Here is a 133,086-nt window from a genome sequence, read left to right as displayed (position 1 = left end):
ACACTAACAGTGGCCGGTGGCCCGTGGCCACCAAAAATGAAAGTCGGGCCTCCAAATTTCAAAAAAGGGCAAATTTGGTGGCCCGCCTCGGGCCACCAATTTTTTTTGAAAAGTATGTCAATAAATTTGTAACTTTTTACGCCGGAAATTAACAGTTAAATTTGTTTAAAGGATAGATGAAAAGGACTGAATGAGTGCCTGAGAGCGAGTGTTGCAAGTTTGTTGAAGTTTATTTATGAGTAGATATGTCCAACTTCTAATTCTTACTATCATAAAACTTAAATATTTGACTCATTAAAAAAAAAAGGACTTTTAATGTTTTTTAATTTTTTTTTCGGGACACCAAATCTTTCTCTTGGGCCACCAAAAATTTGAAATTTAGGATTTTGGTGGCCCCATCGCGCCACCAAACAAAAAAGTTAGTGTCGAGCCATGTATACAGTCTAAAGACCTTAGCCCCATTTTAAAGGTAGTGTTGGGGTTGAGAAGAGAAATAGGAAAATAGCAACTTATCTAGAGTCTGAAGTCACAATTTCTAATTCACACCCACAACAGAGTATTTACTGAAGAAATTTGGCCCTTCCATCCAAACAAAATTGTCATTAGCCCAATTCATGCAGGAAAAAAAACCCCAACAAACGTAGAGAATTCAAAGAAGGGGTATATTTCTCACTGCAAACATATCCATGGTTACACATGACATACTTCTAGCAATTGTAATTTTAGGTGAAACTGATGGAGAGTGAAAAAAAAAAGTTGCTAACAATGGCATCCTGTTGTGATCGTGTAATTCTGACCCATTTAGTTAACTTGTGGGACTCCCATACATTATACACATTTCAACAGCAGGCAGACTGAAGTGAACCAGGACCATAATTTACAAGTCACATGAACTTCACTTTGGGATCAGTAGATACAATCGTATTGTACTTTCCCTGTATGGGGGAAGTGAAATAGGGGGCAAGTGAAAAGCATTGTGAGGTTAGCTTATCTTCAAATGAGCTAATAGTTCTTTTAATTTTTTAAGATAGAACACTGTAAAAATTCTTGAAAATATGAGTGTCAGCCAGTGTGGATAGGTATATATGTGGTTAATTGAATTTTCCATCGCTTCTTTTTGTTTGTTAGTTTTGTTTTTTTGGTAGCACTTTTCATGAAGTGATAGTGCTGTGCATGATTTTAACAGAAGCGGGTCTTATTAATGTTTCCTGATTTATGACTTTGATCTCCAGTAAGAGATCTGAATATATGTGCTTCTGAGAGATGGGATATGGCACCAAGTGCAGTGTACTTAAAAAAAAACCCAACAACAACAACATGTTTTTTTTGTTTTTTTATTTGTATGCTGTTGTTTGTTTTTTTCCCACTTCTTGTGATTGTTCATGCAAGAAGTATATAGTGTATGCAGTGAGGTCTTCGACTAAGAATGTATTTTCGCTGTCTGATGAGAAATTTTTGACATCAGCATTTTCTGTTGATAGTGCTGTGTATATTATTTGTGATCATGCATCACAAAACCAACAGTCGCACATCCTGATTTTAAGTAAGGGCTCAAAAGAGGCGAAATTTGTCAACCTAGTCAATATTGTTTTTCATATTTTCCGAAAGAGCAATTCTTATACATTATTCCAAAGTTTGGGATCATTAAGCTAGGTGGAAATCGTGTTTTAGCAGTTTTCTAGAACACTTTCTGTGCAGAATAGTGTGATGAGGTGTGTCTTAGAGCCCCCCTATCTTATTTCTTAAAAAAATCTTTGCACACTTCACTTTCAACTCTAAGAACTTTTGAAAGGATGATGCTGCTGCTTTCAAAGTTGCTATTAGTCATGGATAAAATGTGTTAAAAGAGCATGCTAAATTGCAGCTTAATCTAAAATCCCTTTATTGTTGTTGCTGTTGAGTTTTTACATACTGCTTTTTTGTCCCATTCATTTCACAGAGCACGGCTTGGCAATAAAGTGCTTAATTGAATAGACCTAATACTTCACAGCCTCTTTTTTCAGTACACACTTTTCCAGAGTGTGTGCGTGTGTGGGTTTTTTTTCAATATTTAGATACATTTTTCAATAGGAGAGTTGATTTGAACTGAATCATACATCTGCCCTTTCAGAATCTGCCCTTAACTAAAAATTTGTGTCTGGAATCTCTGTTGGTTATGTGATTCAAGGTCACATACGAATTCAGTTTGTGATTCCTTGATTTTAGACAGAATATGTGCCATCATACTCTTATTTTGTATCATCAGATGCTCTGCAAGACCTATGTTGCTACCAATGAAATTCTAAGTGCTTTGCATAGGGATGAGAATGTTTATGTTGGTTGATCAGCATGTGTGTGCCTGTAAAATGGCGACTGGCTGGAATGCTCCCCAGGGAGCGGAGAGTGAGCACTGTCAGTGCTGAATGGAAATAATGTATCCAGTAACTGGGGTAATAATAGTACACATGTATGTGCTTTGAGCACTCTACAGAATGGATTTGGTGCAATGTTAAGTCATATTATAATCATTATAACAAGTGTATTACAGTATTATTATTATTATTATCATCATCATCATCATCATCATCATTGCATTACATTCCCCGAGAACCTTTGAGAGTGTATGGCAAGGTGTAAAATGATAGCCTTTATATTTTGTGCCATCTTTATGAATGAATCACTTTGTCACTGAAATTTTAGATAAAAGTAGAATGAGGATTTATCATAAGTCTCAATACTTCACCCTTAAAGGGATAGTATAGTTTTGATTGAGATGGGGATTCAGATTTTGATTTTTTTTTTTGTGAGGCAATTAGAAACCACTTATGACATGTGAAAGAGCGTACAATTCTAAGAGCAATTTGAAGTTCATTTGATGAAAGTTGGTTTTAAAATGGCTGTGATATCCAAAATAAAGTAAACCAATTTGCATCAAGTAAACTTTGAATTCCTCTTAGAATTGTAAGCTCTTTCGTATTTCATAAGAGCTTTCTCATTATCTCACAATAGAAAGTTTGAAACCTGAAGCTCCATCTCAACCATAACTATAATATCCCTTTAACATGAACTAATGAACTATACTGGAAAAAAAAAATGTACTTAATTGTTCAAGGCAATTTATCTGATTCTCTGAAATACATGCTTACTCAGAAGTACATGCTCTTGCCGATTTGAAATCCAGGAACTGTGGAGGAATTTTTTTCCATTAATATGATAAGGAGACACCATAATAATAATAATAATAATAAAGTACATTTATAATGCGCCGTATTACTCCAGGAAGTGATGTAGTTGTCAGTGATGCTTCCTTAGATGACTTGCCCAGTCAGACATCTATCAGAAGGTGAAATGTGAATTAGTATGAGAGAAATGATGTCAATGTAATCTCATTGTTTAAGTAAAGGGGAATCTCGTTATAATGAGATCGTCGGGTTCGACTAATAGTAACCTCGTTATATGCGGACCCTCGTATCCGTATACGTGGAGCACACCTGTAAATGTACACTTAATGAATCTGTTCTGTCATGATAGCGTTACATTATACACGCTATGCATGTTATTAAGCCGTGACGTTGTCTTCACATCGTCCTTATATCATATCAACCAGGATATAGAACATAAGTACTTTAGGCACATAGTAATGGTAAGTAAAGAAAAGGGAAGCAAATGAAACAGGTAGGGGAAAAAATGATGCACTGCCTTTTGAAGACAGGCGTGCGAATGAAATGATTTCTTGAAAGTGCACAGCAGTATTGGAGATTGCTGTGCCCACAGGCAACACCATCCTTTTTTTTTCTATGCCTCTGCCACAAAGTGTCACCGGAGACATGTTTTAGGGTTTTCCGTCCGTCCTTCCGTCCTTCCATCTGTTTTGGACCAGGGGGTTAAAGGTCAAAGGTCCTGAGAAATGCAAAACTTTCACTTTTTTTTCTCCATATCTCGGAAATGGTTCAAGGTATCTTCTTGGAACTGAGTACATATCTGCCTGTTAGTGATTCTTTCACAGTGCTTTAGGGGTCATAGGGCCAAAGGTTAAGGATCAAAGGTCAAGGTCAGATCCTCAGAATTTCACTTTTTCTCCCATAAATGCAATGCCTGATTGAATTTTCTTGAAACTTAGTGTATACATGAATTAATCAATTGAAATTCTCTTGGAAAGTTTTTTCGCTGGAGGGTTGAAGGTCAAAATGGCAAAGGTCAAGTGAAAATGCTAAATTTCACTTTTTCCTCCATATGTCAGAAGTTGCTCAAGGAAAACTTAGCACATATGCTTGTACTGCCTGACAGTGATTCTCTTTAGAATTTTAGGGTCATGGGGTCGAGTCAGGTTAAATAATGCTAAAATTCTAGTTAATGATGAAATTACACTTGTTTCTCCATACGTTGGATATTACTCAATGCATAAACTTAATAAAAGGGTCAAAGGTCAAGTGAAAATCCTCAAATCACAGAATAAATGCTCTCTTATAAGACAATGTAGCCATCCATCCAAATTAAACGTAGTTCAAGGAAAGTAAACACTTAATACGTTAGGGACAAACATGTCATTTTTTTTTTTTTTTTGTGCCAATTGAAGTGGAACTGTCGTCACACAGTCAAGACGTACTACATGTATAGACCTATCGTGAGAACCATCCTTATACCAGTCGCCAAAGCCACATTTTGGTGGTTTGTTTTTGTTTTTGTTATTGTTTTTTGCAAAGCGCTAGCGCTCTATTGTTTTACTTTCTGACGCTGTTAGATAGTGGATATAAAAGGACAGAACCAAACGTGAAGGGTATTACACAGACAACACGCTATCTAAAAAATATTCGGACTCGTGAATACGTGAAGAGAGGTTGAGAAGCTACATTTGGCCAGGGGATTAATGAGTTAGAGAACTCGCCAGCGCGATGAAAGAAATTGGATTGGGTTAAAGTTTAATGTGACTGGTTTCTGCCGTTGACGCGTGCCTGAGAAACAAAGCGTTAATTGAAAAAAAAAATAGTTACCGTGTTGCACTTTCTCAGGGGATCTTAAAAATACGTGCATAGCAACTTAAAGGACAAGTTCACCTTCATAAACATAAGGATTGAGAAAATGCAACAATATTAGTAGAACACATCAGTGAAAGTTTGAGGTAAATTGCACAATCGATGCAAAAGTTATGAATTTTTTAAATTTTTGTGTTGGAACCGCTGGATGAGGAGACTACTACAGCTTGTGAGTCATATGCGTACAACAGTACAAAGAAAATGTAAAAGAAAATTCAACATATTTTCACTTTTTTGGCATGATAAAAGTGCACTTGACTTGCCTCTTTCTAAAGGCAGGGGGAATAATATTACCCATAACATTTGTCGGTAACGAGTCAGGGGAATGTGTACTTTTTTCAAAAGATGGAATTTTGTGAAATTCTCCTTATATTTTCCTTATATTGTTGTACGCATGTGACATCTAAGTTATTCATACACTGCAGTAGTCTTCTCATCCAGCGGGTACTGCACAAAAACTTCAAAAATTCATAACTTTTGAACGGATTGTCTGATTTTCCTCAAACTTTCAATGATGTGTTCTACTAATATTGCTACATTCTCTCAATCCTTATGTTTATGAAGGTGAACTTGTCCTTTAAGAGATGGAAATCGCACTGTATTCTGTTGCGTTGATCATTCATATTTCGCTTATAATCTGTGAACAATATCAGCTCGTATAACCTTGTACATTATCGTTATTTGCATTAAGTTTGTCAGATAAAGTTTCCTGCCGCATGGAATGCTAAACAGCTGTATACAGTAATGAGAAATTACATACGCCAACTCACACGTGACATCGCCCGCTGTTTGGTCCGGGATCAACTATTATCCTCGTTAGATTCTTCTTTGTTTTTCTATATTTGTTTGTTGTTGTTTTTGTGGTTTTCCACCGAAATTTATCTCTCAATACCAGACGCTTCGAATGCTAATAGGTTGACACAGTCGGTTAGTTTGAAACCCAAAGATTTACCCCGTTAAAAGAGGGTTCGTCGCTGTATCCGACCTCGCTATAACGGGATTCCCCTGTACATAGTATTAAGGCATTGGAATAGACAGCAAGTAACTTAAGTCACTGCAAACAGTAAATATTATTGAACTTGTTTCAAAAGGGGCATTGTTCTCGCAATATCTTCACATGAGAAAGAATTAATGACAAAACGCTGATAATGTACTCTAATGTATGCGTTTCATAAAGATTCTTGGCATACACGCTGAAAGTCATTCAGTTGAGCAGGTGTTTCTTTTTTATTGCATTTTACCAGATTTTATAATACATGCACAGTATGTAGGTATGATTTCCAAGTGCACCAATGAGAAAGCAGATAAATGTTCCTCAATTTGCTGAAACAAATTGGTATATATTCTAGATAAAGTGTGCTTCTGATAGGATGTTGCGGTTTTAAAAAGGCAATTAAAGACTAAAGAAAAGAAATTGTGTGAAAGTTTTATGTGTTTATGTGCGTTTGTTTGTGTTTTGCATCACATAACATCGGCGATGTAATCTTTGACACAACGGATGAAAGTATCAAGAGGCATTCGGCAAACTGATTTTTGCTCCAAGAGCTGTAATTACCACACGCTCTGATGGAGATTCCGTAGTAACATGTTTGGATGGCTTATGAAGAATATTACATTTTATTTTAACCTTAACTAGGCGGAGGCTACCCGACATTCCGCGCGATATGTCGTCATCGCCAAAAGCTATCGCCGCGTTGTTGCACGATTTTTTATTTTTTATTTTCATTTTTCATTTTTTAATTCATTTATTTATTTATTGTTTTAGCTCACTTGAGCCAAAGGCTCAAGTGAGCTATTGCGATCGCTCTTCGTCCAGCACCCGGCGTCCGTCGTCCGTAAACTTTTTACATATTTTTCATCTTCTTCTTGAAAACCCCATGACCGTTTTTCGCCAAACTTGGCAGGTAGAACCTCAGGGGGATATAGGATCTCAATTTGTTCAAATGGACACCATGCCCCACCTGGGGGCCCCAGGGGGCCCACCCCCCCCCCCAAAAAAAAAAAAAAGAAAGAAAAAGAATTAAGGCATCTTAAAAAATCTTCTCTATAGAGCCAGAAGTGATAGACCTAAGTTAATACTATGATTTAGTACATTGATGACTGTAGTTTCAAGTTTGTTCATGGCGAAATCAGGGGTGCCCCCTTGGGACCCAGGGGAGGGAGATGGGAGGGGTCCTAATGGGGGCCTAAATTGTACATTTTTATCTTCTTCTTGCTTCTTCTTGAAGAACCCTTGACCGAATTTCACCAAACCTGGCAGGTAGCATCTCGAGGGGGATAGGATCTCAATTTCTTCAAATGGGCACCATGCTCCCCCTGGGAGCCCAATGGGGCCCAATCCCCCCCCCCCCCAAATGAAGGGATCTTTAAAGATATATTGCTCTAGACAAATCGGGGCCATAATTGTACATTTTCATCTTTTTCTTGAGAATGCGTGGTCAATTTTTCACCAAACTTGGCAGGTATTGGTGCCTGCGTGATAAAGTATATATGTGTATGAATGGGCATGATTTCCCACTTGAGAGGGGGGAAATCTCCTTTTCTCAAATTGTAGACAATAAGCTACAGTAATGCTGTGCTAATTAGATTAGTGACTGCCTTGAAGGTGAACTTGCGATACTCAGGTGAGCACGAGACCCGAGGGTCTCTTATTTCCGAGTCTCCTGCATCTTTTGACACCAAATTTGCGACACCCGGGTGCGCAGTTTAGAAGTTACGCATAAATATGTACATACACGTCGGATAAAAAATTGCTCAAATACGTGAATTCATGTGTAATTTCAATGTAAATCATGCTTTCAGTCAAATTTCATAAAGCATGATGATTTTTGTTTTTTATTGTCACTAACAATTTATAACATATTTTCATGCTCTGAAATTGTCTCCAACAAGTTTCATCGAAAAAAAAACAATCCAAAAGAAAAAGTAAAAAAAAGAAATACATGAGAAATTTAAAAAACAATGAAATACAAAGAAATTATTTATAATGCATTTTTCTCACTCACATTTGCTAAGAACTTAAGAAAGAATATGTACACCAAAAATATGCCTTTGTGGAACTTTGATTAGTGATTTTACCAAAAAGCATGATTTCAGGCATACATTGTTCCTAAATCAGCATAGATTACCATATATATAATATATATGTATATATATATTCATGTATATATATGTATATATATATATGTATATATATGTATATATATATATATATATATATATATACAGTTTTGTAAATTACGTCGCAGGCAATGTGTCTGCCGATTGTCGTTCGTTTCGTTGACGTGATCAACGGGCGAGACGGGATGGGGGGGGGGGGGGGAGGAGGGGGAGGCTGGGAGGCTCCCTCCTCCACCTCTATCATCTCCCTGAATAACCCGGCTCGGTAAGGGTTAAGATAGTCATCGTCAAACGTTGGAAAGTTTCCAACATAACTTTGATGTACTTAAAAAAAAATGTTTACATTTGAACACCAAAAAAAAAAAAAAAAAAAAAATGTCCCATTAATGAGTATTTTTCTTATAATAATATGGAAAAGGGCGGAGGAGTTTGCTTTTTTGGAACCATCTATTACATGGATCCATCAGAAGAAAGATTAATGAAGTCACGTAGTCTTGATTCAAGCCAGAGGCTGAGAAATGTAGTTCACTGAATGCTGAGATGATGTAGGGAAATAAGACTCGCGTGTATACATGGATATGTTTCCTCAGATGCTGGCAATGTCGTATTCAGGTACTAGTATTTTGCACTGCAACCACCCTCAAATTGCAAGTTGAAATGAATCGCAGCAAGTGAGGTCAGCTTTTTGGATTTGCATCCCGTACATTGCCGTTTGAACATCACATTTATACAGAGTTGATAGTTGGCATGCATGGTCATAGCTGTATTTCCGACAAATTTCCAATAAATGTTGCCTGTCAGTGGCAGATGCTGATGTGCTTGTGTTATAATTGTTTTATGTTTATGCATGTGTGTGTGTATATTTACGTGAAGTATTATTTCGGTACTTTTACATTCTTTCAACAATGTGATCCTCATTCTCCGATGTATCTCAAAGATAATGACATTTTCTGACACCTTTACAACATTTTCAGTCAAAGAAAGCGACATCTCAGTCATGTGACCACGGCGGCTGTGTGACATTTCCATTGGAGAGTAATTACACGTAATTGATGAAATGACTCAAATCGTTCTGTGTTTCTATTTTCCTAAGACCTTCTGCTAGTGTTTTTCTGATTTACTGATTTCATTCTTTCCAGCTTTCGTCTTTAGGGGAATTCCCGTTGGCATTTTTACTTCCCGATCCAAAGTTATAGGCTTTAACTGAAATTGTGCTCGTGCTGTGTTGATAACAACAGCTTCAGACAAATATGGCGGTAAACGAAAGAACGCACTGCAACAGCTCATGATAATAAATATAGTAGACAAAGTAGGCTTACACGTGCATTCTCATCAGACGGCAATGCATGAACAAAGGATGTTCAACGCAAATGGGTATTTCCTTCAAAAGATGTAGATGCCATGGTGTTTACCATTCATGTGTGATGACTTAATGTTTGATCAGGTTATCAAGTACATGAAGTATAGGGACCTAAGAGGAATACAAAAACCACAAAAAGTGAAGAAAGTGTTATTTTCTTCCCTGTCTGTCTGCTTTGAAGTACATGTAACTGCTGAAAGTGCTCCATGACATCTGAAGGTACTGATATTATTTACTCCAGTCAAATCAAAATATTAATGTGCAAGTCAATATACAGCGCAATAATGTAACCTTTGCGACCGCTAATATTCATCTGGATCTGTAGCATAAAGATGGTTTACGGCAGCCAGTCACAAGTCGCTGACTTGTGGTGTCGCCTCGTGTGTCACTGTCACACTGGCGTAGCCAGGGGGGGGGGGGGGGGGGCGATGGGGGCGGTCGCCCCCCCCCCCCCCCCCCCCCCTAAGATTTGGACCGGGGATTTGGGAGGCGGAAAAAAAAAATGCGTGTATACTGTATGCATGCACATGAAGCGGGTCTCCTTTGCAACCTTTCATCAAATAAGATATATTTTTTTTAATATTTCACTCAAAGTGTGCACCAGATCGTTGAATTTCAATTCAAAATATGCAAAATCTCTCGTGCTTGGGAGGGGTGTCCCCCTCCCAAACCCTCCCCCTCAGTGCCTCTTTCCCTAGCTAAGTACACTTTTTAGATTTACAAAATATTATGAATAATTCTGAGTGCACAAGACTTATCACTTATATTCCGAAAACTCAAGGTTCCCTCATGTTTCTCATCTTTCCTTCAACAACTGAAAGGTTCATTTTAATGTAGTGTATTGATAACCACAGGCATGATAAACATACAATGTACATGTGTATGAGAGTCTCTGTACTTTGACTTTGTTTGAAATACACAAATTTGTTAAGTTAAACTGTATGAGTGTGTTATCTCAGGTCGGGTGCCCTGGTGCCCTGATTTCTGCTCTCATTTGGAGAGGATTTTACCGACTTTTTTCAGGTTTCTGTGTCATCAGTATATTGTAACTCAGCTAATTTCAATCCCTGGAAGATGCAGGACATGTCTAAAGGAAGATTATGATTGATTTTACCTGATAATTGTGATTTTTTTTTTGCTGTTTTTCTTATCATGATTGCTCTTGGTTGCCATAAAACACAGAATATTGATTGATATTCAGTTTTGTTTGCGACCCAGTTATATCTTTGTATGTGGGTTTCAGATTTTTTGTGTAAGACATATATAACATGAACTGATTAGTAATTTTATCGTTTTTTTTTTTCTGGGGGGATGTTTATGCCTTAAATCATGCCTTGCATTATTTGATATTACTGTATTTATGACTTTTGGCGTCTGATATATAATGTATATTGCACAGTGGTGTATGTAATACCACACAAGGGAATTTTAAAGAAAGTGCTGGGTTATGTAGTCTCAGGGTAATGATGAAGTTAAAGTTTTGAAATTATTTTTATATTTACAGTGTATTGAAGATGGTTTGGGGGATGTTGATACTTGCTGGCTTCATACACTGCAGTGCAGTTAGAGGGGATATTTGTTGTTGAGATGTACTCTGATAACATTTTTTTTTTTGTATACTGGATTTTTTTTCTTTTCTTTTTACGGGGGGGGGGTGGAAGGAATACCCATTTGCCACAATTATATTATTTGCTTGTATGAAGAAAAAATCCCTTGGTGTACACGCTTAATTCAAAATTGTATTATTTCTTTTCTTTTATGTTCAACAGTTCCCTGATGTGCTTCCTTAAGTTGGTTGGAGAGGCCCAAGGGTCATAGTAATTTTGATTGCTTTTTTCCAACCCGGCTCCTTCGGGAAGCTCAACAGGGAAAGCCTGACACTTTGTTTTCTTGTGTTTTGTTTGTTTATTCTGTTTCTCTGTTATCACTTGTATTGTTTTGCAAATGCCGAATAAATAAATAATAATGTATAAGGGGAATTTCCCCTTTTAATCGACCCTTTCCTCCCTCAGCCCCCCCCCCATTTTTTTTTTTTTTTTTTTGGTGATTTCCGAAATGTTGATTCCATCAAATATGCGTATACGATAGATATCTCAATTTCAACCTTAAAAAGGCAAAAGCTCCATCGGAAGGGAAGGGTGGAGATAACACTCGCCAACGCCTTCTCCCTGCTCCCCCCCCCCCCCGCCATGCATAGAAGTAGACTGTGGCTATACCCAGATCGCTTTATTTCAATTCTAAAAACGCAAAAGCTCCGCGAGCGGGAGGGGGAATCCCCCTTCCCCCAAGCTCTACCTCACTAGATATTATACATACACACAGATGGTGCACATCGGAATAAGAGCTAAATTCCGCTTCGATGAAAAAGTATTGCACCAAAACTTTGCACCAGATAGCTGAATTTCAGGTCTGAAAACGCAAAATCACCTTCGTGTGGCAGGGGATATGCCCCTATCTACACCCTCGTGTGCATGCTTTTTCTGCTTGATTGCTGAACAGACAGCGTTCATGATATTCAGTGTAAGAATTAATACAAGAAGACTAGTGTATTTAAATTATACCATTTTATAGGCAAATTGTTCAATAATAATCTACACTAAAATATACTGCAACCTTAAACAAGTGGGACTGTTTCAACTCGTTAAAACACGCAAAAACATGCATCAAATTGCACCATTTGCAACGTCAAAATGCAAAAAGTTCTCACCGTGGGAGGGGGGACACCCCCCTCCCACACCCTCCCCTCCCCCCTCGCTCGCTCCACTCGCTCGGGTTCAGTCGCGTTCATGATATTCAGTGAAAAGAATTAATACAAGAAATGCATTTAGATTACACCATTTTAAAGGCAAGTTGTTCCATAATAATCTACACTAAAATATACTGCTATATACCTTAAACAAGTGGGACTGTTTCACGTCGATAAAACGCGCAAAAACATGCATCAAATTGCACCATTTGCAACATCAAAATGCAAAAAGTTCTTCTCCTCGCTCGCTCCGCTCGCTCGGGTTCAGTCGCGTTCATGATATTCAGTGAAAAGAATTAATACAAGAAGTGTACCTAATCATACCATTTTATAGGCAAATTGTTCAATAATAATCTACATCAAAATAAAACTGCTACCATAAACGAGTGGGACTGTTTCACGTCGATAAAACGCGCAAAAACATGCATCAAATTGCACCATTTACAACATCAAAATGCAAAAAGTTCTTACCGTGGGAGGGGGACACCCCCCTCCCACACTCTCCCCTTCCCCGTCGCTCGCTCCGCTCGCCCGGGTTCAGTTGCCTTCATGATATTCAATGAAAATAATTAATACAAGAAGTGTGTTTAAATTACACCATTATACAGGCAAATTGTTCAATAATAATCTACACTAAAATATACTGCTACCTTAAACAAGTGGGACTGTTTCACGTCGATAAAACGCGCAAAAACATGCATCAAATTGCACCATTGCAACATCAAAATGCAAAAAGTTCTTACCGTGGGAGGGGGGACACCCCCCTCCCACACCCTCCCCCCCCCCCCTCGCTCGCTCCGCTCGCTCGGGCTCGGTCGCTTCGCTCCTCGCAGACTAACCGCCCCCCCCCCCAAGATGAAATCCTGGCTACGCCGTTGCACTGTCACGCCCGATCCAATTTGTCTGAGTACACATGGTACGTTACAGCAAACTGCACCCCTTACCCACCGCGGAAGTTATACAAACGTAACAGGGCTAGTACTGTCACATGGCAGTCAAAACCTGGGTCCCGTTTGATAAACGTTGTTCTCAGTATAACAAGTTACGATAATATTATTAAGTTACTGAAATTCTCGCATCCGATTGGCCGAGAGCAAATTTGTCATAGAAATGTGATAGTTGCTACTGATAACAAGTTTTATGAAACGGGACCCTGACTGCAATAACCAGATAACGATTGAGACCACGGGATTAGAATAACGGACCTTCGTTGGCATGATTATCTAGAAATTTAATCGAATGACTGTTGCTATCTGAACGTCACATAAGCTTCAGTGGAATCGTCTTCTCCACGTTCCAAGACCATTACTCAAGAAGTCTAGCAGTTTGTGAGTCAAACCTGTCAAGTAATCTTTATTAAAGTATAACGAATCACACATGTTTGTAGATCAGGAATATCCAAGTTTCAGCATATTATTATGAAGTTGGACAGTTAATTTGTCCGTTCAAAAACAACCAATAGATTGACAATCCATACGCTCGTGCACACGCACACACACGCACACACACACACACACACACACACACACTCTTCCTCGCCTCAGCATTGTCAAAATGAATTGTGCATTTTGTGACAATCTTCAATTACAGGTGAACTGATGTGGATTTTTTCCCCTCTAAATTCTGCTTCGCACGTAACAATGGCTTTACTCCAACAAACCTGTCAGGGAGGTGGAAGCACAAAGATAGAGAGGCTCGAGCAAACGATCGGAAATTCAGGACCAGCGCAACGGAAACGAAACAACCGCAGAGGACACTGTGAACCTGCGACAGCCTCAGATTTTCATCAACAAATCATACAATAGGGCACTTTTCATGCTGGTGTGTGCGTGGCGGACACCCGACCAGACATGTACTTCATTTCAGCATATTTTACGCCAACCAGCTGGGCTTACCATACTGTTGCAGACGATTAAAAAACAAGTTCACTGCAGACGACATCATTCAGGCAAAGCATCAGGAACAGACTACCGTGCCTCCTTGATTTGAATTAATAAACAGAGACACAAATCGTTCGCAATCCTATGAAGAGGATATAAAAAGGCAGCATAGGCTCTAAAATAATTTGAATGTCGACTGTATATTGCACGTGAATGCGATTTCGCAACGTCGATGTCGTGTGCTACATACTTCTTTATTTTCTGTGGATCATACCTTTGTCACGACATCAGTCGCTGAATTGCACCCCGTCACGGATTGTGGATAATTCGGGATCTTCTATGTTTTGTTTGTATTCTGCTGGAAGTGTTGCATGCGAACCCTGCAAGATGAAATACATTTGGAAACATCTCTTCTTCTCATTATTTATGGCAAGCTGTCATTCAGCATTATCTCTGTACGACAGCTTGTATTGTTCGTCTTCTCCGGTTGGTGGCTCTTCACGGTTTGAAGTTGGACAATTCATTTTACTTAAATGCAAATGGTCGGCTATCTCTGCTCCCACCAATCTAAACAGCAATGGGACTATTACTGGCGATGAATCCGATAGAACAGAACCGACGAGAGCTCTTGATAGCGATAACCAACCACAGCTTGCCTGGTTTCGACGAGAGATTTCTGGCAACATAAGTGAGCTTTCAGCAAATCACGAGATGACCGTGAAGTGGCGGCTGGCGCCGGATGATAACGGCATCGAGTTTCTCTGTATGCCAATAAACGGCTCGAAGGTGTACCACAGTCCGTCGTGCTCTCAGCGGCCCCTAGTGATGCTGCCGGAAGTGACAATCACTAGTTCACCCGGAACACATTTTGTTGGTGACAGCAATACATTCACGTGTGACGGAACAGGTGACCCACAGATTGAGACCTACGACTGGTTCATCAACGGAGAGCAAGTATATCCCCAACACGATCGCCACTTCTTTGAAGGATCGCGCGTTTTTGTTGACGATGAATGGAATCACAGACATCGTCATCTTACGTATCGCTGGCTTAACTATACCGACAATGGCACGGAGATAACATGTACGGCATGGACAACCACTGGGATATCGAACAACCGCACATACCTGTTGATCATTAACGAGGACGGAGGTGACAAGCCTTCAAGTTTCACCGAGTCTGTTGTGCTGATTGCATGTCTTACTGCGGGAGGCACACCCGTTCTCTTTCTCATCTGTGTGTGTATGGTAATAGGGATAAGGCACGCACGTAAGAAGCGATCTGAAAGCTACGACATTGATTATAGTGGAAGTTTTAAGAGCGAGACAGATGCCGCACCTGAGAACGAGACGAACACTTCATTGCCACGGCGTTATCAAACCAGCCACGCCCCCTCCCCTAGCAACGCAAGCCGCAGTCATGGCACGACCGCTTCTGCTCTTCAACGACCCAATTTTTTCAGGCAAAAGTTGAACCGACTGAGTCAGATGATTTTCGCACCCGTGCGATACGTGGATGACGAATCCATCTACGAGAATACGACCCCGTCCCAGACTACGGCAATGAAGGATCTTGGTCCAGCTGACATTACTCGAGGTGGGTCCCTTCAACTACCAACTCGGCCGTCGGCCTCGAGTATGTCGCCTAGTGTCTCCACACCCATGTCAGCACCACTGATGGGAGTAGGAAGGAACGGCCCGGACCAGAACTACGAGAATTTCGTCATGCCGGTGAGAGACTATGAGAACACACCTTCTATCCTCGACAGCCCCACGTCGCCTGGTTGGTGATGATCTCGGGACAGTGTGACCGCTGTTTCATCGTATCTTAAGAAGCCATTGTCGCTATATTCCACTGATCGAGTCACTGCGTGTTACTGAACTCGTACTGTTGGAATTCTGTCCGTCTTGAATGACTCAAGTTTCTAAAGTAGTCAAAAAGCAGGTGCACAAAGGAAACTCCGGTGTGACTGGATTATCAATAATGTAAATATGCATTTCAATAAATGTTTCGCGTCTGGTCTAGACCAAAAAGGTTTCACATTACTAGTGTTATTGTAATCATAGTTCGAAGCAAAATTTGTTGAATCTCATATAGCAACTTAGAATGTTTAACGATTTCCGTAAAATTTTGTGTAATTTTCCCTTTTATTTCTCATCTGCACCAGAACTGTTACAAGGCAATGTTCGTGACAACAGTAACTTTTGTCAGGAAATGAGTCAGTTATGATTTGTGACAATCATCAACAAAAATTGCTAGTTAGTTAGTTAGTTAGTTTGTTTGTTTGTTATATGTTCTGGATTTTGCAATTATAATGTGACATACCAAGTCAAAATCACAGCCAGCATCTGTGTCTGTTCAAATTGACTGATACGATCCGAGTCAAAACATATTCCACGTTTTAAAGGCTTTGTATGATTGGATTTGTTTGAAATGGATCACAATAATTATTCAAATGAAACTTGAGCTGCATGCTAAATTCCATTGTTTAATGGAAGGAACTGGGAGAAAAGAGTCGAGTGGAAATGACGTTGAACTGAAATCCCCAATTCCCCATGGGTATTAAAGTTGGTATCTCATTGGCTTGGAGACTACATAGGTGGCGACCTCGTGGCGACTCAAGTCTCGCTGATTGCCATGTCCCCTCGACGTCTCGTTGAGACGAGCCTGGTCTCCGGGGAGTCGTGAGAGAATTGAACATGTTCGATTTTTTCGGAAACTTTTTCCAGTCTTCAGCTGGTCTCGGTGACCTATCGCCAAGGCGGGGAGGTCTGGGAGACATCCCCGCGACCTCGCGGAGACCCATTGACGACTCACCGGAGACGTCTCCGCAACTGAGACCGAGTCAGTCGCGGCGACGTCTCCTCCAGTTGTTAGGCCCGTCGAAGAAAAAAAAAACCATAATAACAACAACAATCTAAGTTAGCAGCCCCCTCCCCCTTGTCCCTATCTCCCATAATGCGAGGTGATCCGTCGACCACGTTTTTAGATGTTCGATGCGAGGGACGATTTTTAGCAGGAACAGAGTGGGTAAAGAGACTAGCGGTGTGCCGAAAATCGTGAAAAATTCTTACCAGGAGATCCCGCACGTCATTCAGAATTGATCATGACAGCGACCTGATCTGTGACCTTTTAGTACGCGACTTCCTGGTTCGCAGCATTTTGCAAGTTCCATTGCTTTACCCTGCATTACAACATACTTAATAGCTCAGTAGGAACGCTCAGTTCGCATAGTAGATAAAAAATTATTGAGTGATGCAGGTGACAAAACTCGCGGTTTTGCGAGGTGATACGAGGTGTCCGAAAGAAACACACTCACGACTCTGAGTTCACCTTCTTTCATGCTTCCACTACGCACTGCCAAGGGGAGGCATTATGTTTTCGGATTATCCGTCCGTCCGTCCTTCCGTCCCTAAAACAATTTTATGGACGTCATAACCGTTTGAGGTGTTCTAATACACCTTGGCATATGTATGTATGAGTGGAGGTAGCTGTGCCTATCAACGCGCTCACGGTCGAAGGTCAAAGTCAAATTCTTCAAAAATGTCACAATTTTCCCAGTACCTCTGTAATGCCTGGTGGTCTTTTCATGAAACTAAGTTCATTAATGTGTATTACCAGATAAAGACTCTGTAGGAATTAGTTTTGAGCCATAGGGGCGAAGGTCAAGTGAAAATGCTAAAATTACTGTGTCCCCCCTCCATATCTCAGAATTAACTCGACGTATTTTCATGAAACTTACTATATGTACATATATTGCCCGAAAATGATGCTCTTGGGAAGTTTTGGGTCATGGGGTCAAATGTCAAAGCTATAATGTCAGGTTAAAATGCTGAATTATACTACCGGTATTATGCTGAAATTGCAGTGTTTCCTCCATATCTTGGAAATGACTCAATGGATACATTTATGCAAACAGGGTATATACACAAAGCACGATGATTTTGTAGGAAAGATTTTGGCTATTGGGTCAAAGGTCAAGTGGAAATGCTAAAATTTCGCTGTTTTTTTTCCCCACATTTTGAAAATAGCTTAAAAGTATTGTGAAAATTTGTTTTTGGTATGTATATTATCAGTTAGTGATTATGTGAAGAAAGTTGTGGGCCATGGAGTCATTATGACAAGGGTCAAAGATCAAGTTAAATGCTAAAGTTCTGAATATTTGCTCTCTAAAACAATTCTACCATCCAAATGAAACATGGCACAAGGAGTGTATATCTAAATGCATATTGCGGTTGTGCCATTAGACGTTCAAACATGTCATTTCAATTTCTTGTCGTTCATGTGAAACTCGTCTCACATTTACAAGATGTACCTTAGCATAGATATAATAAGACAATAGAATGGCATGTAATGCGACATGATGGAGGCATACCAATCGCTATTGCCTCAATATATATATATATATATTTTTTTTTTTCACCCCACTACTTGTACATACTAGGATTCCGGTTTACTCGGGTAAACTGCTGCTATGGCGGACAAGCCTGCGGGCAAGCTGTAGCTGCTTTCAGGAGTAGCCTTTGTTGTAAAGTTAAGATGACTGCAAATTGAATGTTTTACTAAGCCAGCCTATTCTCTGAAGTTGTCAAGAGGGAATTTCTTTGGTTGTTTGCTTGCTTGCTCCTTGGCTCGTTTTGTGTATTTGTTTGTTTGTGTTTGTATGTTTGTTTGGTTTTTTTTTGCATATCAATAATGTTGTAAGTGTTGGCCTACTCGTTATAATGCCTCCTCTATTAAGTCACAGTTACAGGGCAGAAGGTATTAAATACCATTGTACATGAAAATTTTGTTTTTTAATGTTATGCATGATCTAACGCGGAACTGCGGGTGTGCTTAGATACATACGTCAAAACTTGCAGAGTTCAATTATTTAGTGTTTTGTAAGTCATAACGACAAGGTAAAAAAGCAACCAACCTCCCCCCCCCCCCCTCCAAAACCAACAACAAAGCTCTTACACCCTTTTGCAGAACAGAATTGAACTATCCCATTAAATTATGAATCATGTTATGGGTTAGATCATTATCTGATCGGGACAATGCAGCCCAGTTGGGTCAATACTCTAACGTAATCACTGCTTGCACCTCTTGTAATCTAGATAATTCATGTCCTGCTGAACAGTGATAAAAAGGATCTAAGATTTTAATGACGTCGTCATAATAATGTTAGTTTATGTGGGGATAGCTTTATAGAAATGAAATGATGGTTAGCAGTATCATCATCTATATCATTTTATCCCTTTGCACAAGCATATTTTTACTCAAATTAAGTTCTCTTTACCTGTGCTCTGTGTTCTAGTTGCTTCTTGAAACATTTTCTAATTTTAGAGTTGCTGTTTTTCATTAGCTGTTGTTGATTGTTCGGAAGTTTGTAACGTGTCTATTTTCATTCGTTTACAGGATATCATGGGAGACCAGTTCATCTGAATGGACAGTTCTGTTCAAATAAATGAAATGAATACGTGTGTAAACAAAATTAACAGATTGGGACATGTCTGATGTAAGCACCCATGCATACGCAACCCGCGAGACCTAGCCTTTAACCAAGAATAAAGACATTTATTGAGCAAGTATAATGAATTAGGATTGAAGGGATTCGAAGGTGGGCTGCAGTGTGATGCGTACAGAGTTAGCGTATTTCTGCATTGATGCTTTATACAGTATTAGAACACTTGCAATGAAGGTTTTGATAAAGTGGATCTCCAAGAGAAAAGTTATTGCTTTGACTTTTTGTTGTATATCTGGTATGCATCTGGCAATCTTTCTCCCAAATAATGTGCTATTGAAAAACACGGAATGAATAATCGGACAAACTCATTTTGTCCGACGAAAAAAATAAAGATGTAGATAACTCATTTTAGAGAAAAATACCTTACTCATTCACTGACGCTGCTCATTCCAAGAAGGAAGTTACACGGAAATAGACCCTCCATGTTTTTATAGGACGTTGTTCCCGTGCACTTTTAAGCTTTGAGATGAATATTTTTTGTAGCAATCATTCTATTGATTCCATTTTATGAAAATAGGAAAGTCAACAAATGAGAAGTAGCTACGAGAAAGACATGTCATATACATGTGTACTTTCAATGCTTGGCATTGAAATAAAGAAACTTTACACAGCAGTTACCTATAAACCGCAAGGCGTACAAAATGAAACAATACTGTGACTATCAAGTTGTGGAAACTGCGACCGACAGAGAAAGGACCACTGTGTATAAAGGGTCAAGAGGGCAGAAGCCACTTTCTCTCGTTGAAATTATATATACTCTTACAGTCCAAAAAGAGTTTTCTTTTTTTCAAAGCGGATTTTTTTTTTTGTGTGTGGCTTGTTTGACATTGCAATAGTCGAAAGAGAAATTTGATTATTGATTACCAGCACTGCTACAGCAACTACTGCTATCACTACTATTCCTACTACTACTACTACTACTACTACTACTACTACTACTACTACTACTACTTACTACAACTGCCACTACTTTCATCACCATTCCTACTACAACTGCTACTACTACTTACTACTACTACACACTTCTACTTCTACAACCACTGCCACTACTACCACCGATGCCATAACTATTCTGCTACTACCACCACTCACCACTACGACAGCTGCAACCATCACTACTACCACTTCGACTACTACTACTGCTAGCTACTACTACCACTGCCACTAACAGTGCCACTTCTATACTTCTGCCACAACTACAACAAAGTGTGCTACCACTACTATTACCACTACTACCAACAGTCACAACTATCACTGCTGCTCCTACTGCTACCACCACCACCACCACAACAACAACAACAACTACTACTACTACTGCTAGTACTTCTACTACTACCAGGGATGAGAATTATTATACCATAGTGCTATACAACTAACCATGCTAACCGTTATACACAATACCACTGCTGCTTCTACCTAATAGAGATACTACTGCTATATACCTTTACTTCGTCTATCACTACTTCTTTAATGTGAACTATTATTGCAACTACTAGTATACTACTAGTATTCCACTGCCACTCCTGCCACATCGGCCACCGTCAGTCATTTCTACTGATACTATTTTGCTTTACCATTGTGACTATTAACTTTACGTGAACAATTCAGCAGTGAGAAGTTTGTTATACATTTCTACAATTTATCCCGCCTTGCTCTGACGCATTCAAGGACAGTGAAGCTTAAGTCTACTTTGTAATTGATTTGTATAGTAAAGTACATATACATGTACATATCTATTTATTTATGCACATATGAACACATACGCGCACACACATGCACGCACAATTTCATTTTACACACGTTGGCGACAAGTTGGTCGTTCTTTGTAAATACATGGCTGGATTTGTAATCCGAGACAAGGAGGAAATGCGTGATTCGTAGATTCGAAAGTTTGTTATTCATTTCCTTCCCAGCTAGAATTCAGGATCGCTTTGTTGCAATATTCTGGTCTCCGAGTAAATCACTTTGTGCACACTATGTTGATTGCCTAGCAACGATGACCTTCTGTTATTGTGTGACTGCCATTACCACAGTGGTACGACTCATCAATCTAGGTGCTCCATGTCTGGATTGCTGTCAGCGGTAAAGGTGAAGGTTATATCCTGTGAAACTGGTTGAAATGCAAATATTTTGCACTGTTGTCCTGGCATGGCATGTTCTCAATAGTTGCGCGTTGTGCAATGTGTGTATCATAAACTTTTTTTTTTTTTTTTTTTTTTTTTTTTTTTTTTAGTATGCATTTGCTAACTGTTGCAATTTTTCCTCACATCACACTTCAATCTCTCAGCCTGCCTATCTACTTCTTTGTGTTACCTATCCTTTAAAGCTATCAGCTACTTATAGTTGTCTTCCGCTAACTGTGTCTTTTCCTGTTCAAAATTTATTTCACTTTTATCATCATTCTTATACGTTTTTCACAAAATGGGGAAATTTGTATCCCCAATGTTAACCTGGGACCACTAAATATTGATGCCGGGCCGCCAAATTTCAAAAACTGTTATCTTTTGATAGCCCGATCGGGCAACTACAATATTAAAAATGGATAGTTACGTTTGCTCATATTTTGGGCCACCAAAATTTCAGATTGAAAGATTCTAGTGACCCAAACGGGCCACCAGCGGGAAAAAAGTTAAGTGTCGAGTCCTGGTTTATACCATAAGCGGCATGAGGGCTCATTTAAATCTTCCCGTGCCTCGTTATGTAACTTCTCTGTGAAACAGAGCGTTCTCATGCAGGCGTATTTACAGTAAGTTCCTCGATTGACATTGTATGGTTTGGCTAGATTTTGAGCTGCTAACAAAAGTCTTGAAATAAAAGTCTTTTATCTTTCACATTGTCCACGGTCAGTGGTCTAGGCCTACCGTGGCCCACTATTCTGAAATTACAATGCACAAAGCATACTATAAGAACCGATTGATAGACGCAATATTATTCTGAGTCATGATGGGGTATTAATAATGTTGCATTTTGTTAACGTTACTTCCCCTTGATCAGTATGGATAATGACTATACACACACACACACACACATACACACACACACACACACACACACACACACACACACACATATATATATATATATATATGTACATATATAGACAGAAGTACTGGAGCAAGTTCACGCGGTTGACTGCAGGTTCATCCGTATTTATTGCAACTCTAAGTTTCATGCAACCTCCATGAGGTGCAATCATCAGGCAATTATTACTTCCCATAAATCTGGGAAGTCTTATAATTGCCTGATGATTGCACCTCATGGAGGTTGCATGAAACTCAGAGTTGCAATAAATACGGATGAACCTGCAGTCAACCGCGTGAACTTGTTCCAATACTTCTGTCTAAAGCTCTTCCTTTGAGGATATCGAGCACTTTTCATAGTAGGATAGAATCGTCAAGTATATATATATATATATATATATATATATATATATATATATATACATATATGTTGGGTCCGTCAGGAATATATAGTTTGTTGAGGATTGTTGAGAATATACATATAGGCATATATATGTATAACCATAATTATATGTCTTACATATTTATACGTATGTACCCGTGTATCTTAAAACAAGCAATCGATACTTTCGGTTTCATTTCCTCTTACTGTTTCTGCCTTTTCCAGAACGGAGTGACCTATACTCTTTATGATTAAACCAATAGTATACCTCGCACGGACTAACGCGTGAGAGTACCGTAAAGAATTTGGAAAGAGGAATTACTGCTTCCAGAAAGAGAAACACATGGTTAGACTGTCTGCACAGTTACGACCAGCAGCAGCAGAAAGGAACGGACATCCTTCCGAAAACCCGAGCCAAGACAAACAAGAATGTGGCAGAAAAATAGGACTTAGGAAAGAAATTGCAGAGGGCAAGGTGTCGGAGAATCTCGGAAGTATTTGTGTGTGTGTGTGTGTGTGTGTGTGTGTGTGTGTGTGTGGGTGTGTGCATTTGTGTGATGGTGTGTATTTATGAGTGTGATGTCATGTGCATGATGTGATGATGTGTATACTGCATGTGCTCTTTGAAGCTATTCTTGTCTCCTTGATTTCAGGGGATGCTCGCGTTACATATCCAGAGAGATTGTATTTAATTCTTATGGCTGTATATTTATATAAATAGGTTTGCACGACAATGCCAACATTTAAAAACAAAATCCTACTAGGTGTTATCAGTCTGTAGCAAGTGTTGAGACAGACAGCTTTTAAGATTCTTTTTATATACCTATATGTTATGACAATCAAGACATTGACAGCGCCACCATGATGAACAAGACAATCTTCACGTTACGGATATTAATACCTTGCTGGTAGAATTTACTACTTTTTTTCTTAGCTGTACTTCACTTTATATAATACTCAGAATTGTAAATCGCGTATCTAATGCTTTGTATGGAAATATATAATCACTCACTCACTCAATCAATCAACATATCTACAGACTTCTACGTATTGAATGTTCTCAGGACCCCAGGAGTATGATTTCCATGCAATCAGACATCACGTATACATGGACTCACTCAAGCATATTCATGCATTATGACACGACATAATACTCTTCAATAACCGTAAACACAAACAAGAGAAAATTTTACAATATTTCATTTTATTTCATTATATGAAACAATAAAGCTTCACTTTATACATTGCCCATTGATGAAACACCCCTCGCAAAATTGCTGCCAGAGGACACTCTAGAATTTGATTTGGTTTTTAACTTGATTTCATTAGATCACGGTACCTGTATTGATATATGTTTACTTGTTTCTGTGACCCTACACACATTCCACTGTCTTTTAGTTGTTGGACATGATACCGTTGATCCAGTTATTGTAGCGGGTAACCCTGGTGTAGACTCCTGGATTGAGGGCATCAGCGCAGCCGTATCCCCAGCTCACTACTCCAGTCAGTTCCCAAGCTCCTGCTTGGTTCCGGCACACAAAAGGTCCGCCACTGTCTCCCTGCACAGATTACGATAGCGACAAACTTTATTGTGTGCATCAACAATGCCAAAAGTGTCAAGAGGATTCAGTGGTATATCAAGACATACACATACCATACATACGTACATACATACATACATACATACATGCAGGACGGGCGATAGTGTCATTTTCTCTTGTTTTCTCCAACATGTCATTATGCACTGAGATTTACAGACTAGCGTTTATCCTTTTAAAAATAAATAGGCATTTCATGTAATCTCATCTTTACATACACGTTATTATTACTATAATGAAAGGGATTATTTCATCTATCTCGTCTTTCATCATATTCATTATATTCTTTCATTTTCCTGTACACCCTAAAACATTCCTATATAACAATAATTCTTCAAGAGAGTTATTCATGGTATAGTGTACGCACAACTCAGATATCATAACCTTGCCCTCAGAGTACCCAAAACGAACCAGTACTATTGTCTGGTATGATGTATGGGGACTGTGACGACCAACTTGCGAACAATGCTTACAAGTAGCTCATTCTTTTAATAGATATCAAAATAGCACTGCACGCATACACAATGTCAATCATTATTTGATCCTTTTCTTAGTTTCCCTCTCTTTCATCTCCCTCTTTCCTCTCCTTTTTTCCTCTATTATCTAAAACAAACTAACAATGTACCAACACTCCCGTGTTCCCTTATTTATTTCATGTAGCTTTCTATTTACTCCATCTACCTATTTTCTATCCATCTCTCCATTTATCTATCTATCGATTGTTCGAACGCTCGATCGATCTCTCTCTCCTATCTGTTTTTGTTTTTCCTTTCTATCTATACTCCTCTCTTATCATTCTATTCACCTATAGAGCTATTGCGTGTTCGGGATAAATGAAGGTTCATTCATATTTTGTGACGCACCTGACATGAGTCCTGGCCACCTTCGGGATATCCGGCACAGAACATGTTGTCGGTGATAGCGCCATTGTACCAATTCTGACGGTTGCACACCTCGGTGTCAATGATGGGCACATAGACCTCCTGGAGATCAGTGTCGTCAACGGCGGCTATAAAGACCACAGATCAAGCAAAACCTGTAAGAATGTACACTTATATGGCAGTTGAGGTTTTCCACCCTGCATGACTAATATATCATACGCATTTATTCGACATGCATTATACGTATATAAAATTGTATTTACTTTATAGTCTTAAATCTATATAATACAATATTCTTACACTTTCCTAACGTAGAGTTAGTCACAGCTGCCTCTGCGACAAAATGTCTCGCCCGGTCTTTGAATTGACTATTTTGTGTGCTATTTCCAGGCCAGGCTTGATGACATTTTTTACTTTTCTTTTGAGATGGAATGATTTAGCGCGGTGCGCTACCTACTATGCAGACTCCAGCATGGTCAGGCATCCCCACTGGCTATACTCACTCTCCTGGTCTCCCCAGCCTGTTACGACACATGTGGTGCCAGCCGGGTAGTCGTTGGTGGCCACGCAGGCGGGGCTAATGTAGTCAGTGAAAGTGATGGGCTGTTCAAGTTTCAACATAGCGATGTCGTTATCGAGGGTGCGGGAGTTGTAGTCCTCATGCACCCAGATACCACCAAGCTTCAGGTTTTGCTGGTTCTTGTCGACATCATCGCGGTCATGGGAACCAACGGTGATGGTGTAGTCTGAGAGACGCTTCCAACGACTACGGGGAATGGCGGGGAAAGAACATTGATATCACATTGAACACTCTTGTACCGATTGCTTAACGTCATATCGTTTGTTCACAAATTAAACTCCTCTGTGTAAGACGAAGGCCTTTTCTCTATTCCTATCTCAAAACCTCCCAATTGCTGTGGTGAAATATGCCCTATGTATGAGACTATCAATACGTAAGCGATAGCCCAGTGCAGATGTAAAATTCGAATGAAGTTACAGCTGCTGTGCCAATAAAAAAAAAAGACTCAATAGTTTTGCATGTCAGTTTTGCCGGTCTTCAGCGATTCCTTCTGAATACTGTTCCCTTTGTTGTACATGTATTTTGACATAGACGTTGAGGCCATGATACACTGCAAAAAGTCCGGTGTTAAATAGTGAACACCGAGCTGGTGATAAATTTTCGGTGCTCATTTATGGTGTTAAATTAACACCTCCGGGTGTCATTTCCAAATATAAAACTGTTTTTTTGAAGAGTTTCTTAGTAACTGCACTTCTTGTTGATTTTTAATTTAAACAAGACGATCAAGAATTTTACATTAAAATACTAGATTTTTGAAAAAATGTGAAAATAAATTTACACCACAGTAACACCAGCTGGTGTGGTCTCTTATTGAAGCCGGACAGGTGTTAAACCATATTAACACCAACAAATATCAAATCAACACCATGTGGTGTCATTTTTGAATTAACACCAGTACAGTGTCAAAATAACACCAGGTACAGTGTCAAATTAACACCACAAAGTGTCAGGTGAACACTTTTTAACACCATCACAGTGCATTTTCAACACCTGTGGGTGTGGTCCTTTATTGAAGTTTGATCGGTGTTAGATTTAACACCTGTGGTGTTAAATCTAAAGGGGGTTTCACACCGAGCTTTGCGTACAGTTGCGTAGAGTTGCGTAGCGTCTACGCCGAAATTGCCTGCGTACTCATGAAAAATAATCACGATGCTACGCGTAGGACTGGCGTAGTCCCGGCGTAGTCCAGGCGTAGAGTTACGTATGGTTGCGTAGGAAGCACGTATCCGCGTAGCGTATTTTGCGTATAACGGGCGTAGAGTTGCGTATATATACGTAGGCCGGGCGTACAGACCGCGTAGAGTTGCTTGCAGTTGCGTAGAGTTGCGTACCGCCGATTAATGTGTTTGATTTTGTTTGATAGATACTTTATTTTCTGCAAGTCAACATACATAAGTAAATTTAAAACACAGTCGTTTGACTTGCATTAACCACGATATGATAGGAAATTAATGATATAATATACAGTACGCATGTCTATGCTGCAGGGATTACAATAACAACTGTAATTAAGAAGCGATTTTTTAACAAATTAATGAAACTGCGGAGCTACTTCAGCACATTTAGCCTTCTGCTTTTTAGTTCACTCTTGCATGCTGTTCGAAAATATCATGGGGGGGGGGGGGGTTATATCCTTTGCTACTATCTTTAATTCCTCAGCATTTTGGACGCCCTACAGATTCGCATCGCAGAATGCGAACGTTTTCAAGAACGTAAAAAGAGAAGAAAACGAGCTGTTGCAACAATGAGAAGGAGAGTGTGGATCAAACCTTGGATCCGGCGTTGATCCATACATCGGCAATATGAACAACTGATGAAAGAACTGCATGCCGAAGATTTTTCTTCATTAAGATAATCAATTTTATGCGGATGGCGCCACAGGTATTCAATTAACTCCTGACACGAATACAAGATGCCAACTTCTGGAATCTTTGGAACCTGAAACCTGCCGTAACTTTAAGGTTTACAATACCTACAAGACCCTACAATATGGATTTCGATTTGCTTATAAACATGTTGTCATCAAGAAACCTGCAAAGACCTGAAATTTGTTTTATAACTTCAAAGGGTTCTTCTCGATTAAAAGGGATGGCTAGTAACTGATCAGTGGGAATCAGTGGAATGCTGGGGGGTGATTGTTCAAATCCTTGTGGGATTCATTTAAGAGAACATTATATCTGTTGTTGTGTGAAAATTATTTGCTTCGGAATGGTCTCATATTCAAGTAACGTGCACTTTGATATTTCCAGGTTAGCATGCCTGGACAGTAACGGGGCGATCGTTAACGGGCCGTTAACGATCGCCCCGTGTTCAACCAGAGCCCTTTCAAGACAGCCATTAAGCCATCAAGCTGAACCTCCCTTCAACAGACCCTCTGCCCCATGATGACCATGCAGCCATTTGACTACTTCCTTGTGGGAGATGATGCTCTTGCGCTGAGGACTTGGCTGATGAAGCCTCTGTCATTTTGTGGCATGACTCGCCAGCAGCGAGTCTACAAGTAAAGGCTTTCACGAACCAGACGGGTTGAAGAAAATGCGTTTGGGTCTACTAGTGCTGGCGAATTGTCTGCATTTTGATCACGAGAGGCATGTATAACGAGCAGGAGAATTCTTGTTCCTACCACACCTTTTGTTCTTCCTTTTCGGCATTTCACAATTATTACGCCTACAGAAGAAAAATATTTAAGTACAAGTCTCGAAGAGCACAGGTAAGTAGGCTATACAATCACCAGCAATTCAGAGTCCAATGGAATGAATGATATTAAGCAGTTTTCTAACATGGGTCAGGCATTTGAATGCCAAATCTGCACCTATGATAATAGGCTACGCAACTGTAAGCAACACTACGCAAATGTATGCCAGGCCTACGCAAGTCTACGAAAATGTACGCCAAGTCAACGCAAGTCTACGCAAATGTCTACGTAACAGTACGCAACACTACGCCATGTCATACGCGAGCACAAAAAGTGCTCTGGTGTGAAAGGGGTTCGGTGGCGTACTGTTGCGTATAGATGGCGCACAGTTGCGTAGTATTGCGTAGTGTTGCGTAGACTTGCGTAAAACCTGCGTATCAGAGCTCTACGCGGAGGGTACGCGAAAAAATTAAACATGTTTAATTTTTTGCGTACATCTTGCGTACCTATTTTGCGTCCCTCGGCGTCCTCTTACGTAGAGTTGCGTTCTAACTGCGTATAGTGGCGTAGTGTTGCGTAGTCACTACGCAACACTACGTAACACTACGTAACTCTACGTAAAGCTTGGTGTGAAACCCCCTTAACACCGCTGTTTTTACAGTGTACATGACAGTTTTTTATGCTTGCAGGGTCACTGTACGCTTTGATTCTTGGGGTGGACGTACCGTCGACTTACACGCTCCATGGTCTAATGAGGGAGGAAGTGGTTGCATGAGTTCATGTACGTACATATCGATGTAGTGAGTTAATTCATGTGTAAATAAAACCAAAACGACAAATTCAAAATAGAATTTGTGCCACAGCTGCGTGAACACTTCAGGAGTCAATTCACATGAACGCTCATTTTTCCCAGCCACTGAAACCCTCTTACAAGTAAGGCCCCAACGATCTCAAATGTTTCACAGCGTTCTCGCCGTGATTCTTTTTTCATCGCATTCTCTAGAGAAAATTAATTGAAATCATCCTTTAAAAGTCAGCCACGTTGAAGAGAAGACAGGGGCCACTTTGTGTGTGTGTGGGGGGGGGGGGGGGATGGGATCAACGGTTGATGGTACCTCTCTGCCCCCCCTTTCTTTTTGACGGGAAGATTCTCGGGCGGAAGTGATGATTTTGTTGTGGTTTCTTTTATGTATAGCCGTTTGTTTTTTGTTTGAGCTAAAAGTGGGTGGGGGAGGTTTCGCGGCCCCCTGCAAGAAACTTGCAGAGCATGTCATATATCTTTTAAAGACATTCGCATTTCAGCTGACATTATCTTTACAATGCTTGTTAACAGATCTCTGTCAACATCATAGGCCTGCCTTTAAGGGGGGGGGGGTGCATTTGAAAAAACAAACAAAAACAACCCGTGCATTTACTACATTGTTACATGTTCCTTAACATCTCTGTCAACATCACAGGCCTGCCTTTAAGGGGGGGGGGGGGGGGGGGTGAATTTGAAAAAAAAAAAACCCGTGCATTTAGTACATTGTTACATGTTCCTTAAAAAGTAGCAATCTATATCAACTCAGTTTTTATTTCCGTTTGTGTATTATCTACAACAAGGGGTGCATAAATCCCACCATGATACAATTATTACGGATATGTTTTTTTAAAAAAAAGGTGCTTTCATGCTCACTAGAAGCAGTGGGCGGCAGACACGATCCACTGGTCGTTGATGAGAGTGGCGCCGCACATGTGGTAACCACCGGATCCCACCAGGTAGTTCTTGATTATGCCAACTTGCCAGGGCCAACTGCCTTCGGTCGCATCGTTGCCGCCAACGATCATCGTATTTACAGGCTGGATCGCGGGGACGCCGCAATCTTTGGGAATGAAAAGAATCACACCATAATATATTCTAGACTGGGCTATTGATATATCTTCATGGTTTGTACCATGCATGGTTCCATGCATACCGTGACAACACCGGCATTTTGATACCATAATTTGTAGGGTAGGCACTGTGGAACGCTCTCTCTCTCTCCCCCCCCCCCCCTCTATTTCCTGGGGGGGGGGGGGGGGGAGGGGAGGATTCGGGAAGTGAACCCTAAGAATTTCTAAGTTTACATTCATTTTTCACGGGGGGGGGGGGGGGGGGGGCAGCCAGTGTGTTCGAATGATATGAAATACATGTATAGGCCAAATCTGTTGGTTTATACTGAGACTACCTGACTAGAAAGACAACGTAATAATATTATGTCGTTCATGAATGGTATTTTGAAACCGAAACCCTGCAAACGAAAAATTCAATTCTCCTGTTATGTCTGTGTTCATGATATCACTCATATACAAGATATGGCTTGATGGGACTTGTATATCAAAATGTGTCTGCCCATACAGTGCATCAATATTGCTCGCACACAATAAGAGGTACGATAATCATGATTGATCTTACTTTGTATCCCAGATCCATGGTTTGATTAAAATAATGATTGATGGGACAAATTGATCTCGTGGAGCAGTTTGCCTATAATGAAATGGAAAATCGATATTTAGGTGGAAGTCTGAATGACAACGTGAATTTTTTTTTTTTTCTGCGTTGGCCTCATGCGTCCTCTGTCAGTATATTTCCGGTACGCCTTGATGAAGCCATGGGCTCAAGTTTTTTTTAGGTCGGAGAATCCATTGTTCTTGGTGCATAATGATGGTATCATTTTCCGGATACGATTTCAATACCACTTTATATATGATACAAGGTGTGACCGTCGCGATTCCAGCACAGTTTTATTTCCAATGGCTTCTGGCGTCTGTTCAGTACGGAACAAGAATTTTAGACGGAACGAGGCTTGAAAAATGATCCTTAATTATTGTTTCTTGTTTCCGTACATTTTAGTTGTCAACCTGCATGCCGCCGTTGGACAGCAACGACAGCATAAATAATTATTTAATCATTACCATTCTGACTTCAGATAATCTTTTGAGCCAAGATATGTCAAGATATTATTTGATTGCAAACTTTTAGGTTTAGATTATACAGCCATGGATAAATCACATCCTTCCGAGCAGCTTACTAGCCTAAGAAGAAATACGTAAAACTTTTGTTCATGAGCATGTGTTTGATAGCAATAACCCAACGAAAAAAAAACAGAACAAAACAAAACAAAAAACTGATATTTTGCGATACTATGAATGTCTTGAATGGATGTTGGAAAATAAGAGTTAGATTGACAGAAGCAAACAAGAATGCTGACATATGAAAAATGTAAAGAAGCTCTTATAGAACATAAAGAAGGTCACGGTGAAAATGACGGTATCCAATGTGGAACAGGGCTACTGATATTCCGCTGAAATGTGTTTTCATGTCATGCTGCCATTATCTTTTTATCTATGAGTGCCCTTCTGAAAGCGGGTTATGATCCATCCATCCTTTGTAACACTTTCGGACAGGGTAAACAATCGAGTGTCCCTTGGATTTCGTATGTGTGAAATCTCTCGCACTTCAGCTTTATAGTTGAAACACTGATGAGATTAAAATATATTTGAGATAACACAATATATTTGAGAAAAATTGCCCTGCCAAATAAACCGCACCATACATGATAGTACATCCCAACTGCTCAACACTTATTCAATGGTTGGATTTGTTTGGCAAAACCCACTGGTTCTGGTGTGCCATTCATCAGCAAGTACAATCCCCTCCATAACCACCGCCCATATCAAAAACAAGAGTTTTCTTCCTTTCTTTCTTTCTTTCTAATTTTTTTTTTTTTTTTTTTTTTTTTTTTTTTTTTTTGGTAAAGCAGAATTATCGGTGCAATAAAATAAAGACAGGCAGTCTGGATTGTCCAACCACACCAAAGTATATAATTGTCTGTCTTACCCGCCGTGGCTGCTACGACGAAGGAGAGGAGAACAAGGGGTGCCAACATCTTGCAAAGTCGAGTCTTCTCGAAATTTAACAGCCTTGTTGAAAGGCAAGCCATTTATAAGGTCTGTCTTCATTCCATCAACCGGACTGTGGGAGCAAACTCCAGGCTAACATCTGTCTTTAAGAAGCAAGAGATAAATGTTACTTAATGATCATCCCATCGGTGTGGGAACAGTGTTGCAGTCAGCATCTGCATTGGAACAAGCTAGAGATAAAGATTTAATCTGCACGTCATCGCATCTGCTGGAATATAGGAGCAAAATCAGTATGATAGGGCCAGTCTTATTGATAACATCAACTCAAGTATCCAAAAGCAATTTCATGTTTTCACTTCCTGTAGAAAGAGCACATAATCCTCATGGAGTAATAAAATGAAAACTGATGAGATGAGAAACATGTATACTTTACGTGTTTCGAGAATTTTCATGCAGCATTGATAGAAACACAGCGTCATGACCGGACGCGTTTAATGAGTTCCTGACATCGTCAACTCACTACTTTGCATAATACTTTGCATGATAATTATTATAGCCTACCGTTACTGATCGATAACTTTTACATAAAATAACATGAAATTTTCACAACCTCCTTTTTGCATTTGATTTAAGTACAGTTTCCCTGGTTTTCATGTATAATTTCAATTTCAGTACGACCATCCTATACCAATGACATGCGACTTTTGCTCTTGCCACTAGACAAGGCTCGAATTTTCGCATTTTATAAAGACACAACTGGAAAACATAAACTGAGCTATTTGATCTTTGTTCCATGTAATCGTTAAGCTCAGTTCCGAAATATCGTCATAAAATATATGAGTCGAAAATTAATATTCAAGAAAGTGCTATCAACTTGCGCTATTTATGTGTGTAAATTTCATTTTATCATCGGACAACAGTCGGCAAAGACTCTGTAACATTGCTATATACATCAGATTCATCCCGGCCGGGTACTACGGCCTACGTACAGTGCCCTGCCGAGAAGCATGCTCAACGTATCCGGTTACTGGGGTAATAGGCCCTAATAGTTAATGTATGTGCTTGGAACACCGCCTGCAGAGTGGATATGGCGCAATATAAGTTGCACATTATTATTATTATTATTATTATTATTATTATTATTATTATTATTATTATTATTATTATTATCATTATTATTACATTTACTTTAAAAATCAAGAAAACAGCTGTAAAAGTTTCATCGTTCATATTCAGGCTAAATGAAAACGTTATGAACTTAAGAACAAGAGCAACAGTAACAGAGATTAACATCATCCATTTGGTCGCAGTACTAAAACCAAGATGGGAACAATATTCATGCATGGTAATAGCATCCTGGGACTCATCATTCCCGAAGCCAGAGCTGAAATGTATGTAAGAGATTATTGCAACAGCCGAAGCATCGAAAGCAACATTTACATAATGTTCTTACTTTCTTCTGTAAATTTATAGGGATGCTCATCAAAGTCGAGAAAATCGAGAAATTCTGCAAAGTTTCTGTCATTTTTTATGAAGTCTTCGTTCAAAATAAAAGGGGTTGCGAGGGAATCGACATTGCCCAACACGTGACTTTGCAACATGTACATTTCATTACCGCTGTAAACTGCCTCAAGTTCACTGTTCCAGCACCCAATTTTATCCTCTTTGACGGATCTTCAGCAGATTTACGCTTTTAGAGAGCATCAGACTGAGTGTGCGAGCAAACTTGAGAGCATCACCTGTGTGCAGGAATCTAGAGATTTAGATAAAAGATGTTAATGTATGTCTTCGATCAAGATTCTAGACATATATGCCGATGAGGACAATGAAAACACAAAATATCCATCTCACTGACCAAAGATATACGCCTAACCAACTGGGTACTTGAACACAGTGACTAAATTAGTACTATGCACAGCTCTATGATTTATTTTGCTTTAAAGGATGACTTAAGTCATCCTTTAAAGCAAATCTTAGAGCTGTGCAAAGTTTTCTCCCTTTTGGGGTCCTGTAATGTCCCATAGAATCAATGTAGAAAATTGACACCCCCCGGCCCCCCCCCCCCCCGGAAACTTATTACCCAGTATATACGCCCACGTACGCACTCATATAAAACCGTAAACCACATGAAGGGCGCCTATTTTCAGCCGCTACAATCAGTGAGATGGTGTCTGTCATGACGTTTGCAATGACGCAAGTACCATTTCCTAAGCGCCTTACAGTAATCTGTAAGACAAATGATACATATTACTGCTACGTCTGTCTAAAGGATTATACTGAGAGATGGCTGAAATACGTCCTCTCCAACATTAATTATCAGATTATCGAAACCAACTGCACTGTTAGAAAAGGCCCTCCGAAAACCATAGCTCCAGCGATGAACTATGATAGAGGAGTTAATTTCAAACACGTCGCAGTATTCATAGAACACGATCGCGTGCACGCACTCCTCATGCACTTCCTGAGAAGCATGCAGGCTATCCAGGCTGTGACCCAACGGCACACAACTGCTACATCTGAACGTTCAGTTTCTAATTCAGGCGCCACACTGTCCCGAAATTAAACAAAGATGGACATATACTATGATAAAGGAAATGTTCAAATTCGGCTCTGATCGTACTGTATTAACATCGGATTATTCGCGACGGCATCTCAAGCATCATAGTTGATGAGACCACTGCATGGTGGGGTTTCTCAAGCTCCAGCAGCAACTTTGCGAGGGGTATATAGGGAAATGTTCGTCGTGCATGTTCGTTTAGACATTGTGTTTCCTTCGTGTGTTCTTCAGCGGTAGACTTCTTAACAGATTCACATCTTCATGTGACCTGCTCCGGCTGTTGATCGGCTTTTGACCATGTCCGGGGCCAACTTCGCACCAATTTTCAGTTTTGCACGAATAAGTTGGCCCCGAGTTAAGCCAATCAACAGCCGAAGCAAATACGATGCCTACAAGGTCACATGATGACACTCGAAGGCACACGATGGCATATGAAGTACGTACAAGAAGATGTGAATTTTTATGGAGCAGTTTAACCGAAGGACGGAGGACACACAAAGCCCACAATATGGGTCAATCCCTTACGGAACAAACACAGGTTCACATAGTGTGGTTTATGTGAAAATGTCCGAATTTCTTATCATTTTGTGAAATTCGGTTATTTTCACACAAGCACTCTGTGAGAACCTCACCTCGTCGCAACGATGACCTATAACGAAGGGCAAAATGGATGTATGAATTCAGCACGAAAATTGATCTTCGCAAGGTTTCGAGCATTTTTTTTTTTTTTTTTTTTTGGGGGGGGGGGGGGGGGGGGGGGGGCACGTCAAAGATTTTGTCACCGCTCACGAAGATGCTGCCAGAGCCTGAGAAACTCCATTGCCGGGACAGGTCATACGATGGTTTAAGATGACGTCACGAACGGCCCGATTTCTATACGATGAGAGCCGAATCTAAACATATCTTTTATAGTGTGTCCATCTTTGCTAAAGTTCGGGAGAGTATGACGACTGCGTTATCATGGTTATTAGGTACCCATCTGGGGACCCATGCTGATATAGACAAGAATTTTCAGAATTGTAAACGAGTCTCGTACAAGCTAGTTCAAGGCTCATATGCCTGAATGTTACTTGTTGTGAGTAATCCATTTGGACCCCGATATGTCGCTTGCCAGTTGTTCTGTGGTTCGATCTAACCCTTCTTCTGTCCCCTAATCGCATGTAAATGTTCTCTGCCTTACTGCCTAATTACACCCTGTGTGGCTTATGTGTATACCTGCCCAGTCCCCAAACCTGTCGCCTATTCCAAAACTACCATGATCTTTACTCTATACTATAAGATATTCCTCAGTTATTTATTATAAGCCTACCATTGTTATACCCCAATCACCACGATGCATCATGTGATGTGCGATTTGCTTGGAAAAGGCTGTACCCCTACCCCTACCATCCCCCCTCACACACACACACACACACACTCACCCGATACACTCACATGCCTAGGGCAAATACACATCTGGATTTTTCATCGAAAAATGAGAAAAAAAAATCCTCACTAAAACCAGTGATATATTGCCTATAGAGATTTCCCATGGGCCGATCATAATGACGATGATGCAAAATGTATGTTCATTGGTACACTCTACACTTGAACCTTCGAATCTCCGAAATTTGGCCTTTATGCTGTTCTCTCTACCGATGATTTTTGAACAAGTAATCATTTTCATTTTTTTAACCTCGCAAATGGCTGACACTCGTCAAGCTCATAATAATAACACGCCCTATCTACTACTACTACTACATGTACTACTACTAATAATGATAATGATAATAATAACAATATAATGAAAATGATTAGAATTATCATTATTATATCAATAATAACGATAATAAAAACGGTATTGCACACACGAGTATACACTAAACGGCAAAAGGATAAAAACGATTCAATTCTGTGCATCACAATACGCATTCCGTTTAATTACAAATCAGGATCATGTACAATGCCAATGGTTTTGATCAACCACCTGATAGGACACGAGGACAGACATCATTTGGAATTCTTTCAAATACCAGTGGTGTGAGAAATGATCAACTTGGTTCAGGAACTACACGATTAGATGTTTTAAAAGTGAAAACAAAAAGACGTATACATGTAAAGTAAAGCAATGAAAGCAGGAAACACAAATAGGCCTATGTATTGTTGAGCCAGTGCCCTGTGTACATGTAGAATTCTCCCTGCGTCTACGTTGCTATTCCAGTGCACTCCCGTTACAACGAACGCGGTTACAACGAAGTAAAACTTCAGGTCACAAAGTTATCATTACAGTCCATGGTGCAAAATTCGGTTGCGACGGACACGGTTATAGCGTAATTTTCGTTAGAACTAAGTCGTTTCTTAGCACTGTTCACAAAGGGAAACAAAAGAAATGTGCTTCGTTATGACGAAATGCGGATCGCTTACGAAATTATACAGCAGAGCAAAAATTAACAGCGCGTCTCTGCATGCGCGAACGCTTCACAATTCAGTCTACATAAAAATCGCTCTGCATTCGCTCCCCGTGTCACACACTGTTTTCGAGGAGAACTTCCGTAATTATATCTTAATCCAAAATGAAATAAAGGTTCGTTATTCCGAAAGTTCGTTATTACGAAGTAAACAGATTCCGTAAGATCATACCTAATATTTGTTAGTTCTAAAATGAAATAGGGTATAATGTTATCACGAACATTTTCTCTCTTTTTTTTTTCGTGGCGTTATTCCGCAAGGTTCATTATTTCAAAGGTTCTGCAATCCCAAAATGAAATGAAATTTGTTATAACGAGCGTTCTTCATCCGAAAATGATATCGGAATCTTCAATATTCCGAATGTTCGCTAATCGGAAAGTGGAAAAAAAAGTGAGGAAACTAACAAACCTTCGCAATCACAAAACTGATATCGTTTTCGTATACCCGGTAAACGAACCCTGGAATTACTACCCTTTTTCATTTTCGGAATAACGAACCTTAATCCATTTTCGGATTAATGAACATTCGGATTAATGAACTTTATATCACTTTCGGAATTACGAACTTTCGGACTAATGAACTTTATATCACTTTCGGAATTACGAACTTTCGGAATGAAACACTTTCGGAAGAACAAACCTTAGGGATAACGAACCTTCGAAATAACGAACCTTTGAATGTAACTTTTTATACAATGTGTTTTCAAACTAAGCATGAAAGTAGGAACAACTTTATGCTGTCTCTTAAAGGGGATGGCTAGTAACCGATCAGTGGGAATCAGTGGGAATGCTGAGGAATGATTGTTCCAATCCTTGTGGGATTCATTTAGGAGTACATTATATATCTACTGTTGTGTGAAAATTATTTGCTTCAGAATGGTCTCATATTCAAGTAATGTGCAGATTAATGCCCCGTCACTGACCAAGGACGCTTACCTGGAAACATTAAACTGCACATTACTTGAATATGAGACCATTCTGAGGCAAATAATTTTCACACAGGAATTTATAATGTACTCTTAAATGAACCCCACAAGGATTGGAACAATCATCCTCCAGCATTCCCACTGATTCCCACTGATCAATTACTAGCCATCCCCTTTAAATGTAAAATTTGAACGAAATTAATGAGATAGCATAGCATTCAACATTGCTTTTCAGCGAATGATGAGTATCCAATAAACAACATACCATATACAAATTGCTTATGCATTCTGATAATATTGTACTGTATTTGTTCGGTTATAACGAAATCTCGATTCAACGAAAGAAACCTGGTGGTAACGAAGACTTCGTTATATCGAGAGTGCACTGTAACAGCATGCAATCCTGCACACAGCACTGACACATCCTTGTCTCGCAGTCCCGTAATTCACATAGGCTTCATGACAACGTGACGGCGGTTTCTTGAAAGCACACAGAACATCATAATTTATTTTTATTAGGTGATTTTTATGCCTCCGCCACGAAGTGGTGCCGGAGGCATTATGTTTTCGGGTTGTCCGTCCGTCCGTCCGTCCTTCCGTCCGTCCGTCCGTCTTTCCGTCCGTCCGTAATGAATTTTGTGGACAAGGTAACTATCAAAAGCTGTTGAGGTATCCTAATGAAACTTGGCATGTATGTGTATTAGGGGGTGAAGTTGTGCCTATCAACTTTTGGGTGCACGTGCTCAAGGTCAAAGGTCAAAAGGTCAAGGTCAAATACATAAAATTGCACTATTTCCACCATATCTATGCAATGCCTGAAGATATTTTCTTGAAACTTAGTGTATACATGTATTATCCAATTTAGATTCTCTGGTGAAAGTTTGGGTCATGAGGTCAAAGGTCAAAGGTCAAAAGGTCGAGTAAAAGTATTAAAACTTCTTTTTTTTCTCTGTAAATTGGAAAATTGTTCAAGGTATCTTCATGGAACATAGTATATATACATGTACTGACTGGCAGTGATTATCTAGAGAATGTAGGGTTCATGGGGTCAAAGGTCAGGGGTGAAAGGTCAAGTGCAACACTTCAAAATTTTACTATTTCCCTCATGTTCATGCAATGCCAGCAGGATTAGTATTTTTTTTTTTACACTTGGTGTATGCATGTGTAACCTAATAGAAATTCTCTTGAGAGTTTTTTTTCTTTTTCTTTTTTTAATTGCCTCAAAGGTCAAAAGGTCAAAGATCAAGTGAAAGTGCTGAACTAACTTTTTCCTCCATATCTCGGAAGTGGCTCAATTTATCGTGAAACTTACTGCATATCTATGCATGTTCTACCTGAAAGTGATTATCTTATGAATTTTAGGGTCTAAGGCCAGATGAACATGGTAACAATTTACTATTCAGTACAGAAATTGCACTTTTTCTCCATACCGGTACCATGAAAATTACTCAATGCATAAATGTATGAATGGGTCAAAGTCAAGTTAAAGTCCTTAAATCCCCAAATACATGCTCTCCTATTCATCCAATTAAACCAAGTTCAGGGAATGTGAACATTCAACACATTTCTGACAAACTTGTCATTTCAATATTTTGCCAGTTTTGTGAAAATGTAATCACACATTGTCCACATGTACTATCTAGACCTATTAGGAGAATCATACATTATGGCGGAGGCATACTAGTCGCCATAGCGACATTTCTAGTTTTTTCCGGCTATGTTTTTCCTTTGCCTCTTGAGAAGGGTGTCTACATTAAAGAGTCAGATAAACACCATGTCGGTAAGGTTCACACTTCAAGTAATTAACAATAAGTATAGTCATATAAAAAGAAAAGAAAAGAAGCGTTCGCGGGTCCCTGTCATGTTGCATAACCAGTGTCAGCTCAAGCGATCAAGTTTTTGGAAACGGTATACGTTTAGCAAAGCAGACCTTCTGTCCGAGATTAACTAATAATTTCGAGGATAAAAAACAAATAAGCTTACAAATAACCAAAAAAAAAAAAAAAATGGCGTAGCACTGGCAAACTCAGAACACTTCATTAGCAATACATGCCTAAGATATTACTAGGCCATGCCTGCTCATATCAGTGGAATTCATTAAAAAGTGCAAATCACAGAAAAGCCACAAGTTCATTGTATACGTCAATAATAGTAAAGCCAACAGAAGTGCTACACAGCAAGAATAAAATACTCACAAACAGAAAAAAAAAAAAAAAAAACCACACACCTCGGAGTCCGTAAAAAGCTGATATTCTATATTGATTCGAAAGTCGAGAACGGAACAATAATCATATGCTTGTTGCGAGATTCTCACATGAGTACAAAGAAACTTTCCGGAAAAAGGTCTGTGTTTTACAGAAATTTTCCTAACCGTTAAGTACAGCGTTCGTAATAACAAAATGTATATGAAAACAAAATGAACATTTGGACTAGCGAAACAAGTTTGTTATGTCACATCGTCTCACTTAAAGTTTCCACTTTATATCAAGTGTAAAACCAGTTCATGCACAGCATTTGGTAGGATATGAATTTGTCAGTTTTATCTGCAAAGGTTAAGCATGGCATTAATAGTTCAACAAAACTCTGGAATACATCCAAATACAACATTATTCCATGACAGGATATGCGTGAAATGTAAAACTTATTCAAGATTTACAGACATGTCAATAACCAGTCTAAGAGCTGGCAATAGAGCCCTGTTTCAGCGCATTGTGCAATTATTCAGCTGCCAAAAGTACATGGATTTGATTGTCAATGAAAACTCATCGAGTATACATGGGTAATCTACTCATAATTAGGCTTATACGTGTGTCCTCCCCTTTGCAGGAAATAGGCTGCCCCCTATTGTTGGCAGGAAGACATCATGTATGAAGCTTTTCTAGAACATGCATCAACATTTGATCAAACAAGTGTATGTTTATTCTGTGTTTTCGATTACATCAAACTTGGAAAAGGGCTTGAATTCACAATATGACTGCTCATGAACGGATGTGCAAGTGCCAGACTGCTCTTCTCAATACATAAAAATGCTACAAACATGTGGCAATAGTTTAATCAACAATGTACAATGTATGAAACCTCGTTATTTAACTTTTGGATCATTAGCGTATGTTTCAGCAGCAAATGACATACTCTGGAATATGGATTTCTAGAAAGTTGAAATGACGATTATTGAAATTAACTTGGTTTAGAGCTCCGGGAAAACTAGCCTTGGACTCCTATTCACGTAAGCTGAGGAAATTGTTTGGCCATTAGAACAGCTGTTATTTTTAAGATTGACAATAAAATCTGTCACTGCAATCAAAAACACATGTAAAAAATGCACTTGTGGACTAGACAATATAAATAAATTGCACAAAGGTGTTACATCATAAATACACAAGCAAAGGCAAGCTACAAATGCACTTCAATGCTGTTAGTTAACCACAATACTTTGTACAAGCATTAATAAATAAAAACAACAAACTTTCCAATTACAAATGCAGTATGTATTTTGAAGTCAAAAGACATTCACATTTAAGTGCATAAATATAATTTGCATAATAGCCACAATAACTCTTTTCAAAAAACAAAAACAAAACAAAACTCTAGTTTCCCTAAACAGTCAAGGACGATTTGTTATACATTTGTTAATACAGCACACACATTGTATAACAATCATTCATCATACAACTTGATTACAGAATTTCTGCTTTGCTTTCGGCAGGTTAAAAACCATGTGTACTGTGCAGACAAATACCACATAAAAAAAAGAAGAATGTTAAAAAGATGGTGCAGAAATCACTGAGTAGAATTTGGTGGCGATGACTGAAGTAAACAACCTCCATGGAGGGAAAAAAAATCAGCTTATTGACTTGCAGTTATAGAAATCTGCATGTAAATCCACATGTGCTTCTTTTTTTTAGCTGAATTGTTAACATGAAAAATGTTAACCTAGTATTTTTTCTTTGATTATTCACATGTGGTTGATTCCTTCCTGTTGCATTTAAACAAGATGTTAGTGATTAGATAACATTTACACTAGTTACATTCAGACGACGAAGCTTAACCTCGGGGTTAAGCTCCTGCCCCTTTGAGCTCGTTGATTTTTGTGTCCACACGGTGCTTAACTATGAGTGGGATCCCCGCGGCTCGTGGTTAGAGCGCTAACCATAAGCTATCTTGTGGCTCTTAACATCGAGCTAACCTCGAGGTTAGCTAACTACGAGCGCGTCTACACGGTCCCTAAATACAAGCTTAACCTCGAGGTTTGTCGTCTGAACGTAACTACTGTGATCATTTCGAATGCTGCTACATTTATCAAACATCAGTTTAAAGAAGCCTCTTTAATATAGATTGACATTGATATGCAATTGAGGGCTGTAGTTATTTCAGGTGTGCAAAAATTGAATGTGCTGCTTTCTTTCATGCATCTGTACATAATGTGGACAATTGCCACATTAACCTCTCCAATAAGAATAATAGGACATAAACTGTCAGTGTTCACACACTCTGTGAGCCCTTAGCTCTTGTGTGCTTACCATATCACTTTAGGAATCCATACAATAAAATTTTCAGTTTGCAAGGCACATAACTATTCTTTATGCTATACAGCAAAGCCCCATCCTGCATAATTTTCTTCATATGGATACAGGCCTATAATCAACAAAAATGATGCAAATACAGTTTAATGCATTTTTTTATGAATTATGTGTATATACACAATGTACTGCAGTAAGGCTGAGAATCTAATGTAGATGTATTATAAAAGAATGACCATTGACAACAAAGAAATTAAAGAGATGCTTGTTCGAGGTTCTCATGAAGCATATCTCTCAAAGTCACTGGAGGTGTTCCAGTTTTGGCTTGTCAAAGTAGCATACATGTATTTACACCAATACTTCAGAACACTTTGAAAGATACCACTCAAACCCGGAATCAGCTAAGCTTTGTGTACAATTTACTAATTTTTTTTTTAAACTACAAAAATAGCACTATTTGTTCATATTCCGGACTGTCTTCAATTGTGGTAATAATGTGGGTAGAAGTGAAAATATTCTTTCTCCATTTACAAGCATGGTAAACATGTATTTGTATGAAGCGGAACTCATCAGCTTTTCCATTTTAAAGCAGCTGCATCATTATAAAAATACCCGATAGGAATTCACACTCTACAATGCCCAATGAGATGTTTGTTTCTTCATAGTGGACCTCTATTCAAGGCAGAAATCAACAATGAAGCTCAGAATGTAAATTGCCATGGGGGTTCTGATATAAATATTGCATGCTTTACACCACGTTAGCCAATTACAGATTATTTTGGCACAACAGTTGGATGATCTGAAAGTATAAACACATTATTCAGCCATCAATGCAAAAGAGAAACATCATATAGCAGCACTTTAAAGTCATGGGCAATGGCTCTGTGGACCATTTGTGCCTCATCCACAATTGTTCACACATCTTGAGCTTCCAAACTTATGTCACTGGTTTAGGAATGTATCTATGTAAGATATGTAAAGTCTTTTAAGTGTAGGAACAATTCAAACAATTCAGTGCATATTTGGGTACTGAAGCACAGCAAAAACAACATTGCATATTCACTCTAGGTTTCATGAGATTTTCCCACCTCTTCAAAAAAAAAAAATCCTCTAAAAAATAGATCAATAGCACAATCAGGGTATCCAAATGCATAAGGGGGAGGGGGGAGGAGGAGGAGGAGGAGGGGGGGGGGGGGAGGAGGAGGGGAAGGACTTGTAAAAATGCTTTTTGTTGTTGTTGAATCAAAATGTGCATAAATTAGTATTCTAATCTGGGTGTCAAATCACATACAAATTACTAATATATTGAAAAGAAAATCTTAAAAGACATACTATTTTTTCCTTCTAAAATTGCTTGTAAATATTCCTGAAAAAGAGCCCTTTCATCAAAATAAAACATAACCATAATATATTATCATGAATTCATCTCATGCTTTATCTAATCAAAAGATGCTAAATTTTTTAGGCATTACTCTGAATCAACATTAAACCACTTTCATATATTTCACAATGAATACTTTGCTGTTGTCAAAAAGTTCAGAGTTGCAACTTTTGAGAATCAATAACAATTGACATATAACAATATGTTGACGATTACTAATACGTATCATGTAATTAGCACTGATGTGTTGGAAGAAATATTTCTCATCACAAAATTCTGGAACAGTTTGGTCTTACGTATTCATATCTTTTTTTTTTTTTTGGCTTATTCTCACATGTCTAACATAGATATAGTAATGAATTTTGAGATTTATATTGACATGGGCATGTGTATTAAGCCAAAATATTACATCTTTGTATACAAGACTACATATTCACTGAAATAAGAGCACTTAATACTCATCAGATAACAATCATATGACCTTGATGCAGTGGAAAGCAGACATCAGGTCAGTCTTTTTCATCCTATAGAAGCAATATATAAACATATGGTAACTTAAATTCTCACTGCTCAAAATTGCTAAAATTCTCACACAATAGATCAGTACATAAGTACAATTCATGCCTAAAAAATCAAGGATGTTGAATTAGAGAAATAGATTTTTTTCTATTTTTAAACCATGTCAAATGATGGTGTACCTCAGCAATGCTGGAAATCAAGACAAATCTGAACTTTTTTCCCTCAGCATTTGAAGATGGCTCAAAACTCAAAACTTCCTCAACACATGTGATGCACTACAACAAAGGGATCTGACAATTGGAGGAGATCAACTTTCTGAAAATGACATAACATTATTCCCTTACTCTTCCGCTTTAAATGCATACATAACACGACTCATAAAAGCACTCGGTTGCGGAGATATTGATGATTTTAAGAGAGCATGCCGAGTGGTCTATGAAATTGACATTTCGAGAAAACCGCCCTTAAAGTTTTCCTTCCGACACAATCATGATCAAGGGGAGGCAAGACAGTTTTCACCCATTGACAATAGAAGGTATGCCCCTAGCAACCTCCACTATGTTCATTCAAACTGAGCCCCAGCGGTCTTCACACAACCAATCAGTAACCAGGATACCAAGCACTCACCAATAAGATCACTCCCTCGTTGCTAGGGGTGGAGTCTATCTGCGGTGCTAAATCAAAATCTTCGGACACGTTTCTGCTCCATTTAAATTTGGAAAATCATGGCCCAGAAAAACGCTAATTTCTTTCCTTTCCTTTGATCATTTAGCTTCTAAATTTTAGCAGATGACAAAACATTAGACTACAAAATTATGTCAAACACAGAAAGTTGATGGTTTTGACCGATTTTGATGATCTGACTTCAAACTTGATTTTCTCGGCTCAGCGGTCAGCGACTTTGGGTTCCTTTTGACGTGGCGGGTCACATATATTGGCAAAAAGCATACCAGACTGCAGTGTGCATTTAGTAATACTTTCAAAACATGTTGAAACAAACAAAAAAAAAAATTCCATGTAGACATACATCATGGGTAAAAATGTCACAATGACATCTATGAGCCAGCATTACTCTCCTTCTATAAACATGACTTCTGACATCAGAAACTTTCTCCAGTAAAAAGGACCAGTAAAGGTTTGTTACTGCATAAAAGGGATACCAGATTAATTTGACTGCTACCAAACATAGAGGTTGTCTTGAAATTCAGACCTCAAAACTTGAACTTGAAGTCACACAAATGCTTGTTTTAATGTATTGAATGGGTTTCGGAAGACTTTCTGGTAATAAATCTTCAGTAATTAACAGCAACTATGTGATGATCATCAAATGTGTTCATATTTCCATTATCATTGTCTAAGCATGCTACATGTGAATTTTAAAGTGAATTGATGCATTCTTTAGAAGTTACAACTGCTTAAAGTAAGAAAACAGTGGCTGGGTACTCTGACTGTATGCATCACCATAGTTTGAGGATTTGATATATGGTTGAAAAATTACAACAACTCTTCTCATTAAAACAGAGAAAATAATGTTGAGAGTTTGTATTGTCTCCACTGACACGTCTCAGTTTGTTATATGGAAGGAGGAGTCTTTCCCAGTTTTTCTTATTTTTTTCACCATTGTACATTGTAACTTTCAAGACTTTTTGACTTCATATTATTCAGCATCACTCAATCAAAATGCGTTGCACACATTTGTAGTGTGACACATGCTAATGGCCCTGGCTTTACAAATTATTCTCATGGTGGAAATAGTATTCGAGTTCAGACAAATACAAGAGGTGGACTCACAAAAGTGATCAAGTCTTCTTTCAAATGTACAATATGAAACACACAAATGGATGGCTAAGTCAGAGCAATTGGGCATGCCATCATGGAACAGCATCTGAACACTACAAGGAACTGCTACTAATGTAGACAGTACAATTTTAAAAACGCTGTGGGATAATTATGTGTTTACAAGTAAAAAAAGTATACGGGATAATCATGTGTTTACAAGTAAAATCCTTTGACTACTGCAAGAGTTCAATCAGATATAACCCTTCAATCTTCATTTGTCAGCCAATTGATGCACATACTTCGCTATTAAGGCATTGGCATAGGTCTGCTCCTCTTGGGTCAGAAGTCCATGCTTGTAGGTGCTCTGCAGTCCACTCTTCAGGTCAATGCTGCTGGTGAGAGACACCCCGGAGTCCCCCTCTAGGATTATCCTTTCGGCCAAGGCATCAAGATCCGCTGTAGTCAATGTTTCAGTTGGCCCACTTATCTCACCTTCTGCACCATCACTGGCGTTGGTCACACTGTGATTCACTTGGTGTCTACTGCTACACACAAAGGCATCTGTATCCAAACCTCCCGGCGGCATGCCGTTGTCAGCTGCTGGATGCACAGATGATGGACTCTGCTTTGACATTGGAGAACTGACCACTGACACACTGTCAGAGGCAGCGATGTCTTCTGACGAGCTACCAACCATTCCATCTGATTGTGGATGGTGTCCATTCTCTGGCCCAAACAATGGCACATCTCTCTCACTAGACTCAGAAATTTGATCATGAGCATATACTGTCAATGTTTTTCCACCAGTTGCTGATGGAGACACTTCATCATTTTGACCTTTCCGTCCCTTCTGACCCAGAGGCATGAATGACCTACATGTCTTGCTCGGAGAATGCTCCGCAAGTTTACGAGGCTGTCTCAATTCAAGTGGCAAAGGTTTGTATTCATCAGAATATTCATCACTACTGCTTCTTGAAGGTGATCCATTTCCATGTACACCATGCCCATTATACACATTTCCGACCCCATAGATTTGATGTTCATACGGGTCCATGATATTAGACACATTCGTTACTGCCATGTCTGCACTACTGGCCATGTGATGCACATAAATTCTGGAACCTGTTGTTGCCGAGTCATTGGCTTTAAATGGTCCATTAGAGTTAGTGCGCCTTCTCCTGTACTGGAATTTTCGCCAACGTGGCAAGAATCTGCTGGAAAATGTCACTTGGTAGCCATTGCTTGTACGCTGTTCACCACCAAGTTCTGGATACTTTTCACCTGGAATGTTGTTGTCAAGTCGTATCCTACAGAGCTCTTCCTGGATCAAATGTCTCTCCTGCTCAGAACTCATAGATTTGGCTTTCACCTGAGAAGTCTCCCTCTGTGAACTCCAGTCACTGACAGAGACTTCTGTCTCAATGTCCTCACGAGCCTTGCGGGATATGCTCTTCAGTGATTCCAGAGTATTTGTCAGAGAAGAAAATTTCAACCTACTCCTAGGATTCACAGGTGTGTGATAAGGTGTCAAAGTAGTGTCACTTCCTGGTGCACTGATGATTGGTCTAGAGTAGTTATCAGTCTGATTGGTAGCATGTCCTCTATTGACTGACCCTTCATCAGCTGTGAAGTAATCTGGAGTGGTGTCAAGGTAGGACTTATCAATCAGGGTACCGTCTTCTTCCTTTACATTAGGATGAATGGCAGAATGGCTTTCCAGGTGCGTCCCTGGGGGAGAATTCTGTGCTCGAGCCACAATCAGTCCTCCAAGACTAGCCCTCCTTCCCTTTGTTGAGGAAAGAAACTTGCTGACTGGTGATGAGACAGTGCTTGAAGCAAACAGATCACTTGCTCTGGATTCTGCCTCACTCTCCACTTCAGAGGCTGTTTCGGTCTCCTGCTCTGATGCTAGAAGCTGTGAAAAGCATGGAGAATTTGTTGCTGGTCCTGGACTTGTAGCAAGATACTTCCAGTCGACCACAGCTCCTGGAGACTCCTTGACTCGACTGCTTGCATTACCTTCCTCCCCTGTCATAACCCCCTCTGACTCACCTTTATCTGAAGCAGTTTCATGTTGACTCAATGAGAGTGTCAAGGCACTTTTCACAGAGGATAGCGAGGACTTCGACTTCCTTGTCCCTCCAGTGCTGTCACTGGTACTTGCATCATCTACCAATCGGTCACGTTCTGTGGAGTCAATGTGTATCCTTGCCTCATGGCTCCTGTCAAGCTTTGCAATTCCATCAACATTTCGTTGGCTCTGATGGGATGTACTATTGACAGCTCCGACAGAGAATTCATTCCTACCCATTGTTACCTTGTTATCTACAACACTCCCTTGCGCAATCTCAGCAGGTGCTGCCCTGAAGCAGCTATTCAATTGTTCCTCATTATGCTTATTCTTTGGTTTCCTTGAAAATGAGTCGCCAGTCTCTTTTGTGTCCTTAGAAGAATTTGATTGACTGGTCTGTGTCTCTGTACCAGCAGCAGAGACTTCATTCTTTGAGTCAGTCCCCTTGGATTGTGCTTCAGCCTCCATTTCCTGAAACCTCTGGCGTAGCCCCTCAATCTCCGTCTTGGCTTTAACCATTCTGCCCTTTAGTTGTGTGTTTTCCTCTTTCAGAAGCTCGCCTACTGATCTTGCCTGGCATAGCTCCTCTCTGACCTTTGACATTTCACCCTCAAGTTCGCAGGTCCTGCCTCTTTCCTGCTGCTCTGCCTTCAGTTTGCGATTCTCAGCATGAGCCTGTGTGAGGAGCTCTTGCAGCTTGCGCATGCTGCTGGTTTCTGCTCTCATGGCTAAGAGTTTACTTTCATGTTCTGCCTGGGCAGTCAGAATTGGTGATGGGATGTCTTCTTGGGAGTTTTTGTTTGTTCGATCCATGACAGGTGAAGGCAGCAACTGAAATCCAATGTCTGAATCTAAAAACACACAGCAAATAATACAATTTGCAGGCAAAACTGATTGCGTGGATGACCATTCAAAATATTTCATTGGATTTCCCTACTTACAAAAAAGGATCACATCTTATACTACAAGCAATGAAATCATAGAAGTTCCCAAGATGACTCAATGGACAATTGGCTGTACATGCCAAGTAGTAATCATAACTTCACAGAGCATTATAAAAACATGTAGATATTACATGTTAAATTGTGACCCTGCATTACAAAACCAGATCTGAGTTCTTGAGTTTTAAATCTACCACTAACATTCTTGGACAAGATGTTTTGCCCACAATCTTCCCTTTGAAAGTGCTAATGTAATAACTGTAGGGACCTTTATTAAAGGAAACAGTGCTGGCACTGAATAGGTTACCCCAAGTTAAATATGGCCACACGATCTCACAAACATACTGTGGTTACACAGTAATTTATTTTGCATTGGTTCTGCCTTGCAAGAAATGTGGTGATGATGTGAGTAAAATCACGCCAACATGATTACACCACATGCAAAAAAATATTTAATCCACAGAATACTGAAATGAACAACTTGACACAAATTCACCAAAGGAGGCATATTTTGCCCACCTGCCATAGCTGCCAAGAGGTCCTCTCCTGTGACCTCATATCCAGTTTCAGCGGCAAATTTGAGACGGAAGTTTTCAGCCGTTAGTCGCTCTACATCCATCTGAAGTCTGTCGACTGCACCCTGAGTAAATGGTCAACAAATGCATGATGAAGTGATATCAGTCTACCTAACAATAATGGCATGCACAAACCATTGTGTTGCCTCATTTGATGCATTTTATAATGCAAGTTCTGATTCAGTGGCAGGGGATCCTCTTTCTCCAAAACCTTAAACTCTATTGAAGATGAACTAAACTCCTTTGAATACATGTAGAAACAATCATGGTTCCTTTAAAAGTACCATAATTTTCAGGCCCAACAGGTATGAAAGCCTTCAAATTTCCGGGTTTTTCATATGCATGCTTCATAACATCAGGGCTGCCAAAATTCCCACATCAACTCAAGAAGGTTTAAAAGAGTAAAAGACTAAAGAAGATACCAAGTACTTGGACATCAAATGCATCTTACTAGACAAAAACTGGCAATATCAATGAAGGTGATTAATACCCTGGCCTTACACTTCTGTAACTGTACAATGCCACGAATAATAAACAGTAACTTATGCGCTGTTTCCATGGACATACACTTTCCACTACTCTTGAAAAATATGTCTTGAAAAATATTACCAGTGCTGCCAACATTTCCACATCAAAACCAGGGAGATGAAATTAAGCAATCAGGAAGATACTTGTGTATTACACTGTACATGCAACTCGACAGGCCAAAATACCTGAATCAAGAAAATCTTGGTATCCTATTGTTAAGAAATGAACAAAAATTTCAGTTTTCAGAACCACAGAGACTTGGCAAGCTTAGCTTTACATCTAGATCACTACGTGTGACAAATTTCTTCTGTGAATCACTTGCAAAGTGGAAAATGATTTTAGTCTGCAAGGTTTTTACCTGATTTAGGGGCTATAATGCAATATTACCTGAGCAATACACTTTCTGCTACTCTTACAAACTTGTCCTGCACAACACTGAATTATGTTCATCAAGTATACCAAATTAAATCTGAGCTGCCTAAAAACTGGAGAAGTTCCATGTGCAAGGCTTTGGGGGCAATGCATTTCTACTACTCTTGAAAATATGTCCTGCACAACTAAACATCACAATCACCAGGTGTGCCCTATTTCTTCTGAATCGCTTACAAACTGGAGAAGGATTTCAATCTGTGAAGCTTTTTCCTGATTTCAATATAGAATCAGAGAGACAAGACAGCTCTTTAAAACCCAACATAAAACCTTCTCAATATATTAGCTGTCAGTATGCTACCATAACAATATCCAATCGGTAGTTTTCAGGGTTACAGTACAGTTGTATATGTGGTTAAGGTAGTTGCATTTACAGTATGCCTCTATTAGGTTAAGTCCTAGCCACAGTAGAGTGCTGAACAGCAACTTATCTACTTACACAACCTGGATGATAATCCGAAATTGTGTTGTTTCAATTCCCTGTTCAAACTATTCAAATTCCACGTAAAGTATTTCATTCTGACAAAATAACTGCTAATAGCAGAGATGACCTTTGTGACACGACCTCAGCATGTATACCTGCAGTTTCTCACAGCGCTTTTGATCCTCTGAAGCCGATTCCCGTGCTGTGGCCAGCTCGTGGAACATGCGCTGGTTCTCTCTTCGCAGCATCTCTAGTTCACCAACCAGGCGGTTAATGACTTCCTCCTCCTGACTGGAGAATCTTTCATTGAGCTGCCAAGAGAGAAAGAGAGAAAGTGAAATTTTGACAGATTAATGAACAGCTGATAGTTGACTACTGATTTTGTGGTACATACAATGTATTATAGTCCTCCACCCCCCCCCCCCCCCCCCCCCAAACTTGAAACTGCACTCATCTATGTACATTGTACTAACTCACATTATTAACATAGCTCTATCACTTCTGGATCTAGAGAAGAAGACTTTTAAAGATTCATTAATTTTTTTTTTTTTTTTTTTTTTTTTTTTTTTTGGGGGGGGGGGGGGGGGGGGGGTAGGCCTGCCTTGGGGCCCCCAAGGGGGCATGATGCCATTTTAACAAATTGAGATCCTATCCCCCTTGGGATGTTACCTGCCAAGTTTGGTGGAAATCTGTCATAGGGTTTTCAAGAAGAAGATGAAAATGTAACTAGAAATGTCGTTATGGCAACTGGTATGCCTCCGCCATAATGCATGGTTCTTCCAAGGAGGTTCAAGAGATGGAGTAACAACAGTGCTATTTCCTTTGATCCCACGTTTGATGCTGCCACTAAGAAATATTTAAAGTATGTGCTAAACTGGAGCTGCCTCACAGATAGGAAGACAATTGATTCATGTGGCATTGCATCATGACTCGTCATTCTCAATGGACATAAGTCTCTACGGTGGTAATCACTTTTCGCTGTCCCTTCTTATGAAACATGAGCCGTACATAAATGTACAGACACACGGATGTGCGAATAAAAATTACACAAAATTTTTTCTATGGAAGAATCAAAATAACCCGACTTTATATGTTTTTACACTAATCTAACATATAAAAGAATAAAGAACTACACTTGAAAATTATACCATATCAGTTTAATTCGTCGGAAGTGATCGGAAAGATGATAAAATCGACTTTCCAGTTAGGGTGCAGTTCAAATATTTTCACAACGTACGGCTCAGATTTACACTTTTTGACATAATCCTGGACAAGGAGTTAATCAATTTTTCATATGCCTTATCATCAGCTGAAATTTAATTTCCTTTAATACAAAAACAAACAAAATATAGCCGACATTATGTTAGCGTTCCAAATGAATCATCACATTGCTCGGAAAGACGGCAGCATCGAACCCTGATCATCAAAGGCACAAATGCAACTGTGGAATTCTTTTGTACGTCAAAAGAAAACTCACAGCTGTTTGAATGTTTACAGCCAGTTAGCACTCCATTTCTCAAACCTCCTTGGTTCTCCCAATAGGTGTATATTGTACAATGTCTTCACAATGTGTGATGACAGTTTCACATAACTGGCAAAATATTGAAATGACAGGTTTGTCAGAAATGTCTTGAATGTTCACTTTCCTTAACTAGGTTTGCTACTGTCTAAGAGTGCAGGTACATCATGTATTTGGGGAATTGAGGATTTTTACTTGACTTTTGACCAACCCTTTTATAAGTTTATGCATTGAGTAATTTTCAAGGTATGAAGAAAAAGTGTAATTACAGTAAAAATGGATTTTTTTTGGTTTTCATTTCAGCCTGGCCTTTGACCCTTAAACTTTGACCTTCTGGCAGAAAATTTCCCAGAGAATCTCCACTAATAGGTAATACATGTATATATCAAGTTTTAAAAATAATCCTGCCAGCATTGCATATACTAGTATATGAGGGAAATAGTGAGATTTTAAGGAGTTGACCTTGACCTTTGACCCCTGACTTTTGACCCATGACCCCTAAAATCCCTAGATAATCCCTGCCAGTCAGTACATGCATATGTACCAAGTTCCATGAAGATACATTGAACCATTTGCAAGAAAAGTGAAATTTTAACATTTTCACCTGACCTTTAACCTTTTGACCTTTGACCTTAGGACATGAAACTCTCTCTGGAGAATCTTTACGCAGCAGTACATGTCTACACTATGTTTCAAGAAAATACCTTCAGGCATTGCATACAGTAGATATGGGGGAAATAGCAAACTTTGTAGCATTTGACCTTGACCTTTTGATCTTTGACCTCTTGCCAATTTCACTTAAAGGTGCATGGTCCCGGTGTTTTAGTCAAATGCATACGCGGGCGCATGGCGCAAGTTTCCTATAGAGTCCTATGCTATTGACTCCTCTTTAGCGCTTACGCTGTGGCCCATTTCCCCGAGTCCGAAGAAGTCCCATTCACTGTAGTCAGTGGTCGGATCACAGTTTGGCTCATGATTCAGCTGCGGGGGATGACAGCTTTAACAAACTTCTTTTGTGATGTCACAATAACAAGCACATATGCATGCACCCTAGCTGGCATTACTACAGACTGCGCGATGTGCAGAGAAGACAACGAAGGCAACGTTACTTAGCAACACCTACGCACTTTACTCTTGATGACAGCTCAACTTCGGTAATCTTCGTATCAATGCTAATGGTTATCGGCAGTATCATCAACAGCGCCCTCTACACTACTGGGACTATGCACCTTTAAAGACTACTAAATTAATTGCCCCATCATACATCATCCTTGGACCAAGTTTGGTGAAAGCTGTTTTATCCAGTTTTGAACTACTGCGTAAACAGATAAATTTTAGGATTTGACCTTGACCTTTGTTCAATTTTACTCAAAAACTAATCATGTAATTGTCAATCATACATCATCCTCGGACAAATTTTGGTGAAATTTGCTTGATCCAGTCTTGAGTTATCGCATAAACAGATACAATTTCATGATTTGACCTTGACCTTTGACTTTTGGCCTTTAGCCGATTTCACCCAAAATCTAATCAAGTAATTGCCCCATCATACTTTATACTTGGACCAAGTTTGGTAAAATTCCAGTCAATATTACTCAAGTTATCGCGTAAACGAATGCGGACGGACGTACAGACGGATGGACAACTTGACACATAAAGCCTCCGGCACCACTTCATGGCGGAGGCACAAAAAAGTTTATGCAAGACGGACGACGAACTACGCACAACACATGATGCACGCCGGATGGTGAGTGATCGCAATAGGTGATGTGAGCATTTAGCTCAGGTGAGCTAAAAACTGGCCCCCCTTCGGCCCCAGCCTTACTGGGATCATCCCTGGATCTACCATAAATACCCTTGAAAGTGCATTTACTAATGTATTTACTTAGAGTAGGTCTACTTTTTCTCCTGTTTTTTTTTTGTTGTTGTTGAGATTCTCTAATTCAGGGTTCCGGGTTTGGGTGATCATTAGTATATATAATTTTTTTTTTTTTCACCCTAGTTATAATATCTGACAAATTTGCTGACAAATTTGACCATGTGCTTTCGAAAGAAGATGAAATGTAACAGTTAGGTGCTAAATTCGTCCCCTCCCCCCATCCTGATTTACCCTGAAAAGATTTTGAACTACAGTTACCAATATACAGTACTTACTCATGGCACTAACTTAGCTTATCACTGAAAGGACAATTTGTAGATGATTTCAGACTTTTTTATCTGAACATCTATAAATTTGTTACAATGGGCAGAGTTTCAGAATTTATAGTGATTGGATGAGGAATAAGAAGGTTTTCAAAATTTGTAACAAATCAATGAATGAGGATGCTGACAAAGCAGCTTCACGCGAGAATGCATGATTGGGTGCTCACGGAAGCAGAACAACTGAAGAAAGCAATTCTACACAATTGAACTTGTTACACAAAACTTAGCATTTTAGCATTGTAATGGAGTGGCATTGCAACATCACAGAAATATATGAGCCTTTCATGTCATGACTTTAATTCAGTGTATTATGTTTTGGAGTTTTCTGTTTTGGAGTTTTCTGAGTATTTTCAGAGATTAAGAGAAGAATTTTAAAAATTCCTTAATTTGGGAGCTTTGTGTTGTCCCTCAGGGCCCCAGAGGAAGCGTCCCTGGAGCCGTCATGAACAAACCTGAAACTATAGTCACCAATGTTGTTACTCATAGCACTAACTTAGCTCTATCACATCTGGCTCTATAAAATTTTTTGCTCCAAAGATTTCTCAATTTAGGGACTCAGGGCATGGTGCCCATTTGCACACATGGAGATCCTATCCCCTTAAGGATGCTACCTGCCAAGTTTGATGAAAATTCCCCATACAATTTTTTTGAAGAAGCTGAAAATGTGAAAAGGTTATGTATTAGGCATGGGGTACATTGGACCATGCACAAGGGACAGTGGTTGACCACAATGTAGCTCATTTGAGCCTTTGGCTCAGGTGTGAGCTAAAAATGTGTCTTGGACTGCTGCATGGAGAAAAAAGGGACTAGCTTTCGAGAGAGCCTCAGTTTGAGTTCAAATTTGAAATTATTCTACATGCATTTGTGTCTAGCTCATTTAACCAACCTTTTTGGTAAGGAAGTCCTCTCTTGCCTTTGCCTCATTCAATTCCTGCCTCAACTGTCTTCCTTCATTGCCAATGGCTTCCAGCATAGCCAGCAACTCATCACCACGACCACCAGAAAGGTCCAGCCCCTTGGGAAGCACAAATGACAGCTCTGTACCTACAATGAGTGTATCATGGTTTCATGGGCATGTATGCAACATAACAGTGACCTCTAAACCACAATTGATAGGAAGCTGTAGTCCAAAGCAAACTACAAAAAGAGATGAGAAGTTCTCTTTCCCTAAGTCAGCATAAGTCATCACAAACTTTCGAAACCTATAAGTAAAGTACTGTAAAACGAGGAATTTTCGCTCGCATTTTAATTTCGCGAATTTCGCGAGGGCCAAAATTCACGAAATTAAAATGCACGCGAAAGCTTTTGTCTACACTACATGCATTGAATGCCAGTAGCAATTCGCGAAAATTTCATGCCACGAAAAAGGCTGTTGGCTCCAATTCGTGAAAATTTCATGCCGCGAATATATCATGTTTTACAGTATTAATGCCACATACTATCTTAAAAAGGCAATGACAGCCACGGATAAGAGTAACTATTCAAATTTGTTCAAATTCACGAAAATCTTCCGTTGAGATTTTTTTTGCAACTGATTGACAAACTGCCGTACATTGACGGAAAAATGCACTGAATTTATCAGTGTTTTAGTAGTAGCCATGATAAAAGAAATCATGGGCATACATACAGTGTACTTTGAGTACACACGCCCATGATTTCTTTTATCATGGATACTACTAAAACACTGATCAATTCAGTGCTTGAATATATATGCAACTGATTGACAAATTGCCATACATCAATGTAAATTGATGTATGGCAATTTGTAAATCAGTTGCATATATACAAATTTGTATTCTCAGCAATGAACACAGAACAATAGTACTGTGAATGATCCTTCTAAAATACAGTGTAGCTGCAGTCCATCCCTAAATTACAGCCCAGACCTTGTCACTATCATGTACTCATCAAAACAGCAGCTTTTTTTGATGAAATTAATCCAAATCTATGAATGTACACACTCTTGGGAATGGGCACTGAAATCAAGCTGAGAATAGGCAAATTGTCTGCACTTTGTCATCTAGGTTGAGACAAAAAACAAATTCAAAACAAATCTTTACCCTTTCTGAGCAGGCCACCCTCCTCGTCAACAAAAGATCCATCTCCTTTGGACCACTTGCCATCTATGCCTTTCCAATCCTGCCTGGATGCCATTGGTGTCTTCGCTTGTTTATTCATGCTCTCACCTTCATCTTCCTCCTCTTGAATCAATTGATCTGCCACAGCTCTTTGTGTATTTCCATCCTTTCTGAGGACTTCTTTATCTCTGTCATGAATGTCTTCCAAAAATTTACCCACTTCATCCACATATTCACTTCCAAGATCTGCATTGTCTGTATCTATGTGTACTTGTGATGACTCTTGTGGGTCTACTGCCCTTCTTGATATAGGAGGCTGATTTTTGTCTCTGTGGTATGCATCAGTTTCAGTACTTCTACATGATGAGCTTGACAGATGCACCTCCTCCACATCAGTGGTTCTGTTCACCCTGTTTGTATGTTGTTTCTTCTCATCCAGTGATGCTCCTGTCTTTTCTGTCCTTCTGTCAACTGTCCCTGTATTTCTAGGTCTCTTGTCTCCACTCAAAACACCTGTTCCATCCATGTCTAAACCATCAGTTGGTGCATTACGCTCATTTGGCACATCTTCATCATATTCCCCAATGTCCGATACATCTAATTCTGCTTCATTAGGAGATGCCTTGTCTTCTACAGCAGTACCCTCACCATCCCCTCTCTGCTCTGACTGCAGTCTTGACTTCATGCCACGATCCTGCTTCTGCTTTGACAAAGGTGTGCTTGTCTGGATGGGCTTGACAGAGGAAAGTTTCTGGGTCACCTTCCTCACAGGAATCCCTGATGGTAACTTGAAGCTGCTCTCTTGCTCCCTGGATAATGCTGTCGGCTTATGTTCCTCTCTGGAAGATGGCTGCTGTACTGCCTCTCCAGGTAGATGCTGGCTTTGATCTTCCCTGCTAAGTGTTTGCTGTTGTTGACGTCTTGTGCTTGAGACAGGGATCTTGCTGGCTGCCAACTTCTGATGGTACAAATCATCAGAACATGAGAACGTAATACCGGTACTAAGTTATTTACTTGATAAACTCTGGGGAAGCAACTGCTGCAGACATGACATATGAAATACATGCAAATCAAGAAGTATTTTTTTTTTAAAGGACCTGGTACAAATAGATTCATAAAGGGTATTTAAGTATAATGTATAGATGCCTCTCTATACCACATTATTCTCCAATAGCTGTACAAAACATCTTCACAATGTGACATGACAGTTTCACCTGACTGGCAAAAAACTGAAATGACATGTTTGAAAGATTGATAGCATAACCCCCTAAAAAAGCAGAGTGAATATAAATACAATCCTTGTCTCATTTGACCTCTGATCTTTGATTCCAGGGCTCATAACTTTCTCCAAATAATCACAACTTGCTAACGACTATACACCAATTTTCATGGCACTATTTTGAGCCATTTTCAAAATAGGGTAAAATAGTGAAATTTTAGCATTTTTACCAGACCTTTGACTCCATGGCCCAAATCTGGCCACAGAAACATTGTGCAGTCATGCACGTATATCCCAAGTTTAATGAAGTGTAAACATTGAGCCATCTTCATGGTATGGAGAAAACTTGCAATTTCAAGCATAGTAATCTATTAAACCGTTGCCACCACGACCCAAAACTTCTCAAAAGACTCAATGTCAGGCAATACATGACCTGGTACAGTGTACACATATATGTACTAATTTTCATGACGATACCTGTAGCCATTTATGAGATATGGAGAAAAGAAGAGAAAATTTAGCGTTTTTGCTTGACATTTGACCCCATGGCCCAAAACTTTCCTAGAGTATCTTTATCTGGTAATCATGTGTACATTAAATTCATGAAAGTAACTTAAGACATTGCAGTGCAGAGGAAATAGTGACATTGTAGAATTTGACCTTGACCCATTACCTTTGACCTTCGGTGCATGTGCACACAAGTGATAAGCTCAGCTCCTTCCACTAATACATACATATGCCAAATTTCATTCGGATACTTTACATGATTTTTAAGTTATGTTGTCAACAAAATCGTTTATGGACGAATAGATGGAAAAACAACTTGGATAACACAGTGCCTCCGGTGACACTTTGTGGCGATAAAAAAGAAAACTAGAGAGGGGCCGTCAAAGGCGGCAGACCCACGCCTAAGTACAAAGTCGGGGTAAACATAATGTGCATTCGGTCATCTACCAGAATTCGGCCACTTAATTGCCAGTGTGCTTTATCACCAGCCAGTGAGTTCTACCAAAGATCGTACACTGAAGTGTACGATCTTTGGTTCTACAGTCACATCACACGCAAATCACATCATTACACATACGGTATTAACACTCATTCACGTACAGGAAAGTCCTTTCAAGTCTCCTCCAAAAATCCATCGAAAATCCCAAATTCCACCGTCAAAAGTGCAGAATCGGAACTTTTCCAAGCGCGCGCGAATTAAGTCCAGTTTTAAGAGTATTGTCTACGCGACTGGTCGCGGAAAAAGCGCTAAAAATCGAGAAATACGCCGTTTTCTTGCGGGATATTTTGATTATAGCAAGCCGAGAGTGTGATGATATCAAAGGTCGTATGAGTGTAAGATCTTTGATGGTATCCACAAAAGCAAAAAAGAAAAACAAAATTTACGTACCCCCTAGGCAATTACCCCTATGATTAGTGTCTACGGGAATTATTCAATGCAAGGGTTGAATGCAAATGTCTACTGCACCAGTATTCGGCCACCAACGAGCGCCGCAACGTCCCCGGTGCAATTTTGCACCAACAGTGTAGAGCGCGATGCATTTTCAGCGGCCTTGCACACGCATTGACATTGAGCACGCATATCGTGCAGTGTGACTGCGACCGAGCAAAATGCTCCTCCAACGAAAAAAACAATCAATGTTAATTTGAAAAATCATCAAATGTCAAAGGTCGTATGAGTGTACGATCTTTGATGGTATCCACAAAAGCAAAAAAGAAAAACAAAATTTACGTACCCCCTAGGCAATTACCCCTATGATTAGTGTCTACGGGAATTATTCAATGCAAGGGTTGAATGCAAATGTCTACTGCACCAGTATTCGGCCACCAACGAGCGCCGCAACGTCCCCGGTGCAATTTTGCACCAACAGTGTAGAGCGCGATGCATTTTCAGCGGCCTTGCACACGCATTGACATTGAGCACGCATATCGTGCAGTGTGACTGTGACCGAGCAAAATGCTCCTCCAACGAAAAAAACAATCAATGTTAATTTGAAAAATCATCAAAATACGGGCCAGTTTGTGATGACGGAGAACGAACTTTCATAAATCTAGAAGGACATAGTCCCTCAAATAGGCCTAAACGTAAATTTCGGAATTCTTACGAACATTTGAGCAGCGAAGTCGGATCGTTGGGGAGTTTATGTTTTCGTATGGTAGCGGAAAATCGCAAAGTGAGAAACGGGAAATTTTCGGAATGGTCACTATACCATGGGATCAAAACTTCAAGGTCACACAGAATTTGCAAGGGTCAACCGATTATCACCAAAATCTAATCGATTCTTTCCTGCCATTATCCAAACATCCCCATAACATTTCGTGCAAATCCGTTTACCCGTTCTCTTGTTATCTTGTACACAAACAAACAAACAAACAAACAAACAAACAAACTAGAGAGGGGCCGTCAAAGGCGGCAGACCCACGCCTAAGTACAAAGTCGGGGTAAACATAATGTGCATTCGGTCATCTACCAGAATTCGGCCACTTAATTGCCAGTGTGCTTTATCACCAGCCAGTGAGTTCTACCAAAGATCGTACACTGAAGTGTACGATCTTTGGTTCTACAGTCACATCACACGCAAATCACATAATTACACATACGGTATTAACACTCATTCACGTACAGGAAAGTCCTTGATAAGTCTCCTCCAAAAATCCATCGAAAATCCCAAATTCCACCGTCAAAAGTGCAGAATCGGAACTTTTCCAAGCGCGCGCGAATTAAGTCCAGTTTTAAGAGTATTGTCTACGCGACGGGTCGCGGAAAAAGCGCTAAAAATCGAGAAATACGCCGTTTTCTTGCGGGATATTTTGATTATAGCAAGCCGAGAGTGTGATGATATCAAAGGTCGTATGAGTGTACGATCTTTGATGGTATCCACAAAAGCAAAAAAGAAAAACAAAATTTACGTACCCCCTAGGCAATTACCCCTATGATTAGTGTCTACGGGAATTATTCAATGCAAGGGTTGAATGCAAATGTCTACTGCACCAGTATTCGGCCACCAACGAGCGCCGCAACGTCCCCGGTGCAATTTTGCACCAACAGTGTAGAGCGCGATGCATTTTCAGCGGCCTTGCACACGCATTGACATTGAGCACGCATATCGTGCAGTGTGACTGCGACCGAGCAAAATGCTCCTCCAACGAAAAAAACAATCAATGTTAATTTGAAAAATCATCAAATATCAAAGGTCGTATGAGTGTACGATCTTTGATGGTATCCACAAAAAGCAAAAAAGAAAAACAAAATTTACGTACCCCCTAGGCAATTACCCCTATGATTAGTGTCTACGGGAATTATTCAATGCAAGGGTTGAATGCAAATGTCTACTGCACCAGTATTCGGCCACCAACGAGCGCCGCAACGTCCCCGGTGCAATTTTGCACCAACAGTGTAGAGCGCGATGCATTTTCAGCGGCCTTGCACACGCATTGACATTGAGCACGCATATCGTGCAGTGTGACTGCGACCGAGCAAAATGCTCCTCCAACGAAAAAAACAATCAATGTTAATTTGAAAAATCATCAAAATACGGGCCAGTTTGTGATGACGGAGAACGAACTTTCATAAATCTAGAAGGACATAGTCCCTCAAATAGGCCTAAACGTAAATTTCGGAATTCTTACGAACATTTGAGCAGCGAAGTCGGATCGTTGGGGAGTTTATGTCTTCGTATGGTAGCGGAAAATCGCAAAGTGAGAAACGGGAAATTTTCGGAATGGTCACTATACCATGGGGTCAAAACTTCAAGGTCACACAGAATTTGCAAGGGTCAACCGATTATCACCAAAATCTAATCGATTCTTTCCTGTCATTATCCAAACATTCCCTGAACATTTTGTGCAAATCCGTTTACCCGTTCTCTTGTTATCTTGTACACAAACAAACAAACAAACAAACAAACAAACAAAAAAACAAAAAAACAAACAAACAAACAAACAAACAAACAAACATACGGAACCCTTTACATAACCCCCTGCCGATTTTCATCGGCGTGGGTAAAAAGAAGCAAAATTCTTATCTTACGATGCAACGTCCAAAGACAGAATTAGATCAACTAACCGATACATACCTACTACTAACTACTACTTCTTGACAGACACATCTGAGATGGTGTATCAAATATATCTGTGTTTGCATTTCAGCTATTTAATCCCAATATTTTGTGCTATGCAATTATATAGTACAGAAGTCTTCTTCCTCTGTATGGGCAAGGTAGTCTCAAGGAATTACATCAGATACGATTTGTTTTTTGGCACGATAACAGTGGCCAGCATATAGTCCATACAAAAACTGACAAAGGCATGAAAGATGATAGAAATTGAAGTGACATGCATTCATTTATTTACAATTTGAAGAAGGTGACTCATTCTGTCAAATCTGGCTCTATGCTTCCTTTCGAGAGAATAAGTCAAAAAATGTTTCCCACATTGTCTGAGCAGCAATCTGGCGTGAAGTTTGTTTGATAAATCATGATTCTTTACTGGCAATGCTATGTGACAAAATTATGGTATTTAATCATTTATTTCATTTTATTTGGAGAGACTTGCATGTAAAAATGATGATTAAAAAAAAAAAAGAAGAAACAGATCAATACTCATATTGAATTTATGTATATCTTATATGGGCTATCACTGCAAGTCAACCAGTAATCAACACTATTCATCTGACCTTCCTGTATCTTGTATAGTGTAGAAATAACCTGATTTAAACTGAGTGCATCCAGGCATGAACTACCCACCTTTTTGTGCCACTAACAATTAACATTAAGCACATAGGCATGATTTTACATGCATAAACCTTCATGCACCCGTAAATCTCCAGGCATTGACTAACCTTCACTGGCAGCTGCCCACGAGGAATACTAGGAGCATTCACAGCAATATTTGATGATGGTGAGGAGGAAGAAGGGGAGGAAGAAGGGGAGGAAAGGGACTGGGAGGGGGGTCTTGGGTCATGGGAAGCTGGGGCTATGGGCTGGGAGGGTGATCTCATGAACTTAAAGCTAAAGGTTTGGGACAGCGAGTTAGCAACCTGGGTCAAGTAGGGAAGGGATGAAAATCAGGTACAGTGTGTTAAAGATTAGCAGGAAACAAGACTAAAACAAACATATAATAATCATTTGTATGTGTGGGAGTATCTACATCTCTGTTGTATATAAAAGCTATAAAATGGCTATTTGATGGAGGAAGATACAGATTTTGAGAAAAGGGCAAGTCCAAGATAAGGTCCCCCGGAGGAGGCAAAACTTTACCTTTGTTCAATATTGACTGTCTTATATCATTTTAAAGCTTATGAGTTAAAGTTTCAAACTCCATGAAGGAAAAAAAATTTGTGCCAGTTTATGTAATTTCAAGGGCTTAATTTGTATAAATGTGAAATATAGCTTTACGTATGGGTCAATTATAAAAAAAAATCATATTTATTCAAAGGAAAACAAGTAATCTTTGATTAAAATGTGGATATTAGAAGTTCATCATATAGTTTGACTTGCTATGAAAAACTAGGGATTATGCAATTTAATAATTACGCAAATTAGGTTGTGTCGTAATACATAACAAATTGAAGGCATTTTTAAAGGTTTATTCTTAAATATTTTAAGTGGAAATTCAAAGGAATTACACCTTGGCAAAAATTATAACGTCGCTGGGGCGACAAGACCTCGTATCTGCAAAATGTCAAATGTTCAGGAGAGCAAAAAAAATATGGCAGCCAAAGCACTATATCAAATGGGAGAGTCTTTCCTTTGACATGCCATGGTGGCTTCATTTTTGGGGTAAAACAGCTAGGATTTGGACAGGACATCACTTATCTGATTATCTGACCATTAATATAAAAAAGTCATTTTCACCAAAATTTCAGATACGAGGTCTTATGCTAGAATTTGTCACTTTTTTTTTGCTTTGTGATGCATGGTCACATATTTGGGTTTTATTCTCCTTAAAAAAAAACCCAACACACATACACACTTTCAATTACATAAGGTACTGTTCACTACTAATTGCAGAGCACTAGCTTGCTACAACATATGTATGTGATGATGATGAAGATGTTCCTTCAAATTACTGTTTCTTGCATAAAATTGTTTTTTATTGCAAGTGATTAACAAATTGCCCTTTATTCATGTAAAAACAAACAAACAAACAAACAAACAAAACCCTCCCCCCCCCCAGATTATTCAGTGTTTAAGTAGTAGATGATGATAAAAATCATGAGCATACATACAACTGTATTTGGGTTTGACTCCAATTAACAACCTGATTGCTTGACAGATGTACTGTATATATCCACTAGATTACTGAGGTTCTGTGCAGCAGGTACTTCATATTTATTCAAATTAATGTTTCTTGCATCTAGCTGCTTTTTGTTGCAAATGAATGGAAAACTGCCCTTCATCCATGAAAGTTAACACTTGATTATTCAATGTTTTAGTCAGAACTATTCTAAAAAAAATAAAATAAAATCACGGGCCTGCATACTAAGGTTGGATATAAAAGTATAAAATATAATTAGATATGATTATGACGGTAAATATTCTGGGAATATTATTTTCTTGACAATCTACATCAATATTTGAATAATTGCAATTGATTTCACTTCAATAATCGGACACGCCCCCCCCCCCCCCCCCCATAATTATGGTTCTCCACATACTTAAGAAATGAGGGACAAATGTCCCATATTATTAGAACTGTCCCATATGTAACACATCATATCTGTCTCTAATAAGAACCTGTCATTAGAGCTTTTTGCCTGATGACATAGAACTTACCTGTGATAATCTGAGTGTTGTGACTTTTATCACACTGAGTTACAAGATAAAATACTTTGAGAGAATTTTCAGGTTGAAAAAAATTTGTTAAAATATGATTTTTTTCCCCCCTGGTCCCATATGTAACGGCACATATTTTCTCTTCTAAGATACTTGTCAAGGTAAGGTCATCTATCACTATTTTCACATGATTATTTTTCCCTTTAGACATCAATCACCATGATGAAGTTCAACATAATCAAAGGCCCTTTACACTATTTTTCAGGCCATAAAAACCTCTGAAATGTCCCATACGTTACGCGCTCCTTATCTTGGACTTCCCAAAATAAGAATAACTCTGGAGTGATTCTTTATCAGATATTAAGATAAATACATACTATGTACACACATAAACACACAGCATTCATGTATGATGAACATTGTATACATATGAGGATGCATTGCAAAGCCCACAAATATCACATGGGACCATGTCTTGTTGAGCCTGAATATATGTCCTCTGGGTAGCGAGCATGGTCATTTTCTGCATTTTTCATTAAAAAAATATAATCCTTTTATCTAAGTCTGCAATTCAAAAGCACAAAATGAAGTTTATGTAGTGTTCTTCAGAGTTTTTGTAAACCCCTGTCTTTTGGTTTAGGTTTTCTCAGCATGAACTCCAGTGTGCACAACTACCCTGCTAAAAAATGATGATCTCTTTCTTTATGAATGGTGTGGAGTTTCAAATCCTTTTTTTTCCCCTTTCCTGTGAATATAGAGCATGTGTTCTTCAAAAGACTCTAAAACCCATTCTTCAACAAACATTTTCCTGGATGTTGGGCTTTCACTCTCATTTATCTGACAGTGGGTTAAGAACATCAAATTTGATGAGTTTTCCGTCACCTTAACCCTAGACAAACTTTTTCAAAATCTGACAAAATTTCATCTGGCATCTTTTTTCTTTTTCTTTTTTGGTGGGGGGTAAATTTTGTGACGTGATGTCCCATGTGATATTTAAACTTCATAGTTAAAGACAGAGAAGACCAAAGCCAATGAAATATTAAAGCTCGAAAGCTCTATACTCCACTTGTGAGTAATTATAGCACACACTTGGCATTAATACAGCATCTCTCCACTCATGGAAATATCTATCTACTAAATCATTAATGATTCATAACCTAGATAGAATAATAGTCAAACTGCAGATGTACCAGGGACAAGTAAAGAAAGATGTGACAGTAGTATGGTCAAAATTTCTGAGACCAGAACCAGTTTGGATAAATTAGACTAAGAATTAGAATTGAAGTGTTTGGAAGGGATGTTCTATACTGCTCTGCACAATACAGTGACTTTATGTGTATACATGTACAGTATCAGTGTTGTAGCTTCCTGGTCACAATCACATCATTGGACTTTTTATTCTTACTGTCCATGTCCTAAATCCACTCAGGTATCTACTTAAAGTACATGTTTTTTCTTCAAAAACAAGATAGCTGAGCATGATGTTCTGGCTGAACATTTCCTCACCTGTCCATACCCCATGTTTGATATGGCAAAAAATTTGCAATTGTTTCTTGACAGTCTGTCAACACAGAAATACAAAATAACAAGCTGATAACTCATCACAAACATGCACTGAATACCACAGTACCATCCTGCCACTGAATGACATATTTACTACAAATTGTAATATAATATGATGATACAGATTCAAACATCAAGTAAGATGATATAAGATGTATGCACTTTGGGAAGTGGGAAAAGTTAGTGTGCAGTAACAAATGTTGTTTGGAGAATGATAGTATGGCATACTTGATAATCTGAGTACACTACAATACTGACAGGTAGAGCATATCAGAGATGGCTTCAATACCTCCTCTGTTAGACCTTCAGGCAACCCAGCTGAGGTATTCAAATCAGAGCTCTTCTCTGATTGGCTGTTTTCAGAGCCAAGCATGGTAACCTGCAAAGCAAAAAGTGTATGAAATTAAAGAGGGAAAAATTCATACTGAGCGACATTTCAAGCCCAAGTTTAAATGTGCTCCTCCTAAACAGTAAAGACATGCCAAATGAGTCTAACATGAGGCCTGGGAAAGAACTGATTTGGTCATTGTGCTGCCACTTCATGTTCCTGTTGGCATAGTAGAATCAAACTAGAATTATCACTGAAGGTGATTAATACCCCCGCCCCTAGTGTTGCTTTATAGTATGTGATGTCATGAGGGCAATGACGTTAATACCAAGTTTGTGCATTTGTCGAATTGGAAACAGAATAATTTAAGTTTACTGTACAATTACAGAGTTGACACTGAGTATAAAACTTACAGCAAATGGAAACATGCTTTCCCTCAGCATCACTACACTTAAAGACCATCATACACACCAAATTTGACCTTCATAGCTTGAATGGCTTATTTTGATACAAAAATGAGTGGTTACCATGGCAACACATTTTCCTTAAACCAGCACATTGGTGTCTTGCAAAACTACACTTTTAGATCATGATACATACTAAATTTGACTTTAATTGCTTGAATGATGGAAAAGTTATTCGATCTGCAAGGTTTTGGTAAAATTGTGGTTACCATGGCAACGGTTTGTGTGACGAACACAAAAATTATGTGTTCCACATCTATACCTCAGGGCCATAATGCCTACCAAATTTGGTTTCAATTGCTTGAAAACTGTGGAAGAAGTTCACTCCACAGGATTTAAAAAAAAAAAAAAAAACATGTGCGGTTACCATGGCAACGCATTGTCCAATACAAATACAAAGGACATTTTGCAAAACTACACTTAAAGAGCATCATACACACCAAATTTCACCTTCATAGATTAAATGGTTCAATTTGATTAAAAAATGAGTGGTTACCATGGCAACACATTTTTCTCATATTAACACATTGGTGTCTTGCACAACTACACCTGCCGACCATCATACATACTAAATTTGATCTTAATTGCTTGAATGATGTGGAAGTTATTCAATCCACAAGGTTTGGGTAAAATTATGGTTACCATGGCAATGCTTTGTCTGACAAACACAAAAATTATGTGTTCCACATCTACGCCTCAAGGCCATAATGCCTACCAAATTTGATTTCAATTGCTTCAAAACTGTGGAAGTTGTTCACTCCACAAGATTTCGCAGAAAACATGCGGTTACCATGGCAACGCTTTCTCAAGTACAAACACAAAGAGTGTCTTACATAACTACACCTATAGATCATCATAGATACCAATTTTGAAATTCATTGCTTAAATACTAAGGAAGTTATTCAATCCACAAGGTTTGGTAAAATCATGGTTACCACGGCAACGCATTGTCTGACAAACACAAAAAACACGTCTTGCACATCTATACCTCAATATCATCATTTACCCTAAGTTTCATTTTAATTGCTTCAAAACTGTAGGAGGAGTTTGCGACGCAAGATTTTGCAACAGACCGACCGACCGACCGACCGACCACCATCACGGTGATTCCTATATACCCCCTTCATACTATGTGTGGCGGGGGTATAACTAGCAATGTCTGACTGGTATGCCCCCGCCACATTGCATTATTCTCCCACAGGTCTGTTGTACACCTTGACAGTGTGAGATGAGATTCACGGTGAATCAATCACCTGACTGGTAAAAAATTGAAATAACATGTTTGAAAGCTTGATGGCACAATCACAAATGTGTTTAATGTTTATACATTCCTTGAAACAGATTCTATTTTGATGATAGCTAAAGTGTTTCAGAGAATAAGTATTGCCCTCTGACCCCACATTTTTCTTCAAATAATCATTAACTGGTAATATCCAATTTTCATGACAATACTTTGAGCTATTTTCAAAATATGGGGAAAAATGGTGACATTTTAACATCATTTTACCTTTGATCCCATGGCCCAAATTTTTCTATGTGACCATGCATCACAACAAGAACAAAAATTGCACACCTGATTTTGCGTGAGCACTCAAAATAGTTGAAACAGGTAAGCTGGGTCAATCTTTAGTTTTGTACACTTTCTGGAAAAAAAAAAAAAAAACTTCTTCTGCATAATTCCAAAGTGAGGGATAAAAAAGCAAATGGGAAATTGTGAACACGCATGATCAGGTATGGTTTAGAGGCCCCTTTTTATTATCTACAAACTCTTCCAACACTCTACAGTCCTAACTCTCATAACCTTTGAAAAGATGATGCTACTGGCTCGAAAGTTAACTTCAATCCTGTACAGAATGTGCGTATAGAATATATATGCAAAATTTTTGCCCTGATAATCCCTTCATTGTGGTTGCTAGAGTTTCACATCCTGTTTTTTTTTTCCCCCATTCATTGCACAGCGCACAGCTTGGTGAGATTATGTGCTTGAATAGAACTTAAACCTTGAAGCTTCTTTTCTCAGTACACTCTTTTCAAGAGTGTGAACTTTCTTTCCACTATTTAGACAGGTTAGGAAAGTCTGTTTATAGTATTGAGTTATACATCATTATAAAGCTTAAGAGTCAGTTCTTTCAGAATCTGCCTTTCACTATTAATTCATGTTAGGTGACTTTTTGGTGGTTTTGTGATGCAGACTTTAATACATATATTAACTCATTCCTAAGTAATACTTGTATATACCCTAGTCTAATTAAGTGAATGTATTCAGTAATTTTTCAAGGTATAGAGAAAATACTGTAATTTCAGCAGATATGTTGATTTTCACCTGACCTTTGACCCCATTAACCAAAAAATCATACAAACATCATTGTAAGCCAAGTTTCATTTGGATGCCTCATGCTGTTCTTAGTTATGATGTCCACAAAATTGATAACGGACAGAAGGACAGACGGATGGGCGACAACCCAAAAACATAATACCTCTGGCGACAATTCATGGTGGAGCCATAAGAGGCAAAAGTGTCATAACAGATATGAAGGAAGATCTTGGATGTTTCGTGTTTTCACAGTACTTAGTCACAACTCCATTCATAAATTTCATGAGGTTGATGTTGTCAATGTACAATGCATTGCAAGACCCAAACTTAGCTTGCACTCAAATCTTAACTTAATCTTTGTTTTCAAGTTAAATGAAACGGAACTAGAAAGATCACTTTAGAATTGGTAACTGGCATGCTTTTGCCATATTGCATGGTTCTCCCAATAGGTCTACAGTACGGCTTGACAATGTGAGATGACAGTTCCACATAATTGGCAAAAAAACCCCAAAACACCAAAAGTTGAAATGACATGTTTGTCACAAATGTGTCGGGTGTCTAGGAACTAAGTTTCATTTGGACGGACGGCTAAAAAGAGAGCAAGTATTCAGGAGTTTAAACAATTTCATTTGACCTTTGACCCTTGCCCTTTGACCCCATGGATTTTTAGTGAAGGGTAGATTCACAAAGAGCAGACTTGACCTTCAGGCATTGCATAGATATGGGGGGGGGGAATAGTGAAATTTTAAGAATATGACCTTGATTTTTGACCTTTGACCTTGGGCATGTGCACCCAAAAGTTGATAGTCACAACTTCATAGGGACGTCTCAAACTACATACTTGTAGGGTTAACAAAAGAAAACTAGCTTGCAAATGTGGTTGCAACCAACATCAATAACCAACATCAATATTGGTAGACTCTCTGATTCCCATAGCAAAAATATTCTTGGGAAAAAAAACAAATATGACATCACAATATCATCTGTCTCTTCATACCACAACACACTTTACTGGACTCACACTGTTCTGTCTGATTCCTCTACAACTGTCTTTTTATGATAACTTTGATAAGGATGTCCGTAACAAGCTACACTTGACCTTTGACCCATGACTTCTATAAACAATAATATTTAACCCTGATTAAACATATGCATATACTGTGCTCCTTCCTTCAGTACAGTACATGCTTGAAGTCAGTGGCATTTCTGGCAAAGTCTCATACATGGCACAGTAGTAAAGTTTAACTTTGATTTTGCCCAAAATTCTGACAAGAAGTATGACATCAATGGATGTCCATAAACAAACACACAAAAAGTTTACCTTTCAACCAAATCTCCTGAAAATGAAACAAGAATAACAAATATTTGCATACTCACTTATTTACATACTCACTTACATAGTTCATACACATCAAGTTTACCTTTCTTCTCAGCAAGGCAATGTAGATGGTGAGAGCATGCTCTTCGATTGTGCCATGAATTACGTCTGCAGGGCTGACAAGAAATGATCAAGGTGATAGACATGAATGTATATAATCTATCTGTTGCAACAAAGTCAAATAAAGAATGCTTTGGATTAATATTCCAACTGTTCTACAATGTGTTTCATGGAGCATGAACTTCAACAGATGTACCAGGTACTGCACAAAATATCAAAACTGTTAATGAAGCAAACCTATTCTCTTTTGACAATTGAAGATTATGCTGCTATCAGATTTCATGAGCATATTTCTCCTGAGTTACAGGGTTGTAGAAGAGAAATGATCAACAACTGATAAGTTACAGAATTAATTGAAAGACAAAATTCTACTTCAACTTTACATGTTGGAACTAGAAATGTCACTATGTCAACTGGTATGCCTCTGATACATTGCATTATTCTTCCAATAAGTCTACAGTACATCTTGCCAATGTGAGATGAAAGTTACATGCTATTAGCAAAAATCATTATCTGGTAGTAACTCATCCCTTTTTTAATTAAAATTTTTTGAGCTAATTTCAAAATATGGAAAAAAAATATAGAAATTTTAGCATTTTCACTTGACCTTTGACCCCATAACTTAAATCTTCCCCTATGGAATCACTGCACTGAATGTATACACCAAGTTTGTTTACGTGGATACATTGAGTCTTTTTTCAAGGTATGAAGAAAATAGGGTAATTTCAGCATTAGATTGTGTGATTATCATTTGATCTGACCTTTGACTCAATGACTCAAAACTGCAAAAGTTTCATGAAGATGCCTTTAGTCATGGACAAAAAACATGGATTTTAGAATTTCCACTTGACTTTTGACATTTGAACCCATGCCCTAAACCTTTCCCTAGAGAATCTTCATCTGGAATTGCATGTATACACTAAGTTTCATGAAAACACCTTCATATATTGTTTTGGCTGATTAATTGTAAAGATATGGGAGGAAATAGGGAAATTCTAGAATTTGACCATGACCTTATGATCTTTCACTTTGTGCATGTGCACCCAAAGGTTAATGGGAACAGCTTTGTCTGATCATACATACCTACAATGTAAATATGCTAGATGTAAACATGTTAAGCGCCACCTCTTTTTTCTTTTTTTTCACATCGGATGTTATCCATGCAGCCAATTATAGTAAATGTGAATTTTGTTTCCCCAACATGTTCATGTGGACTGCAGCTTCCATTCTTCCTTAGTCTGTGATCTCGGGTATGTTTTGTGTCTGTATGTGTGTGTGCGTGCATGTGTGTGTGTCTGTGTGTGTGTAAGGGTGTATATGCATTTCAGGTGTGCCTGTGTATGTAATGTCAGGGAGGTGAGACGTCTCACCTCCCTGGTTATGTCAATCATGACGGGATGTACACTGTCCTCTTGAGTTTCTGTTTGTGTAGGTCCTGTACAGTGTGACTGTATGTGTGTGTGTGCATGTATCTGCAGGGATGTGCTTGTGTGCATATGATCTGTGGGTGTGTGACATCAGTACAGGTACGCTACATTACACTACTCTCCTCTGATTTTTTATGTTTAGTTACAATGTGACAGATTATGTGTGTGTGTAGATTTGTGTGTGTGAGCGTGTGAGTGTGGGTTTTTTTTTTTTTTTTTGGGTTGTTGCTTGCCTACACCTGTGTGTATGTGTGTGTATTGGGGGATACGTAGAGGATATGCAAAGGATGTACATGTATGTTCTTTATTTGGGAGATAAATTTACTCAATGTTGCTGGATAATTTTATGGTTATTTTTGAAGTCAGTAAAATGAAAATGCTGACAAGATGATTGTGAAGGGACAAATTGACATATGAATGCAATAACATGATTTTGAAATAAATATAAATATTAGGGAATGTCAATCATTTTCTTCATTAATGTTATATTTTAATGTGGTCAGGAAAATGGTTTAGGTTGATGAAGCACGGACTTCACATTTCCTTATCTCTGTTCTTGATCTGTAAATACAGTCAATCATAATAAATAATAAACTGGTAATTATGTATTTGTTTACTTTATTATGAGTATATTATTGTATAATTGTATATTGAGAACTGTATTTTATATATATTTGTATTTATGTATGTACATTATGTATGCATGTAGATATCCCTATTTGTAAAAATGTCAACAGCAAAATTTCCTATATTGGAAAATGAAATAAGATCTTAATCTGATCTGAATCTGAAGTTTCATTTAGATATGTCACACAATGCTTACATTTTGTCGTCCACAAAATTGACTATGGACGAATGGATGGACAACTCGAAAACATATTGCCTCCAGCTACACTTTGTGGTGGAGGCATAAGAATGTTCAAATGAATCTTCAGATAGATCTATAAATTCCTGATGAATTAAACAATGCAGGCAAGAAAATGCCTGGCTGCTCATCTGTTCTCCACCTCAGTGTGAGAATGACTACATCAAATCAGTTTCAGTTTCAATGTCTATTCTAAAGCTCTATAACTTCTGATTCTAGAGAAGATTTTTAAAGATTCCTTCATTTGGGGGGTTTGGGCCCCCTGGGGGCCCCCTGGGCGGGGCATGGTGCCCATTTTAACAAATTGAGATCCTAACCCCCTAGGGATGCTACCTGCCAAGTTTGGTGAAAATGGGTCATGGGGTTCTCAAGAAGAAGATAAAAATGTACAATTTAGGCCCCATTAGGACCCCTCCTCACCCCCCCCCCCCCCCCCCCCCCCCCCCCGGGTGCAAAGGGGGGCACCCCTGATTCTGCCATGAACAAACTTGAAACTACAGTCATCAATGTGCTAACTCATAGTATTAACCTAGCTCTATCACTTCTGGTTCTAGAGAAGAAGATTTTTGCGGATTCCTTAATTTTGGGGGGTTTGGGCCCCCTGGGGGCCCCCTGGGTGGGTCATGGTGCCCATTTTAACAAATGGAGTTCCTAACCCCCTAGGGATGCTACCTGCCAAGTTTGGTGAAAATGGGTCATGGAGTTCTCAAGAAGAAGATGAAAATGTACAATTTAGGCCCCATTAGAACCCTTCCCCACCCCCCTCCCCTGGGTCCCAAGGGGGGCACCCCTGATTCTGCCATGAACAAACTTGAAACTACAGTCATCAATGTACTAACTCATATTATTAACTTAGCTCTATCACTTCTGGTTCTAGAGAAGAAGATTTTTACAGATTCCTTAATTTTGGGGGGTTTGGGCCCCCCTGGGGGCCCCCTGGGTGGGGCATGGTGCCCATTTTAACAAATTGAGTTCCTAACCCCCTAGGGATGCTACCTGCCAAGTTTGATGAAAATCGGTCTTGGGGTTTTCAAGAAGAAGATGAAAATGTAAAAAGTTTACGCACGACGCACGACGGACGACGGACGACGCACGACGGACGACGGACGACGCACGACGCACGACGCACGACGCACGACGCACGACGGACGCCGGACGAAGGGCGATCGCAATAGCTCACTTGAGCCTTTGGCTCAAAACACTCGAGTGTCTAGTTCTGGCTATTCATCACACACCAACACACACACAACCACACAAATATACATACACACACACACACACACACACACATGCTTGAAAACAGTAAATCCTATCCTCTGGGCTTCACATAATCACTGGTAACAAATCTAAAACTTGAGAAGAGCTATTAAATCACAATGCAAACATGAGTACCATCACTCTAAAGAAGAAATTATGATTTCTGCTTACCATGAAATAAAACTTAAAAGTACTCAGCAGGAGTGAACATTTACAGAATGTAGACATTGGAGGCAAGGGTGAAATATGTACATGCTACATAATTGCACATACCGGTAGTTAAAATTGCAATGTTTAGACCTGGCTGAGGGTGGCACATCTAACAAGCTGTTGAGAGCTGTGATGGGCATTTGGCCAACTGTGTACTATACATCATTAAAATACGCTTCCACAGACTGACCATATCGTTCAAGGCAAACACACAAATTTTATGTATAAGAAGGCAGCAAAGCATAACATTTGTCTGTGTTGATCTAATTACATGAGCTATGTGAGAGTGTTGACTGTTTCATGAAGCTCTTTTTCAAGAGCAAGTTGCATGAAGTATGTGCAAGTGATTTAAGAGGTTAAAGAAAAGTGATTAAAGTCTGTGTACATTTCAATATAATTTGCCTGGCAGTAAGTATGAATGGTGCTTAACCAAAAGGCAAACATAATACTTGGTTTATACACCATATTCTTGTATTGTGCAGGCTTGTTCTTGGGGGGCATTTCATGAAGCAATTTGGTCGGATATTTTTCTGATATTTTACTGAAATCCTTGCATCTGATAGGCTGAGAGCAAATTTGTCCGACAACCTTGTCGGACAAAATGCTTCCTGAAATGCCCCCCCCCCCCCCCCCAGACGTAACAAGAGTGTGAAGATACAATATGATCTTTTAAGAATGTCTCAGTATTACTTTTAAATCGAGGGATAATAACCAACCTGCATCTGCAGCCTTAAAGTGTACCAATACCCTGAGTATAATGATTGCTATATTTGTAGAATATATACTTGCGACGTGCCCTCTGCATAATATCAAAATTTTTAGTCACTCCAATTTTGATTTATTGGGGTGTAAATGTAAATTTTAAAGGGTACACGAAAACAAAAACGACTTAAAATATACTAGTCAATCACCCAATTCATTTAATTGAATAATTGCACTATTGGTATTTTTTTCTAAAATACGTCTTGAACGATAGTGAAATGTAATGTGTGCGCGCCATCAGCTAATCGATCGACATGGAATCTCAATATCATTTGTAAAAATGTACACCTAGAGCTAGAACGTGCACACATCAGTAAGGGTGCTTATGGAGTAGAACTTAAACATGCAGAGTGCAAGTGCCAAATTGTTAAAGAGATTTATTGCAATATGTATACTTTCAGGGGCTATCACAAGTGAATTATGGTTATTTTGTGTGTATTCTAGCTGTACACAAATTTGATTTCCAGGGCATTGGTACACTTTTAATAGCTTTCTCATTCAGGCTGCTAGTGACAAAGGCAATCTGTAATCCCATCGAGCTGAATTAGATGGAGCCGCAACAAGCCCGTGTTATGATAGGAACAATCCTTGCAAGTTATTTTTCTTACACCTGACGCTGAAGTCAAGTATCACCCAAGACGATGTTTTTTCCTCAGTCCTGTCATGATCGACTTACAACAAGTTGACCGTATATTGGATCTTTCCATAACTTACAATCTCAAAGCATTTACTCAAGACCAGCCCATAGTCCACATACCTGAGAAGTGACTTTGCAATGCCAAAATTATCTTCAGCTGCTATTAAGGCACTGGTGAGCTTGTTCACATAAGTCTCCTGAAAATGAAAAATGAAATGAGAACAATAACTATACACACTCACAAAAAGCTATAAAGAACAAGCAAACATATAACTGTATATATGAGAACGAGAAACACACACACATACATACACAGAAAGTAACAGCAAAATTCAAGAATGCTCCAACACAGCCCTGACCAAAATAATAGTATGATACTATAGCACATGCACTTCCTATATAACATTCTGCATTAATAAACACTATAAAAGTACAGCATCACTTTATGCGATGTTTCGAATGTAAAGACAATTTCTAAATCATGACATGAAATTTTGATTTCTATTGTGTTGTGTGGAAATGCCCGTCTTAGACCACAAGAAATGATTCTCATAACATAAGACTGAGGAAGCACTTCTGAACAGAGGTAGTAAGTGAGATCGGCTTCAAGTTAATCTAAAATTAAACCTGAACTTCAAATCAGTAGAAGCAAACAAGGCAACCTACACTGTACATGTATCATTTCACAAGGATCTTACCGTACTGCTGTTGGAGTAGGAGCAAAAGAGACCAATGAGCTCAGCTAGTTTGTTATTTTTCTCAAAGCTGCATGGAATAATGATGGATGAAAACAGTTCAAGGAATCGGTCATTATTAAATGTCTTACATACAGTAGTACTTGGATAATGGTTGCAAAATCATAGTATTACCACATGTATTGCTGGCAAACTGTCATACAACTTCAGGTAAAGAAATTCACAGTAAACACGAAAGGCATTGTCAATGGTTGCCTTGGCAGAAAATGCAACAAAAGATGTGATGGGTTGGTAGGGTACATAGATGTAGGTGGGTGAAAACCAATTTCTCTCTGTTTTAAAGGAAAAAAACTAAAACATTGGTATCCAAACAGTTGTGAACAGGCTAATCATTCACTGACAGGTGGTAGCCAAAGTAATAATATGGTCTTATCTGTCAACAGCAGCTTCTTCAATGATATATTGTGGTACTGCTACAGTACACTCCTGTTATAATGAAATCCTTGGGACTGGCAGTTTTCCTTCATTATGACGAAATTCCATTATAACCGAGCAAATACTGTATAAATACACAAACCATGAGTATATTGACTATTGTTTATTGAATACTCATAATACACTGAAAAGTTATGCCAAATGGGCTGCTACGTATCTCATTAATATCATTTAACATGTAACATTTTAAGAGAGCATTAAGTTGTTCCCACTTTCGCATTTAGTTTGAAAACACGTGTATAAAAAGTGATGGTTTAGGATTCAGTTGCAGTTCGTCATTCCAAAGTTCATTACCACTAAAGTTCATTATCACGAAGGCTCCCTATTTCAAAGGTTCGCCATGCATAGGATTCATTATTCCGAAGGTTCGTTAATCCGAAAGTGAAATAAAATGAGTAACTCTGAAGCTTTGTTCTTCTAAAGATTCATTATTCTGAAAGTTAGTAATTCCGGAAGTGAGATAAGGTTGTTGATCCCAAAGTGAAATAAGATTTGTTATTCAGAAGGTTCTTGTTGCAAAGGTTCATTAATCCAAAGAAAAAAAAGAATGAAATGAGGAATGATAGTCCAAAGGTTTGTTAATCAAAAAATGAGAAAGGCTTGTAATTGTGAAGGTTAACTTACACAGAGATGATATAGGGTCTGTAATGTTGACGTTTTGTCACTGAACTCACCTTTTTTTCCTCTCTGTCTTTAAAGGGGATGGCTAGTAACTGATCAGTGGGAATCAGTAGGAATTCTGGGGGATGATTGTTCCAATTCTTGCGGGATTCATTTAAGAGTATATTATAGAGTATGTCCCAAAAAAAACAAGGAAAAGTAGAAATTACGCGGTGCGTAATATATGTCCCCGCCGGAAGTAACATTTAGTAGCAAAATGTACAATATAGGTAAAAAGATCAAGGTCAAAGGTCAAAGAAGTCAAAGGTCAAAATTCTGTGTAGAAGTTTTGAAGCTCTCATCTAGTGCCATCACATAAAGCAAACGGAATCGAAATCGGGTTAGAAATGGCGAAGGAGTAGCATTTTGTAGCCAATGTACAATATAGGTCAAAAATCAAGGTCAAAGGTCAAAGAAGTCAAAGGTCAAAATTCTGTGTAGAAGTTTTGAAGCCCTCACCTAGTGCCATCACATAAAGCAAACGGAATCGAAATCGGGTTAGAAATGGCGAAGGAGTAGCATTTGGTAGCAAAATGTACAATACAGGTCAAAAATCAAGGTCAGAGGTCAAAGAAGTCAAAGATCAAAATTCTGTGAAGAAGTTTTGAAGCCCTCACCTAGTGCCATCACTTAAAGCAAACGGAATTGAAATCGGGTTACAAATGGCGAAGGAGTAGCATTTTGAAGCAAAATGTACAATATAGGTCAAAAATCAAGGTCAAAGGTCACAACTGAAATTCTGTGTAGAAGTTTCAAAGCTCCCATGTAGTGCTATCATATAAAGCAAACAGAATCAAAATCGGGTTAGAAATGGCGAAGGAGTAGCATTTTGAAGCAAAATGTACAATATAGGTCAAAGGTCAAGGTCAGAGAAGTAGCAAATTGAACATTTTGATCACACACGGAGGCACAGACGGACTGGACGGACAGACGGACAGGACGGACAGACGGACGACACACAGACACACCACGTAACGGATGCCCGTTTCATAGTCCCCTGCTCCAACTCGTTCGGCGGGCGACAATTACAATGGGACCACCCCCCCCCCCCCCCCCCCCCCCCCCCCCCGCAATGATATCTTTAAAAATAGGAATCAATCTAAATACAAATTGAGGGTATGAAACCATAACTCATTGCCCACATCTTACAGAAAACCCCATTCGATTTGCTTCAGTGGTCAAAGAGAAATGAGGATATTTGTAGAGGATGTCGGGAATCTCTTTTGTCCAAGTTCTGTCTACTATTCACGCGCTAGAGCATTGAATTGCTAACATTGGAAAAATTAGACTCATGACATGCTTTACAACAATCTACATTTCTCTGTGACCGCTTAACCAAATTGAATGAGGTTTTCTGCAAAATAGAGCTAAGATGTCATATTTTAAGGCCCGAAGTAGCACTTAGACAGGTCGATCATTTTGGATGTTAGCAATTCGAAAATTTGATTGTAATTTTTGAGGGACATACTGCAGTATGTCAAACAAAAATTACAATCAGATTTCCGCATTGATAACATCCAATATGATTTTTTTTTTTTCAATGCTACTTCAGGGTCTTAAAATATAACATCTTAGCTCTATTCTGCAGAAATCCCCATTTGATTTAGTTAAGCGGTCACAGAGAAATGGGGATTGTAGTAAAGCATGTCATGAGTCTGATTCTTCCAAGTTCAGCACTTCGATGATTTTGTGTGTGAACAATAGACAAAACTTGACAAAAAGAGATTTCCTGACATCCTCTACAAAATACCTCATTTCTCTTGACCACAGAAGCAAATCGAATTGGGTTTTCTGTAAGAAGTGGGTAATGAGTTATAGTTTCACACCCTGAATTTGTATTTAGATTGATGCAATATTTTTAAAAGATATCATTGCGTAGGGCCCCGTTGTAATTTTTTTGGGGACATACGTATTGTTGCGTGAAAATTATTTGCTTCAGAACAGTCTCATATTCAAGTAATGTGCGGTTAATGTTTCCAGCTAGCATGCCTGTACAGTGATGGAGCATTAAACTGCACATTACTTGAATATGAGACCGTTCTGAAGCAAATCATTTTCACACAACAATAGATATATGATGTACTCTTAAATGAATCCCACAAGAATTGGAACAATCATTCCCAGCATTCCCACTGATTCCCATCTGATCAGTTACTAGCCATCCCTTTTAAGATTAACGAAACCTTATTTATGTTCTGATTAATGAACATAAGGAGAAACAAAGATTCCTATCATTTCGGATTGAATTAACAGACATTCGTAATAAGAACCTTATTTCATTGTTGAATTATGAACCTATGGACAACAAACCTTCAGAAATAACACAACAGTCAATGTTTGTAATGACCAACCCTATTTCATTTTGGCATGAACAAAACATCTAGGTATACCAGAATCTGTGTGTTTTGTAATAATAAACCTTCAAAATAACAAACCCTATTTCACTTTGGATGAACGTATCAAAATATTAAGTTCTCCTCAGAAACAGTGCGTGAAACACGGAGCAAATGTAAAGTAATTTGATGCGTCCGCCCATGCAAAACGCTCAGGAAATGTTTGTTCTACACTATTCTTTTTTTAAGCGATCCGCATTTCATTGTCAATTTCCCACAGAAAAGATTTCATTGTAACAAAAATTTTAGCTGTGACCGTGTTCGTTATAAGCAAATTTTGTATCACAGGCATTAGTGTCAAAAATTTTGAGACCTGAACTTTCACTTAATTATAAAGAAATTTCATTATAACCTGTTCATTGTAACAGGAGTGCACTGTATACCAGAGGGCCCTGTCACTGTACGAAATACCAGAGCATTTATAGCTAAACACCTATTTTTACACACCCCAGTCTATAGGGACACCATACATGTCTATGTAAAACAATGTAATTCAAGGATGTAGGCATTTAGCAGGATTCAATTTCAGTTCAGTTGGAGAGCCAAGAATCTTACTCACTACACAACAGTGCCACTTCATCACAAGAGTGACTGCTATATGTCAAGATCATGATTGTATTTTATCATAGCTATCATTGAAAGTTGAAATGGGAAACAAAATAGTGAACAGTTAAGGTTACAATGGTATTTGATTTTCAAATGTCAGGTGTGATGAGAATTCAGCCCACTGGGTGCAAAAATATTTCAAAGCATTGTACTAAGAAAACGAGTCAAAATTTTATAATGTAAATGGTAATCCCAAATCATTTTTCTGGGCGCTGTAATCTCACCATTGAGTTAAACTCTTCCCCACATCCAATGCATTCTCTCCCAGCTGACTTGTACACCACTGAAGTAGCAGCTTCTTTCCATTCCTCACTGTCTTCTGCAGGACTGTGTGTCTGTACAATAAAATATACATTATGTTTTCAACAAGGTGAAATTCACACATCCATGTTTATCAGGAAAAGAATCAGCAGAGTACTCTTGATGAAATAAGGTAAGATGATTGATCAACAAAAACTACAGACATAAGTTTTCCAATATAAAGTTTGTGTCCACATGAATATGTGCTACTTAATTTCCACTGAAGCCATTTGTTTTTAATGTCAGGAATTGCAGTAGTTTTCCCATCTAAGCAACCGTGGCATCAAAACCTTAGGAATTCATAACTTTTGAATTGATTATCCTCAAAATTTACTGATGTGCTCTACTCATATTAAGCACTGCATTCATTCAATCAGCACATACATTGGGTTTCATTTCTCTTTAATTCATAGGTCTGTACTTTATGCTGATTTAATACATTCTACCACCATTTCAACAACACCCCCCCTTTTTTTGTGTGTTTTTGACTGGCACAGTCAAGTATTGTGTCAAGTGTCTAACTGAAGTGGCTGCAAGATTGGCATGCCTCCTGCAGGCTCATTTACTATCCATGTACTGCGAGACCCTCCTAGCTAGCTATATAGATACATTCATATGCAACATGAGGATGTCCCATATGTGATGGTTTTCATTGCCTTATCAATCATAAATCTTTTTCTTTCTTTCTCTCTTCCTTTAAATGGTAACTGATTTCATCAATCAATAAATTAGAACTTCCTAGAATAGTACTGCAGCATTAACTTCAATAATTCTCGAAAAACCTACAAAAAGTCCTCAATTTATTACACATGGACGTCTGATGATAAGCCATAATCTAATTCACATAATCAATCACAAAATGTCTAAGCTTTCATACCAAGTCACACTACTGTAGATGTCAATATTCTTGCACAATTAATTTTTTTCCCCCAAAGAGGCTAAAAAAAATATACATACATACTTTGTAGAATATGAACATGTACATTCCCTGGTTCTTGAATTCACGCTTTGCAACTGTCAACCCATTCAAAAGAAGCAGAGAAAACTGTGAAGATATTATCACAGGCTTAACAGAATTGTGCTAGCCAAAAGTGCACGAAATACGCAAAAATAATGTACCACTAAAATTTCTGTCTTTACAGTCTTATGACAAACTTCTTATGTCCACAAATGAATCAAATATCACTTTTGTTCATTTGAATAAGCAGGGCCAGCGCAGTGTTTTCAAAAGTGTGGGGGCTCACTTCCGGGTTTCATGAGCTAACAAGCAAAAAAACAAACACACAAACAAAACAAACAAACACACACCTTATGTATTCCTTTGTATGGTGCACAAAAAGCGTGGGGGCCCGAGCCCCCACGGCCCCCACGGCTGCGCCGGCCCTGATAAGTATATATATTTTTTAAACTGTTCCATACGTAATGGTGTATTTTATATATACATAAATACAAATGAAACCCTTGAAATTTGCACAAGATGATACAATGTCTTTTGCATGGAATTTCAAACTCATACTTATAAGCTGCACAACAATAGCAAACATCTTGACATTGAGCAAAGATGACATTTTGCCTTCTCTGGGGAGGGCAAATGTATTTCCTTAATGTAATTTGTGTTTCATGAGTGGATACACACAGTAGCATGCAACAACACACTATTGTAACAAGTCAGGTGGAATATCATGAATGATAATGTTAGATGGGTTTTTAGAACAGAAATTTAATGAAGAACAAAAATTAACACTACAATATCAAGTGTATGAAAATAATAGACTTTAATTTGGCATTAATATGTGCTGAGATACTGGTATTCCTTTTCAGTTACTGCAACATTTCTCTGAAGTTGAAAACTGTACTTACCACGAGAATGAATGGTGAAATGAAGAATGATAGCCCAGATGACATCCAGAATGCATTTTAGTTCACCATTCAGCATTCCTAATGTTTTATAGAGAAATTTAGAGCTTTAAAGTAGTGCTACGTACAAGGTTCACACACAATGACCCCTATGAATGTTTTCAATTGCTTTTTTTCCAATGTAAATAAAGCCCTTTTCTCATATTTCCTCCTTCGCTCTGAATGACTGACAGTTATTACATCAGAGTGTAAACATAAAAGTGCTCCTAAAGCTGTAATTTCACTACACATCTACTTAAGTTGGACTTTCATGAACAGAGTGAAATTAAATGGACTGGGATAAATTCTGTTAGCACCAGACCCCCCCCCCAAAAAAAAAAAAAAAAAAAAAATATTAATAATAATAAATAAATAAATAAAATAAAATAAATAAATAAATAAATAAATAAAATAAACAAAATAAAAAGTTCCAGGATTTCACAGTTTTTCAGGAAACAGATATATTGGTTACAACCACATACAAATAAGGGGTGATGATGACATTACATGTCTGGGATTATCATAAACATGAGTCCTCATTCAAAGTTATTTTCTAAATATCTTTAAATGATCATGCATATCAAAATAGCATACTCTTTTGAACAAGCCTATGGGAGTATTGTGAGGTGCTGATGATTTACTTTTACTCCCTTTCATCAAAGTCAACTGCATGCAGCATAGTGCCGAAAATTGCTTAGTATCAAAGAGAAGGCTGTTTTTTATTGAAACACTAAAAAAAAAAAAAAAAAAAAAAAAAAAAAAAACTGATGAAGTGATTTAATCACTATACAGTACTTTCAAGGAAGCCTTAATAATGTGTTTATCAGTTTGTGCCATAAAGTGACATAACTTTGCTAATGTACTTTTTCCCTTTTTCAATACATATTTCTAGTGCTACTTATGTTTTCTCACAGAAATGCTGATGTAGATAATGTCACATCATCAAGTATTCTCACTTTTATCTGATTTCAAATATAATTTTCACCCACGAGTCCATACTGGCACAGGATGAACCTGAAATTACATTGTATCATCCCTATTTCTCAAAGACAATTCAAGTATTTGATATACGTCTAGCCAGTACAATCATCAATATGCATTTTTAAAGAGATGAGGCAGTTTCAGTGCTGCCCTAAAACAGCATAATTGTCTACACTATATCTTGGGTAATGAGCAAATTCAAGGTTGCAAAAATTTAAGGTTTTGCAAAAATGTTACTGTTTAACAGCAAATATGAAAATCTAAACATCGCAAATCAAAAGATTGTTAGACTGTGGGTATCTGCAACACACATGACTAGATCACTGATCCTTCTATATTTTATTTTACAACTGAAATCACATCTCTCTCTTGCTCTCCCACCTGTGGCTGTTACTTTTAACCGCACTCCCAGTCCAAGCAGGTAGTCCAGAATAGTTTGGACTCTGTCCAGAGATGACACCTCATCGTCATTGCCATCCTGCCATCAAAAACAGGACAAAAAATTGGGGAAAAAATTAATCTGCACTAAATGGAAAATGAACAGAGATGAAAAATGTTGAAATTCAGATGCATAGTCTGTTATCATACTTGGCACAAATGTATTAATTTCTGCTGTATGAGAACTAAAAAGAAAAATGAAAAATTTAAATGAATTTGCCCTATAATTGTTGCTGTCTGCTCTCTAATTGGTGTCAATCAGAGAATCCTCAATGGCATAACATTAAAATATGCCCAGAAAACAAGGAGTATGTATTGGATATTGAGGTTTGGGTCTGGTATAATACCAGATGTAAGACAATAACATCAGGGTTAGTACAAACTTGTTTGAAAGCAAAATCACTACTCCATGATGAAAATACACAATGAAAATAGGATGTGGAAATGCAATTCACATCTTTTACCTCAGAGGACGGGAAGAGCTGAGTATCTGTCAGAATGTGGATAAGGAGGGCAAAAATCCGACCATCTTGGAATTCCTTCAGTTCGTTGATGACAATGCCATGTTCACACAATAGGCTATTAGCCCAGTCAAGGTACATCTATAATACACAGGGGAATAAATTATGCATTCATAGCATCTGCATACAGTTGTACCAGGTACTTCATGTCATAAATATACAAAGACATGGGCTACAGAGGAATATCCATGATGAACTTGGAAACTCTAGTTACATTCAGACGGCAATCCTTAACCTGGAGGATAGCCAACCTCAAGCATAAGTTCTGTGGGGCGCCAAGTGTCACACAGTTCATTTTGTTGACGGAATGACCACCTCATCACCAAATCAGTCATTACATTGATGAAATTACTCATTTCTTAATGAAATCGACCATGCAACACTTGGCACCCCACAGAACTTATCCTCGAGGTTAAGGGTGTGCACAGTTCTGGTCGAGGTGAGGATTTCGCTTTTAATGTTTTGCGAGATATTCAGAAACCACTCTATGAGATGTCAAAGAGCGTGCAATTCTACGGGGTATCAAAAGTTTATTTGATGAAAATCGGTTTCGAAATGGCTGAGATATCCAAAAACAAGGTGAAACAAAGAGATCGTAATAAAAAGCGTGGCCTGTCGCCTTTTAAATGGCTGAGATATCCAAAAACAAGGTGAAACAAAGAGATCCTAATAAAAAGCGTGGCCTGTCGCCTTTTATTATTATCACTTTTTTGGATATCTCAGCCATTTGAAAACCAATTTTCATCAAATAAACATTGAATCCTTCTTAAAATTACATGCTCTTTCAAAGAGGTGTCTCATTATCTCACTTAGGAAATGTTCAAAACACGAATCCCCACCTCAACCAGTACTGTACAGTCCCTTTAAGGATCACCGTGTGAACATAATTTTTGTCTTTGACTCCAGTAGATTAAGAAGAATGGTGAGAAAATACACTGTAGACAATTCTACTGACATGTTCAAATTTTATGCATGCATACAAAATTCTTCATAAAAAAGGTTATTCCTGCCAACTAGAAAGCCTGCCCAGGGTTTGCTTTACATGGGGAAAAAAAAAAATGCCTCCACTGGGTTTCAAGTATTGAATTACATTGAGAATGTTGTCAACGGAGGAATGGACACGACTTTGAAAGAAGACAGTGGTATTGAAGTGGCCCACTAAGTAAAGATTGAATACAAAAGTAATGTATTTTAGATCATGTACATGAATAACTTCACACAGAGAAAGAGAAATATGAGAGAGAAAATTGAGATGGTATGAAACTACGAAGAATGATGTCATGTGGCAGGGAGAATATAGTTGGGATATTACATATAATTTCAAATGCAATCTTAACTAGTTGAAGGGGAACTCCAGCTGATTTTCAGACTTTTCCAGTGGAACAACGATACATTGGCTGCACTGAGTACAGAGTTTCAGAAGTTATAATGATTGGGATAAAAATAAGATTTTTTTTTCTTCAAAATTTGTAACATATCTCACAATGGACTTAAGGATGATGAAACAGCAGTTTCACCATAAGAATGCATGAGTGGTGACTCAAAGAAGCAGAACAAAAGAAGAGATATTGACCGTGAAGTGCATGAATACTCCATTCAGCACTGTACTTCATGATCCCAAATTTAACTGCTTGCAAAATTGTTAGGAAGTCCCGATTTTCAAAAATTTAGACTCACTAAATATATGGCGCATACATCATTTGTGACCGTGCATCACAAAACGAACAAAAAGTTGCACACACTAATTTTGTGTGAGGACTGAAAATAGGTGAAATGGGTCAACCTAGCTGATCTTGACTTTTTCATATTTTCTGAAAGAGCAAGTCTTCCTCTACATTAAGCTAAAATTTGGGATCATAAAACGGGCAGGAAAGTGTGTTTTTTAGCAGTTTATCTCGAACATTTTTTGGTAAAATAGTGTGATTAGGTGTGTCTTTAGAGTCCCCTTTTTCATTTCTTGTACACACTTGTACACACTCTTCACTTTCAACTCCAATAATTTTGAAAGGATGGTGCTACTGCTTTGAAAGTTGGCATTATTTATGGACAGAATGTGATAATAAGGCATGCTCAATTTCAGTTTAATCTGATAATCCCTTCATTGTTGTTACTCTGGTGGTTTACATCCTGTTTTTTTGTCCCATTCAACACACAGCCAGCACGGCTTGGTAAAGATTAAGCGCTTGAATAGACACTGTACTTCAGAGCCTCTTTTCTCAGTTCACACTTTTCCTGAGTGTGTGCTTTTTTTCCCCACTATTTAGATAGGTTAGGAGAGTCCATTTGATTTGAGTTATACACCATTCTAAAGCTTAAAGTCTGCTCTTTCAGAATATGCTCTTATCTAAAATTTCATGTCTGGCAACTTTCTGTTTGTTTTGTGATGCAGGGTCACATTTGGTTAATATGTGGACATTAGAAGCTCATCACATGGGTTGTTTTACAACCTGGTATGAACTTCAAATTTGCACATTATCAGCATCCTGCAAGAATACAAAAATTAGACAAAATCTGGTGTGACATATTATTAGGCCAAGTTACCCTTTACCTTAAACAACTAGATCTGCAATGAACAAATTTGAAACTATAGTTATCAATGTACTTACTCATAGTATTAACTTAACTCTATCATTTTTGGTTCTAGAGAAAAACTTTTTTGTTTGAGGGGGGAAGGGTGGCTGCCCACATCCCCCCCCCCCCCCCCCGCGCCCCCAGGTGGGGCATGGTGCCCATTTGAATAACTTGGGATCCTACAATTGTATCTCCCTAGGGATGCTACCTGCTCAGTTTGGGGGAAATTCATCACAGAACTTTCAAGAAGAAGATGAAAATGTACAATTTAAGCCTCAATTTGGACCCCTCAGGTGAGCTAAAAATGCTGTGGCCATGGCAGCACAATGTTTGACATTATAACAAAAGAAAAGTTTGCATATTTTCCATTATGGCGGTCACACATGTCGGATTTCAAGCCAATTCCTCCAAAACTGAGGGAGCTGGATCCACAATATTTTTTGTATGATTTTCATTCAAAATACACTGTTACCATGGCAAAACATTCTTCAACAAAAACAAAAGATAAAGTTTGTACATCTGCATACGATGCTGTTGATGTACATAGTAACACATTGTTCAACAATGACGGAAGATGAAGTTTGCACGGAGACTACATAAAAAGGGGTCAAGAACCCACATGTGCCATATTTCAAGCTAAATGCTTAAAGATTGAAGGAGTTAACTGAATCCACAGTATCTTTCGATTGTCCAATTTTGATTCAAAATGTGCTGTTACCATGGCCATGCATTGTTTAAAAAAAAACCTCTGTTGCCATGGGAACACATTACGCAATACTAACGAAAAAGGTGTTTTGCACATCTTTCTTTGATAGTGGTCACACATGGCAAATTTTGGGTTAATTGTTCAAAAAATGAGCGAGTAGTTCGATCCACAACATTTTGTAAGATTTTCTTAAAATTTGCTGTTGCCATGGCAATGCATTATGCAATACTAATGAAAAAAGGTATCTTGCACATCTTCCTTGGATAGCAGTCACACATGCCAAATTTGGGGTTAATTGCTACGAAAATGAGAGTATTGTAGTTCGATCCACAAGCTTTTATAAAAATTTGCTGTTGCCATGGCAACGTATTATGAGATACTAATGAAAAGGTGTCTTGCACATCTACCTTTGATAGTGGTCACACATGACAATTTGGGGTCAATTGCTCAAAAAATGAGAGAGTACTTCGATCCACAAGATTTTGCAACTGACTGACCGCCCGCCCGCCGGCCGACTGACCGATTATAGAATGGGTAGCGAGAATCTTGTGATCTCATTGGTTGAGAGCTATGTGTCGATTTTGCACTGGCCGCATGCTGAGTCACAGTGGTAAACATGGTATCTCGCACTTGTAACAAAGGTTCTCGCATTAAGCAAGCGTTCGCGCACTCAGTACGAGACGCCTATTGGCTAAAAAATCATGCATCCAGTAAATACTGGATGCATGATTTTTGGGCTCTGGTCTATGGCAAGCCAAAAGAAAATGCGTCCAGTAAATCTGTCATCGGGTATTAACATGATAGAAAAATGGATTTTCAGCAAGAAAATTACCCATTCTATAATACAGCTAATGCACATGTCTTTTCATGCGTCAGTCGGAATATAGTGTGCATGCAGTAACTATGGAATTTAGCCTAAACCCACTCGACTTCGCCTCGTGGGTTAAGCATTCCATAGTTACCTTATGCACACAATTCCGACTGACACACTCAGACCTGTGCATCATTTGTATGCCGACCGACTGCCTGGCCACCCAACATCCAAGTGATTCCTATATACCCCAATACACACTATGTGTGGGTGGGGTATAATTAGTTCATCCATTTCTCCACCCACTGTTCTTTGTTAAGCCACTGCAAAATGTTGTTTCATAAGGAACCAAGCAATGACAATCATATATTATTATGATGTAGGACTGAATATACGTGTTGCACATGCTCACAGTTTATGCGCAGCATGTCCCATTTTTCATGCCCATTTTGTGCACATTAAGTACATATTGCGCGCAGTGAATGACAAGCTCAGTCTCATCATGATGCTTTGCAGCTTGCTATATCTCAAACAACGTACTTAGGACAGGGGTGGAGCTTTCCTGATAATCTCCCTAAAATTCTTTCTTACATTTATATATATGCATTCTAGAATACCAACTTTTTCCTAAGTCAGAAATTTGCATATCTTCCTAGGATTCATCCTCAGTTGTATACTTTTCTAAGTTTCTTCCTCAGTTTACGAAAACAGTTAGAAGAAACCCACGATGAAACTTAGGAAGATTTTCAGAATACTACTTAGGAAAAAAACCTGACTTAGAAAGAAAGGATTTCAGTACTAGACCATCCTATGATTCATGAAAATACCTTCATTCATTTCAGACATATGGAGAAAATAGTGAATTTTACAAATTTAACCTTGATCTTTGAACTTAAGCATTAGCATCCAAAAGTTTATAGGCACATCTTTGCCCACTAATACTTACAATGTACATACTGTACATAACGGTGTATTAACCTCACCTTCTCCCCACTGAAACAGGTCAAAATTCAGGCTGCAGTTTATACACCAATATAACCAATCCCTACTGAACGGCTGCATAGAGTGTGCAGACAATGATCATTATCATCTATAATGGATGTTTTAGCGGCGCATTAAAAACTTGTGTCCGCTCAATCTTTACCATTCAATATGAGAGCATATTGAACGAAATGCATAGGCCAATGTATTAATTTCCCATAGGCTACCGTTGTTACTGGCCGTTCACCGTATTTTGTCTTGTCTGTTGCGCAAGCACTTGCCAAGTGTGCGAAATCTTTTTACAGTGCACTTCCATTACAACGAAATGCTCGCAACAGGCAGTTTTCTTTCGTTATAACGAAATTTTGCTATAACATAACAAATACAATATATAACAAAAACATGGACACTGTGCATATATCATATTCTGTTTGTTGAATACTCATACACTAGAAAGCTAAGTGAAATGGGATGGTACCTTTTTAATTTTGTCTAAATATTACATTAAAAAGAGAGCATAAAGTTGTTTGTAATGTCACACATGTATAGAAAATGATGGTTTAGAATTCAGTTACAGTTCGCCATTCCAAAGGTTCATTTCTTACTAAAGTTTGTTACTTCGAAGGCTCCTTATACCGAAGTTTCACCATTCCCGGGATTCCGAAGATTTGTTCATCTGATGCTTCGCTCTTCCGAAGATTCGTTTTTCCGAAAGTTCATGATTTAGATAGAAATATATTGTTCATTTTCCGTAGGTTCATTGATCGGAAAATGAAATGAGGTTCGTCATTCCAAAGGTTTTTTAATCTGAAATGAAATAAGGTTCGTTATTCCGAAGAAGGTTTCTTAATAAAATAAAATGAGAAAGGGTACTTATTTTGAAGGTTTGGTTTACCTTAAGACGATCATAAGGTTTGTAATTCCCAAGTTTTGTTAGTGGAACTCATCTTTTTCACTTTTTTCACTTAACAACGATTAACGAACGTATGGAATTCCTATCATTTTCGGACTAACGTAATAAGAACTATATTCCATTGTCGGATTAACAAACTTTATTAATAAAGCGCATAGGGAACATTCACTTGTTATATGCGCTATAAAAATGTAATTATTATTGTTATTATTATCATTTTTATTAATAACTAGCCTTTGGAATAATGCCAAAATGTTCGTAATAACAAACCCTACTTCATTTCCGAACTAACGGACATTTAGGTGTCAGGATCTGTGTGTTTTGTAATAAAAAACCTTCAGAAGAATAAAACGAACACTATTTAATTTCAGATTATCCTATGACAATAACACAAGTCCCTCTCGCAAACTGTGCGAGACACACGGAGCCTACACACAGTGATGTGAAGCATTTGCCCATGCAGAGACGCTAAAACTGCTTGTTCCGCTACGTATTTTCACAAGCGATCCACATTTCTTATAACAGAGCACATTTCTTTTGTTTTTTTTTGTCAGTGGCGCTCGGAAAAGACTTTGTTATAACAAAAAGTTTGTTATAACCGTGTTCGTATAAGCGAATTTTGTACCATAGACAGTTTTTCTTTGTCAGTGGTGCTTGGAAAAGACTTCGTTATAACAAAAAATTTTCTATAACCATGTTCGTTATAGGGCAAATTTTGTACCATAGACTCTGAAGGCGATAATTTTGGGACCAGAAGTTTCACTTCGTTGAAATAACCGTGTTTGTTGTAACGTGAGTGCACTGTACAATTCACAAGCACACAAACATCTTGCTAGTTGCTCGCTTCATATGCAGTTAGTTGCATATATGCAGTTAGTCACTGAGTCGACTTCAAAGACAAATAGAAGTGCGGAACTTTTGTGCAGTTTATGCTTTCTCTACATAATGATTAGAGATAATAATAATCATATTGGATGGCTTAATTCATGGATTACCAGGGAATATTGAACTCGTTAGAGCTAATACCGCACTCATCTTTGATTCGTGCAATAATCCCTGGTATCCCATTAATAACCACCCAATATAATATCAATATTTGAAATAATTTCTTTTTCATTAGGCATGAGTTGTAAACTTCTTTCTTTTTTATGGCACAAAAATCACCACACTTTCTCCCCCAAACATTTCACTCAATTCCAAACATGTTGGCAGTATCTCCACCCATTGCATGATAGTATCCACGCTAATAGTAGGTGAACGATCTCTTTTTTTGTTTACCCAACCGCCAAAAAAAAGGGGTGCAGTTAATATCAATGCAGTTAATGCACTATTATTTATGGTGTGCCAAGTTTCATTTGGATACCTCAAATGGTTCTTAATTTATGCTGTCCACAATCTTGATATCGGATGGACGGAAGGATGGATGGACAACCATAAAACATAAAGCCCCTGGCAAAACTTTGTGGCAGAGGCACAGAAATCCAGCTTAATGAATGTTGATAAGGAGCTTAAACTTTACCTGCAGGACAGAACTAAATGCCATGATGAAGAAGACGTTATGCAGCTTTCAACCAAGTTGAGAGGCAGGTCTTGTTATTCTGGATGGTAAATAACAAAAAGAGATGACCACACACCTTTCAATTAAAACACAATCAAAAAGCGAGGGGTAATGATGTGGGGCATCAAAATCAAAGAACATGAAAATGCAACGGTATTGTTATAATTGTGTAAGCAAAACTAGAAAAGGATGCAACTGATTGACAAATTGCCCTACATCGACGTAAATAAGCACTGAATTGATCAGTGTTTTAGTAGTAGCCATGATAAACAAGGCAATCGCCAAATTGTGTCTCGCCCATTCGCGTACAAGGAATTAATATTTTTTATAACTCCCAGAAGTTAATTGACCTGCTTATGACCTTTGACCTTGTGGTGACCTTGAACACCCTAAGGGACATTTACCATCCAAGTTTGGTCACAAACGGACAAAGGGATCAAAAGTAATGAGCCGTAATCGAAACGCGCCATAAAAACTTAACATTGGGCCCTAAAAATTTGTTGACTCCTTTCTGTGACCTTTGACCTTGTGATGACCTTTTACTCCCCAAGGGACATCTACTGTCCAAGTTTGGTCACAAACGGACATAGGGATCAAAAGTTATGAGCCACAATCAAAACGTGCCCTAAAAACATAACATTGGGCCCTTAAAGTTTGTTGACCCCTGTCTGTGACCTTTGACCTTGTGACGACCTTCACCTCCCCAAGGGACATCTTCCATCTAAGTTTGGTCACAAACGGACAAAGGGATCAAAAGTTATGAGCCATAAACGAAATGCGCCCTAAAAACTTAACATTGGGCCCTAAAAGTTCGTTGACCCCTGTCTGTAACCTTTGACCTTGTGGTTACCTTCAACTTCCCAAGAGACATCTACCATCACCCAAGTTTGATTGCCATTGTAGCAACATGTGCTGAGTTACGTGTGATAAGAGTCTTGCAAGTAAACTTTAACGTATGACCTCAAATGACCTTTGACCTTATCATGTGACCTCTTACGGCACCATAACATGAAGGTACCCCCAGTGCATCCATCACCCAAGTTTGATTGCCATTGTAGCAACATGTGTCGCGTTACATGTGATAAGAGAGTCTAGCAAGTAAACTTTAACGTATGACCTCAAATGACCTTTGACCTTATCCTGTGACCTCCAATGGCACCATAACATGAAGGTACCCCCAGTGCATCTATGACCCAAGTTAGGTTGTAATCCAAGCAACTTATGTGAAGTTATTTGTCAAAAGAGAGTCTTGCAGGTAAACTTAAACGTAGAAAAGAGAGTCTTGCACATACTCTTTAATATATGACCTCAAATGACCTTTGACATCATCACATGACCTCTGACAACACCATAACATGAAGATACCCCTAGTGCTTCTATCACCCAAGTGTGGCTGCCATTGCTGTAACAGTTGCCAAGTTATGGATCATAAGAGAGTCTTGCAGGTAAACTTTAACATTTGTGACGGACGACGGACGACGGACGGACGACGGACGGACGACGGACGGACGACGGACGGACGCCATATGGATCCCTTAGTCTCGCCTTCACCTCCGGTGGGCGAGACAAAAATCATGGGCGTACATACTCGAGCAGGATTCGAACCTACGACCTCCTGATCACCGGACAGGTGTCATCTCCACTAGAACATCGAGCTTTCGCCCGAAAGCAAGTGTTGGTTCTAATCCTTACTGCTTTGTTATTCAAATTCATACCCGCTGCATGCTATAAGGATTAGAACCAACACTTGCTTGATAAGAATAATAATGTGTTAGACCCAGCCACCACCATGTTTTTTTTCTCAATAGTTTTGATATTACAGTGTAATTGAGAAAAAAGAAATAACCTGTCATTGTCCTATAGACCGATTCAATTTCGATGGCCTATTCACCCACTGCCGCTAGCGGCGCTATAACGGTCGCCATAACTGGGGGCCAACGGGGGCTTCCAGCGAGCTAGCTACCCAGCGAGTTGCGCTTGCAGCTCAGCAGCCTAGCGTACCTATCGCGCATAGTTAGCCGGGCGCGGCCGCATGCGCCGCCGGCGGCCGCTGCGTTGGCAACCGCCGCGCTAAAATTGTGATTGTTTACTTACTGTGGAAAAGTCATTCAGCGGCATTTGATGCCTTTTTTTTTTGTGATAGAGTGAGTAATTCAGACATATTGATCTACCACGAAAGCTTCGAAGGAAGGATCAGAAAAAAAAAAAAAAACATATTGTGCAGTTGTTGGGTGCACAAATAACAGGAAACCGGAAATGGAAGCTGCACGTCAGTGTGTGAAATTCAGACACCACTGACGCATGATGACCTACACTGACACTACAGTGAAATACAGCGGTATTAAAAAAGCACAGATTTTCGAAACAAACTTTGGCCTATGCCTACTAGATTCTCTATTTAATTAGGCTATCACTGCATATTCGTAAAATAAAGTTGTTCATTTTAGAAGACAAGTTCAGATCAAAGATTTTGATAATTCACTGATTTTTTTTTTTTTTTTTTTTTAATGCTTGGTGCAATACTTACCAAAGTTAGAGTACACTTCCTAGCTATACTATATTATTATGACAAACATTTTAAAGCCTACACTACAGCTAAATGAATGTTTCAAGATGTGTTAAATTCTTATAATTTCATATTGTTTTTTCTTCTTCACTAAGTGTTCAGCATTGAATTGACCATATTCAATTTTTGCCTGAACTCTGAATTTGAATTAATTTTTGATAAAGTGATACTTATAAATATTAAACTGCCATGAATGGTGGCAAACGTCTGTTTCATAATCATATTAAGAAAGTTTGATTTGAAAATCACTTTTGTAGATTATAATTTTAGGCGTTAGCGCGATGTTAAATGCAAGGTTACTTAGACCTAAACAGTAGAAGTTTTGGTTGTTGACATCAGGCGACGTAAATTAACTTCTTAAGTTTACACGGCTTAGAAACGCCTAGATTTGCCTTCCATTTGGTTTACTTAGTTAGGCTTGCCGTAAGTTAGTGACAACCGAAAATGATACAGGATGTAGCTAGGGTTCTAGAAGTCAATAGGTCTATAGGACGGGTCTAGATCTACTCGTCTAGTCTGGACTGTTGCCTAGAATTCTAGACAAGATCTAAAAAACGTTAGACAGATTCTACCCCGCTGGCCCGAGAAAAGGCACAAGAAAAGGCACAAGCCTAAAAAGGTTTAAGTTAACTGATATTAGTTGCTATTTATAGCGCCATATCTAGCTCAAGATTCTGATTCATTATTTCATTATATCAGTTAACTTCTCAAAAGTCTAGGCCTACTAGTACTAGCAAGACGTCTGCCTACGCCTAGCCATAGTTCTCCCCAGGTGTTTTTATCCTCTTACACAAATGTGAATAGATCTATATGGGGCTTACACCAGAGACTCCAACTCTCCCGTTTTCGACGGGAGATCTCCCGCCGAAAACCCATTTTTGCAAAATCTCCCGTTCTCCCGTTTGAGATTTAATTTCTCCCGCCCTGGCTCTTTGTCTCCCGTTGGAAAGGATTTCTTGCATATTTCTATCGTATGTTGAAAAAATAAGCCTTAGATAGCACCAGAGAGCATCTAGAACCCTAGGAATTTCGCGCTTCGCACACATCAACTTTGAGTCTCCCGTTTGCTCGGGGTTTCAGTCGGGAGAATCTCCAGATCAGAAGGTACTTTGGGTTGGAGTCTCTGTTACACGCGAGTACCCAAGTCATCGCAAAAGAAATAGAGTCTACAAACACTCACGGATCGTACCGATATTTACCTTGAAGTTCAAGTTTTGGCTACAGCCGTATATGCCATCTTCCCATTCGCTCATAGTCGGTATAAGTTGTTTAAATTATTATTTTTTTTATTAGCCAGCGAAAAAAAAAAGTAGACTCTAGTTATCACAAAGCCAGATGCGTCGATTGCTGCCAGCGCCAGAGATAGCTAGGTGGCCGGCTGGCGCCGGGTGGTAAAATCACTGGCTGCCGCTCGCGCTGGCACCCTTGCCACGCACGCACGGCGCTTGCCGACCCGGTGGGGACTCTAAAAATCTATTGGGGACGCTATCCCTAAACCTAACCCTAATCCTAATCCTAACCATCGAACCCTAACCCTAACCCTAACCCTAACCCTAACCCTAACCCTAACCCCAACCCTAACCCTAACCCTAACCATAACCAAAAACCCTAACCCAACGTTTTTCCCATAGGTTTAACACGCGCCATGCCCCAATCTGTGCCGTCTTTAAAAAAAACGCGACCCGGCCTGGTTGGCCCCCAGTTATGGCGTCGCCTTAAGAGGGCGCACTTCCATGAACAGTCGCTTGAATCGGTCTATACAGTAGATGGAAGTCAAAATTGAACAGTGTGTGGAATGCTCTGCATACAATTTTGGACACACACACACACACACACACACAAAATGCATTTTTCCGGTATATTACTTTTATAAACAGCTGGTCATAACAAAGCAATGAGACCAGACATCAATATTCTTAAATTTCGGTGCATATCTTTCAATATTCTCCAGAGGTCAGAGGATACTAAGTAATCGCTAAAGTTCATGTGAAGTGAGTACACGCCTTTTGAGTTGCTCACTTTTATTGCTATAGAAATACACACTATGTGCATCATGTCAGTCATTAAGTTATGTGTCAATTTCATTTTCAGTCTTTCAGTCTTTTCAACAAGTAATATAACACATGCACATACCGGGGCATCAGTTTGGAGGAGGGTTGGGGTGGTGACAGGGATAGTTGACCCCCACCCCATCAAATTCTGAGATGTGGACTTTGTTTTGTTTTGTTTTGTTTTGCTTTATTTTTGTTTTTGCTTTTTAGACAGAAAACTGCCCCGGTTTCTACCCTTTTACTAACAATTTCCCAAATATTCCATCATAAATGTGTACACATGATTTTTTTAAATTTGTATTCTTAATGCAAACGTTCCCTCGCATGGGAAGGGTTGGGGACAGCCCCTTTCATACTCTTTCTCTCGCTATATCAACCTCCCCTTCATGCATTGATTATGGCTACACATTTGGGGATGGACATTTTTTTTTTTCAAAAGGGTAGTTCAACCCAAAGTGGCACGACATCATTAAATTGAAAACAAAAGAATGCAAAAGCTCCATAATGTGGGAGGGGGATACCTCCACCCACATCCTTCCCTCGAATCGTCTCCCTCCATCGATGGCTGACTTACGACACCTCTCTGATACAAATTTTGAGATATTCCTTCGGAAGTGCATGTGTGCCAGATCGTTGAATCTCATTTCTCAAAAGACAGGATCTTTCTCGAATGGGAATGGAATACCCTACCCTCTCAAATGCTGCCCTTGCTGGGTTCCCATCCATATAGACTTGGTACACTATGGCAATCCATGATTTTCGAAATATTCCACAAAACAAGGATGCATCAGATTCTAAAAATTGAAAAACTTCTTCTTCGAGGAGGGGGGGGGGGAGTGAGATGCGCCCACACCCAATTAACTCCCATATTAGTGATGACGCACACGTGGAACAAGAGCTGCACGAAATTACTGATTTCAGGTCTAAAACTGCAAAAATCCAATCCCCGACCCATACCCCCCCCCTCCACTCCACTCCTTTGCACCATGGACTTATGCTTGAACACATATTTTCAAACCTCCCCCCAACTGAAAACAGAGGTTGATCTACACTCCTGCTCTGTGCAGACACCCGATGTAGATAATTACCTGAAAAGTTTTGTGGAATGAATAGCCACTTTTTTTTGTCACAGAAATGCATGGTTTGTAAGCACTACATTATAAACAAGTAACTATTAACTATCGCAATATCAAGATTAATATCCTCGCATTTCATTTGAGGTCTTTGACCTTGTGTGATTTTCATAGGTGAAAGGTAATTGCTCGGTAATAAGCAGGGACTAGGAATGCTCTCTAGAACATCATCATGTTTACCATTAATCAGTGATGCCAAACTATTCTGATATTTTGAGGTCATTGACCTCTCGAGATCATCAGAGGTCAAAGGCAGAAACTCGTCTGTGTGCATTGGAATATGAAGACAATGTCATTGTAAAACAGATTCGCTTGTTTTGTACATCTTTACCATGTTTATCACCAACCTATGTTATCATAGTTCAATATTCTGATATTCTGAGGTCATTGACCTCTCAAGGTCATCAAAGGTCACAAGGTGGAAACCTGTCTGCTCTTTAGAATATGAAGACAATTTCATTGTAAGAAAGATATGCTTGTTTTGTACATCTTAACAATGTTTACCATTAACCAATGACATTACAGATCAATATTATATTTTGAGGTCATTGACCTCTAAAGGTCATCAGAGGTCAAAGGTTCAAACCTGTCAATGCTCTGTGGAGTCACAAAATGGTTTCCCTGACGTATAGATGCATGTTTAGTGCATCATAACCACATATCATATATCATTCACAAATGTCTCAAAACATCGATATTCTGGTTTTTAAAGTTCATTGACCTCTGGAGGTCATCAGAAGTCAAAGGCAAAGACATGTCAATGCTCTGTTGAATCAGAAAATGATTTCTCTGTAGCATAAATGTATGTTTAGTGCAACATAACCACATCTATCATTCACAAATGTCTGCAAACATCAATATTCTGATATCTAAAGTTCATTTTTACACTTTTACACTTGTCGGAATATGTCAATCGCAGCCAGTTCGCTCTGCAATAACTGTGTTGCACCAGGGAGGGAGGTGAGATGCACCTCACAGCAATCTCACTGCAATCATAGCAAGTTCTTATGGTATCTTTAAAAAGATAGTGTTACTTTTTCTGTCTTTCTCTCAGCTTGTACCGAGTCACGGTAGCGATTGATCGAGGATTGAGGTTGTTTATGTTGTGTGTGTGTGTGTGTGTGTGTGTGAATGAAAGAAGATTGAGAAAAATGTGTTTACAAGACAAGGGTGAAGGAATATAAAACCTTTAAAAAAAGGTAAGGAAAAGGGAAAAAGGATATGAAAAAAAAAGTTATAAAAAAACCTGGAAAAATGAACAAAAGGTTTACAAAATAGAGAGTACACTACAAGACAATAGAAGGAAAGAGAGAAGAGAAACTTGCATTATAAAGGAAAGTAAGAAAGAGATGGATATGTTTGAAAAGAAAAGTGGACAGAAAAGAGAAAAATATTGATTGAACTCGAACAGAAAAGCACTAGGTAGAATGATAAAATAAGAGATGAATCACAACCGGATGAAAGCAAAGATGATTAGGAAGAAAGAAGAATTATACAGCTTGAAAAGGAAATGAAGTAAACGATTCATTAGAACAACACATAAGAAAAAGATATTGGTGATGATAAAAAGGAAAGACCCTTGTAGATGTAGGGAAAAACAACCCATGAAGGAAACACAGAACAATTAGGTAGAAAGTGCAGTTAAATTAAAAATTGAGAAAGTTGGACAAGAGGAAAACCACAAAGAAAGGATTGATGGGAAGGAAAGGGAACGTATAGATTTTACCTGAAAATGAAAGAATTTAGAAAAGAAAGAGGAAGATATACACTGTAAGTGGCAGCACACGCTCGCGCACGCGCTCAACAGCTTTGAAGCTACAACCGCTCAAGCAAGACTTGGCCGAGGAAAAGAGAAAAACAAATTTTAGCTTTTCAACGACACCATAGAAAAAGCCGCTTTGTTGCTACATTCATTCAGACCAAATGACCGACCCTTTAGCATGCACTGAATGTATTCGTATTGTGCTTGTGTACAGTACAGCATTTCAAGTGATCAAGATTTTCCTACGATTTTCTGACACAAGTTGTATATGGGTCATTCCATCGGGTTGGGGCAAAAATTGTGACATCAGAGTCCAAAAATAGAAGTGTGATAAATGGATTGTTTTGTTTATTCCAAGTTTTGTGGGACAATTCTTCAACTAAATCCACTCATGGCTTCAAAATACTGTCCTTCATATTTGAGTAAACTGAGAAACAAGATTTGACAAAATACCACCATTACTTGGACATCATTTATCATCCTTGCTAAGACTATACTTGCTTACCTTCAAAATAAAAGGAGTTGATCTCAATCACTCCTAAGAAACTTTTTACTAACAAAATTGTTAATCACTTTGTTCCACATTCTTCAACATGGTACAAGTATTTTGACAGATAGAGCATCAATAAATGGAACATGAGACTCCTTGTGTATAGCAGTACCATGTTCTGTGTTGTTCTTTTTTCTCACCAAGCAAAGAAATTCAATTTATGATGGTATGTAGAACTAGGTATTGAAGAGAAATCATGCCTAATCAGAATGCAATAATTTTCTTTGGAAATACTTGACCACTTTTTCTGGCCTAACCTTCCATTTTTGATGTTACCACCATTACATGGACATCATGTCTCTGTAACAGAGGTATAATTGGGAGCATTATAACTAAATGTCCATCAAGGGTCATTACATACCAAATTTCACTTTTTACCACAGGATCAATTAATACTACTACTGTTGTACTAGCAGAAAAACACCTTGAATGTCAAATTCTTTGGATGGAAATAAAAGAACTAAATATTAAAGTTGAAACGAGAATGTAAGAAATTATTTACAAGTGATTTTCAAAATCATACTAATCCTGTTCAAGTTTCCACTTCAGTTTGTCTTTTGAATCATGTCTTTTTCTGTGTAAATACAAAAAGACTGTTAAATCTTATAATTTCTAAATCTTTGATTACTTTAAAATGTCAATATCTCTTTTAAGACATTACCTTAAAATGTGCATGCATCTGTTACATGGACATAATGTCCCCGAAATGGTGGTACAATGGCAAAGAATCAGTCTGATAATGATATAAAACTTGTGATACTTGAAATGATATCAAATGTACACATGTGTATGGCAAATTGCATCCTGGTGAAAAAAAAAATGGATGAATGCATGGCAAAATGTTTATTTTTGGCACAACGTGTGCATCCCCCCTTTTTTTCTATAAAACTGCAAACATTTAGATTTTATGACTTTGTCCGAGCAGTAGATGTGTACAACTGTTACTTTATTCTCATTCACATAACTTTTTCTTGACCTGGTAAATGAAGGAGAGTAAGAACACATAATGTTTGAGTACTCAATGATTGGTGTTTGACAAAAATAACTTATTCAACTTATCATTTTGATTTGTATTACTGTTACATGGATATCATGTCCCTGTAATAGTCATATCGAATGGTTTACATTACTGAATTTTGATAGTTGTCCAGTATCATTCACCTGATGCAAACTCAATATAAACTCAAGCGTAGGTATACATCACATCCAGGCAAGCTTCTAAAATGTGTAGCAATGAACAGGTAAGAGTTTGTCTTCCATACAATTATAACTCTGAGAACTTTGATGCATTACCGAAGAGATGTACGAAAAAATGTACTAGCTTATTTCTGCTAAACTACAAGTATGTCAAGACATGGCATTACAACGACAGCACATGGTCGATACGTTCCAAAAATACTGTAGCTTGTTGAATTTGATTACTTTAATTTTCCTCACTTACATGGACACACAACAGAATTGAATATTAATTGCAGTATAATGATGTCATCCCTGAACGTATAAGTGGATAAAACATTAAATGTGAACATGCAAACAAATAATTGGTAAGCACAAATAGTTGTTAAAATTAATACATATATTTAAAATATATATATTGCATTAAAAATCAACATTGAAAATAATCACACATGCTTTTGCTTTTCCATATAACAAATACCCACTCAAATTTCAAGGTTAGTGAAATGGAAAAAAAAAAAAAAACACGCTGACAGGTTGATCAACATTCTTCACGAAGAAGTTGTGAATCCATCAACTTTCAGCACTCATCATTCTTCATTTGTTGTTTTTTTTATTACTAAAATTGTATTTCTTATCAATTAATTTATTTGGAGAGGGTGTAGTTTGGGGAAGATTACCAAAATTATAGACCAATAAATCTAGCTCTTGTTCGGTGGCTTCATGCAAAATGTACTGTCGGCTATAAAGTCAGACCCACTCCTGACCGCAAAGTTAACAAGAGGCTACCAAGCAAGAGGAATATTAATTGGTCTACCAGATAGCTTAAAATGAATTGGACTGTGGTCATGCATCATTATGCACAAAGTAATATTTCTATCCTGACACAAATCCCACAACCAGAACTGATGTTTCACAGGACGTAGAGAGACTACCTGATCTAGTGCCAGTAGACTACCTGATCGTAGTCGGTTTCTGAGGATTCAGTCCATACTAACTTAACATATTTTGGTGGAAAAAATATGCCTAATTGCAAATGAAACACGTTGGCTAACAATCAAAACCTGTCTGTACAGAATTCTAGTAATAAAGATATTACTTTCTTTGAGGCCTTTATAGCAACTCTGGAATAAAAAGGGCAATGTCTCACTTACAGTTTGCACTTACATGAAAAGAGGTATGTGGGACTGTTATAAGAGATTCTGGACTATTGGTGATGATTTTTTCAACTTAAAAACACTTTCTCCATTATAATATGTTGACACATTTTCATGATGGGTTAAATTGATGTCATGAAACAAGTGTCAATATATATCGCCTCATTTATGTCACTTTAAAAAGGAGAACTTCTTGGAAATCCAATCCACCATTACAGGGACATTGCTGGAAGATCAGCCACTGCAGGGCTTCGATCAGAGGGCACAATATCAGATTGATTTATGTGCACATGGTTTTCAGCTTACCTCCCATCCTCCTGATACAGCAAGGTCTCTTCTCCAGTCTCTCTTTTTTTGTGCATGCCATGAAATGTGATCCACCGTTACAAAATCAGCCAGGACATCGCTCAAAACACCGGCGACCCTCCATTAATTTACATAACATAAACCTGTTTTCAAAGCTGATCTTTTGATGAAAAGTTGCCTACCACCTGCCCTTTATTTCTGACACATAGCCATGGAAAGGATAATTTATGAATGCAAGTAATCTACCACAATACCACCGTTACCAAAAAAATTCAACTAGGACATCGCATGTAACGGTGGTATGCCTGTGGTTGAGGAATGATTTATGACTTGAAGTCACTTTTCATTTGCTATCCTATTACTGTTTTGCTGATAAACAAATGTTGCTTTATCAATTGTGACCATCTGATTCTGACTTTGTTTATCTGTCAATCAGATATCTTCAACTGGAAACAACCTTTTTAGATGTCACACTTGGTACCCAAAAAAAGAGCATAGACATCATCACTAAAAGACACACCGGCACCAACTCTTGTGATTCAACGTTTTTATTTCTTCGTCAAGTAATCACCAACACAATTACCTTCCCACAAAACCACATTGCAACATCAAATACCTAAAGAAATTTTCAGGATAAAGCGAGCAATTCCTTAGGAACACAAAAAAGTGCTGTTGCCCCAACCCCGTGGAATGACCCATATATAAGTGTTAAAACTTGGCAAAATCGTGAAATCTGCTCCATCACAGTGCGCGTGCACCTGTGTGTTAGCAAGCAAGATTAAGTTAGGGGTTAGGGTGTAGGGTTAGGTTAGAGTTGTATTTATGGTCAAATTGGCTGTTAAATTAGTCGAGGGACATCAGGGAGTCCTTCCGAGAATAAAAAGTTGAAGACCAAAGGAAAAATAGGAGAAAGGGAGGATGAAAGATGCTACTGTATACGCTGAATATTTCACGAGGTTTTTATTTTTGCGAATTAACCCTAACTAGGCCGGGCTATTTAGGTAGATGATAGAGCTGGGGGGCCTCCCAGGCCCCCCCCCCCCCCCCAGATCTCGGCCGCACAATCGCGACGAAAATTGGCACACACGTTGCCTATGATGTAATCTAAAGTACCATGAAGTTAATTTTAAAAAAATTACCATTTATGCTGAATTATGCTAATTTATGCATAACTGTGCATGAAATCAGACAATTTGGTATAAATCACTAAATAATGCTCAAAACAGGCACATTTTTTTGTGTTGAATATTCTTTTTAGTGTCCTTAGCAAATGTAAGAGAAAAAAATTGTGCTATCAGAAAAAAAATTCTTTTTTTATTGTTTTTTTAATTTCTTATGTTTTTCATTGTTTTTTCGATGAAATTTGTCCGCAATATTGTTCTGAACAAGAAAATATGTTATTAAAGGGGACCTCCGGATGATTTTCAGACTTTTACATTTGAACAACTATTAATTAGTTAAACTTTATACAGAGTTTAAGAGTTTATAGTGATCGGGATGAGGAATGAGAATGTTTTCAACATCTATAACAAATTGCAATGAACAAGGATGATGACATGGCAGCCTCACCATAAGAATGCATGAGTTGGGGCTCAAGGAAGCAGAACAAAAGAAGAAGGCATGCATACATTTTTCACAGGTGAACTTGTCGAGCAAGCGGTATTGTAATGGAATTACACTGCTGTATTTCTGAAATATATGAGGCTCTGATGTCATCAACACTGTTCAGTGTAATTTGTTTAAGATTTTCAATTTATTGGTTTCTCTGCTCAAGGACCACAGTAAATTCCACAAATCTGTACATGGAGCTGTCAATTTATGTACTACATGATGTGAAATTATGAAAATCATCCAGAATGCCCCTTTAATTGATTTTAATCAATAAAACCCCAAAATAATCATGCTTTTATGAAATTTGCCTGTAAGCACAGTTTTCATTGAAATTGTACACGAATTCACGTTTTTGAGCAATTTTTGGTCTGACATGCACGCACATATTTATGCGCAACTTCGGAACCGCGCGCCCGGGCATTGCAAATTTGGTGTCAAAAGATGCGGGAGACTCGAAAGAAAAAAGTCATTAAACGTCGCGGCGATAGCTTTTCGCGATAGCGATATATCGCGCGGAACGTCAAGGGGGGCCTCGGAGGCCCCCCCCCCCCGGCCTAGTTAGGGTTAAGACACACAAAAATATTGACTCTGATCCCCGATGTGGATGTGACGTACGCGTCTACATTTTCCGTTCAGTGCCGGACTCCATGATCGTGAAACCATTGGGGATTCCCGATTCGCGAAAATTTAGACTCGCGAAATATATGGCATAGACAGTATACTGTGGAAATCGGCCTCGCCGCTGTATCAATCTCGCGTAAACGCCATTTGGTGGGGCCCCTAACTATACACAGCCCTGTCGCTGTACACAAGTGTAAGTAACGACAGGGCTGTACAGTGTGGACACTACGTGATCTTAGGATTCCGGGCGCCGACTCTATTTTGAATTTACTGCACCATTTGTTACTCGACTACATACAATGAAAACTTAATCTATTTAGCTACCGTCTTTGGCTATCGATATTGAGATAACTATTTCACAACTTACCAAAAATGACACTTTTTTTAATCCTGTACGTCGCAGAAATCGTACAAAGACAGACATAATTCAAAATGTCGGCGGCACTGCCAATGGTGGGCAAAGGGGGCACTGTCGACCGTGCGGGCGGTACAAACTCTGCAGCGCACGCACAAAAGAGATCGACAAGGGGTGTTGACCCCATCAGCGCACACGCTGTGTGCTCGCTACGAAGCACTTCCGGTCAAGCATGCGCAATTTGCATCGCTCAAAGCTGGGGAAGATTTATTTTGAGTCGCCCAGCGATGATCAGCATTCCGGTTAAAATTTGACTTTTTTGCTCAGTCGGTTTGCACTCCCACCGTTCATGAGCGATGACGTCATGTCTCACTCAGCGCACTGCACGCACCATGCCGTTGATCCCTACCATAGCAGACGACGGCAAACTAGTATCGGTTGATGATCCGTTTGCTATCGCTTTCAACTATGAAAGGTTTTCCCTCATTGGTCAGCTTGCTCTCCCACAATGCCTTCCGAAAATGACATCATCGCTTACTTCCATTCATAAGCTTTACGTTGATACCACGTACACCTCCGTTGCTCATTGGAAAACAAAGCAAATTTTTCGTATAATTTCGCCCTATAATATGGAATTTTCCGGCAATCTGTACCAGGAATATGTCATCAAAGGAGTAGTTTTGGTCATACATGCAATTTTTTTTCATCCTCGTGATATTTTTTTATGGATTCTCGAGCGATTTATCTGTGTTTTGATACTACTTTTACCGTGTGCGAGTATGTGCAATGTATGTGCGAGGATGTTTGAAGTGCATAGATCAATGTTGGAAATGTTAGATTTCCATAGCGAGCGACCTACCCGATACCAGCGGTGCGCTGCGAGGCTGTTAGAGTACATACAAACGGGTTACGAGAGCGGGATAGTGTGCAGTGACTACACGCACTGTGCATGCAAGCGATGCAGCAAGCGAGACACGATGCACACAATACACGCGGCCAATGCAGTCGTGGCTAAGCCAATCAGCAACGAGGTAAGACCCTGCAAGCGCATCACGGAGCGGAGAGAGCCCGAGAGAGAAGAGGCCAAGATATTTTTAGCTCTCTCCTTGCTGCGATCGCACAGTCGATAGTCGAGATAACGATATTCTGTAGGCAATCGGGAGTTGAGCGGTGGGGCAGCAGGCATTCTCGGTGGGTTCTGGGGCGACATGAATTATGCCTTTCGGGGATCTGCGCCTGCGCTGTGTTGACTGAGGCACTGCTTAAACTGTGTACATGGCATACGGGAGTCAAACCGTAGTGTACAGTGTATGTTGCATGAGGACTCACTATGGATTGAATGATATACCATGCTCATAGTCCAAGCATTTCAATTCACACGAGTGTTTCGTAATATTTGTGATTATAAGAATGTAGAAATCTTCAACAGTTTTGTTGTTGTGTGGCCGTGTTCGAGGGGTTTGTAGATATGTATCACATACCGTCAGACGCTGTGCTAGTGCATGGCATCTGGTCGGGCTAGTAGTGGGGCAAGGGTAGTGATGCCAGATCGGACGCGCGTTTTCCTATGTATACTCTGTTGACGTGTTAAACATGGTTACAATTTCGTTGATTTTTGCAATCAATTTACCTTCAGTCTCACTCGAAACTTCATATATTTACAACCTGATGTTTGTAAATGGTTAAAATATATGTTGCGATAGCATTGAACGATAAATTGTTTACGGATTTTGCACTTGAAATGAGCCGTGAAAACGGTCCGAACGAGTCATGGAAGCCACCATTTTGAATCGCGTCACTGCAAACTGAGCTAAGCATCACATTAGAAAGTATCGTGATACACGAGATTTCGGTATTTGTACGTGAGCGCACTTGCGTAGATCGATCAGTAAACACTACTGCTACGGATTTATGAAAAAAATCCGAATAATTTTGAGTATGTATATCAAATTTAACAGGATTTTTTCGAGCTTGTCTGAATTGGGTGTTAAAAAAGCAAGTTTGAAGGCTATTTTCATACCCCTAGATTTAAGTTTTCACTTCAGCAGTTTTCATACATATTCTGACCGAGTGAAATGTCAGCTTTCTAATGATACCAAACTTGCTGCCTATCATCGTATCGCAAAAAAACCGCCGACGGGGAAATCCCGGGGCATGTCTACTGCCTGAACCGGCAATATGGGAGGAAAGTGTGTATTAGTCAATGGGATATCTGGTTGTGAGATGGTCGCGAGAGTGTATGAACTGATTGGAGAAGGGTACTGTTTATCTTTTCCTGGTTTATTTAGTTCTTGAAATGCAATAATGAATCATCCATCATTTTGATTTTTAAACTACAACATGTTGTAGATTTTAATTTATTTATGAATTTATTTATTTTTTATTTTTTATAAGGAATATCACATCTATCATTTTGGTTCCTGTAACGTTAGGTGTAGCCACTATAGGATTAACTTTATCTAGATTTCAATGAACAATTCAACTGATACAAAAATATTTATGAAACAGTTGCAGACCTACCTTCTTGTTACTGTTTGTGTTTTTCCCTGGTGTTTTAGGGAAATTGCAGGTAAGGTTTGAAGAAGGGGAAGAAGTTGAGTGTGCCCCAGATTGGATTGCATTTGGAAAAAACAATTGAATTGGGACAAAAGTGGAATAAAAATGGGGGGGGGGGGGGGCATGTGCCCCCAATCAGATCACGAAAAAATACGAAGTTAGTGACTTGTGATGCTTAATATTTATATCAACATGACAAAGTTACTCTCTTTATGTTGACATCATATCTCAATGCTGTGGTAAACTTTCATTTCAGTACTGATTGAAAAATGTATGAGTCTTCATGGTATGTACTACAAGTTGTGTATCCTGTAATATGTAAATTAAGTTGAGTAATAACGCATGACCATGTAATTGTTACATATCTTTGCAAAATAGAAGTAATGTTTATTTGCAAGACCAGCAATACAATCTATATTGTACATTACACAAACTTTGCCCTTGTGGTTCAAATCCCACGAACCACTCCATCACTGACTACAGGCAGATTATCTTACACTCACTACAGCAGTGCAGGCATGTCAAATGAAGCTTGATGATGTGCTCATTTGCATAATTATGTATGCAAACATGTATTGTAGGCTATATGTATTGTTACATACTGTGTAATAATATCAAGGTGAAGAAGGCGCTACATTTTTCTCATAATCAAAGGTTTACCTGTAGTAAGGTAAGGATTAATAAAATAGTCTTGGTATTGCGGCAAATGTGATGCATTGTAGTGTTGTACATTGCGATCTCATTTGCATATTACACTAAATTTTCCCCGAGTATAGGTCTACAACAAAAAAAAAGCTTCTGAGTATATTAGATGTTGAGTCAAATAAAATATTTGTTGTAAATGCTCTTTCAATGCTAATTTATCATTTTTCTTACAATTAGAGTCTATATTGTCTCAAATGCATTTCTTGCGAACAGCCAGGAGGAGCCGACAGACACTTTTAAGAACATGCATACGTAATAGATGAGCTCATTTGCATACTTGCCACTACTTCACAAAAATATGATGACTGACATTAAAGAGCATGTTATAAGCTTCAAAATGAATGGTCACTCAATCTACTTCACATGAATTTAAAAAATTCCGTTGGCATCGCTAGCAAGGGCCAAGGCACTGGCCCTGGTGAGTTTGTGCATGTTGGAGATCATTTGAACAGTCCTGTGGCTGTGCTAAAGTACACTGGTCACTAGCGCCCACACTTGTCTTATTAAACTCCTTCCTCAGCGGATATAATAATTTCAACTAATGAATCAAACATCGCTAGCTCAGACTCATGAATTGCGTCTTCAGCAATCACCAGCAGTAACATGCAGCAACTCGCCGAGTAACACTATTATTAATATTAGCATCACAGTCTCAGTCCCACTCATTTGTAATGGTGCTACGCGGTTAGGACCATGACCACGAAGTCCGTGGCGTCACTTAATTCTAACGTTACTACATTGTACTTGATAAATGTTACAACCGTCATATTTTTACCACTGGAAACACACATACACTTCATACTTACTAACGTTAGGTGTTTGACATTCTATCATCCTGTTCCTTGGTCTCTGTGAGAAAATTCTGAGAATGAGTAGGCCTACTGGGTATCGCCCGCCTATAGCTGTGCTGCTGTGACGGCTGACGTATGACGGCTGCCCGCGCCCGCCGGCCTCTTGCCTGCCTTCAAGTATGCTTAGATGATCGTGGCTGAGTAGCTAGCACTAGCACTACGCGCGTACGCCTAGCCTCGGTTTTGAGGACGCCCTCTACTAATGACTTTTCCCAGCGAAGAAGGTCCACTGATCCCGCATCCCGGGAAGTGAGACGAGATGAACTCTTCAGACGAAACTCGTCTTCCTGACTGACAAAGAGATCTGAGTCGATCTGACCAAGGAGGTACTAGTGCCCACCCCTGTTCTATACCGAGTAACGTTGGTGACCTCCGCCAAGGAAGGAGATCATGCTTTCATTGGTTTTTTTTTTTTTATATCCACTTCAGTTTTCTTTTGAATACAGCTGTTGGCGATGCATTTCAATTTCAATTTCAATTTCAATACTATTATTGTATTTCTCGATGGAAAATACATGATATATAACAAAATATGATAATACAGAATGTCCAGCTTGGATATTATATACATGAAGAAATAGGAATACAAAAATAATACATAACGGTCGATGTGTCATTTACAATCAAAGTAAAGGGTGCCAGAGAAATACGATGGAACCTACTAAAAAGCAAAGCTTGTTGAATGTAGGTCCCAACAAAAGCCTAGTGTGGGGGAACAGGATAAGGAGCATGGGTACAATGCTAGACCAAAAGTAAGGATAAACAAAAGAGAATGACTATTAATACTCGGGGCACAGAAGATTCTTCTCACACATATTTATGTGTGTGATAAAATGAGAACAAGTAACCACATGCTGCACACTATAGCAGTTGCTCTAATAGCAATTTTGACATGGGGGTGATAATGACGTGAATATTAAGCACTACATAATTTCAGGGTTTAAACATTCCGGCTTCCATAGACACGGGGAAAGATTCGAAAAATGAAAAACATGAATCAATTGCAATTCCTATATGTGATATACCAGCCAGCTGCAATGACGCATAAAAAAAGGAAAGAAAGAAAGAAGGGGAAACTATGACGCTATATGCGACACGACCAAGGTCATACTAGAAGAGGAAGGAAAAACACCGATGGGCAGGAATTTGAGAGATCATGCAACTAAAATGTATACGGTATGCATGAGTCTGTTCACATGGCAAAAACCGAGTAGTATAACAGAGCAGCCATGAGCATAATAAAAAGGAATGTTAGTGCACTTGTGTGTTGTAGCTATTCAATACATGCTGTCTGAGTTTACGCTTTTTCAAATGATGACAATGACAAACAGCTTTTAAAGGGATCGTACAGTTTTGGTTGCGACTTAATTTCAGGTTTTTAAAATTTTTTGGTGAGAAAATGAGAAACCTCTCATGAAATATGAAAGAGCCTGTAATTCTATGAGGAATTCAACGTTTATTTGATGAAAATTGGATTTGAAATGGCTGAGATATCAAAAAAAAGAGCGATTCTAATAAAGTGTGGGACCCACACTTTGTATAAGTCAGCTCGTATAGTTCTACTTTGCGCATGAGCAGAAAAAGGTCATTGGTACCAAAACGCATGATGGTTTTTTAATTCACAGAGATAAGCATCTGTCATATAATGATTATTCATGCAATCCTTGTACATGATACTTGCCATTACATCCACCTGACTGAAAACCTGGTATTTGTCATTACGAATATAAACATGTTTTAAATCATTCAATACAAAACAAAGAAATGGATGCTTCCCCCGAGGGTTGTTTGGCAGACCATTCTGGTCACGTGGTCTCGCTGTGCAAGATCATTTTTTGTTTTACACGAATTCCATAAATTGTTACGCCGGGCAAACTTACCGGTATGCATTATGTTGCTTTGAATATGAGTGAAGTGCCTAACCAACTAAGAAAATAGAAAGGTCATTTGTACCAACGTGCACATCACATGAGCTAATTACGAACTGGCTTATTATATGATCGCTTTGTTTTACTCTGTTTTTGGATGTTTCAGTCATTCCAAACCCGATTTTCGTCAGATAAACTTTGAATTTCTCTTAAAATGGTGTGCTCTGTACTATATCATAAGTGTTTTCTTGGTATCTCGCAAAAAGTTAAAAGCCCAATTCTCATCTCCACCAATACTGTACCATCCCTTTAACCTTTGTTGGGAGATCATTCCAATATTTAGGACCTGTATACATAATTGTGTTTTTTAGCGAAAATTGTTCGAGTGCGTGGAAGGTGATAAGCATCACTCTGGCGAGTTGGATAGTGATGGACAGAATTGTTTCTTATGAACATCTGTAAAAAACATCAGGAGGATCTGTTGAGGAAAATTCATACATAAAAATACCTAAGTTATAACCAAACAAATCTATCAGTTTTAAAATCTTATTTTTCTGAAATAAGGCGTTTGTGTGAGATAAATACCCAGCATGGTTAATAGTTCTGATCGCTCGCTTTTGAAGAAGAAAAAGCGAATTCAGCAAGTATTTGGATGCGTTACCCCACGCAAGAATTCCATAGTTAAGATATGGGGAAATCATGGTTAAATATACAATCTGCAAAATATGGTTGGGCAAAAAATGTTTCAGTTTGTTTAGGATTCCTGTGTTTCGTGACAAAATTTTGCTTAAAAGATTAAAGTGAGTTTTCCAGGAGAGGTCGCTATCGAAGTAAAGTCCTAAAAACTTGGTACTATCTACTCGGATTAGGTTAATATCATTAATCTCATCAGGGGCGGCGCAGCCGTGGGGGCCGTGGGGGCCGTGGGGGCTCGGGCCCCCACACTTTTTGTGCACCATACAAAGGAATACATAAGGTGTCATCACTTTGGGCCCCCACACTTTTTTCAACCCGGAAGTACGTAAGTGGCACTAAAATGGGAGGGGGGAGATAAGCTGAGGACCTTTTTTTTTTTTTTTTTTTTTTTTTTGCTTGTCAGATGAAGAAACCCGGAAGTGGACGGGGACGGGGAGAGATGAGCTGAGGACCCTTTTTTTTTTTGCTTGTTAGCTCATGAAACCCGGAAGTGGGCCCCCACGCTTTTGAAAACACTGCGCCGGCCCTGAATCTTAACATCATCAGGAATAACTTGCAAGGAATTGCTAAATAACATATTATAATGTGTTTTATCAACATTTAATGATAACTTGTTAGCATAAATCCAGGACTGAACAGATTTCAATTCATTATTCATCATCTATACTTACAAGGGTATTGGGATTATGGTGAGACAGAAATAAATTTGTATCATCAGCGAAACAAATAGAGAAAGAATCTGTGACGAATTTTGGTTGATTGTTGATGTACAGGATGAATAAAAGTGGGCCAAGAAGAGAACCCTGGGGGACACAGCAAGAAGTTGACGTCAACCTTGACTCATAACCATTTATGTAAACAAATTGTTTTCTGTTTGTGCCCTCCCATGGATACCGTAATGGCTTAACTTATAATGCAAAATAATATGGTCAATGGTATCAAACGCCTTCGAAAAATCGAGAAAAACACCGATGGTGTGTGGGAAGCATCATCTAAAGCATGAGCTAATTTATCAATGAAAGCTAATAATGCGTGAGTTGTGCTATGTTGTTTTCTGAATCCAAATTGGAAATTGGAAAGAATATTGCAATTAACAAGAAATCTAAGAGTTCGTTTATAAACAAGCCTTTCGAGAATTTTTGAAACTGAGGTTAAAAGAGATATCGGGCGGTAATTATTTACAAATTCTTTTGGACCCTTTTTGTATATGGGAACAACTCGAGCGATTTTCATATTATCTGGGACATTGCCAATAGATAAAGATTGATTGAAAGTATAAATGAGCGGAGAAATTATTTCATTTATTATATTCTTCAAAAAATTTTAAAGGGTGTGTAACAGTTCTGGTCGAGGTGAGGATTTAGCTTTTAACGTTTTGTGAGATATTCAGAAACCACTCTATGATAATTAATGTCAAAAAGCATGCAATTCTAAGGGGCATCAAACGTTTATTTGATGAAGATCAGTTTTTAAATGGCTGAGATATCCAAAAACGAGGTGAAACAAAGAGATCCTAATAAAAGGCGTGCATGCCTGTCGCCTTTTATCATTATCACTTTTTTGACATCTCAGCCATTTGAAAACCAATTTTCATCAAATAAAAGTTGAATCCTTCTTAAAAGCACATGCTCTTTCATATTTCATAAGAAGTTTCTCTTTATCTCACTTAGGAATGTTCAAAACATGAATCCTCACCTCAACCAGTACTGTACAGTCCCTTTAATGCCATTCCAAAATCTTGGTAGGGCATTATAAACGTGCACTGAATGAGTCGGCAACACACCACTTTAAGCACATGACTCGTTCCTGTATTTGGTATGTTTGTATCTACTGTATTCTCTTCCTGTACTTTACAGTGAAAAATTCTCTAGTACATCAAGTGGAATTTCATCCAGTTCTACACGCAGTGCTTTGAGAGATGTGCCTTTTTTTTTGTACCAGTGAAATAGAGCTTCATATCCACTGCTCAGAATTTAGAATCTTTTTAATGTAAAAAAAAAAGCCGAATCGTATATAAATGTTTAACATCAATCCATTTAAGACGAATAATTGCTATGTACGCGTAGTCTTGTACCTCACCACACAATTTCGCGTATACATTCCGTTTACATCTTTTAGTAAGATCTTTAATATGCGGTTCCCCGTGAGTCTCTTATTAAAGATGACTCCTAAGTACCAGTCTTTTTTTTTCTGTGTTATTTTCAGACCATCTTGATCGGGCTATGAAAAAGACATCTTATATTTAAGTGCGAAAGAAGAATAAGGATGGTTTGTGTTTTGTGTGAAAGGGTTAAACTAAAGGCATAAAACCATTATTTTTTTTCCTTCAGAATATCTTAACCCATTCCCTACGGGTACCTGGCGGCATGTGTATCAAATCTATGGGAATTCAGAATTAGGCAAAGAAAGGGTTAATATAAGTCTTGTAGAGTATATCTCATGTGCCTTGTGTCATTTCCTGGCTTTCATACTTTTATCGGCATTTAAGAGATTATGTAAGAAAACAAGAGTAATCTTGAAACCAGGAGTGATGACAGCGACAAATATTATATCATACTTCTCATATACAACCAAGTGAACCTTTTTTCTTTTTCAAGACCATGAATCTCTTTACTTATTTATATTTCTGTTGGGATGTTACACAATGAATTACATTGTCACAGCAGGGAGTAAATTACTTGTTTGATTTTGTTGTTGTTGCTGAAATACCTTCGGAAGAAATAAGGAAAGAACCACAAAGTGCATATTTCAGAGGACCCTGGCACTATTGATGGTCTCTGAACTGACAAGCCATAAAACAACCCACAACCAATTAAAAAAAGATATCAGAACAAAAAACAACAACAACAAACAATTTGCGATTAACTGATCACACTTCTCCTTTATTTAGACTCATATAGAAATACATAGTAGTTCTCATATAATACAGTTGGTTTGGACTGAATAGATGCACAATCAGCACAATATCCCCTGCCTTGATAGAGAGCTACCTATACTTTTCTCCGAGTGCATAAGTTCCTTGATCTCGGTAGTAATAAATTCCCATTGCCTATAATCCTTGTTCGATTCGCAGAAGTTCAGTCATTTGCGTTTTAGACCAATCACAGTGAGCATACTCATTTCTTCACTTCTTTTCATTAAATTATTTTTAGAGAAAAATTCCGAGAAATTAAAAATAGGGGTCTAAATTTCGGTAAATTGGCACCTCGTCTACACCCACCCTGTCCACTGTCCACCTAGTCTAATGCCATCTCGTCTAAACCCACTTCGTCTACTACCAACTCGTCTACCAACCATTTTGTCTATATGCCAATTAGTCTAATTGTCATTTCGTCTACTAGCCATTTTATCTATAGTCCAATTTGTCTAAGTCACATTTCGTCTAACACCCATTATGTCTATTGACCATTTCGTCTATTAATCATTAGGTCTATGAATAAAATAGTCTACAGTTCATTTTGTCTAATAGCCAATTAGTCTACAACCACCTTGTCTAATAGTCAATTAGTCTAATAACCAGTCAGTCTACTCCCAACTCGTCTACTCCCAATTGGTCTACTCCCAACTCGTCTACACCCAACTCGTCTACTCCCAACTCGTCTACTCCCAATTGGTCTACTCCCAACTCGTCTACTCCCAATTGGTCTACTCCCAACTCGTCTACTCCCAACTAGTCTACACCCAACTCGTCTACACCCAACTCGTCTACTGCCAACTCGTCTACTACCAACTAGTCTACTCCCAACTGGTCTACTACTAGTTATAGTTTTTTTTTGTTATTTAAGTCTACTTCATCCAGTTTCTTTTTTCCCAGTGAAATAGGTTGAACACTCTTGGTGCCCCATTTGAATTTTAAATTTTTATGTTCTAATTATGACACTTTTTTTAGGAAAAAAAGATAATGTCACAGTGTGAAAAACCTGCTGTGTTATTTTTGTGGTGGATGTGTAATTTATATCAGAAGCAATCATGCAGCATTTATATGTCCAAACTCCAACACTCCATCCATTCAACTTTGATACACAATCATAAGTATGGTAAAAATGAAAATGAACACTTTAGAAGTACATTATCAGTATTCTTTTATTCTGTCTGCCACGTACTGATGTATGTAAACGGTTAAATGCACAAAAAAGGTTGAAACATATGCACAAAAATATGATTCATGTACAATATATAGCTACTACTGAGATGAATAATTTACTAGCCTGCAATGTACTCAATACACGTTTCGCGAGGAACCTAACGAAGTCCACGCGCATGCGTACAAAAACCAGCCAGCACACTGATAGTCTTTGCTCAAGTGACACAATTGGCAATTTTTAAAAAAAAAAAATCGCATCCCGCCAAGATCGCTGCATGCATGCATGCACGCGCATGGAGGTTAGTTTGCAGGCACAAACCCTTGTTGGTCGTTATAGGAGTCTGCATGTGCCAAGACTAATTATACACGTACCACTGCACTGCAGCCTCTCCCAACAAGGGTTTGTACAGACTTCTAAAATCAGTTTCTCACGGTGAAAATCAAACTCCACCCATGTGATTGGTTGCTTTCCAATGTCCATCACCATCTCTTGGGACTTGTCTGGCAGCACCCAGTAACTGGATAATTAGAAAGGCAGATTAGGCAGATATCACCAGTCCATGGGTGAAATAAAAACAACACTGGTCAGACCAGTGAGGTGACCTCCCTGGTCAGACAACCCTTATACCAGTGCACCAAATTCCAAGGGGTGTATCAGGTGACCTTTTCTTCCTACTCTGCACAGTAGTCCGTATTGTCATCTTTCCCCCTTAATCTGGCTCTTCTGTAAACCATGGAGTAACATATTATGCAGATATATGTGGATTCATTCACGTGTAAACCATGAAATGACTAAAATGTAATGAGATATTTTGGGAGCATTATTTACTATTCTGAACAAGATTTCAAGGCATGTTATAACTTTTTGCAACAATTCATGAGATTCCCCTTATCAAAAGAGCATACATATTATTCTAAGAGACGAAAATCAAATTTGAGATGGTCGAGATATCCCGAAACAGAGTGGTCCTAATGAAATGTGGGAAATTTCTTTTACATGGACCACCTTGCTTTACTTTGTTTTTGGATATTTCCAAATCCGACTTTCATCAAATAGAATTTTAACTTCTGTTTGATAATAATATCTCGAGTAGTTTCTATCTTGCAAAATGTCAAAAGCTGAATCATCATCTCAACCAAAATTACCATCCTTTAACACCTACTTGTTTTCTTTTTCTCGCTGGTATACTGTGTACTCATGGGCCCTAACACAAACCTAGGTTCATTGTAAGTGTATACCAACCTAGTGTATATGACAATCTAAAATTGATACCCTTGAATTTCATTATGTGTAGGTTCTGAATGAAACCTTAATTTTGAGAATATCAATGCTGAAAAGCAAAGAACAGTTCTTGTGCCTATGCAGGAACCAGACCCAGAAAAACATTTTACTTCTAAGAGGTTTTCTACTTCCAGGAGGAATTTTTAATAAGTGGAGTCAGAGATGGTCTTCTGTATAACTTCTCTCCCTAGTTTGATCTCTCTCCTAGTAAGTTCCGACAGTGTTTCAAATTCACTGTAAATTCCTCCCTATTCATCGGTCTGATAAAACAATACATTTCCAGAGTGAATGTATGTATCCATACATCTTTTAAAACTTGTGATACTGATAGATATCAATGTAAAATCTCCTGGATGCTGCAGTTGATCATAACTTGCAATTGATTGCAATTCTCTATTCTATACTAGTTAAAATCATTTGCTGGTTGCCATCAATTTTTTTCCATCTTTATTAGGCCGCGTTCATGCGGATTTCGTAGCCAGAATCACAAACATGAATCATGATTCAAGACGGCGTTTCAAATCACGGTCTCAGCGGAAGAGCGTTCATGCGGGCTTTCGCAACGCTGATTCTGGCTCTGCTCATTCTTTGCCATTGCGCAGCATACTGCGCAGTTTGACCTTGTCTCTGCTACACAGCTTGAGCCAGACCACCTTATGGCAGTATGCCAACTGTATCAGTCAGTTTATTATAGGCCTTTACGTTTATATTTCGGTGAATACTTTCCAATAAGCTGTGGCATTCAGGCTCTGCCCACAGATCGAAAAATCTTAATTTTTCGTCTCTCCAATTGTTTCCCTTGGTTTAGACACATCACTGCAGCCATTACTATTATCAACTCAATCGGAGAGTAATTACATGTATTATTTTATTAAACAGCTAGATACTATCATAGAATCGGTGTATGGCGTTGATGTAAACCAACAAATGCAAGTATGGTACCGAAACACACGATTCATAAGACGTACACAAGCGCGCGAACAGAACAAGAAGCTGTGGGATACTGGGGATACCCCATGAGATACGCATGCGCACAGCGCACAAGAATCATGATTGAAATCACGGTTGCGTTCATGCGGCTTAACTTGCGATCGTGATTCTGGCAGAATCATGATTCAAAACGCCCTTTTTTCCGCGTTTCAGATCGGCGTTTTGAAACGCGTTTAAATGGAAAAATCGCATGAACGCAACGCAACTAAACACGTTTAGCGACTAAACGTGTTTAGAAACGCAATTCTAGTTCCGCATGAACGCAGCCTTAATTGCAAAACACTGAAAGAGCTAATACTTAGTTGTTATGTGTTCACTCAAAATGAGTTGAATCTACTGTGTCATAGCTGTAATAATCTAATTAAGTACTTTTTGGAAATGAACCTGCAGTATGTTGGCAACAATGTAATATTTGTCACTGTCGTCCAATGTTTTGCCATGATTTACAACATCATTCATATTTTTTTTGAATCATTTACAATTTTGTGGATCAAACTTTTTGCTCAGTTGTATTTTTGGATTTGAGTTGCAATTTGGGAATTATGACCACTCTATAGTTGGCCTAATGTTATTTGTTTTGTTTGTTTGATAGATACTTTATTTTCTGCAAATCAATATACATAAACTGAATAATCGTGAACATGGGAAATATACAAAGTATATTTGAAACAGAGTCGTTTGACTTGCATAAACAATGATATAAAAGGAAATTAATGATATTACAGTATGCATGTCTATGCAGCTGGGATTACAATAACAATATTATATTTAGGAAATGATAATGGAGAGGGCCGCCATTGTAAGCATTGCTTGAAAAGATGGCCGGCCCGAGGAAAAGGTAGGTAGGTAAATTGGTAAACAATACAAATTCTGCTGCGAGGATAGCAGGGGAAAATAAACTCTGATGTGTGAAGGTGGTGAATGTGCGTGCGAGTGCTTGAGAGTGCACAGGGGCAGATAGGCTGGGATTTGGAATGATAAAATTGGTTTGCCGGAAGAGGGAATGACTTACGATGTTGCTACTATCGGGAGACCAACATAAGTCATATAAATTATTCGGGCTTAATTCGTATTTGAAGTATACTGTGATAAAATAAAATATGCTTCTTTAAGTTTGCTTTGAATGAAAACAAGGAGGCACACTGTTTCAACTCTTCAGGAAGAGTGTTCCATGTATCCGGACCGTGATGTCTAATCGACTTTTGACAACACTTAGATATGATACATATAGAATTTTCAATATGCCTCTTTCCATTAAACAATATTTTTATGGATAAATACAAAATCACATGAACTGACCTACACTTTGTATCTCCCTCGATTTTTGAGCATTAGACTTGAAATTTGGCACATGACATTGAGGCCGCCATTGTAGAATTTTAGCTTTTGTCATTGTCAACAGTGTTTGCCATGGTAGCAGCATTTTCATTAAAAAAAACATACAAAATTTTGTGGAACAAACTGCTCACTTTTTGAACAATTGATTTGCAAGTTGAGAGACTATAATGATCACTCTTGCATGTTAATAGGGCCTACTATTTCATTTTAGCAAGACAGTTGTGTGTGTGTGTGTGTGTGTGTGTGTGTGTGTGCGTGTGTGTGTGTGTGTGGTTTTCAGTCTGTCTGTTGCCATGACATGAGTATTATCTTACAATTACAGAATTATGTGGATTGATCTAACTCCCTCACTTATTGAGCATTAGAATTGAAATGTCGCATATATGTGGCCGCTACTGTAAAGTGAAGACATGCAAACTTCATCTCTTGTCATTGCTGGTCAATGTATTGACGTGATAACAGCATTTTTAAAAAATTAAACATCATACAAATTGTTAGTTGATTTTTAATAGCTAAACCCAGCAGTTTGTAGGATTTGACTTGAGATTTGACACATAATACCAATACAAATTCAATTGCTCAAAGTATTTCTTTCGTCAATATCAAACAATGGGATCCCATGGCAACATCCTTTTTCTATATTATAATTATATATAATTATATATATATATATGTAAAGAAAAGTAACAAAGCTGCAACAAAGTTCATGCTGTATTCACCAACGGTTTATTTCTTCACACAAATTTTCGAGCGTCTCGCCGCCCTTTCTCAAGTGTTGATACTGTTGAAGAAATAAACCGTTGGTGAATACAGCATGAACTTTGTTGCAGCTTTGTTACTTTTCTTTTTATCTTGCCAACATGTGGACTACCTTATCAACACACACACACATATATATATATTAGAGCTTACTCCCTCAGTCTTTGAACATTTGATTTGATATTCGGTACATGTGACCACTATATAGCATGTTGATACTTAAATTCAATCTTTGGAGTATGGAAAATCCGTGTTGCCATTGTAACGGCATTTTTCATTAAAAAATATTCACTTCTTTCGTCAGGGACAGACAGTATTTGCCACAGAAATAATTAACTTTTTGAATAAAAATCAATCAAACAAAAACATTGCTTACGCTATTTTCCTCAGTTTTGAGAATGTTGTTATAGCTTTAGATTTAGCACATTTTGGTAAACCATTATAGATTTTAGATATGCATATTGAAAAACACATCTTTGTCAATGTTAAATAACGCATTGCCATGGTAGCAACTTTTTTATTTCTGATAAAAAGCATACAGAAGCATTGTGTATTGACCTAACTCCCTCAGTTTGAGGTCCATGGGGTATTAATCACATTTAGTGATAGTTCTAGTCTGTATTGCATGTATTGTTGCTGCCAGTCCTCTGTGGTACATTCTTATTATTTTCTGAGCAACACATTTTTGCTTGTTTGTTTACATTTCAATGAACTTCTGTTGTTGTTTTTGAAAGAAATGTAGGTAGGCTATTGTTCTTTAAACTGTAATATTCTCTGTTAAAAAAAAAATGGGCGTATATTCCTTGGCAATGTAGCCCACATTATGTGTGGGACCTTGATATTTTGACCTGGCTATAGAAACTTCAAAAATTCATAACTTTTTCTTTTTCTAATTTTGCTCAAACTGTCACTGATATGTTCTAATAATGTTGCTGAATTCTCTCAATCCACATGATTTCAACGTGAACTTGCGCAGTACTTACTTTTACGATATCATCAAAACATATCTAATCTCTTTTCTGTTACTCCCCAAATTAGCCAAAAGCATTACAACATATATAATACTACAGTTATCAGGGTCATGGCTTTATGACAACATAAAACTGTTTAATTGAAATATCAAACAATCGCAAAAAATATTTTGATGATATCGTAAAAGTCAAGTTCACATTGAAATACATGTGGATTGAGAGAATTCAGCAACATTATTAGAACAATAAACACATCAGTGACCGTTTGAGGAAAGTTAGATAAAGAGCAAGTTATAACTTCAAAAATTCATAACTTTGTTATTAGGCTCTATAATATTATCCACATTATTCGTAAGATACATGAACGCCTATATTTATTGACTAATTCAGCTAAAACAGTTTGAATGCATGACAATTATAAATTTGACATTGGTGTCAGATTTTTACTTGAATGGATTGATCCAGGTTATAGCTAATCTTATATCTCAGCTCCTATGGGCCTATTGGCAAACTATTTCGTTGAGATTTTGCTTTGGTACATGTACAACGCATTAGCAATAGCACGACAAGACATTACGTAGGCCTGAAGGGAAAAGTCACCAAATCATTAAGTATAGTAATCTATTACTGTAGATGAATAAGCCTTAGTAGATTTATCTCAAACTTCCAAGAAGGCGAATTTGATAAAATGCATGATAAGCAGGCACCATGCATAAATAGGTGAATTAACTTGGGTTTTAATATAGGCCCTATATGTAAACTCGCATTCACAATTAAATCAGAATGTCACATACAATGTAAAAGCTTATTATAGCTATTATCTTTTTTTTTTCTTAAACAGATAAAGGTTAGGCTCGTATAGACATATCAGTAGTTTTGTACAATCTTGTATAGCCCTTCATGAAATATTATAGAAATATGAAAGAAGGAGTTATATGACACATTGGATAAGTATGTCGGCCAGAGGCCAAGAAAACTATACATGTAAGGTAGACTGATATAAAAAAAACACAACAAAAACCTACAAACTTGTTCAGCTATTAATGCAAATGGGGAGTGAATTTTCAATGTACAAAAACAGAGAATGATTTAGGCCTTTTGTAGTATTTCTTTCATATAGAGATTTATTGAGAGAAAGGTGAAAATAGAGGGAAAAATCATGTTGGTCTTGACATGATTCAGTAATTATGAAGAGTAGACAGACGGACAGAAAGAAAAAAGATCTAGTGAGAGCTTGAAAAGAGAGAAAAGAAGAAAACGAATAAACAGAAAGGGAATGGCTGGGATAGTTCCTTGGTTCCTCATGCAAGGAGGTCTCTCATTGCAGACAGAATGGAGCATTTCTTGCTCCAGAAAGTACATTCCGAGGTGTTATATAACAGTTCAAACCACCATCTGGCTTTCTACTCAGGTTGACCTTTATCTCAGTGGGGGTTAGCCAGACAGGCCCCCATAGGACATGTCAATCACGGTTACCATGACAATCCTCTCAGAATGAAGCTCTGCCTAATAAACATGAAAAGGTGTTTCTGGACTCAAAGGCTGTTGGGAGAAGCTACAACACAGGGCCTATGGGACAGTGCCGAAGTGGTGCATATAGTAGTCTTGGCGCAGACTCCTCTACGACCAACAAGGGTTTGTGCCTGCAAACTACATGGAGGTACGGGTGGACTGGGGTGGTCGGTCGAAATGTAATTCTGCTACGTATGACTGACAATTCGTTTGTGATGGAGGATTGTAACTGAGCTAGTTTATCATTATTTAGTTATTTTACGGCCAGAATGTAGACTGGATAGTCATGTCTCACCATTGATTAGTATGTCTTTATATTCAGCATGTGCGGAATAATTAACAACTAGAATAGTCTAATAGTAATATTGATTTTTGTGCTAATCAAGGGCAGGTTTAATATGAATAGTTCATGACAGTGAGACGGACTGGACACTAGACAAAGTGGTATATTCATTATAAGCATGACCAGATGGAAATGATAAGTTTGGGTAAATTGTTGAGAGTAAAACTATATCAGTTGGGAGTACACCAATTGGGAGTAGACGAGTTGCTGGGAGTAGACCAATTGGGAGGAAACGAGTTGGGAGTAGACGAGTTGGGAGTAGACCAATTGGGAGTAGACCAGTTGGGAGTAGACAAGTAGAGAGTATAGACCAATTGGGAGTAGACCAGTTGGGAGTAGACCAATTGGGAGTAGACCAATTGGGAGTAGACCAATTGGGAGTAGACCAATTGGGAGTAGACGAGTTGGGAGTAGACCAATTGGGAGTAGACCAGTTGGAAGTAGACCAGTTGGGAGTAGACCAGTTGGGAGTAGACCAATTGGGAGTAGACGAGTTAGGAGTAGACCAGATGGGTATAGACCATATTGGGTATGGACAAACTAGGGTTGGACGATATGATAACTAGACAAAGTGAATGTAGACTGAATGACTTGTAGACGAGGTGGGAGTAGACTAACTAGTAGTAGACAAAATAAATATTAGACGACATGGCAAATAGACATTGTGAGTGTAGACGATTTGGCTATTAGATCAATTGATTTGTAGACGAAATGCTCCTTAGACGAGTTGGGTATTAGACAATACGGGTAGTGGGCAAAGTGGCTATTAGACAATATGGGTACTGGACAAAACGAGATGTAGACCAAATGGGTATTAGACTAATCGGTAATAGACGATATGCCAGTAGACCAATTGGAAAATAGACAAAGTGGCTGTAGACGAGGTGACAATAAACCTAAATTTCACTATGATGCAGGTCCATAATATCATGAGATATAAAGAAGAAGAAAAAAAGCTCAAGAGATGCGGATGGTAGAGCGTAGATGGTAATGATATGGGGGAGGTATACAGTTCGTTATTCCGAAGGTTTATTATTCCGATGGTTCGTAATTCCGAAAGTAAATTAAGATTCGTTATTCCTATATAAGGTTCGTTAAGCCGAGAATGAAATAAGGTTCCTATAGTCCGTAGGCCCATTAGCCCGAAAATGGAAAAAAGATACGTTACTTAAAAAATAATATAGCCATTGTTATCAATTCCTTTGGTCCGTTATTCCAGAATGAGAAAGGTTCTTATTCCAAAGGTCTGCGAGTCCGAAAAAAAAACTAGACAAAAGGTCTGCTATTCCGAAGGTTCGATAATCTGAGAATTATCGATATTAAACGCTTTTATTGCCTTTTTAGCAAGAGATTGCCGAAAAGGCCTGTAAAAACTCATATCACCAAACCTTGCAATGTGCACGTGCAAATGAAAATTTGGTAGCACCACAACCCATTGTTCTAACTCAGTCATGAATGAATTATGAACACTGAGTTATGCATCAAACGAAAGAAGAAAAGCGTATCTTTCCATTGATGGACATCCAATGATATATATTCCATATATATATTTACGTACACACACACTATATATATATATATATATATATATATATATATATATATATAGCCGTACCTGTGTTTTGGTGCCTTGTCTGCTACCGGCGGTTTCACGCTGTCGCGATCCTCAGGCAGACTGACAAAGTGGTGTGTTTCTGTGCTCATGTGGAGCGGTGGATCGGTTTGACGCATGGATGATTTTTCAAATGCAGACACCGGAAAAGAAAAATCATCCATGCGTCAAACCGATCCAACGCGCCACATGAGCACAGAAACACACCACTTTGTCAGTCTGCCTGAGGATCGCGACAGCGTGAAACCGCCGGTATATATAGCAGACAAGGCACCAAAACACAGGTACGACTAATATGCTCTGCTTTACAGCATTGAGCACTTTTCCAATCCTCAACAAACTACATATTCCCGACGGATATATACCAAACGGATATTTTCGCTCCCCTGTCCGGTCGAGCACTCTTCTGCTGAGGATTCACCTAGTGTTCTGTGTGGCGCAATGGATCGGTTTCATGTGGATTATTCCGGAAAAAACATACCAATTCCACCGAGGACAGATTACATCAAATGCCTAATTGAGAAAATTGAAAGTGTCATAAAAAGGATGAGATGGAGAGCTCATTTCTTCCTCGGAGCGAGTGATTGCGCGGGCCAAAGTGAAAGTGAAAATGATCTATTTGAAACCAGGGAGAAATTTGGATTCAAATCTAAACGCTCACCACCCCCAAATAGAAGAGATGACAGGCTTTGAAAATGACCTGCCGGCCATTGTAGACGACTTGGAATTCAGGTAGGTAAATAACCAATTCCAAAGAAAACTCCACGATGACGTGAAACGCATAAACAAATCGGAAAAAGTATTTGTCCACGCCGATAAAACCAGGAATGTGTATGCGATGAACCCCATGCACAGTTAATATGAGAAACTTCTGAATGAGAAAATAACCGGAAAATATAAGGTTGCACAAGAAGAAGTAAAAGCAGACATTTGAAGGAATCTGAGTTAATCGCAAAAAAGTTACACATCAGTGACAGGTTGGACGGCACGATGGAAAAACCCGCCTTTGTTACACTAAAAGACCACAAGGACAATTTCGACAACAAGCCCCAGGCCAGACTAATCAACCCCACAAAGCCAGAATTAGGCCGCGTTAGCAAGATAATGCTCGATCGCATTAACAAACAAATAAGAGACAAAATCAACCCAAACCAGTGGACCAACACAACCGATGTGCTCAATTGGTTCAACAAACTCCCGGACAAAGAGTCCCTGACCTTTATTGTATTTGACATAGTGGACTTCTACCCCTCCATCTCAATTGAGCTGTTGTCCACATGTCTGAACTGGGCCAAGAAATTCACCACCATGGACGATGATGAGATAGAAACCATTTAATGCACGCGAGGAGGACACTCCTGTTTGACAACAACAACAAAGCATGGGAAAAACAAAAGGGACGAAAACAGTTCGATGTTTCTATGGGGGCTTTTGATGGAGCCGAGATAATGCGAACTAATTGGATTACATGCACTCTCACTCTTTAACACAAAACTGAACACATACAGCGTAGGATTATACAGGGACGATGGCCTTGCAGTACTCAGGAGAGCCTCTGGGAGTAGAGCCGATAGGGCGCGAAAAGACCTCATTGAAGTCTTTGATGAGCTAGGTCTGCGCATCACCGTCCAAACCAACCTCAAGGTACTGGACTGCCTAGATGTCACACTTAATCTAGACACTGGCACCTTCCAACCGTACAGGAAACCAAACGACACCCCCTCTACGTCAATAGGGACTCCAACCACCCGCCCCCTACACTAACACAAATACCCTTAGCAGTTGAAAAACGCATATCGACATTGTCTTCAAACGAAGACATATTCCACAACGCAGCACCACTGTACAACGAAGCCCTGAAAAAAAGAAGCGGCTACGAGAAAAACATCAAGTACCCCAAACCAAGTGAAGAGGGAAAGAGAAGAAAAAGGAAAAACAGAAGCAGGAATATCACATGGTTCAACCCACCTTACAATGCAGCGATTAAGACAAACGTGGGGGGTAGATTTCTGAAGCTCATCAACAAACACTTTCTCAAAGGGCACAAGATGAACCCAATATTCAATAAGAATACGGTAAAAGTGAGCTACAGCTGCATGAAAAACATGGATGCAGTCATAAAATCCCACAACCAAAGAGTTATCAAACAATCCAAGTCACGTGACACCGAACCCAAACCCAAATGCAACTGCCGCCAAAAAGATCAATGCCCGTTGAGAGGAGGATGCATGGAAACGGCTCTTGTGTATAAGGCAACCGTCAAGCATGACAACGAGGAAAAGTGTTACTACGGGCTGGCGGGGGCTACCTTCAAGGACAGATATAGGAATCATGTTAAATCCATCAAGAATGAGAAATACAAAAACGAAACCCAACTCTCAAAATACATCTGGAGCCTGAAAGAAAAACGCGTAAACTTCACACTGACATGGGACATCCAAAAAAAATCAAACTTAACTCTAAGAAGGAGTGGCCTGTGCAACCTCTGCCTCGATGAGAAGGCCATCATCATCCGAAACAAAAACGCACTCAATAAAAGGTCCGAGTTTATATCCGAATGCAGACACCGGAAAAGAAAAATCATCCATGCGTCAAACCGATCCACCGCCCCACATGAGCACAGAAACACACCACTTTGTCAGTCTGCCTGAGGATCGCAACAGCGTGAAATCGCCGGTAGCAGACAAGGCACCAAAACACAGGTACGATTAATATGCTCTGCTTTACAGCATTGAGCACTTTTCCAATCCTCAACAAACTACATATTCCCGACGGATATATAGATTCACAACAGTAGTTCATATGAAATCTCCGTTAAAGACGTAGTTTTGACGAATTTTCGCCCATAGGGCTTTGTCAAGTCAATGGTAGATTTTATTTACGGAGTTTTCATATGAACTACTGGTTGTGAATCAATACTTTCTTGGACTCCGAGCAGAAACCTATTGCTGTTATTCATATAATATGACTAATGACTTTATTATGACTATTTTTTTTCACTTTCGGATTAACAAACCTATTTCTATTTTGGACTAAGGAACCAAAGGAATAACGCCAAACTTGTTCGAATTAATGAGATTTAAATTCCAATTTCATTTAAGGATTAGGGAACATCTATGTATACGGAATTTGTGTGTTTCGGAATAACAAACCTTCACAATAATGACCCTTTGTTTCGTTTTCAGATTAATGAACCTTCGGAGTAACGAACATCACCAGAAATATAATGGTGGCGGCCTTGGACCCTGTAATAGGCGGAACATTAAGGGCAGTTTAATAACCCACATTAGTACAGATCAAACTTTGACGGTGGTCTATTAAAAAAGAAAAGAAAAAAAAAACTTAAACGAATCCGTCAAGAACTATGGCCAGTAGAGTTTAAACAAAGAGACCTTAACAATATTGATAATTTTGAGAAGAAAGACTCATCAAGCGAGCGTATATACCACTACCAAAAGTTACAGGGCGCCTAGATTGTTACATCATCCCATATCGAATCTGAATAAAGTCAGTCAAGAAAGGCAGCCCATATAACAAAATAGGTTACACAGAAGACAACGACCAAAATGTGAATTTGACCCTTTAAAAGGCGGAACACTGGGGGCACAATCACCAAAAACGATAAGGGTTCGAACTTTTACCATGACGTATAATACCTCCATATAGAAGGTTTCAAGAAAATTGATTTTTTTTTAGTGCATGGTACAGTGCACGAAGAAATAATATGACATGGTGACTGTCTTTGACCCTGTAAAAAGAGGGACATTGGGGGCAGCATCACCAAAAGTTATAGGGTTTAAGATTTGGCATGTTAAACCTCTGACCGAAACTCGAACGAAATTCGTCAAGGAAGCAGACTCAACGCTTGCCCTTGCTTTGTATAAAGATACAACAATCAAGGGCATTACCACTGCGACTACCACAGTTAAAGGCGATCTATACGCCAGTCCTCCCTACCGGATTTGAATGAAATCCGCCAAGAAACATGGCAGTACCGCGTATCACAAATGCGATGTGGCAGTGACGGCGTACACACTAATGAATCCAAAATATCGGGGGATGCAATGAAATATTTCACGGAAGTATGTACGACGAAGGAGGATTTTCGAAATATCACGCGATATCACCAATTCCTGTCGTTTCCACTTTCCAGTAAACTTGAATATGCTCAAAGCGTGTCAATAATAGTGTTAAAGCAAAGGGTATGAGACGTATAATACGTGGGCCGTTCACACAAATGCCAAGGACATGCTTGTATTAAAGTGAGGCAACAACATAAGTATAATCATAAAAATTATTAAACGAAAGTGAGACAACAACGACACACACACACTATACACAATACAATATAGGCCTACTATCTTGGTCTGATGTATGAAGTTGCACTCAAAGGACGTGCACACCCTACCGATTAAAAAAAAAGACAAATAACGCCTATTGATATACAATGTACATTGATAAACATATTGCCTTGAAATTCATATCATGATAATTAAGATACCTGAATGCGGCACTCATTGATGGGAACATGAATTGTGACAAAATAATAAAAATTTTTTATAGAATACTCGATCACTCGCTCCATACCTCTGCTCAAACTTAACAATGGAGGACAGCGTTCTTCTATCACTTTGATCATAAACAGCTTCATAAAAATCCTATCGTATTAAGATTTAAAACATCCTATACACTGAACGGATTGTGAGATGTCGAATGATGGTAACACATTAGGTTTTTCGTTGCCATGGAAGTGGTAAACTTCCGTATCTTTTTTCATATTCGCTATTTTCTATTTTTGTCTACTATTTTACGTTCTTACATTATATCACCGCTCCACTGATGGGATACACCCATCGATGACATTTCAACGGATTTTGACTTGTAAACCTCTTAATAATACTCAGTTCCACCTTATATATCAGTCTTAGAAACACAGACGAAGAAAATAAATTTGCAGTATAATAGTGTCATTCAGTATCTTGCGGGTGTACGCACGCACACACACACATACTACGTATATATATATATATATATATATATATATATATATATATATATATATATGTAGTGAAAGGTGCGTCTTCAGTTGCTAAACCCCTGGGCCGTCGCATCTTAGTAGTGTGTAGGTGAGAGTAAGGATGAGACGATAGACGTAGCTTGAATCCTCACTATAATTTTTTGTATACAATATCTATATCATGTTCTGCATCCATCATCATTATTTTGTCCGATTTCTTTGATCCTCAGTCTTGATAAAGAGCAGGCCCGAAAGCTTGAGAATAAAAATCAAACTGTGAGGATTCAAGCTACGTCTATCGTCTCATCTTTACTTTCACCTATATGATTATATATAAAGAAATAAACTGGTAATGCATTTTTTTTATTTGCCAATAAAGAATGAGTTTATTCGACTCGAATTTTCAGCGGCCTCCGCCATCTTTAGGAGTCTTGATGCTTTACCAGTTTATTTCTTGATTCTTCGTGGAGCCAATACGTGAGTTCTCAACATGTTTGGATATAGATATATGATATACATAGCATGGGCGTAAATCCCGGGGGGGGGGGGATGGGGGGATATATCCCCCCCCCCCCACTTTTGAAGGAGGGGGGGGGGATGGCCTGTACAAATATCCCCCCCCCCCGAAATTCTCCCAAGAAAAAGATGTAGGAACAAAAAAAAAACAAACAAAAAGAAATGTGGCGATATTGATTTCAGCATGATGGATTATTGCATAGCCTATAATCTAGGCGGAGAATGCAGTTATTGTCTTTGTAATTTGCTGTTAAGCTAAACGTATGATGCAGCGAGGTAATTGTCTTTGTCAAGCGATACATCTGATGCGGCGAGACTACGAACAGTGGACGCATCTACCGCGTCCGCTAGGCGCCACGATTGGTGGCAGTTTTTTTTCCGTGTAAGAAGACTGCCACCGGTTAAAAAAAAAAGAAAGAAAACAACGACAAACAACTGGAACATAGGCGGTGTATTCGCGCGCATCCACCGTTCGTAGTCTCGTCGCATCAGACCAGCTGCATCCCCACCTAGGTTATAGGCTACATACTGTAATGCATGAGCATGACGTTCGCACGCCCGCCTCGTGACGAGAGCATACTGCTGAACAGTGCTAGCAGCGCTCGCGTACTTCTCTCGCACGCCAATGCATGTAGAGCAATATCGACCGTAATGCATGCTTCGGATGTTGAACTACTATAGTAGCCACACAACCAGATGGCAACCAGCTGCATGCAACCAGGGAGGTGCTCTTCCCACCTCCTTGATCATGATGCAACATTGTCTGTAGGGCCATGGACGTAGGCGTGAACGAGTGCACCATGCCGAGCGCGATACGACTCACGTCGAGCTCCGCATGAGCTACCCAAAGATCTAGACAACAAACGAGTTCGTTAACAGCCTTGTACGAGTTTCAATCGTAGGAATTGCAACACATTTACCCTCTCCATATTGGCAGTGATTTTGCTCAGTTAGTATAATTCGTTTGCCTCCGGAAAAAACAAAAGGAACGGGTGTCGATTTCCATATTTTGCCATATGCAAGCACCTCCTTTAATCTAATGAACTTGCTTTAGATTAATGGTTCAGACCTATTAACCAGATTTCTTTTTGTTTTCATGGGAGATGTGCAAAAAACACAAGAAAGTTCACCTGTTAACAAACATACATCAATAGATTAATAAGACAAGTTTATTCGCAGCCGATTTTATTGATATGCAACATTCATCTCACGAACAGAAAATTGATTCTTTAATCCCTAATTAAACAATCCCACAGAAAAGGCAAGACATTCTAACAGTTTGCCAGAATAGTACGAAAAGATTTTCACTTTTTTTTTTCCAGTGAATAGGACCTACTTGGAATTGAGTACTGAAACGTATATTGTACCTTATAAATCATTTTCACACGTTGGTAAGAATGTATAA

At 38.7% G+C, this 133,086-nt stretch overlaps 2 protein-coding genes across 3 annotated transcripts; both read right to left on the bottom strand.

The window, feature by feature from the left end:
* Positions 1 to 24,424: 24,424 nt before the first annotated feature.
* Positions 24,425 to 32,632, bottom strand: LOC139731424 (trypsin-2-like). Its single transcript, XM_071642306.1, has 5 exons — positions 32,584 to 32,632; positions 30,400 to 30,586; positions 26,013 to 26,275; positions 25,492 to 25,637; positions 24,425 to 24,589 (listed from the first exon to the last, which is right to left on the bottom strand). Exons 1-5 carry the CDS (start codon positions 32,630 to 32,632, stop codon positions 24,425 to 24,427), a joined length of 810 nt encoding a protein of 269 aa, XP_071498407.1.
* A 12,195-nt stretch (positions 32,633 to 44,827) lies between these two features.
* Positions 44,828 to 110,747, bottom strand: LOC139731434 (uncharacterized). 2 transcript variants are annotated; one of them, XM_071642320.1, is made up of 16 exons: positions 110,649 to 110,747; positions 93,255 to 93,333; positions 85,697 to 85,834; positions 85,176 to 85,272; positions 83,769 to 83,855; positions 81,842 to 81,944; positions 77,467 to 77,533; positions 76,889 to 76,965; positions 71,594 to 71,666; positions 67,356 to 67,445; positions 63,568 to 63,765; positions 57,485 to 58,460; positions 56,311 to 56,468; positions 51,859 to 52,014; positions 50,267 to 50,387; positions 44,828 to 49,657 (listed from the first exon to the last, which is right to left on the bottom strand). In XM_071642320.1, the coding sequence occupies exons 2-16, from the start codon at positions 93,276 to 93,278 to the stop codon at positions 47,007 to 47,009; spliced, it is 5,016 nt and encodes a 1,671-aa protein (XP_071498421.1). In that variant the 5' UTR covers positions 93,279 to 93,333; positions 110,649 to 110,747; the 3' UTR covers positions 44,828 to 47,006. The 2 variants fall into 2 exon arrangements, with proteins under 2 accessions (XP_071498421.1, XP_071498420.1); XM_071642319.1 differs by lacking the exons at positions 63,568 to 63,765; positions 76,889 to 76,965; positions 77,467 to 77,533; ... (4 more) ...; positions 93,255 to 93,333; positions 110,649 to 110,747 and having other exon boundaries at positions 71,594 to 71,803.
* Between the last annotated feature and the right edge of the window lie 22,339 nt (positions 110,748 to 133,086).

This window comes from Diadema antillarum, unplaced genomic scaffold (assembly GCF_040938485.1).
Source record: "Diadema antillarum isolate AM-2024a unplaced genomic scaffold, OU_Dant_1.0 seq00000371_RagTag, whole genome shotgun sequence".
Classification (NCBI taxonomy): Eukaryota; Metazoa; Echinodermata; class Echinoidea; order Diadematoida; family Diadematidae; genus Diadema; species Diadema antillarum.
The sequence above is the reverse complement of the archived record's forward strand: the minus strand, read 5'-3'. Positions and strand labels throughout refer to the sequence as shown.

Excerpts from the sequence above, each read along its gene's own strand:
- LOC139731424 (XM_071642306.1), bottom strand. The coding sequence starts at position 32,632 with ATGTTGGCACCCCTTGTTCTCCTCTCCTTCGTCGTAGCAGCCACGGCG. Across the intron at positions 26,276-30,399 it reads TCTGCCGCCCACTGCTTCTA|TCGTTGGAAGCGTCTCTCAG; the intron begins GTGAGCATGAAA and ends CATTCCCCGTAG. Across the intron at positions 25,638-26,012 it reads AGGCTGGGGAGACCAGGAGA|CCGCCGTTGACGACACTGAT; the intron begins GTGAGTATAGCC and ends TGGTCTTTATAG.
- LOC139731434 (XM_071642320.1), bottom strand. The coding sequence starts at position 93,278 with ATGGCATTTAGTTCTGTCCTGCAG. Across the intron at positions 85,835-93,254 it reads CATTTAGTTCTGTCCTGCAG|ATGTACCTTGACTGGGCTAA; the intron begins GTAAAGTTTAAG and ends TGTGTATTATAG. Across the intron at positions 76,966-77,466 it reads CCTACTCCAACAGCAGTACG|GAGACTTATGTGAACAAGCT; the intron begins GTAAGATCCTTG and ends TTTCATTTTCAG.